This window comes from Triturus cristatus, chromosome 9 (assembly GCF_964204655.1).
Source record: "Triturus cristatus chromosome 9, aTriCri1.1, whole genome shotgun sequence".
Classification (NCBI taxonomy): domain Eukaryota; kingdom Metazoa; phylum Chordata; class Amphibia; order Caudata; family Salamandridae; genus Triturus; species Triturus cristatus.
Window position 1 is genome coordinate 695,028,270 of NC_140592.1, and position 144,179 is coordinate 695,172,448.

General features: G+C 44.9%; 2 long non-coding RNA genes across 3 annotated transcripts; both read right to left on the reverse strand.

Annotated features, from left to right (window-relative positions):
• Nucleotides 1-16,741: 16,741 nt before the first annotated feature.
• On the reverse strand, nucleotides 16,742-100,289 carry LOC146798520 (uncharacterized). Of its 2 annotated transcripts, none has more exons than XR_014969175.1 (5): nucleotides 100,214-100,289; nucleotides 86,390-86,452; nucleotides 64,812-64,916; nucleotides 64,308-64,459; nucleotides 16,742-18,702 (listed from the first exon to the last, which is right to left on the reverse strand). It is a non-coding gene; the product is annotated as an uncharacterized LOC146798520 (long non-coding RNA). The 2 variants fall into 2 exon arrangements; XR_014969174.1 differs by lacking the exon at nucleotides 16,742-18,702 and adding an exon at nucleotides 46,508-46,626.
• On the reverse strand, nucleotides 47,289-47,800 carry LOC146798521 (uncharacterized). Its single transcript, XR_014969176.1, has 3 exons — nucleotides 47,664-47,800; nucleotides 47,474-47,563; nucleotides 47,289-47,365 (listed from the first exon to the last, which is right to left on the reverse strand). It is a non-coding gene; the product is annotated as an uncharacterized LOC146798521 (long non-coding RNA).
• Nucleotides 100,290-144,179: the final 43,890 nt, after the last annotated feature.

Here is a 144,179-nt window from a genome sequence, read left to right on the forward strand (position 1 = left end):
GCAGTTAGCCAAATGCGACATCAAATCAGCCTTTAGACTCCTGCCAGTTCATCCCTCTGATTTTTCTTTGCTGGGAATCTTTTTTGAGGGAAGTTTCTTTGTTGACAAATCCCTTCCTATGGGTTGCGCCATATCATGCAGATTATTTGAAGCCTTTAGCTCCTTTCTTCAGTGGTGTTTTTCTTTTATCACAGGACACACCGGGGTAACACATTACCTAGATGAATTTTTGTTCATAGGCTCAGCCAATTCTCAGCAATGCAAAAAAGCTATACACGAGTTTGAAAGGCTGGCTCATGATTTGGGGGTACCCTTAGCTGAGGATAAAACAGAGGGCCCCGCTTGTTGCCTTACATATTTGGGCATTGAAATTGATACCTCTGAAATGCAGGCCAGATTACCTCAGAAAAAGATTCAAGAAATATCTAAACTTTTGGACCACGCATGCTCAGCAGCGAAACTAACGTTGAGGGAAGCCCAAAGCTTATTAGGCCACCTAAATTTTGCATGCAAGGTTATTCGTGCAGGCAGATCCTTTTGCAGGCGTTTGGGTTTTTCCATGTCAGGCCTGAAGCTCCCCCACCACAGGGTTAGAGTAACGGCTCAGATGCGAGCAGATTTTGAGGTTTGGTCGATTATTCTGGCAGATTTCAATGGCATAACAATCTGGTCTCTAGAAGAAGATTTTAACTGGGAAATGCAACTTTTTTCCGATGCTTCTGGAGCCAATGGTTTTGGCCTTTTCTGGGAGGGAAAATGGTGTGCCGAACGATGGCCGGCTAGTTGGGTCGCCCAAAAGAAGAGCATAGCCTTCCTGGAATTTTTTCCTTTAATAGTGGCTCTTACTGTTTGGGGAAAGAAATTGGCCAACAGGACAGTCTTATTCAACGTTGACAATAAAACAGTGGTCGATTTGATCAACAGTCAGAAACCTAAAGATAAGCCTTTGTTGAAATTGTTGCAGATGTTCATGTTAGGCTGTCTTAAACATAACATTATTTTCAAAGTAAGGCACATTTCCGGTATCTCAAATAACATCGCGGATGCCCTATCTCGATTTCAGTGGGAGAGATTCCGTGGCTTGGCGCCAGGAGCAGACAGGCGGAAGACTCCAATACCCGACGAGATATGGAATCTGGTGGTGTGAATGTGTACCATCTCATCGAGCTCTCTTTAGCAAAGAGTACAAAGCTGGCTTACAGGAGAGCTTGGCTGGAGTTTCTTGACTCAGGTGCTGCATGTAGGAGTTTTGATGGGTTGGGGTTAGAGCAGCGACGAAAGGATGTGGTGCATTTCATTACGCTCAATATCAGTAAAGGCATTTCTTCCACCACTATAGCCGGTAAGTTAGCCGGTATTTCATTTTACGGAAAAATTTTCTGGGGCTACGAACCGTCAGCAGGCGAGATGGGAAGAAGAATTCTTCAGGGATGGGCTAAGACAAAAAAGAGAGGTGCATACAGGAGAGATCCTATATCCCTGCAATTGTTGCATAGAATAGTCACTGTATTAAAAGAAGTTTGTTTTTCTGTTTTTGAATTCCGACTATTCAAATTGTGCATGGTCTGGCTCTTTTTTGGGGCTTTTAGAGTTTCGGAGTTGTTAGGAAGTGTAGCGACCAGCGACATACCAAAGGAAAACATATCCTTGCGGCAAGCTGGCATAGAGATTTTTCTTCAACACTCTAAAACAGACCAAATGGGCAGGGGTGCTAAAATAATACTACAGGAGGTGGGTGGCTTGTTATGTCCTGTGCAAGCTTGGCTAGATTTTTTGTCAGTAGGCGGGGCAAGTTCAAAGTTTATTTTTAGGCATCGGAATGGGTCACAGCTAACTGCTTTTCAATTGTTGTCTGTTTTGCGAAAGGCTTTGTCAAGATTGGGCAAAGATCCAACCAGTTTTGGTACCCATTCTTTTCGTATTGGGGCAGCATCGGAAGCAGTTCGCTGGGGTTTTGCTATTAATGATGTCAAAAAATTGGGACGCTGGTCATCTGATTGCTGCCTCCGCTACATTAGACAGTTAGATCAGGACAGTTAATGTCGCGGAATATTAATTGTTTTTTCATTTTAGGTTGGGCTGCCAACTTGGAAAAACGTCAGCCAAGAGTCTGGATGGTCGGTCATTCTTTCATCAAATGGGCAGCTAAACAAGCCGAAAAACGGCACTTTGGAAAAAATGTGGGTTTCTCTTCAGAGGAAGTGCTGCTCTGCTGGTGGGGAAAAAGTGGCATGAGATGGGGGCAGTTTTTACCTTTGATGAGCGAGTTATCTGCAAACAACAAACCTGATGTGATAATTTTGCACCTGGGGGAAAACGATTTGGTACAGTTGTCAGGTTTGGGTCTGTTAATGGAAATGAAAACTGACTTGGAACTCTTTTTGAACACTTGGCCTGATGCACAGCTGGTTTTGACTGCTTTAATGCCTCGCAGGGTTTGGAGAGGGGCGGACAGATTTACTGCCATGGAACGAGCGAGGAAAAAAGTCAACCGCGGCATGCAGCGTTTCTGTATCCTTAATAATATTCATTGGCTTGTGCATAGTGAGATAACCAAAGATGACTATCAATTTTTCAGGCATGATGGTGTGCACTTATCTTTCATTGGCAATGAGATTTATATTCTGAATATACGAGAAATGATTTTGAAGATTTTGAACGCAAAAACATGGTGTTGAGTTATGCTGTTGAAGCGGCAGCATCTGTTTTTTCAGTTTATGCAATACTTAACTGTTTTTTAAAAAAAAGGAGAAATTTTTCTAGTTACAATATAGTTAATTATCGTTTCCCATTTCTCCTTCCCCCTCGCCCCCCCCCTCCCCCCCTCTCCCTTTCTTTTCCCTCCCTCCCATAGGATTATTTCATGAATCTCTGTATTTATCGCAGTTTTTTCTGGGTGCTTACGCCGCCCAGCCTTAGTGGATGGTGGTAGTTTTTCTGGTTAAGAAAATTTTTCTATCATTTTTCACTGTTTGGCGACAGTATGTATATGTATATACATATATATATATATATATATATATATATATATATATATATATATGTTTATATTTACTTATATATATATGTTCTTCTGTTTTTTCACATGGTGCTTGTTGAGTTTTCTCGTAATAAATGTTTTTCCCAGCTATAGCGGCTGGGGGCTCAGGTATACTTGGGATTGTTTTGAATACATTTGCCATTTTTAAAATGTTGACAAGTGAGAATTTTGAGCGGGGGGGGACAGGAAAAACACCTGAGGAAGGGTTTTTCCTGGTGGCAGAGTTGGAGGAGATCAAGACAGGCAGGAAAGTTTGGGGGCGTTAGGGATAGCTTCGGACAGAGGAAAGCAAGGGAGAGAAATTGGAGGCAAGAGTTAGGCAGGAGATGGAGTTAGGGGTTTTGGGAGGAGGATTAGGCCGAGCAAGGTGGGGTGGTAGTTGTACGGGGATATTGCTTAGGGGCGGGGGGTGTTAGTTCGGATTATGTTTGATTAGGACCTGATCTTTGCCTACCTGTCCAATAAAGCGGCCTTTTACCCCACTTTGAGTCTTGGTCATGATTATTGCCCGAAGTCATCTTGTTCCATGTAACAAGAATGCAAAAGACGTACGTTGAAGAGAAACAAAAACAAAACCTATGTTAACAACCATTGGTAAAGTAAATGATCTCAACCGTTCAAAAGTATTAGCTGACCTTTTGGCTTGCCAGTGCGTGTTGCTGATGCTAAACAGTGTTGGCAAAAAGTTAAAAAGGTTTGTGACAAAGGTTAATGTGGTGTATTTGGCCCACGGCCCACATGCTGGACAAATAAACACTGATACACAGCAGTAGGGTACTGGAACTGACCCAGGCAGAGGCGCAACTAGAGCCAAATTTCGGGGGGGGCTGAACTTTAAGCAATAGGCAGAGTGGAGCTGCAGGGGCTCTTAGAAGGGGTGAAACAACAGCGAGGCCCATTAACATGCAAATGGTCTTTTAAAGACCTGTGAAGTGCTCGGGTGCGGCTGCTTTTTTGCCCGGGAAGGTGTCTCATCCCGGGCTGCCACACACGACGGGGGGGGGGGGGGCCGAAGCCCTTTGAGTCCAATGGGTGTTGCGCGCCTGGACCCAGGGCACTTGCACCTGGCCCCTTTTATTTGCAGGCTCACCTGACTGGTGACGCCTGTGATGGGTATGTGTTCAGAGTGGGCTTTAAGTGGGATGAAAAAACAGGGGGAGGGTGCCTCTTTAAGGGGCGTGGACTATGTATTCAAGGGTGTGGCTAAAAAAACGATGCTAAAAACCTGTGCTGAGCACAGTCCCACTGGTGTTTTGCGGTTTCTGTCATTGCATCCAGATCAGAGGCGCAACTAGAGCCAAATTTCGGGGGGGCTAAGAAAAAATTTCGGGGGGGGCTGAATCTTTTAAGCCATAGGCAGAGTGGAGCTGCAGGGGCTCTTAGAAGGGGTGAAACAACAGCGAGGCCTCATTAACATGCAAATGGTCTTTTAAAGACCTGTGAAGTGCTCAGGTGCGGCTGTGTGTGCACCGCGAGGCTGTCTCATCCCGGGAGCCACACACGACGGGGGGGGGGCTGAAGCCTTGTGAGTCCAATGGGTGTGCGCGCCTGATCCAGATATATAACACAGCAAGTAATATTATACCTACAATAAGTCAGGACTATTGGCTTTGTCAATGGTTGTTAGTTGCATAAGATAAATAAGCAACATCTGCAGCTTTTTTCAGTGACGGCTCTTCCGATGAGGTGGAGGAGCATCGCCCCACTGCCAAGAGCAGCAAAGAAAGGAAAAAATAAAATGATAATATCGGAATATGATTATCATTTTATTTTGTCCTCCTGCTGCGGCAGTGCCTGAGGGGACAGGCGGAGCTGCAGGGGTTGGAGTGGTAGAACACTCCTGTGCTAAATGACCCCTCCAGCGCCTGGCTGAGCGCCGTATCACGCCACTCAGACCAATCACAAAACTGTATTACAGCACTGAGATTGGCTTAGGGGTGGGAGACTGTCTGCCTGCTTCCTGTTCCGACCTGGAGTCGGACACAGGCGAGCAGAAGATAAGACGCGGGACCCGGCGGCGGCAAGGTAAAATGTATTTATGTATTTATTTTAAAAAGCAGCCCACGACACCCACACACCCTTGCTCGCCCGTCTTCCCCCACCCCCCCCCCCCCCCCGCCCTTCCCACCCGCGAGCTGTGCCAGCTGGCCCTGCTTCGTTGTATATAATATTGAAAAGGCTTACGTTCTGAAATGATGAGACTATGAAAGACCTACAACGAGTCTCTTCGAAGTTACATCAGAGGCAGTGAGGAGTGATATTATTGCAGAGTTAAGTTTTTTTCTCCACCCTGCGGTTGAGGGCGCGGTAGGGACCCCTCTCAGCACCCACTTAAAGCACTGAGCAACAGTGCGAATGGAAAAGTGAGGGAGCAACAGATGCAGTAGACAGAGAAAAGGAATGCTGAAAAGCTGAGCAGGATGAGGAGGAATGGGGAATGGATGAGCAGGTGGGGGAGCAACATGGATAGTATAGGGAGACAGAAATGTGAAGTGGGAAGCAGCAAAAGGGGAGAGGAGACAACAACTTCATTTCCATAGAGTGCACAATGCAAACAGAATAATGTGAGTGTTTTTGCACCATCTGTTCCAGAAGATTTCAGAAAAATTTGCATATGTCCTGATTTTCAGAGTCAATGTGTTCGAGTGTAGAATCAGTTGACAGCTTTGGAAGCGCAGATTTTACAAGAAAACTATTTACTTAACATAGATGAAACCTTGTAAAAGGTGTCTTTAATTCCCTTAGTGCCTCGTGTTTGGCAAACGTCATCATGTGCTCTTAGGCTGATAGAAAATTCATAATCCTGCTTCTATTTTTGTGGAATGTCCCGGGTTTTGTTTTTAAAATCTGTTCACTGTACAAGAACACTAACCAATGAGCTGACCCGACCCCCACTGTGATTATTGGTATTGTGGGTCTTTCAACAACAATTTCATCTTCCTTTTGTTTAAATCAATTGGTGAGAACTAAAGAACAAGTTACTTACCTTTGGTAACACTCTTTCTGGTGGGTACTCTATCTAACCTCTGTTTTCTTACCTTTTGAATATTGCCCAGGCATTAGAGTGGATTCAGAAAATCTCTAGCAGTACCCCTACACACTGGTAGGTGGGATTGTGCGGCTCGGCGCTGATGTCATTCCATTTAGGAAGTGACATGCGGGGCTGTATACGAGAGCCACCCACGTGTGTCAAAGTCAGTTGTTTTCTAGGCTGTCCGTGCTGCCAGATGCAAAGCCCTTAGCAGATTGGCTGTGTGACAAATGTGCTGATTCCTAGACTTGGTACCTCTTTAGATAGAGAAAAGAGCCCAGTTCACAAAATGGGTGGGGTGGTAGGGTCATTGAAGAATCTGCTTTTAGAGAATGCACCAGAAAGAGCATTACTGAAGGTAAGTAAATTGTTTTTCTGAGGTATAATTCTAACTGCAAATTCCTCACCTTCTGAATAGGTACCAAGGAAGTACCCTCCAGGGTGATTAAGGAGAGCATTTTCTTCTCAATAGTTTCAAGACACTTGGATTTTCTATCTGAGGGGTTGGTTGGAAAAGCATTGGGGTTTACCTTGCTCGTGGATGCCTGCACCAACAAGAGTTCTGGTATCGGATGTTGTGTTGGAAGGGCCAGATCTCCTGGGGAAGGGAGGTGGCACTGCGTTATCTGCCTGCTCACCTGAGGTCTGGAACATTGCTTTGCCCATGTCTAAAGAAAAGTGTCTGTGAGGGCCTCATTGAAAGGCAGGAGGTGCTCAGTATTAGTTTGTGCAGAGTGGAGGACTTCAGTGAAGACATTGTTTTTCACCTCCATAGTGGGAAATTGGTGGTCAAGAAGCTGACACCCGCTGCATGACCACTGCGAAAGAGATACTTTTTTCAGTGGCCGGCCCAGGTGGTGAGATAAGTCCAGAGATGAAGAGAAGTACCACTGGCACCTTGCAGCTCATCATACTAGTTGTCATCTGCATCTGCGTGAGCAAATTCATTACCCATCATCAAAATGGTCCTTATTGAACTCTGTCAAAAAGATTGTGGATGAACGGAGTCATTTATTGAGGCGAGGGCAATGTATCAGAGTTGGATAGATTACTGGAAGGCTGCAGATCACTGGGATCGGAGCGTGGTCTCAGTCGAAGTGGAGCCAGCTCAGAGTTGGACAGTACTGTTGGTTGCCCTTCTTCGTCCAGGGACAATAATATCAGCTTTGGTGTCAATGCTCCAGGGTCCAGAGTTATGGTGCCAAGACCTACATTGGAACTGATGCCAGTGCAGGGCACGTAATGAGTCAGGGGTTCCAGCTGGCACAGAGGGTGGGCTCGCCGGCGGAGTTCCGGATGGAGGTCATCAAAGTTCCTTGTAGCCTGGAGGTGCCCGAGAATGAGCTGATAGTATATCAAAAAGACTCAGCATAGCTTTGTGGAACTCATGGATTTGCTAGGACATTGCAGAGGGACCCAGAAAATGGGCTTCCCAGCAACTTTGGGGTTCAAGTTCGGGAGCAAAAACAAGTGGCAACTTTACATCTTTGCTTCTTCAAATTCAGGGGTTTGAGAGTGGCGGGTAGGGGCCAAGTCCCTTCTTGTGCCCCTATTGTGACTTCCTGTTGTTTTAGGGGGTGACATTTTTTTTGAAGACTGGTAGTTTAAAATACATTTTGAGGAACTGACGTCAGCGCATATAGGTGGCGGTTATATACAGCTCCACACATCCCTTATAGAGTGAAACAAAAGTGGCACGAAGCCCCACGACGCCACCTACCAGCTCTCAGAGGTACTGCTAATGATTTTCTGGATCCAGTTTAACATTTGGGGAATATTCAACAGGTGAGGAATCTGCGTTTAGAAGTATCCATCAGAAACTGTGTTCACTGTCTCCAGCCTGTCACTGTGAATTCAGGAGATTGGCTGGCAAACACATTGCTAGGATCCAAAGGCATAAGGCTATAGAATGTTCTTCCTTCTATTCAGCGCTGCCTTCTAAATTCATCTTCTAATTTTTTTAATATACTAAGAATTTAGTTGTCCACCATCTCAGTCCTTCAACTGAAGTTTTAACTGCGTGAATCTCTTCTGCTTGGCTCAAATCATCCTTTGGGCCTGTCATTCCGCCTCCTCCTTGAGGCTATCTTGGTCCTTAGTATTCAGAAGCACAGTTGCCGTGGTTTTGCAGCGCTCTACCTGGGTAGCCATGAATAAAGATTTAACTAACTGAGAACGATTTTTCTAAATGTTTAAATAGATGGTGAATTAATTTGATTTGTTATGGGAACTCAAAAACTTTGATATAAAATGCTGAACATTGCACTAAGTTAGACTGCACATAAGCAGTTGACAGTTGGAATGAAAACATACGTAAGAGGCTGCAGATCTGAGAGTGGGTGGACGTTTAACATAGATCTGATAGTAAATATATCTAATTTATACATATTTACAGTGGTGTCTGATTTAGTGTTAAGTGATGTTGTAGTGTGGTTATTAATTTAGAGTCTCCTGGCATGAGCTGATTCTTAAGGACAGTCTTGAAGGAGGTGAACAGAAAGGCAGCACATTCTGCCCATGAAAGAGCTCCTGTGAAGCAGTCCCAGTAACTAGAAGGTCCAAACTTATAAGATGCCCCTGGTGGTTTCCAAGTGACCATGGCTGAAAAAAGGTTACACGTTGGGATATATTTGCTGGTGATTGAGAATAGGAATTGGGCTTGAACCATTTATCCATTTTGAACGCCAGTAATAATAGGTTAAAGAGAGCTCTGGTTTGGTTGCAGTAGTTTGAGGTAGAAGTAGGTTTGAGAAGGTTATGGCAGATACTATGGAGCACACTCAGAATCCTCCGTTGAGTTGAGTACCTTGGGATACATGAGTACAGGAGGATATCCACAATAAGACTATACAATAGCCTAGTTTGCCAAAGGCAAGTGAGGTCATCAGTGCTTTGTCTGTGTAGAACTCGGTGCATGGACAGATTTTTTTAATCTTTAATTTTTGTATCTGCCTGCTCCAGCTATATTGGTTATGAATGTTTCCGTGCTCGTAGAAGTGCAAAAGTGTTCTCTGTGGTTTCTGTCTGTTGGTGTAGGAGATATAATATCCAGAGGGAACTGGAGGGCAAAGATTACATTTCTTGAGTAATGTACAGTGGTGGGTGCAGAAGCAAGAGGAAAGAGTTATTCACACAATACCTATACCCATTATTCACAGGGAAACAAGTGTACCCCAGGCACACCCAAGGACATTTCTGATAAATTATGAAAAGGAGTTTTGGAAAAGTGAGATGGGTCCCTCGTTGGACCCTCAACTGATTAGGTGTAGGAGAAGGAGGCCCCTGGAGCACCAAGCACTTAGCAAATTTCATTTAGATTGAAGACTCTGTCCCTGTGGTAACAAGACAGGTTGGTGGGCGTTTACCTTTCTCAATTTAAGACCCTATTCCAGTTCCACTCTGTTACTAGGCTATGTAGTGAAGTAAATGTATCTATCTCTGAAAAGACCTACTTGCTATATGTGAAGCAGAACTCCCCTCACTAGGATCTCAGACGGAACTTCAGTAGTGACAGGGCCACCTTGAGGCCCAAAATGACAGACAATTGTGAGCAAAAGACTGGATCTGGTAATAGAATCAAATGGTAGGTGCTCAGGGTGGGGTGTGGGGATGTGGCAACATCTCAACTAGGGATGGTAAGAGTCTGAACAGGCATTCAATGTTGCATTCTTCTGAGGATGGACACTATCTCCTCAGTATAACACTTACAACTTCTTTGTGGAAGAAGTTTACACTCCTGGTCGAGCTGATGAAAGACTCTTGACATTATTGCCTGATTTGAAAGATTATTATACTAGCAGAGTAGCTTACACACCTGTTCAGCTTAGGTGTTGATTGGAACTCAAGTTACCTCTGACAAGAAAGTGACTCAGCATTGGATTTCAGGATCTTTCAAATTGTCATTGACAAGTAGGGGTCTGTGCTGCAGGCACCTCCTTCTGCCATGGCTGAGTATAGACTTGATGTAAGTTTTGTTCAAACCCAGAAGAACCCCGGTTATGCACCACGGACAACTTCCTTCAATTCTGTAGCCTGGTGATAAACAAAAAATTGTTGCAAATGCAAAAACAACAGTTGATAAGCAAAGAATAGCCAAGCAGCTGCTTACTTTTGGCTATTAAAAAGACGTTATGTGACTGATCTTATTTTAAGTTGTGAGAATCTTTATCCACAGATTAACAAATATGCCTTGGTACATGTTTAAGACTTTTGTTAATTCACCAAACTTTCTTGATGTACATGTGCAAGCCTCTCCCAGCTATACGTTTCCATATGTAAACCAGGAAACCTTCGTGAATTCCTTATTATATCTCTGAACTTGTACTTCCTTAAACATAATTATTTATGCTGCACAATTATGGCTGATTAAATCTCATCACTTCTGTGCAGGTGCACAATATTGTCATTGTATTTACCCACAAGTAAATTATTCTTCTGTGAGGAGGAACCCCTTCCACAAACCTTAACAAATTATTAGGGTGTTATGGTCCCTTTCCCACCCTGGAAATTGATTTATTTCTGTTCTTTGTTCATCCTGGAAAGGGACTCAATTCTGCAATTTCTAAGGGGAAGGGGTTGCAAGTACCCACTTTTCTGGAAACCCCAACACCACACCTTTAGCTGGACTTTAATTATGCATACCATTACCCAATTCTAGTGTTAGTACACAAGGAATCGAATACAAGGCTTTACAGGTGCAAGTTATCCATATTTCGTTGCGAGACCGAAGGCTCTGTTATGCCATCTCAGATCTAATATTATTACCAGTAGCCACAAAACAAAACTGCAATAAGCAGAATCTCCTGCCTGGAGAGTAAGGGAGAAAATAAACAAATCATTAAAAATGGAGTAGCACAATTTAGGCTCCACCTTTCACTTTATTTGTCATGATTATGCAATTATATACCAGTAACTGACATTATATTCACTGTAGGCCTTAACTTCATTAACATGTATGAAGCATTTAAATGTATGAAGGGACTGAAACAATCATACGGATTAGAGATGTATTTAACTGTACACTAATATTCGTTGAAACGCATAAACGTGTATTCTTTTACTCACATTTTACATTTATTCTTATAGTCATACATGTTGATGTATAATCATGTATACGAAGTTCACATTAAATGCTCAGTTAATTTAGCCTGACTACAGGCCTCAATTGAAATGCATATAGCTTGTCAGCATATTCTTTTTTTCTTTCCCTGGTGTATTATCATGGTTCTCGTTAGTCAGCGAAAGCCTTATTGTTTGTATTAGACTGCTGATAGTGAGTCCTGGAGGGAAGAACATGCCAGTGAGCATGGAGAATTAATGGCCAGAAGAGGCCTTCTGTTCATCATGGACGGAGAGATGTTCAAGTTTGAGAATTACATCCAAGTTTCAATGTGAAGGTAAACAAGTGATGTTGCAGATGCTCTCTCGAGGAGCAAATTGGTTGGTTCCTGGTGGTGTGAAAGGAGATAAGGACGTTTCTGAATCTCCTGTTACTTTTAATTGGTGTTCTCACAGCTAGAGAAGGCAGAATCCCTTTAGAATTTGAGAGGTACAGACCTATCTTCATGCCTTATTCTTGTGTGAAGCTCTAGGCTAAACACATATGTCCCTTTTCCAAGACTTTTACTGAAGCCAAGTTATGGTGACACTTTCTACGCTCCCTGATTAGAGCCTCTTGATAGATGATCTTATATTTGACTTATGTTTCGAAGAGAGAAGGGAAGTTTCTTTACAGAACACCTGTTTGCTTCAAACTGTTTCTTTATTCTTGTGGCTATCACAATTCTGTATCTCATTTGATTGCGATTCAACCTACTGAGATATTTCCGCTTATCTGCTGTATTGCTGTATCTCCTGAACTTATTTTTGGTTTGTGTATATACTTGATTAATTGGTAATCCAAAATATAATCCTTTTAACCATATTTGGTGATTCCTGGTCCTAATGGTGGAGTTACATTGACTTCACAAGCTACAATTGTACTTTATAGTGCTTACAGTGCTTCTCGACAACCAACAAAGGTCCATAAACGACCAATGGGGAAAAATCTTTGACAACTTTACTAAGAGATTGCGGTTTAAGTACCAGTGCGCTGACAATAACAATAGTCCATAACTGGCAGCCTTTATTCAGATCAACCTCTTTTTGTGCTGCTTACCAGCCCACAGTTAAGAACATCCTCGGACAGAGAGTTTTCTTTAATTAATTGATAACCTGTTATGCAAGTGTTCAATTGGTTTTGGGTGAGATTTGTTAATTTGCCTGCCCTCAATTCTTTATTCAACTGTAGCAATTAGATAGAGTCTTACTCTATTTGGGAGGTTCCCAACAGTATAGGGGGCACTTTCTGTTTCCCCTGCTCTGACCATCTTTACCTATCACTGTGCCCGCCTACCCTAGGGGGCTCTGTCAGATTGCGCTTTATGTACTCAGCTGTTCTACTGCCATTAGGGCTTTTTGTTGGTTTAAGCTGTTTCTTTCCCTGAGTATTTTAAGACTTTGAGGGCCTGCACTAGACATACTTTAGAAGTCTCTGTTCACAACAACTTTGCAGTTTATTGCCCACGTTCTGCTAACTCAAAACCCATGATGACAAACAATATTGAAAAATACATTAACATTTCATATTGCAGAATAGACACATTGGAGTTAGAAAGTTAATTCACTTTCCCAGTGGCCTCTTAGGAGGTGGGCACTCTGGGCAATTACTTACTTTGTCCATGCCTTAAAACGTCCCTGCTTTCCCTTCAAGGTTGGTGGCTTTTTATGGTATGCACTGTTGTTCCTTGCTGTTGAGGCTTTAATTGTTTATGCTTGAGGTGATCTAAACATTCATTTAGTTCTCTATATGTATTACAATTCTAATTTGAAATCTGATGAGCAAAATCTTGACTTGGAGAAAGAGGAATTGAGTATAAGAAACTCTTATAAATTTGCCCCATAAATATGTATCCCATTCTATTCATAGGGCTATATCCTCCTCATTCAAGTCCGTAGTATCTGAAATTAGCCCTCTGTGGCAACAGCAGTTTGAGAAACCTGACCCTACCTACTGGTATCAGAAGACAGCGTTTCTCACATGATAATTTAAAGATTTCAGGGACGGCAGCGGTAAGTAACAAGGGTACTAATTCTGTTGTTAGGGGTGGTAAGTGCACTGTCAAATTAAAATATGTGCCCTCTTAACATCCTCCAGATTGTTGGTGTTGAATGGTTCTCATATGCCTGCTTGGTCAGACTTGTGTCACAATCTTGACCAGTGATAGTTATAGTATGGCCTGATGGCTGCTTGTGGCCCTCCCTACCTTTATCTGTGCCCGCCTGGAGAAGAGAAGCACTGGGATGCTGTTTACTTGACTGAGCCCGAACATTAGAAAAGATTTTAAATAAATGAATATGCATTTAATTACTGGTTAACTGAGTAAAATAAAAGAAGTAAAGAATGTCTCCTTCACCACATTACTTTAGCAACACCTTTATTTTTAGAGACATTTTGCAACAAGCATTTATAAATATGATAAAGTCTCTTCAATTGTTTTTATTTAAAGTGTATTTCATTAACATGCAGATGAGTATCCTCTTAATACATCATAATATATTCATACATTGAGAAGTAGGTTTTTTAAAGTGATAGTTTTCAAGCATGAACTTAGAAACATTCATGTCTCTCTTCAACCTGACAACAATGCCAACAGTGAGCTAAGAGGCACGTCAGTTGACATGCACCCTCTGGGTGGCCTGGGTTGTAATTACACATGAACATTCTAGTTTATTAAATCAAACACAAGAGGCCGTTGTGTACAGTGCACATCTTGAATTCATGTATTTCAAGATCTCTTATATGTGATAATGAAGAAAAAGGAGACAAAGTGAAACAATTGCCTACTTTCACACAGTTTGGTCAAGTGAGAAAACAGGGATTCATCCCAGGGTTTTTGGTTTCACATTGCAATTCAGTTGCTAGATGGGTATCTTGTTCCCACTTTTATTATACATTAAAAGTTCATGCTTTTTCTGTAATTCTGATAGGTTTGATAACCCTAAGAGGAGGTTGGTGTCATTAATTAAGAACAAGAATAATGAGAATGACAAGTTACTGGTGACAATTCTTCATGCCGCTAGTCAACCTATATTCAAACCTGTTCTCACACAGCATCTTAACTGCCCTTTAAACATGTAGTTAAATATCTTAAGGCGAATTTGAGGTTGCCTCTGAACAAGCCTTCTAGTTCAAAGATGAAGTCTCAATGGCTGAGGCCTACAATTATTGACAGGGTAGCTGCTATGACAGCTCCTGATCATAAGATAGTCATGTATCTGACTAGAGGTGGTTGTGAACACAGACAAGGAACAGACCGTGTGTGGCGAGCTTGCTAAGATAAGTTGCTGGACGTGATTGGTCCTCAGGCTAGGATCCTAGGCTTAAACCACGGAGTCGGGGAGCATATTGTCACTGATATTTTTTCCAACTGAGCACGGAGAGTGATTTATTTCTTGAGAAACACAAAGTCAACCATCTCTGTGGGAAGATGTAAACTTCTATTAATCAAATTTGAATCGAAATTTGGCAAACTTGCCACTTTGAAAAACCGGCCTAGGTGAATAGGGTAAACGTTTTGGAGACCAATTCATCAAGAAGATGAGCAAATATGTGCAGACCCCTTCCTCGCTAGATTAGATGCATACCTCTCTAGGCTAGGCGTGGCTTTGCATGGGTCAGCAGATTCAAGGGTTGATCTGTGAGCCAATTTTTCTATAACTACAGGTTCCAAGTGGCACGCAGTTCCCTCATTATCCAGTGCCCCTTGTTCTTCCCTCAGCAGAGAAGTCGAGGTTGCGTGCTACTAACCAATATTCAAATAGTCAAAGGAGAGCTGAAAATTGCCCAAGGTAAGCATTGTTTTTCCTTTTCCTTCTGCTACTGGATGAAGAATTGTACATTTCCTTCAAAACTGGGTCTGATTTACGAAGATCCGTGTGTTCTTTAAAAAGATCATGGGTATTGAAAAAATTTATTTTCTGTCCTGTGTCAAGATTATTTTCCAACTCCTGTCTGATTTTCTGCAAAACACATTGACTTATTATCAAATAATTGTCCAATCTATTTCCTAAAATGAAAATCCGATTGGCCGCACTCTGCTAGTCCTACCAGCGTGTTACCCCAAAGAATTGTGGTCCATGAAGTAGCGTCGGCGGGTACGCCTATGCCAAAAGTTTAAAATGAAAATAAGTGTCGCGTTAGCCATCCCTGGACACGTGTTTCGAGGTAGTTGCCTCTCGTCAGCAGGGAGTAGGTATGTATGTAGGGTTGCTGCGTAGGCTGCCAAAAAATATTCTCAGGTAAAGTACCACTCAAGGCGCGCAGGTGCGTAGCCATGGGCTCGTCAGCTCCACCGGCTCAAGAGAGCCTGAATGTAAACAAAAATCCGATTGGCCGCACTCTGCTAGTCCTACCAGCGTGTTACCCCAAAGAATTGTGGTCCATGAAGTAGCGTCGGCGGGTACGCCTATGCCAAAAGTTTAAAATGAAAATAAGTGTCGCGTTAGCCATCCCTGGACACGTGTTTCGAGGTAGTTGCCTCTCGTCAGCAGGGAGTAGGTATGTATGTAGGGTTGCTGCGTAGGCTGCCAAAAAATATTCTCAGGTAAAGTACCACTCAAGGCGCGCAGGTGCGTAGCCATGGGCTCGTCAGCCCCACCGGCTCAAGAGAGCCTGAATGTAAACAAAAATCCGATTGGCCGCACTCTGCTAGTCCTACCAGCGTGTTACCCCAAAGAATTGTGGTCCCTGAAGTAGCGTCGGCGGGTACGCCTATGCCAAAAGTTTAAAATGAAAATAAGTGTCGCGTTAGCCATCCCTGGACACGTGTTTCGAGGTAGTTGCCTCTCGTCAGCAGGGAGTAGGTATGTATGTAGGGTTGCTGCGTAGGCTGCCAAAAAATATTCTCAGGTAAAGTACCACTCAAGGCGCGCAGGTGCGTAGCCATGGGCTCGTCAGCCCCACCGGCTCAAGAGAGCCTGAATGTAAACAAAAATCCGATTGGCCGCACTCTGCTAGTCCTACCAGCGTGTTACCCCAAAGAATTGTGGTCCATGAAGTAGCGTCGGCGGGTACGCCTATGCCAAAAGTTTAAAATGAAAATAAGTGTCGCGTTAGCCATCCCTGGACACGTGTTTCGAGGTAGTTGCCTCTCGTCAGCAGGGAGTAGGTATGTATGTAGGGTTGACCATTTTGTTGTAACTATTTCCTAAAATGCCATAGAGTGTTGAGTTCCACATTCTCAGGGATACATAAGCAACATTTTCCTGGTCAGAAAAAAAAACAAGTTCCGTCCAGTTATAAAGTTGAAACTTGAAAGTGGTTTTCAATCAGTTTGTCCCCTATTGTCATTTCAGGATGAAGAGCATTGTACTCCTCAGAGATGTACTTTTTCCTGGGGATTAGGTTGGATTTCAAAGCCATCTATCTCCAGTTCCAATTTCCCAGGGACTTAGGAGGTTCCTTTAGTTACAACAGCAGTGTCAAATGCGTAGTGTCATGTCCCTCCTATTATTTTTTTAAAGAGTTTTATATAGCGCAAACTAGACCCGAGAGATCGGGTATCAGAGCGCTTTACATGAGCACCAGTTTCGTTACAAATGAACACATTCATTTTTTTTGTTTGTTTGTTAGGCATGGGGAGATTAAGGGATTTGCCCAGAATCACAGGATGCTGAGCGTTGTTGCTGAGACTTGAACCTGGTTCCGTAGGTCCGAGGCTCTAGGTCCGAGGCTCTAGCGGTAAGGCTACATCCCCACCGCCGCTCCTTGGTGCTTCACTTAGCTTCTCAAGCCTTTCACTTGATCAAGGAACCAGAATCCCTCATTAGAAATCATATCAGAATATCTTTTAGTATAACAAATGTTCAATAATACAACATAATGAAAAACAACATCTAATCAAATTCAAACTTGTTTTTTAAAAGTGGCTGTGAGGACAAATGTACTTGCCGCTCATAAATCGTGGCACAGAGATATTAATAACACACAATATAAGTGCATCACTTTTATTTGTTACATGTAACACATATCTATCTCGTGAACATATATAGGCCGTGGACTTCCAACATACAACCCATGGGCCTCCTTCCTTTGATTCACTCAAACATGCACAATGTGTGTAACATGCAGACCACACATACATACATACATACATACATAGACATGTGCGCTTAGGATATCAGCACAGGGATCCGGTCCACCTGTAGCAGTTTAACAATAAATGAGTGGACAAGTAGACCACCACTACTGTGACACAGATAAAAAAGCCTGTCAGACTAAGATCACTAAAAACTAGGCATGCTGCAACCACAAACCTACACACTTGAAACTATGACAGGGAGAGTAGTCTTCTGTCACTATGAAGAGCCGCCTGGTGCACCCCTCCAAGTCCAGGACAGCTCTAGAACCACCATCACAGTAGAATCCACAGCAAACACACTAGATAAGCTTGAGGCTGGGACTAAAAATCCATAACGGGAAACTAGATTCTCCCACAAGGGCACTCACTGCAGGGGAGACAACTGCACACCATCACAACATGCACTTAATTTCTTTAAAGCTTCCTGGAGGTTTGTTAGCAATATGCGGTGTCACAAAGCAAAAGGCAAATTGTGCCATGCTACTATTAATGGACAATCTCTCAGCGCTCAGATATGTGTAAGTCCAGACTACTAGCAGAGATAGCAAAGACCATTTAGGATTTCTGCCTCAGTCAAGGCAGAATGACTTGTGGGTATTTACAGCTCTGTTTCAGATTGGCAGTCACGTCATCTAAGGGACTACAGCAATAGGCATATGGACCTGGGAGTGTTCCAAGAATAGAATTGCTTTTAGTTGACCATTCTCTATAGATCCGTTTGCTTCGTACTAAAATTACAACTAGGGAATGTCTTCAGTTGCAGACCAGTTCCCGAAGCATTGGCTTCAGATACTTTCTTACAGAATTGGTCTGCAGGCCACCTGGAGGCATATCCACCTTTTGCCACAAAATGCAGGTGACTGGTGCTTATTTGGAGAGAGTCAGTAGAGGTAGTTGCAACTGCCTTTCTGTGAAGGTCTCAACCTTGGATCCTCTCTCTCCTGGTGTTGTCCGCACACCTTTGGATAATTCTTCTAACTCATCCTAAGATGTCATTGAACTCTTGAGGTATGAGTTATATGGTTATGCCGGTGTGCTCCAGCTGATATTAAGGGACCTTTTAAGGCATCCTGGTCTTCCTCAGGCATTCAACAGCTGCTTCCAATTTCATCCAATCATCTTGAGATGCAGAAACTTCCAAACTTCAATGTCAGCTTGGAGACCTTGCACTGGCTGATGCTTGGAAAGGAACCTACAGCCAGCTTTGGCAAATGTTGCAGCAGTTCTTCATTTTCTAGCCTCTATGGTATGGCCTCCCAAGGAAAGACTTTCCATACTATTAGTAGGTATAGGTCTGCTAGTTCTGCTTGAAATGAACAGGTTGACAATAAGCTAGTTGGGGAACATCTGTTAGAGAGCAAGTTGTTGAAGGGTTTTAGATATTCTAATGCTCCTAAATTATATTCTTCTTTTCTTTTCTTTTCTTTTCTTTTCTCTTCTTCTTTTCTTTCCTGTAATGAGACGTATAAACAATTAATCACATTCAGTTGAGAATCCTTATTTTCCCTTGCCCAAAGTTGCATGTTGTCTACAGTCTTAAGGAGTATGTGTCAAGGGTAGCTCAGTTACGAACTTTGTTTTCTCAGTTGTTGATTTCTTGTAAGAAGACTTTCAATCCTGCCTCCTCTACCACCTTGGCAAGCTGGGTCAAATGGGTAATGACGCTGCCAGGCATTAATACTAGACATTTTGCGGCTCATTCAGTTAGGGGTGCTGCGGCCTCCAAATGGCCAGAGCAAGGTTTGAAGATATACCCTTAAATGCATGGTTGCCAAGCTTCAGATTGCTTATGAGTGGCATTTCCATTGTTTCAGTGCACTAATCAATGGCATTCCGGTGTCAAATGTGTGACACTTTGAGTGACACTTTAGCGGGAGTAAAACCAAGCAATGATTTTCATGAAAAGAGAAAAGTATCTCAAATGTGCTCCTTTTAAGCTATTTTTATGCATCTCAATGTGAAATACAAATTGAGAAAAACATGTCTGGTGTAAGCTAACTGGAATTGGGACCTAGGAGGGTTTAAGCACATAGGTGAACTTCAGTTCAGAGTCTCAGAGGCACCCTAGTCAGGTGTGACTCACCTGACTAGGGTGCTAGTCAAGAGCGGCTCCCCACTGGCGAAATGCCAGCAGACAGCAGAAAAATAAAATAACAATAAAACTATTTTATTGTCATATTATTTTTCACTTCCAGTCCGGGCGTCTCGAGCGGGGCGGGGTTATGTCTCAGTGTTAGCAGCAGAGGGGGACTGGGGGTAGGCACTTAAAGTATGCGTGTCAGATTGGATGGCCAAACAAGGCCAGCCTAACCGACATGCACACTTTGATATCTCCAAGTTATTCCTCTGATATATCAGCAGTGCTCAGGGGCACAGGCTCCCAGTCCCTGCTGGAGCATGAAGCTGGCCCACTCCGCCGAATCCCAGCGCTTCTCGCATGCTGGGAGTAATTGTATGAGAGAAGCGCTGGGATTGCCGCTGCCCGCGTCCCACGCAGTGGGACATCAGCAGGGCAGCTCTCTAGTGGCCGCCCGTCGCAGCCTTCCCCCTTCTTCTGCCTCGCGCGCGAGGCCACGCCCAGGGAGGAGATCTCCCAATAAGTGTACAGGTGGAGGCGGTCCGTTGGGGGGGGGGGGGGCGAGGCTAGCCCCCCTACTTAGGCGTCCCTCTCGCCCAGTTCCTCCTCTGCTTCCTGCGTGCCGCTCCTGCTCGGACACGCGTATTGCGCCGCTCCTCCTGGCCACGTTCCGACCTGCGACGCGCTCCGGGCCTTCGGGAACTTTCTGAACAACGCAATGGTGAGTCTTGCGTAACCCCTCCCACCCCGGCCCTGTCCCTGGGCAGTACCAGGTTGACGGGGCCCTGTGGCTCGATGTCCACGGGTGGGGGGGGGGCGCAAGTGGCGTGATGCGCGTATTTCTGGTCGTGCTGCGTGACTAGCGCTGAGCCGACCAGTGTCGTTTGGTCGATCGGAGCCGAAGCTAGATTTGTCACAAGACCCTTGATGACGTTTAGACGTGTCCTGGGATCACTACATCGCCTGCTTGCGGTGAGTGAGCTACACCCCCCATCAATGGGGCAGTCTCGGGCAAGGCAGCATCACCCGGCCATTGCCGAGGTGGCGGTCCGCCCTGGGGGGGACACGGGCCATCATCCCCTTGCCCGGGTCATGCCTGCTCATGATCGCTCCCGGCCCTGCGTGGGCCCGTACAGGTGCGGGGGGGCGGGGGAAGGCAAGCAGTGGAGCTCCCTTCACATTTGAGCGGGGTGGCAGAACGAGCATGACCTCGGGAGCAATAGTGCTAGGGTAAGGGAGACCGGACAGACTTTAAGGACGGTGTGCCTTTCCCGATCTGGCGTCCAAGGCTCCCGCCTCCGCTGCTCTGCGACCTCCGCAGCGATGTCCCAATTGGCATTCTCCGCCCATGGGTTCCAGGAGAGCCACTGTGGCGGTGCCTGTGCGTATTCAGGACGAAGAATTAGGACAGGGGGCAGTCAAAGGGGTGGTTCTAATCTCTCCTCCCCCTTTCCGTCGTGCTGACCGGTTGTTCAGGCGAGCGATGTAGTGCTGTTAGCTCTCCCCCCTTCTTCAAGCCGCCCAATAGCACAGAGGTTTTACCAAAGCGGGTGTACGCTTCCAACATCGTTGGTCCGAATCCCGCGTTTCCTTTCTTACGCATGCGGTAGTCAAAGGGGCGCAATGCCGGCCCCAAGGGTGAGGCAGGGGCCTTTGAAGTATAATTTGACAATTGAGGGCGAGTTGGCCTCCTTCTCCCCGGCTTCAACACAGTTGTGGCAGAGAGGTAGCGCGGTAGAAGCGAGCATGCCTCGCAGTAGGAGCCCCCAATGTTCTTCCCTCGGCAGCGCAAATGGTGCTCGTATCAGGCATTAGCATAGGTACGTGCGAACGGCTATGGTGCCGCTTGGTTTTCACTAGGCCGCCGCAACGCTCGGCATATTGTGGTACTTAACGAGATGTACCAAGGGAGCCACGAGTTGAATAGCGTGTGCGCAAGGCCTTTACTGATCGGGATGAAGGTTTTACACTGTTGAACACCGCTCGATTGGGTTGCAGCGCATGGCGGGAGTGCGAGGTAAGCATATAACTGCTGGGTGCTGAGTTAGCAGTATGGAGGTACGTGCCTTAGTTATTTGAAAGGAAGCGCAGAGCACGCCACGCAAGGGGCAAGGAACGCTGTACCGCTGGCCAACCGTACACCCCGAGGGGATGGCTGGCTGCAATGCTGCATCTTTCGCTATGTATTTAAAAAAAAAAAAAAAAAAAGGGAAGCTTCACAGGCACTGCGAAAGGGTAGTCTTGAAGTGCTAGGGGGGTAACGTATCGAGGGAAGAGAGGATGTTGCATGATGACCAGAGGTGCCGTCTTTGGAGCGGGGCATCCCGGTTCGAGCCTCGGCGACGGCTCAACATCCAGTGAGTGTGGAAGAATCACCCAATCTTCCTTTGCCTTGTAACAGCACCAGGGATTGCATGAGTGCTTTAGTAGTTGACCTACAGTAACCCGCGTATTATCATGAGTGTACGTTCTAAATGCAGGATAAAAGGTACACTTGGTGACCTATTAAAACTGCTTTATTCTGTGCACATTTATTGGCAACCCCCCCCCCCCCCACCCCCACACAACTTCAATGTGCTTGGCCGGCAGGGGTCAGGTTTTGCACACCGCAATTCCATGTTCAGTGTAATGCCCAACATCGTGGACTAGGAGTAAGTCAGATCGCGCTCTCCTTGCCCTGCCTGCATTAGTTGCGGGATACTGACAGACAATTCTGAGTTTAAGTTGAACTAGGCATAGCGTTTGTGGGGAGCGTCCGGCCCAGTGTAGGTTCGAATACTTGCACGCGAGACGTAATGGGATCGATGCCCGCACTCTCCGTTAAGAGGATATGGGCATACATTTTGAAATCATGTCATCCCCGTGATGAGGTGGTGGTCCGGCTGCTGCGTGGCCGCCTCGGGTGCGGTACAGCAGGTTGCGAGCCTCGTGGTCGCGTCTACATCCTGTGATCCAGAGCAAATCATTTAATCCCCCGTGCCTCGAGTAGGGTCCGGGTGGGGCTCCGACTCATGGGTAGTGGTGCCAGATGGACGAGCATTGGATTAGCACGCGAGGGGTAGAGGCCCAGAGGCCCGCACTCTACAGGGAATTTGCTTAAATTGTCAATTGACGTAATCGCCATGACGAAGTGGGTGCCCTGGCTCTTAGTGGTTTGCTATGTCCCCTACCTCCTAATCTTTGTTTACGGGGGGATTTATCAAGGGTGTCACTTGCTCCTTTCCGGGCCCGCTCTGGGGCGGTTCAGAATCGCGCTTTATGTATGACTATCGGATCGGATGAGTCGGGGAGGGGATGTGGCGCTGCGGTTAGCCGGCCGACTTTGGGGCTGAGTGCCGGAGTCCGAGTCTTGGGGTCGCTTCCGCTTCCCGGGATTCTGAGGCGTGTCGCTTGGTCTCTCCGTGCCTGCTGGAGTAATGTAAATATGGTGCTCGGGAAAGCGCTCCGCTGCCTTCGGGTCGAGTTCGCGCTATATGGGTTCGAGTCTCGGGAATGACGCTGAGCATCCTGTGATTCTGCAAATCACCTATCTACCCCTGCCTAAAAGGGGCTGGCATTCCCCTCATCTACATGGTAATAATTGCAATGCAATCGGTCCCCCTTTTCTCCGGACCCGGCGGCAAATTGGCTCCTGGAGGCCCTGACGCGGGATTGTTCGGGCTTTACAGGTGTGGTTCCTTGTTTGGAAAGCCGGCAGCTAAAACAGCCCCGTGGGTTGATGCAAACATTCCCAATATCTGTGTCTGATTGGTGCATTGGGTAAAAGTAGCATGGGTTACATTTTGTGCGTGTCGCCGCTACGCGTGCACGGGTGTCGGGTTTCTGGAACTGGTGATGGGTTCCGCCAGCCGTGGGGCGCTGCTTCGTGCTGGTGCAACCGGCGGAGCTCGGGCCAGTCCCCGCAATTGCGTGAATGCTGCCATGCCCCTCCCCCCCCCCCCCCCCCTCGCTTGGGACCGGGCGCGATGTCATGGACGGCACTACCTGTGTGTCTGCATTGTACTACGGAAATGTGGAGGTGCGTTTGCAATGTCCGCCGGAGGACTCCTCTGAGGCTCTTGTTTGCTGAAAGACGGTTTGCACTGGTTTTTGTCGTACATACACAATTTGGTGCTTCTAGATTACACGTACTGGAATGGTTGCCTTTTGCTGCCCAACACGCAGAGGCGGGATATGTTGGTGTCTTTAATGTTGATCTAGATACTGCTTTGAAGCACCTGATGCTGCGTTTCTTTCCGCGGCAATTCCAGGCCCCACATGAATGTCAGGATAACTCGTGTGATTCGTTACCTTCCTGGAGAGAGATCAAGAATTTGTATAGTGGAGGTTTTGACTTCAGTGTAGTAGTGCAGAGGGTTAAATATGCCCGCTGCAAAGAACGTGTGCCAAGTAGATTTTCGGAGTGCGTATGCTGTATAGAGGTCAGCAGGTTACTGTGTTCAAAGGAGGCACCCTTTTGTCACTTGCAATGTATATCTTACAGCCCTAATAGTCAACAGTGAGCTACGAACGCTCATCCTAGAGCTGCATACATACCACTAAGCAGACATCATTAGAACATTGATTAGTGTTGCAAAGAGGGTTAATTTGGCTGACTCGACCGAGCTTTTGTTTCTCCACTCCAAGCAGCCTTAAACTATACGGCCTGCCAGTCTGCCAGTGGGTAAGGCCATGAATCGCCTACACGTTGAGTCCTTTGGCTCAGGTCTCCTTTCCTATACACTGATTCATATGCATATGATTGATTGGCTCGGCGGATTTTGTGTGAGATGCAAAGTCGCGGACACCCTGCACTGGTAGGAGTGGCGCTATATAACTAATTAAATGCATCTGAAAGTGTGGTCATGGAAACGTCGTCATCAGTAACTTCTGGTATTTCATGCCCTGCGCAATTGATTTCATTTCTCTCCAGTTCCCTGGGAAAGGTTTGGGGGGCCAGGGTGCTCTATGACGAGTCTGTACTCATTACGGTTTATGGTAAGCGTTTTGAGAAACATATGGTATAGTTTTTACTAGTTTAGCTTTTGGCCAGTAGTTTTCATCAGCCAGATTCGGAATAGCTGGTATTGCATGCCACTAGAGGTGGTTGTGTGTATGTCCAAGTTGGGGAATGGCATGCTTTGCAGATTAATTGATTAATGAATAAAGTCGCATGTTCTAGCTCGAACAGAGCAACTGTTACTAATCGCAATGACATGGGTTCCCACGCGAGAGCCCCCCTTTGCATTTATTCCCTGGTATCTTTGTCCCAAAATGCAGCATTTATTAGGATTATCCGGTAATAGGGGGAACCTCGTTGGCATTAGTTCCATGCCGGTGGGTACGAAGGGACGAAGTTGTGTCCCAAGTGGTGCAACAGGATAAGGGCAGGTATATAGGTAGATATATGTTCCCTGGCAGCAGGTGTACAAATATGTCAATGTTCAGCCTAAATCCCAGTCTCAACCATGATGCAATGGTCAGCTTGTGGAAAGGTGTAACACAGAAATTGAGCGACCAATGTTATTATTGTAAGTTCAACGCTTGAGTCAAGAGATGCTGCTGTCTCATCTTTGCCTTGCCATTAAAAAACAGCTGGGGTAAGGTTTCACTCAAATTAGTCATAGTGGCAGCTTAGCGTATATGGAAAAGTCAGCAGCCTGTGCTGTGTGGAGCCAAGTTGTGGGCTTGGGTTTGTGTACCATACATAACATCTTGAATGTATTGTGTAGTTCCACGCTTAAGTCAAGAGATGCGGCTGCCTTTCATCTTTAACCTTGCTAGTAGGAAACAGCTGGTGTGATATTTTCTGCAACTCAGTCATAGTGGCAGCTTAGTCTATATAGGATAGGCAGCAGCATGAGCTGTTTTGAGACAGGCGGAAGGCCTGGGCTTGTCTATCATACTTAACATCTTTGAGGTTATTCTCCCTGTCCACAGGGAGGCCAGGGAAAGCACAGAGTGACATGGTTGACCGAGACTTAGCCTGGCTTGCCGCTTCTGCGACCTTGTGAGGTTTGTTTATGTATTGTATGAATGTGACAGAGGCAGTCACTGTGGTTTGATAGGCGCCAGGGCCAGACGAAGGTTCAGTACAAGGCCACATTTGGGGGGGCAATTCCAGGCGAAAGCATTAAGCCAGACAGCCCTGGGAATCAGGCAGGCGTACGATTAGCTAGATTTTGGTCAAACTGAGGGAGAGCATATCGACAACAAATATTTGGGGAACCAGACAACGCTTTACAAAGCAACGCTGTAGATTTCCGGTAGAATGCTGTATGGATAGGCTTGAGGGATAAGGCCATAACCTTTCTGGAAGGGGCATTCTTCTTCGTCCTGTGTCGAACTGGGACAGGAAGTAAGGAGGGCTGGAAACTCTTTATTCTACCTGCGTTGGCACATCTTGACAGGAGTGATGGTCAAAGGTTTTGCCCTCAGCCAGCCTAGGTTAACGCCCATCCACTCCAAGCTAAGTGTTCATGGTGGTTTTGGGCCGCATTTACACAGCCCAGTATTTGGCCCCTGGGGTTGTCAGTGTCGTGAATTACTAAATTTCACTGAACTGGAGGTGGGCCGGGTTTTACACGAGCAGAAGTTTGGGAGTGCAAGCCTCCACCTAGGGGGTGGCTGGCTGAATCTGATGAACTACTTCAAACGGTTCTCAGCACTGCACGTGGGAGAGTGTCAATGACCTGTGCATACTCAACCAGACACCCGTGTATGGCAAGCCCTCAGCTACATAGTAATAATTGAGAGAGCAGAGAGCGACCATGAGCATGACCAGAGACGAGCTGCTCTCCACAGACATTTGACAGGTTAATGGGCAAGGCTAGCGGAAAAGCCAGATGTAATGTCGTCATTTAAGGCGGACGTGGCCCAGGTATTGGCAAGATAGAGACACTGTCAACTATGAAGATATGAACGAAATCATAACTGGGGCTCACAACAAATCATTTGATAAAATAAGACGTTTCATTTTCAAGCCACTATGGCGGTGCCACGAATTACCTATAGCACAGCAACAACGGTATAACGAGGACTGTAGGCACACCTATTGACCCGTTCCAGCAGCAATAAAGTCCGACAGCTGCTTCTATTCATCAAGCGAGGCAATTGGATAGGCTGTCCCAGCGGAGAGCAAGAAAAGATTAGGATGGACAGCGGGACTAGTATAAGACTCTATCGTCCAATTTAATGTAACTTAATTTGCAAGTAGAAAGGCTAAAACGAGGAGATGTTGCTAAGATATGGGTCAGTTTGCAGTAAACAATAGGATAAAGGAAGCAAATTTATATACCCGTGAGGTCAGCTTGTGTTTATATACGTAGGTAAAGTGGCTGACTCCCACGCTACCTTCACCCTGCTTGTTGTGCTGTAGCGGTTGGGAACACAATTACAAGCCAGGAAGGCACTTAATTTGGCCAATTGAAAAATCTTAATAGGATTGCAGGTCCATAAGTGCCTAATTCACCGATGCCTTGTTACCAATGCCTTATTTCCCAGCCTGCGAAACAGATTTAGGTGTTGCTCTTCCCGCTCAGCCTTCCTTGGAGCCAGGGAGTCGGGAAACGTTCACATATTTGGGTCCCCGAGCTGAGAGATGTATTCTTCGGCAGCTCAGTCAGTCATATTGGCTTTATCCGGAGTCATGATAAACGGCGTCCGATTGCAGTTGCGTAAAAAATGTTTTGCCCAGCCGAGAAATCATGCAATCCTCGCAGTAGCAGCAGCAACCCAGGAACCTTGACGCTGTCAATTCTTCACCTTTGTAGATAGAGTGGAAATTAAAACCTTCGTGCTAGGATATGAAGGGAATCGATGGATTGAGGAATTCAGCTATGGTTCAGTTCTGGCTCCATATGCAGGTGCTAGATCTTCCCATAATTACGTTAGGATGATCTGCTGTGGCTTCGCTTAGAAGGTTAGGAACACCAGTCACGTCTCAGCTTACGGCAGTGGAGCCAAAAGACATCCTTTGTTCGTCTGCCCTGGGCTTCTGAGTAATGTTGCAAATTAATGCCGTCTTTTACGGGTTACAGAACAGGACCCCTATTTAGCCCATTATAAGCTGGCTCGCAGGGGCAGGGCACATATAACAGCAAAGGGAGGAAGGGGGGGCTCTGGCAGCGACGGTAGCCTCCCCAGAGCTGTGGCGGAGTTACAGGCCGATCTGGATGCAGACGGGTACAGTAAGGGTACCTCTGCGACAGGCGGTACAGTAAGGGTACCCCTGTCCGGCACAGTAAGGGTGCCCGAGCCAAGGTCCAGGAGCCGAAGGGGGTTCTCGGAAGACCGCGACGGCGCCCCGTTAGTCCTTCGAGCGGTTGGGGGGCCTGACCAACCGGGGGTGTGCCACAACACGCTCCGCCCCTGTCAGAAGGGGCGGGAGTAGGAGACAGATCACGTGACCCAGTGGATGATCTGCAAATAAATATGTGCCACACTGCCGGGCATCGACCCACCGTGTGTGCTGGCTCACCAGGCGGGCGGAGCAGCTAGGGGCTGCTTGCCCTGGATCGCCCGTAAGATAACCCATTTATCGTCATACTTATGTTGTATGAAATAAACCTGCAGCAGTTCTTCACCCACAAAGAAAGTGTCAGTGTAATCCTTGGGTGACGTCTGTGCATGTGTGTTGATTGAAGCGGATGACGGTGTGGTCACTATGCCGCTGCCCGCGTCCCACGCAGTGGGACATCAGCAGGGCAGCTCTCTAGTGGCCGCCCGTCGCAGCCTTCCCCCTTCTTCTGCCTCGTGCGCGAGGCCACGCCCAGGGAGGAGATCTCCCAATAAGTGTACAGGTGGAGGCGGGCCGTTGGGGGGGGGGGGCGAGGCTAGCCCCCCTACTTAGGCGTCCCTCTCGCACAGTTCCTCCTCTGCTTCCTGCGCGCCGCTCCTGCTCGGACACGCGTATTCCCACCCTTTCCGCTTACCCTGCGTGGCAGAGACAGCGCGTTATTGGAATGTTTTAATGTTTTTCTTTTGCGTTGCAGGCGGAGTTACAGGGCGATCTGGATGCAGACGGGTACAGTAAGGGTACCTCTGCGACAGGCGGTACAGTAAGGGTACCCCTGTCCGGCACAGTAAGGGTGCCCGAGCCAAGGTCCAGGAGCCGAAGGGGGTTCTGGGAAGACCGCGACGGCACCCCGTTAGTCCTTCGGGCGGTTGGGGGGCCTGACCAACCGGGGGTGTGCCACAACACGCTCCGCCCCTGTCAGAAGGGGCGGGAGTAGGAGACAGATCACGTGACCCAGTGGATGATCTGCAAATAAATATGTGCCACACTGCCGGGCATCGACCCACCGTGTGTGCTGGCTCACCAGGCGGGCAGAGCAGCTAGGGGCTGCTTGCCCTGGATCGCCCGTAAGATAACCCATTTATCGTCATACTTATGTTGTATGAAATAAACCTGCAGCAGTTCTTCACCCACAAAGAAAGTGTCAGTGTAATCCTTGGGTGACGTCTGTGCATGTGTGTTGATTGAAGCGGATGACGGTGTGGTCACTATGCATGGGGAGTCTAGGAGCCTGTGCTCCTGGGGATTGCAGTGCAGGAGCAGCGAGGCACGGCACGGCGAGTGAGCAGAGGATTGCAGCATCTGGGACCGAAAGGTAAGTGTGTAAACAATTTTTTTTAAAAAATCCTCACGCTGCCCCCCCAAGCCAGATTGGCAGAAGCTGCTGCGGGTGCCAGTCCACAATTGCCTGTTTGGGGAGTGTGTTGGCCAGGCTAGGCGCTTTGTTTGCCTTATGCTTCTTCTCCAAGTTCTTTGGCCGGGCTGCTGGGCATTGGGAGGCAGCGGCTGTTCAAGGCTCATCTTGTCCTGGACAGTCATCCCCCTTACAGCTACAGTCACTAAAGTCTGGGGCTGACCGGTATGATGGTGCTTTTATTAGTGCTGTGTGCTTTGGTTCGGCTGTCAGCGCCAGCCAAACAAGAAGAAACACTCCGATGCCCATCTCCCCGGAGGTCAAGGTCAAAACTTGTTTTTATCCGGCCAGGCCGGGGCGGCAGTACTGATGTAGTCTATCAGACTTGGAGGCAGGGAGGGGGGTTGGTTCTGATTGCGGAGTCTCCGGGCTCTGGAACCACACAGGTCAGGTGACTTCAAAACACCCTGACTGGCAGTGAGCGTGACCCCCTTCATGTTGGCGCTGTGGACCAAGGGTGCTACTTTCCATGTGGCGGCGGGGGAGGGGAGTGGGGGGGTAGTGGAAAACAAAGCTGTGGCCCCCCTCCCCCCAAACTCACTGTGCCCAATTATCACCTTCCTTGCTAGGTGCAGGTGCCTTTCTGGAAAATAATAACAAAGGCAAGGCTCAGGATCCACGTAGATACACTCACTGCCAGGCCATTGTTTAGCCTAGGAGTGATAAGACACAGAAAAACGTGATACACAGAGTCCTGGCCATCACCTCAGCTCTTTCATTCATGATTGTGGCAGCCGCTGCCGCACGCCGGTGTCATTATAATTGGAATTAATTGCCTGCGTGCACCAGTAGTGGTCACTGATTGTTTATAGTATAGCAAGACATGGAAGCACTGTGCTGTGCGCTCACCACTGGCAGCAAAGGACAGCGAACACACGGCGAACGCACTTTAGTACTATACTACTACTATAGTACTGCATGCCTGAGTGAGGTCTCAGAGCGCTTTAAGATGGGTGTTCTAATGCATTTTAGTGTAGTGATGCGGACACATTCACTAAAATGCGTTAGTATAACCCCTGATGCACGGTACTTGGCAGGGCTGGAAGTCTGACAGACAGCATTGACGGACTTTTTGCTGAAACTGCAATTCCTCAAAAATAAGACTCCAATCCTGTATTTTGCAGCTGGTGGTGAACAAATGGATAATGTCAGTTTCTTCGTTACCACAGCAAAAGCAGGCCCACCGTCCAATTGTTTAAATTTTTTAAGCATGCAATAAATATCTTGTATCACTTTAAAGTGATGAATTTTATGTAAGAAGTGTTGGCAAATACATATCCACATAGTTTACTAAAATGGCAATAATAAATAACCGTATTAATAGCAGCTTTAAATTATGCATTTCTCAAATCATCTAATTACAGTCTTCAAATGTCAGGGCATGTTTGAAGTTGCAACTCTCTTCCAACTCATGGAATATACTGAACTTTCATGTCAAAGATAACATTGTACAGATGGCACTCATAAATATTTGAACTTGGTTGGCTCTTGGCAGTAGCGCACTGTTTCAAACAACTGCATTGTCATAAAGCCCCACCCACATTCCAAAAACTACCCATGTAAAAAACCCTCCCTAAACTCAAAGCCTGTGTTAACTTCCATGTAAATCCCATCCTTATGCCAGTCACCAAGTTCAAGCACAAGGTGTAATATATCATCGCTGTAACTGTAACCCACTTCCCTCCTAGCATTTAAAGCACCGGTCCTGTGGCAGAAACCTACAAAGCAGTGGCGGCTGGCATGGATCGGTGGTAACAGGGCGGTGGGGGCAGGAGAAAGAAAAAAAACGTACCTTTTCACAGTGTCTCTCTTCTCTGTCGTCTCTCTATGTCTCATCCGGCCAGAATGGAAACAGGAAGCACACAGGATCTTTGAAGCTAATCACAAGGCTGCTGTCAGCACTGTCGTGATTGGTCTGAGCACCATGGTTCAGCGCTCAGACAGGCAGTGGGAGCCTGTGCAAGTTTTCCATCCAGGCCGTGCAATACAGCTGGTGGAGAACATGTAAAGTGCGTAAAACTGTTTGATCGGCCATGATGCCGGCCAGACCGTCATGCGCACTGACAGAGTGCACTCAACATTCTTCCGCCTGCTGTGAAAAATAAACTGATAATAACATCATGTTATTATCATTTTATTTTTCCTATTTTACACTGCTGAAAAGCATTTAAGCAATGCTCATCTGCGTTTCCATGGGAGAAGCCCACTAAGATCCATTATTACAAGGAGCATATGTACAAATGATGTGGCAGTACAGCCAAAAGAAAATAAAACTTGTTAAAGTACACCAAAGTGTGGACTTTGTGAAAATTACCAGCATAGAACTTTACATTTTCTGGTGTATAAAAAAGCTAATTTGTGAAATATATTTGTGTGAATTTAAAAGCAGCTACCTGGAATTATGAGCAGGAGTAAGGAGTTTGTCCTATTTGACACTGCATTGATATGTCCCTTGCTTTGTTCCAAGTACCTGTTCTGTGTGCATGTGACGCATGGCCGGAGTAAGGGTCAAAGCAAGACACAGGGTCCACCAGGAACCGGGTGGGGTGTCAACTACTGGATCTCAGAGTCTCATAAGACCAATAAGTCTGTGGAACACCAACCGTCATCGCAGCATCTGTAGTTGCTTACAGCTGTTGGAATGAAAATGTTTCAGTTATTTTATCTGTGTATTATTCTACGTAAGTTAGCATTCGAGGCACCATTCAATGTTTGGCCGTCATTTAGAACCATGATCGAAACTAATCCTTATTCTCATCTGAGAAACGGCCTGTGGTAATTTTCGTTTCTCCAAGGTTGGGCCTTGCTTTGCTAATGAATACACTGTTCTTGTTAGCGCATACCTTTCCCACTAGATAGAGGCCTTCTCCTACTAGTTTAGTGGCGGGCATGTGCAGAGCAACTTCGGATAGGAGATAGTGTGTACCTCAGAATCGAAACCTATCCTTCTGTACTTCTTTGTCTAACTGCATTTGCCTGGAAAATTCCATTATGCGCGTGCCTTCATTGGTTCTGAATTGTACATAATGTATCTCCATGTTTGCTGATGTCAGTCCCTCTGCACCAATCCTAAGAGACTGGGCAGATTGGGCTCCGCTCGAGTGTATCTAAATATATGTATTAGTATGTATTTTCTACTGTCTGACCGACTCTTCATTTGTATGGAAGGCTGAGATGTGGTTGTGAGTACCCGGGTGACCCTAATTGGGTCACTTGCTTCAGTTGGCGCCCGAACAGGGACTCCATCGGGTGAGTTACCCATCCCCTCCTGAGGACGGGTGGAGAGATCAAGGCCATCGTCGGGTCTGAAGGACGGATCAGGGATCCCTGCATGAGAGAGTTCCTATACTCACAGATGCCCCTTCTGTCCTGCCGGACGGTGCCTCGCCAAGCGGTCATCTCGACTAGGGTCCCAAACGGCGAAACCCTTGGATCTGACCATTTGCTCTGAAGAGTCGGCAGTGGATAATAAATTTATTTGACCTGCATATCTCAGGTGAGTTTGTTTTGGTTCTTTGTGGATATGGTACAATTTTGGTTTATATTTGGTACGGTCTGAGGACCGATTTCGGGTGAAAAGTATTTGCAAATACTTTGCCAGGCATAAGTAGTGAATTTGTTTTCTTTTGAGAATGCCTAGAATAAGTAAACTGGATTCTTTGTGCTCTCGTTGTTTTTCTGCTGATGTTCGACTGGAGGAAAGTCAGCCAGCACCTCCAGAAGGCACTCCAAATTTTGAAATGTATGTGAAACATAGTTTTGGCCCTATTATGTTTAGTACATTGTGGCACAATATACAAGGGACAATTCTGAGTTGCAGTGGCCTTTGACGGGCACTTTTGATGAACAAATGACCGAGTAGTTACAAGAACAGTAGTTTAGGAAAAGAAGTAGGCAGTCTATGTTTGATTCCCTTAGAACATGGCAAAAAGCAGCTAAACAGAGGCGAATGAAAGCAGAGAAAGAGGCCCGGAAGGGGAGAATGCAGGCATTGATTCAGATGGCCATCACATATGACAAGGAAAAGCAGGAGAAGGGTGTTGAATGTGAAGATAGAAGGTTTCGATTACAGATTGATAAATCTTATGTGGCCCAAGAAGAAAATTATACTTTTGTGGAAGAATTGTTAGATACTCAACCCCCACCTCCATATGCCCGCAGAGGATATATCCCGCTATTCCCTCACAGTCCCAGCCACCAGTTCCTTCTGTCTCTACTGTTTCTACTCCTGCTACTGTTGATCTGACTGCTTTGGCCACACCTATTGTTTCAGCATCCCTTTCGCCAGCTCTTACACATGTAACGCAGCCAGCGGCGACGTTAGTGCCTGTTACTTCCGTTGCTACTCCCACTTTGTTTTTCCATCCCCCGACATTACTGAGTAGTGGGACACCAGTACATGGATTTGAGGATAGAAACTGGACAAAATTTAAGGAACGTATGGGGCCGTTAGTACGATCTGATGTGGGAGATAAGGAAAAAAGTTAGTGGCTAATCAGGCTGCTCAGTGGGCCGAAACTCCATTTACAGTATGGAAGATGTGTGGAATGTGATGAAAGATTATGAGCTTTTTGTACAACAGCATGCCCTTAATCATATGTCTGCTACTCTGATTAGTCTTCGGGAGCAGTGTTTCAAAGATGCAGCACCACAGATTTTATATGGTATTAAAAATCATGTATATGTCACTAATATGGGGCCTGAACAAGTTTTTGGCACTATTATGACATTGATTGCTTACTGGGGTAGGCTACTTGAGAAGAGCCACATTTTGGTATCTCAGTTTCCGATGCGGGAGGTTCATCCTTTATATCACCCTGAAATACCAGAGCTAACGGATCAGAACGGTATTGTCACTGAACCAGGTGTGGCGGCTCGTTTCCAAGAACAATCAGTTCACACTCCATGGAAAAGGAGTGACGTTTTGACTCTTAAGACTCAGGTACTTGATCCTAGGAAACATCTTACTGCATAATATAAAGAATTGACTCAAGTTGCCTCTTGAACAGTAATGACACTTGCAGATATTGAAATGTTCTCTGATTTATTGGTTCCAGTTGATATCTGGAGGCAAGTGCCACACAAGATCATGTTGCGGAATTGGGTGGTACGTGGGACCAAATTAAAGTATGCGATCAGGAAAGGAAGCCAGGTGATAAGCCTCAGGCAGAGATCCTGCCTTTGCAAAAACAACAGTTGATGGAAGGAATGCAGAACAATGTCATACATTCACCCCAGTACAGAGATCTGGGCCTAAATTCATTGTTTTCCTGCTCACCATGTCGTTCCAGTTTGAACCCAGCCATATGCAAATCAGTCTTGACCCTGTGCCTCATGGGAACAGTGCAGCCCGAACTGCCAAGCCAGGTCCTCCCCGGACTGGAAACAAGCATCCTAGGACCGGTTTCGGGGTTTTACCCCTCTTCAGCCAGGATAGCTTGATTCCAGTGGCATGGAGAGCACGGGACCCGCGTCTGGGCATACCCTTCCCACTCGGGGTGACAAATGCAAAAACAACAGTTGATGGACAGAATGCTGAACAATGTCATACATTCACCCCAGTACAGAGATCTGGGCCTAAATCAATCGTTTTTTTGCTCACCATGCCGTTCCAATTTGAACCCAGCCATATGCAAATCAGTCTTGACCCTGTGCCTCATGGGAACAGTCCAGCCTGAACTGCCAAGCCAGGTCCTCCCTGGACTGGAAACAAGCATCCTAGGACCGGTTTCGGGGTTTCACCCCTCTTCAGCCAGGATAGCTTGATTCCAGTGGCATGGAGAGCACGGGACCCACGTCTGGGCATACCCTTCCCACTCGGGGTAACAAATGCATGAGGCACAGGGTCAAGACTGATTTGCATATGGCCATGTCTGAACTGGGGTGGCGTGGTGAGCAAAATAACGATGGATTAAACCCAGATCTGTGACTGGGGGTGAATGTTTTGCCAATGTGCAACATTCCGTCCATCTATTTATTTATTTATTTATTTAGTGTTTTCTATAGCGCGGACATGACCCTGCGTAGGGTATCAGAGCGCTTTACAGCTGGATTTCGGTGTAACAGAACCGAATACATTACAAGTCATTAGATGCCTATCAAGTTTAGAACAGAGCATTAAGCAGCAAAAGATAATATATACACATATTGAATTACCATGAGTAGATTAAAGTAAAAGTAAAAGACTACATTTTGAACATGTATATACAGGCCCATATAAGGTTAGAGAGCACCTAGCGGGCACATGGAAAAGTCAAAATAGGTTTGTAGACTGTGACCGACATGTACTTATGGGAGAAATTTCCTCATATAGAATGCTTTTGCTTCCTTTTTGAATGCCGTGATGGAAGGAATTCTTCTAATGTTAGGGGGGATAGCGTTCCAGATTCTTGGAGCTGCCCCGGAGAATGCTCTATCATAAGTTCTTTTCTTACAAAAGCGAGCCGGTTTCAATAGAAGGTCTGCATGGCTCCTGCAAAATCGGCACCCTCCTGATAGCGTGAGTTTTTTTGCGAGGTAAACTGGAGTTTTGTGATGTAATGCTTTGTGCGTGATACATGCCAACTTGAATTGAATTCTTGCTTCGAAGGGCAGCCAGTTAAGGGCTTTCAAGTGAGGGGTGATATGGTCGAATTTTTTGGATCCAGATATAAGTCTTGTTGCAGCATTCAGGCATGCTTTCAGTGGTGCTGTTGATATCTTGGGGAGGCCGGCCAAAGTTGTGCAACCATACTCAATCCTAGATATGACCAGTGCCTGTACTGCTGTCTTGAGATCTGTGTTATTTAGGAATGGTTTCAGTTTTCCGCAGGTAACTTAAATGGAAACAGGCGTTTTTTGCCATTAAGTTGATGTGAGCTAACATGTTGAGGTTTTTGTCCAAAGTAATTCCCAGTGATTTAGTAGAGTCGACAATCTTCGGAGTACATTTTAGAGCAGTGATAGTGTTGGTCCATTCCACTATATTAGATTTGCTTTTTTGGGGTGTAATCAATAGGAATTCTGTTTTCTGGGGGTTAAGCTTCAGGTGGTTAGCCGTTAACCATTGGATGGTTCTCGATAGTGCATGGTTCATGGTCTTTATCTCTTCCGATGATGGGACCTTGATGTACAGTTGGGTGTCATCCGCGTACATGTGGAACGAAATGTTCGCTTTTTGTAGTATATCCGTTAGCGGTTCTACGTATAGGTTGAATAGCGCCAGAGATAGTGTTGACCCTTGCGGAACTCCGATATTGTTGCTGGATGGTCCTGAGAGGGTTTGGTTGACTATGAATTTTTGTGATCTATTCTCGAGAAAGGATCTGATTCAGGCAAGCCGGGCCGACGAAGGCTGTGATGCCAGAAACCGGTCCCCGGAAGCTTGTTTCCTTCCCAGTATAAGAATTGGCTTGGTAGTTTGGTTTGCCCTGTTCCCATCATGCACTGGGACAGGTACAGACTAATTTGCATGTAGCCAGGTTCTGAGCTGAGATGGTGCAGTGAGCTAAAAAACGTGATGGATTAAAACCATGATCTCTTGACTTGGTAAGAGTATTCTGCATCATTCAGAAACTCTGTCCATCACCACCCCCTTTTTCCCAAATCGAGAAAGGATCTGAACCATTTAAGGACAGTTCCCTCTAGCCACATTCTGTTTTCCAACCGATCGACTATTTTTTCATGGTTCACCGTGTCGAAAGCCGACGACAGGTCCAACAGGATAAGGCATGTTTTGTTGTGGGCAAGTGCCAGCAAAGCGTCATCTACTATCTGCAGAATAGCTGTTTCTGTACTATGGTTTGGTCTGAAACCAGATTGGAAATCATTTAAAAGATTGAATTTCGAAATATGAAGACTCAGTTGTTGTTGGACACATTTTTCCAGTACTTTGGCTAGCATGGGAATATTTGTTACTGGTCTGAAGTTGTTGGGATCAGTTGGGTTCTCTGTAGGTTTTTTTAAGAGGGGAATGACTTGACCAGTTTTTAGGCAGGCCGGAATTTGGCCTTGTGACAATGAGGCATTTATGACCTTTGTCCATGATGGGATTAGCAGGTGGTTTATCGCAAACCAGCACTTTGCCGGTATTGGATCGTTGTAGTGATTGTTAGGTTTAATGGTTGACAAAATCTTAGCAATGTCTAGTTCGCTGACCGGCTTAAATCCGGACCACTGAGCCTTGTTTTTAGGTTTTTCTAATTCTTGTTGATTCTGCTGATCCATTGAGAAGTCCTTATCTCTTTCCATGTTTTTGGCTGCTTTAATGAGCTCCCTCTCCAGTGCGTTGGCTTTGTCTGTAAAGAAAACGGAGAAGTCTTCACTATTCAAGGTTGTATTCGTGATGATTGGTGTAGATTTGGCAGATTTATTTGATTGAACTTTTAGAAGATCGAATAATTTCCTTGGTCTGTTTACTGCATTATCCAGTTCTTTTCTGAAAAAGTCTTTCTTAGATTTTATAATGCTTTTATTGTAAGCTTTTCTGGATTGTCTCAGTTGGGTTAAATGGGGCGACGAAGGGTGTTGTCGCCATCTACGTTCTGAGAGTCTTAGAGATCTTCTTTCTTCATTAAGGGCGCCGTTGAACCACGGGTTTTTTTCTTTGTCAGAGATTCTTTTTAGTTTAAGTGGGGCTATGTCCTCGATAATGCTAGACATTGCCTTGTTATAGTGCAGTGTGAGGTCATTAACGTCAACCAAGCTCTTAGGCGGCTGTAGGTCTATTTCACAGCGCGCTGCTGGATTTTCCAAGTTAATTCTTCTGGTGTCCCGGGTCCATTTTTTTGGTTTGATAGATTGTGCGGTCGATTTGGTTTTTCTGAAAGGAATTACGAATGAAATAATGTGATGGTCAGACCAATCACAAGGGGTGATAACGATGTTCTCGATCGCTTTCTCTTTTGTTAATATCCAATCTAAGGTGGAGCCTTTAGAGTGTGTAGGGAGTTGACATCCTTGAACTAACGCTTGCTCTTCCAGGAATGCTTTAAACAGTGCGATCTGAGTATCAGAGTTATCCTCCCAGTGAATGTTGAAGTCTCCTAGGAAGATATCATTAGATTGCGGATTAGAGTTGGTGGTTATAATTTCTATCATCTGGTCTATGAACATGTTCTTAGTACCAGGTGGGTGGTAGATTGCATGTAATTTACAGGTATGGTTATCTGCAGATCTAAGTGACATGCCCAGATATTCACACGATTCTAAGGGGTCAGCCTGTATTTTTGTGATGGTTATGTCTGATCTGTGTATACAGGCAATGCCTCCTCCCATTCTGTGACATCTGTCCTGTCTTAAAATCCGGTAGTTCGGGGGAACTAATAGGTCTAAGCATGGTGAGGACGAGTCAGAAAGCCATGTTTCTGTTAAAATGGTTATGTCAATTTCCTGGTTTAGTATGAGGTCAGCTATGTCAGATGCGTGTTTATTCGCTGAGCGACAGTTGAGTAGTATTGCCCGGATGTGTTTTTGGGAACTGATCGTAGGCAAAATAATCTTTCCTGGCAGTAATGGTACATTCTTTAGGTTGTTAGCGTTTATCCTTCTATTGTTTGACTTTGAAGTTCTACCAGCGTTCATTGGGATAGTTTGGATCAGGCTCTCACCTATCGGCGTAGGAATAGGGTCATATGTAGACAGGATGGATAATATCTCACTGTCTGTCAGATAGTTGAGTTGGGCCCGAGGGCGGTAAATTCTGTTTGCTGCCTCCATAGGGATGGAACGGCGTTTAACTAGTGTTTCAAACGAGGAATTCTGAAGATCCTCCATTTTAGTGAGCCATTGTTCTGATAGGTATAACAGGTTCTTCATATCTCTAATAGTGAGAAGCATGGCTTTGTAAGTCTTGCTAGATTGCGCACTGAAATTGTTAGAATCCCTAACAGTTTGATGGGTTCTAATCTTTTCCGAGTCTAATCTGAGTTGGTCGTTAGTGGGCGGTTGTGTGGGTACCCCTAGCGGGGGGTTAGCTGTGTATATCTCTGCCGGATCTGTGCATGATATTTTGTTATAAGATACAGATGCACTGATCCCTGTTTTGGTCACTTGGAGAACTCTCCCGTTAACTTGTTCAACACGTGTTGTTCCCGACCTGCAGGCTGTTCCCAGTAGCGGGTTGGAATCAATGTCAGAGGTGGGATGGGAGCTAGAGTCAAAGGGTATGGTACCTAGTGACCGCTGAGTGCTGCGGTACCCTTCTTCTGACTTACTGGTTACGTGATTTAGTTGTTGGGGCTCATCAGTGGTGGAAGTGCATTCCCATGCCAACTCAAGATCCGACTGTTGGAGTTCTATCTCCCCGAAGTTAGGATGGGAGCTAGAGTCAAGGGGTAAGGTGACTTCCTGGTTTCATGAATCAATTGTTGGGGCTCATCATTAGTGGAGGTGCAAACCATCTTGTGTGTTTTGCTGTTCGCCCTATGTGGAAAGGGTATGCTCAGACGTGGGTCCCGTGCTCACTACGCCACTGGAGTCAAGCTATCCTGGCTGAAGAGGGGTGAAACCCCGAACCGGTCCTAGGATGCTTGATTCCGGTCCAGGGAAGACATGGCTTGGCAGTTCGGGCTGGACTGTTCCCATGAGGCACAGGGTCAAGACTGATTTGCATATGGCCATGTCTGAACTGGGGTGGCGTGGTGAGCAAAATAACGATGGATTAAACCCAGATCTGTGACTGGGGTGAATGTTTTGCCAATGTGCAACATTCCGTCCATCATCTTGTGTGTTTTAGTGATCCTGCCTTTGCCAGGCCATATCATTACGTATATGCATTCTCTTATTGCACCGAGGAAGGTTGATTGGGACAAGTTATCGGTTTGTCGACAAAAGAAGGATGAGACTGTATCTGATTTTTTCACTCAGTTTGAATATGTGTTTCTGGATTATAGTGGGCAGGATTTGTCGATTGAAGGAGGTGTTTGGTTGTTTGTTGATAGATTTGTTTCTAATTTGCTTCCTGAGATTGCGACTCGATTGCAGGCTTCCGAAAGCACCTGGCCAACCTCTTCCCCTTCTGTTATTTTGAATGTTGTGCAGTACTATGAGCACAGAGAAAATAAGGATATGGGAGAGGACAGATTAAAAACACAAGGAATTGAAGACATAGGTGTTAGAGGGAATGGTAGAGGATGTGGTGGTTTGGCCCAACAGCTTCCACGCACTAGTAGGCAGCCAAACGCTACGCCCCTGGGTCCGAATCAGTGTGTGTTTTGTAAAGAGGAGGGACAATGGCGTAGCTAGTGTCCTGTGCTTTTGCATAGGGTGGCGGTCCCTAGAGGTCGAGGTTCTTCTGGAAGGGGTCGTGGAACAGGTGGGGCAGGCAGGGCTCAGAAAGCTGCAGCCTCGCTGGGTCGTTCTGATAATAATTACTTTGATGACCTCGGGTTGGACAGTACTACCACAATGATTATGATGTGGATAAAGTGAAAGGAATGTCTTACAGCTAGGACAGCCAGGGACAGAGAGGGGACCAGTTCCGATACCTGTAGACCAGTGTGGTCCTTTTGTAACAGCAGAATTGCAAGGTTCAACTAAGGACTTTTGGTGGACATAGGTGCGACAAAAAGTTCTATTTCTCGAAATATGGTCACTGGGGTGGCTCTGTCCGGCCATAATAATGTTTAGGTAGGTTTTTCTGGTTTACCGGTTGTAAGCCCCATTTCAAAACCTCTTGCTGTGACCATTGGCCCTTTCACTGTGGATTTACTATTCTTGCTGACATCTAATTGTGGTGAGAATTTGATGGTTTTGAATTTATTGAAAACGTTGCATGCCACAATTTATTGTTCCCCAGCAGGTGTCTATATGACAATGGGTCAGGATGTGGTGTGCGCTAAGCAGTGTCTGTACAAAGATGCGACCCCTCCTGTGGAATTTAAAGATGTGCTAACCACCCTCTGGGCAACAGGTGACACAGACACGGGATTGTTGCAGATATCACCTGTTTCTATACACATTAAGGATGGTGCCATTTTACCTTGTATCCCTCAATATAAAATACCGCTGGCAGGAGAGCGAGCCTTATAGCAGATCGAGCAGGATTTGATTGGGAAGGGAGTGGTTGAGGAGAACACTACTAATATTTTCAATAGCCCTATTCTTCAAGGGGCACCCCCATGTTCCTCTGATGACCATGAAGATGATTATAGTTTTTTGATCGATTTGGCGAAGTTAATAAAATAGTGATTTCCCAGTTTCCGGTGGTTACTGACATCACCAATCTTTTGACAATGATTCCCTCTTCTGCTATATTCTTTTCTGTCATTGATTTGAAAAATGCATTCTTTGGTATTCCTATTCATCCTAATAGCAGAAATCTGTTTGGGTTCACCCTAGCTGGCAGAATTTTTAGGTTCTGTCGTGGTCCTCAAGGCTATAAAGAGAGTCTGAGTATCTATAGTCAGGCATTGAAAGGTCAGTTGGATTCCTTGTCGCTCCCCACAGGTGATGTATTGCTACAGTATGTAGATGACTTGCTCATCACTTCAGATACAGAACAAGGTTGTAGGGACAGCACAGTTAAGTTGTAGTTGCATTTGGCACACCACAGACATAAAGTTTGCCATTCTAAATTTAAGTATTGTCGACAGGAGGTCACCTATTTTGGTCACCTACTGACGAAGGAGGGTAGGATATTGACATCAGTACCATCATTAAAATGCCCATCCCACAGACTCAGAACGATGTGCACGCTTTCATAGGTATCACTTCCTACTGTAGGCAGTGGATACCTAACTACTCCTTACTAACCAAACCCCTGCTTGCACTAACCACTAAAGATGTGCATGTGCCGCTGACTTGGACGCCTGAATGTCAGCAGTCTTTTGAGCAACTAAAAACTGCGTTTTGTTTGGCTCCAGTGCTTGGTACCCCCCTAACTATGCCAAATCCTTTGTATTATATGTTCATGAGATGGCTTGTTGCGAGCTTTCTGTTTTAACACAAAAGTCTGGAGATAAGCAACAGCCATGTGCTTATTTCTCTGCTGTGCTTGACCCTGTCACAAGAGCCCTCCCAGTTGTCTAAGAGTGGTTGCGGCTCAATAAGGCGATACGCTGGACTCATACTTGATACTGATCTCACGGTCATGGTACCCCATGCTGTGGATACACTTTTGGATAAAACAAAGACACAGCACCTCACCAGTGCACGTCTGACTGGCTATGAATTAACCCTGTTTGCGAAACACATCACGATCAAGCGATGTGTCACTCTGAATCCAGTCACGTTACTGGCCCTCCCTTCGGAGAGTGATGAAATTGATACACATGATTGTATCTTCCAGACAGAGGAGAAGACAAAGGGACAGGTAGACCTGACTGATGTTCCCTTATCTGACCCTCAAAGGGGACTATATATAGATGGCTCTTGTTTTAAATTACCAGATGGCACTACAACTGCTGCATGTGCTATTACTACGTTGTGTACAGTAGTTGAGACATCACGAGTTCCCTATCAGTCGGCCCAAGCTGTAGAGCTTGTTGCCCTAATACGAGCTTCTGAATTGAGCGAGGGACTGTTTGTCAATATTTCTACTGACAGTCAGTACGCCTTTGGAGTCGCGCACAACTTCGGGCGACTCTGGGCAAATAGAGGGTTTCTTACTTTGCATGGTGCCAAGATACAACATGGGCACCTTATATTGAGGCTTTTGTCTGCTTTGACACTCTCTAAGAAATTGGCAATAGTGAAGTGTAGTGCTCACCAGAAAGTCACTGATGATGTAGGTAGGGGAAACGCTTTTGCAGATCAGACAGCTAAGGAAACGGCCCGGACTAAAATGAAAATCAATTTTGGCAGCAGGTCCCGCTAGGTGGGTGCCTGAAGTCACCATGTTTGAAGATGCACTTGAGAACTTGAAGGAGATACAAAGTGAGGCCACAATAGAGGAATTAGCAATGTGGCAAGAAAGTACAACACAATTGAACGATGAGGGATGTTGGATTGATCAGTCAGGGAAGCAGAGATGAATGTTGCCAGATGCATATGTTCTTCCTGTAGTCATGAAGGCTCATGGCCCAGCACATATTAGTTCTAAGGGCATTTGCAAGTTGTTAGACCCTGTATGGCAGAATGATAACATTTCGAAAACACCTGCACATTTAGTGAAGTACTGCATGGTGTGCATGATGTACAATCCTGGGAAGGGTACCCCTACACCACAGGGTAATTTTGTACCACCCAATTTCCCTTTTGAGGTCATCCAGCTGGACTATATAGAATTAGATAGGTGCAATAATTTGAAATATGTTTTGGTGGTTGTCTGTGCATTCAGTAAATGGGTTGAGGCTTACAACACTAAAGATAATACAGCTGTTATGACTGCAAAGATACTCCTGAAGGAGTTCTTTCCTCGTTTCGGCTTGCCCTGTTTGATTTGGAGTAATAACGGAAGTTATTTTAATGCGAAGGTCATTCAGCTAATTTGCAATGGTTTGCACATAAAACAGAAGATTCATGCTGCAAACCACCCACAGTTGGCAGGATTGGTTGAGAAGTACTATGTTGCAACATGCTCATAATGTGTCTAATAAAACCAATTGTTGGGTTTGTGGGTTACTCCCTTCGGTCACTCATAAGAGCAACAATTTGTTGTCAATTCCACTGTCGGATATTGGCAGCTGTGAGGGTTGGTATTAATTGTTTTGACTAGTGTTTTTCCAATATCAACTTTCTACTTTGGGTATGACATCCATTGATTCTCACACTTCGAATTAATATTTACTCTTCTGCCAAGGGTTTACCCCTCTAGGACCAGCAGGACAAGGGACTCTAGGGACACTGTCCTCAAAGTCATGTTTGAAAACGTACAATAGGGGGAAGGATAATGCCTCTTTTAGAATGGAAATGGCTGATTTCCAATGCTTTAATATATCTGAGTACTTTCAATCCTTCTGAGGACGACATCTTACCGAAGATAAGCCGATACCTGTGTCGGTGGTCAATACGACAGCTAGTTTTTGTGTCCAGGGGACCAGGGAGATAAAATTGGGGGGAGAGTCAATGTAATTTCACCTACAAGCTTGATACGACTAATAGTCCTCCTTTCATCCTGCCCCATAATGTCTATTTTGTTTGTGGGTCACAAGCTCACGTCTGACTCCCGAGAGGATGGTCAGGAATATTTTATCTCTCCTTCCTTCTCCCCCCTGTATATGTGGCCCCGTTTAACAATCATAAAAATCATCAGCTGCCACGTAGAAGTACCTTCCAGACCCGAGCCAAAAGGGTTGTTGACAGAAAAGATATAGATCAGACAGATACCACTGCCCAGCACTTTGGAGATGCTATGAAGGGCCTCCTACCTTTTTGGGGCCCCATGGCTAATAGCCTTCATATTTGTCAGTTAACAAGAGTTGTTGCAGGGGTTTTCAATACAACTGCTGGGATAATGACAAATATCACTGCTGAGCTCCAGGCTACAAGATTAGTCACTTTGCAGAACAGGATAGTGCTAGATGTTATACTTGCAGATAGGGGAGGCGCCTGTCATATCATTGGAAGTAGCTGTTGTGTTTACATAATATGATAAAGCTCCCAATGTTTATTCAGCTATACAGCAATTACATAGAATATCAGCTGAGATACACCAAGAAACAGGTACTTGGACTCCGTCAGGTGGTTCTGGAATACGCTAACATCCTGGGGTTGGAAGATCCTCACTTTCTTGACTGTAATTGCCGGTATCTTCTTTACATGTTGCCTCTGCATTTAACTGCATCTGCCAGGGAAATTCCATTATGGGCGTGCCTTCATTGTTTCTGAATTGTACATAATGTATCTCCATGTTTGCTGATGTCAGTCCGTCTGCAGCAATCCTAAGAAACTGGGCAGACTGGGCTCCGCTCGAGTGTATCTGAATAAACATATTGGTTTGTATTCTCTACTCTCTGAGTGACTCTTCATTTGTATGGAAGGCTGAGAGGTGGTCGTGAGTGACCCGGGTGACCCTAGTTGGGTCACTTGCTTCAGTTGGCACCTGAACAGGGACTCTATCGGGTGAGTGACCCATCCCCTCCTGAGGACGAGTGGGGAGGTCGAGGCCATTGTCGGGTCGGACGGACGGATCAGGGATTCCTGCACGAGAGAGCTCCTGTACTCTTAGCTGCCCCTTCTGTCCCACCGGACGGTGCCTCGCCCAGCAGTCATCTGGACTGGGGTCCCGAATGGGGACACCCTTGGATCTGACCATTTTGTCTGAAGAGTCGGTAGTGGAAAATAAATGTATTTGACCTGCATATCTCAGGTGAGTTTGTTTTGGTTCTTTGTGGATATGGTACCATTTTGGTTTGTATTTGATACGGTCTGAGGACCCATTTTGGGTGAAAAGTATTTGCAAATACTTTGCCAGGCATAAGTAGTGAATTAGTTTTCTTTTAAGAATGCCTGGAATAAGTAAACTGGTTTCTTTGTGCTCTCGTTTTTCTGCTGATGCTCGACTGGAGGAAAGTCAGCCAGCGCCTCCAGAAGGCACTCCAAATTTTGATATGTATGTGAAACATGGTCTTGGCCCTATTATGTTTAGTACATTGTGGCACAAATATATGAGGGACAATGCCGAGTTGCAGTGGCCTTTTTTGGGTACTTTTGATGAATTTGAGTATTTACAAGAACAGTTGTTTAGGAAAAGAAGTATGCAGTCTATGTTTGATTCCCATAGAACGTGGCAAAAAGCAGCTAAACAGAGGTGAATGAAAGCAGAGAAAGAGGCCTGGAAAGGGAGAATGCAGACATTGACTCAGATGGCTGTAGCATATGATAAGGAAAAGCAGGAGAAGGGTGTTGAATGTGAAGACAGAAGGTTTCGATTACAGATTTGTACATTTTAAGTGGCCCAAGAAGAAAATTATACTTTTGTGGAAGAATTGTTAGATACTCAACCCCCACCTCCATATGTCCCGCAGAGGATAGGTCCCGCTATTCCCTCATAGTCTCAGCAACCCGTTCCTTCGGTCTCTGCTGTTTCTGCTCCTGCTACTGTTGATCGGACTGCTTTGGCCACACCTATTGTTTCAGCGTCCCTTTCGCCAGCTCTTACACCTGTGACACAGTCAGCCGCGACGTTAGTGCCTGTTACTTCCGTTGCTACTCCCACTTTGTTTTTCCATCCCTCGACATTACTGAGTATTGGGACACCAGTATGTGGATTTGAGGATAGAGAATGGATGAAATTTAAGTAACGTATGGGGCCATTAGTACGATCTGCTGTGGGAGATGAAAAAAATAGGTAGTGGCTAGCCAGGATGCGCAGTGGGCCCGAAACCCCATTTACAGTGTGGAAGATATGTGGAATGTGATGGATTATGAGCCTTTTGTACAACAGCATGCCTTTAAGCATATGTCTGCTACTCTAATTCACAGTTTTGAGCAGCACAATAAAACCTTTCATGAAAGAGTCCAAAAGGATTTTTTTGTAAATCACAGAGTTTTACACACTATTTGCACTAGAGCAAATGACAGCAAAAGAATTATGTTAGTCATATGACACACAGATTATTTTCACAATTCCGATTGTATTTCATCATCTTTATTCAAGAAGTATTCAAGCATTGAGATAAAAACTGGATGATAATCCAAGATGAAAACAGCCTACACGTTTTGTCCCTATTCATGGGACTTCTTCAGGGCTGTTAAACATAAAAACATACAAACAGACAATACATTAGAAAAACAATCAGACAAAAACGCCATTGACAAAAGACAAATACTTAAATAATAAGGGTTATTATCCAATTTGATTCTTTATATTTCATCAATTTACAAACGCATGCTTTTCCAAAAAATATATACATAAAAATATATTCCTTTATAACATAAGCACATTAATAACTAACTAAATCCTCTCCAGTAAATATACAAATATACATTACACCAATAATTTTAAAACACAAGTTGTACATACAACTTAATTCTTACAACCCTTTTCCGCACATACACAAGTGCTGGCGGAGTGAACCTTTACTCTCAATATTGCTCCGTGTCATCTTTTCTGCTTTATTTCTGTATTCAACATCTCCCTAAATTTGATGCTCATTTCAATTTGACCTAGTTATTATTTAGCTGTCATTTGGTTTACTGGTCATTAGCCTATTCTAGTTCAACCTCATCATAAGTTTTTGTTTCACTGATCACAAAGGGTCGTGATGCTCTCACATTGTCATACTTAATCTTGAGTAGTGCCGTACTATTCACCTTTGTTCTATATGTTTCATCTTGATAGTATAAAGTACCTGGCTCGTATTTTTCTAGTACCTCCTTATTTTAAAAATTATAATAAGTAACAGCTTACCAACACTCAAGAATGCAGGAAGTCTAATCTTCAACCGCCAGTTCAAATGTTGTACAATCCTGGTGCACTAATACAACCTGAATTTAAAATCAAATGGGGATGCTCTCATTCTCAATTTAATAAAAATCAATTGATCAAGACTTCAGTATTACACACAGATATGCTCACAACCCAAGTGCTCTTACCTTCTGTAACACTTTTGTAGAACCAATGCCTCTTAGGCATACTAAAAGCACAATCAGTTCCAAAAATGCATTATCTTTTTCTTTTCCACTCTGTCAAAAAAGGGGATGATCTCATCAACCTAATGTCCCTTATGAGCATTGTGATGCAAGACAAATTCAAACAAAATTGGTACAACAACCATTTGCTCACCTTTCTTTGTAATTTCCAAATTGGGCAGTCAAGAACATTTATTTATGTGTTCCGACAAGAGTCCTCTTTCCATCAAGCAACAAATTCTATCAGCCCTTGACCCGTATTTCTTCGGCCATGGAAGCGTGTAGTGCCTCCTAAAATCGGTAAAAATAACCCAAGTATTAAATGTCCACAAATTAGATCCTAATGCCCCAATATGCTCCCAATTACCGTTAAACTGCTAACTCCTGTTTATTCCATGCAGTAAATCCTGCTATAATAATGAGCCGGTGCGCTCACATTCTGAGCCCATATTCCGTGTTTTACACTCAGGTGCATGCAAAGCACCAAGACCCCACTTAGCCCCACACTCAATCGTGCCCGGCTATCATGTCATACACCCCATGACAACGTGTTGACATTCTACAGAAAAAAGGGGGCCCCACCTGTTTAACCATACAATTATTTGAGGGAGACACATTACAAGTTTTCAATCTCATTTGCACAGTCTTGTTGAAAAGCCATTAAAACTACACACGCACACCCACTAACAGCGCTCCACTTTAACTCTCTATATGACAACCAAAGCAACATTACAAGTGTTCAATCTCATTTACACAGTCTTGTTGAACAGCCATTATCGGCTAAGCTATAAAGCTACGCGAGCACACCCACTAGCAGCGCTCTACTTTAACTCTCTACCCGACAATCAAAGCAACATAACTGTCACCCACCTCTCTTCTATTAACCGGCATCCGTCACATGCCGCAAAATGCAAAAAACCCACTCACCGATCTAAAAGACCAGAAGCTCAGCTCTACGGCATCCCATGTACCCCTTTCCTTACCTTGTCCTTGTTAGTTTCCGCCGTCCGTAGTATCCCACATCTCATGGAGCCCATAACTCTCTGCTCCTTAAAAAATGCCTCCCTTCGACATAAGTGGTGCCACGTCATCAAGTGCAATGAAGGGAGGACTAAGTAAACATTCTAGTGTGGTGTCCATCTTTGAATTGGCCTTTCCAACCGTGTTCGCCTGACTAATTCAATGTCTCATGTTAATATCTCTTTTGAAGAAATGTATTTCTCCACTTTGTCATTCCATGGATCTTTCATCTCCATTGTTTATCAAGCAGAGCTCATAACTCTCTGCTTCTTACAAACACTTCCAATTCACGTGATAGGTACTACGTCATCAATTGCATTAAAAGGAGGACAAGATAAGCATTCTAACGTGGCGGCCATCTTTGAATCAGTCTTTCAAACCGCGTTCACCAGACTAATTCGAAATCTTTTTTTCATTTTTTTATTTTTATATTTCTTATCAATATCTCTCTTATGAAACTTAATTTGGTCATCCCGTAGTTTATTAATCTGCATTGTCAAGTTGAAAACACAAATGTACAATCATATTTCTATTTCTTACAATCGATAATAGGTTCATCCTAGATGATATTTCTATTTATTGCAGTAGATCATCGGGTCATCATGGGTCCCACCAGAAGTCTTTTTTTCATTCAACCACCAATACATCAGAGAAGGAAGCTTTCCTGTCATAAGCACTGACCATTTTGTAGCCTATTATGGTTTCTAATGGCAATCAAACCAAACAAATGCACTAAGCATGCATTCAAATGCCCCCTAAGACGACAGACAAATCAGTTGCCTTCCCATTTCAAGGCAACAATTTCATTCTTTTACCAAGAGCGCACAAGGTGACAGTTAAAAAGCCTGTCCCTACCCGATAGTTGAAGAAGTTTTTATCAGATCCCATATCATAATTTGAAGGAAGTGATGATACCCATGTTCTGCATTCAATCCCAACTCCACCGTACGTAAACGCAAAATCCACCTAGATTCCATTCTTCTCAGATCCAGCTCCCTGTTACCCCCCTTGGATTTACCTTTGCTACATCTATTCCATGACACGTGAAAGGCAAGTCTTTCTTCCTGACACAATCATGGGTTGATAATGGGTTGGAAGAGTCCTTGTTTTTAATTGCTCTCCAATGTTCCGCAATCCTGTATCTCAATTCCTTAGTGTTACTGCCAATGTATGCTTTACCACATGCGCAGATGATCGCATATACAACAAAGGTGGTACGACAATTTATAAAACTGTTTATTGTGTACTCTTTCTTGGTGTTAAAACTGAACTGAATGGTTTTGTTCGAACCAAGCTGGCACATGCTACAGTTTTTGCAGGTGTAAAAACCTCTAGGTTTAGGTGGCAGCCACGTCAGCGTATCAGTTTCTTTCTTCTCTTGCGTATAGCTTGGGCTAACTATATCTTTGATGTTTTGTCCTTTTTTATAAGTTATTCTTGGCCTCTTGCTCCCGAATGCCCGCAGACCAGGCGTGCCCTCCAACAGACTCAAATGTCTGTTTAGAATACGCCATATCTGGTTGCTCGATGAGCTGTAGGTGGTTATGAAGGCAAGAGGTTTCTCTTGTTTATCCCTAGGTTTTGTCTTCAGGAGATCCCTCCTGCCAATGTTTGCAACCTTTTTTCTTACATCAATCAGTATTTTACCATCATAACCCCATGAGGACAGCCTACTTGTGAGGCTGTTAAGATTTTTCTCACATCCACTTTCCTCACTGCAGTTTCTTTTTACTCACAGCATCTCTCCAAAGCCGATTGCTTTAATAGTGCAAGTGGGATGCGTGCGATCTGCTTTTAAAATACTTTTGCAGGCAGTCGACTTCCGAAAGAGAATACTCTGGATTTTGTTATCTTTTATGTACAATTCAACATCCAAGAAAGATATCCTCATTCTATTGGAGTTCATGGTAAATTTGACATTCAGGTCATTGTCAGTCAGATACCCAAAGTAGTCCTCCATCTGGACTGAAGTTCCTGTCCAAATTAGAATGATGTGTATATACTAGGGGGTAACTGTTCCTAAGACCTCAGAGAAGTAGTAACCAGATTATGGTTCCTAAAAGGAAAAAAGTGCTAAGTGGTCAGACTCACAGTAGGTTGGATCTCAAATTGTGATGGGGGAATCCCTCCTTTTGGATATAGTGCCCTCACACACCCTTGCCGGAGTCATGCTTCATCCTCAGGCGTTGCTCCTCGTGGGGGTGGCGCTGCACTCCCTCACAGACCCCGCGAGAGGGCTCTTTAGCAGAGATCTTTTAAGGAGACACCACAGTTGTGCATGTGGGTGTGTAGGCCTGGGGAATAAGGTGAGTGAGTGTTTTAAAATTACCAAACGGTACCCAGAACCTGTGTTTATTCAGGGGTCTGAATGGTAAATTAAAAAGGTGTGGATCCTGGAGCTCCTCTTAAAAGCAAATACAGAGGGCGGATGTGTGACTAACCGCTGCTCTCAGGATAAGTGCCGTTGTGAATAAATCATACATAAAACAATGTCAACATGTTTCGCGCTCTCAGATGGTCCCTAAAGGATCCTTTGGCGCTTCGTCAGGACCGGAATGTGAGAACAGAAAACACGGAACAGGTTCCAGGAAAGAGAGAGCCTGTGAACCTGTAATATCTTATTCTTAAGGAGTTTTAGCATCCTTGCGCTGATAGGGACTCTCACTGTGGGTACCTATCCCCAACCTGGTAAGACACAAAATAGAGAAAGACACACGCACATATAAAAAATATGCTGATAGCATGTAGGGCAATCATGGTTTCAATTATGTGCTATGCTGCTATCGCATACACTCAGTGGTGTGCTATGCCGCTCTCGCATGCACACAAAGTATACATATTATCATATTGCCTGGCTGTAATAATGATAAAAATGAGACACATATCTCACGGTGCAACAGACCATAGTGCATGAGGGTGGAGTTTTTAGGCTCTCTGTGTAATAGGATCCCCTATAATTCCCACATGGACAATGCCTGCTGTGTATGGTTCCACCACAACGAAACCGGGTGAGGTTTGGTGCAGAATCACTGTTGATTGGCTCAAATTGTTTGTAAAAAATTGGTACCAAGACACAAGCCAAGGGTCACGTGATCAAGTGGTACAAAGGAACGGGGTGATCGTAATAGCAGATCAGATCCTGTTTCTACTGTGCCCTGAATGAAAGATGATAGTATGCCAGTACAGTGACACCTGTGAACAGACACGCTAGCGAACACTCTAAATGCGCGCCCGTTAAAGTGGTGAAGGGTCGCACAGATTTAAAACATGCAAATGGACACACACATTCTCGTATGCCTACCCCTCCTTTACAGATATCAGGCTTCGTCGGCGCCCTTTTGGTAGAAGGCTGAGTAACTGTATGGGCGATAGAGAGGAGCGTAATTAATTAAATTGTGCCGGAAGTCAAAGCGTGGTCTCGCCGTCAGGCTCAGGCAATATGTGCCATGTTGACCGTGGCGCTAACAGGGAAATGATAGGTACTCACATGTGCTCGCCTTTCTTGGGTTCAGTGACCTACCCCTCCGTAGTGGTGTGCCAGGATCGGAGGGGAATGCTCGTCTGCGCCTGCTTAGATCCTCCATGTCTGCAAAACTGTCCAGATTGCATGGGCGGGTCTGCACGTGATGACGTAGAGGGAGTGTTGCGGCGACCTGTGAACTACTATATGAAAAGAGTAAACATGGCAGCCATATTAGCATGGAGAAAACGGGATAAAACTTAGAGTTTGCATTTAGTGTGTGCCTAGCATAGTGCACAATTGTTGCCGAATTGGCTTCAAAAAGAGTGAAATAATTATAGCATCCTTATGGTGTGGTATATGACTGAGGTGTATTAGTTTGCTCATATAAAGAAAAAGGGTCACAAAGTGGAGTGCTATAAAGGTAATGCACAGGGAGTAAGCCACTCTACTGGATGTTATTGTGCATGACCTCTTAAGTTGGATAGTCAACTCAGTGGTGTGCTGAGTCTAATGAGGTTAGTAAATGCTCAAGAGTATGGCCCGAATCTCTCGTGCCTTCTGTAAGAGGGAGAAGCAACCAATCTAGCAGATCGGGATCCTTTGGCAGTGACTCAAGCGATGAAGGAAGGAGCTACACACCTGGCGCCAGAGGGACACAGAGACATTTTCGACCCCCATTGTTAAATTTCCCGCAGCAACCATTCCAACCACCGGTATATCAAGGACAATGGATGGGACCACAACCGATGTGGAACATACCACCGGGACACCATCTACAACCACCCCAATACCACCAATTCCCGAACCCCCCTTTTTACAACAGAGGGAGAGGCAAAGGAAGAGGGAGAAGAAGAGGAGGATCCAAGACAGTCCAGTGGCAAGACCTGGAACCAATGACACTGCGGAGCAAGACGAGGGGGCACAGACCTTAGTGGTAAATTTGTCATCCAGACCACTGACAGCTGGTGAAACCAAACTCTTGGAGAAAGGCTTGGGTTTTGTGTCGACACCAGCTGAAGATTGATTTCGTCTACACCAAGAATTTCACCAATTCTTCAGGGAAGTGAGACTGAAGGCATTTTTTCAGAATAAGCCTGAAACTCCACCCACAGAGACCGGCCTAAAAAAACAATCGAAGTTTACCTCGACAGCTGCGATGACACCAAACGAAGTCCTGACATTTTAACAGGCCATCCTCAAAGACGTGGTGGCGATGAACCGGAAACGCCCTTTCAACAACCTCTCTAAAGAGGAAAGAACCCTTCTCAAGTCTATTACGGAGGACACTAAAATCATTCTGAAACCAGCAGACAAAGGCGGTGCTATTGTCATTCAAGACATGGTTACTTATGATGCAGAATGCACCCGCCCATTACTGAAGATCCCACGACATGCCTTATCACCCGAATAAGGAGCATAGTCAATGAAGCAGCCACAGAAGGCTGGATTTCACACCAGGAGGCAGAATTTCTTACCAACGAGGATCCCCGGACACCTTATTATTACACTCTACCAAAGATCCACAAAGGAGTCAATCCTCTACCGGGCCACCCGATCGTGTCAAGCATCGTGTCCTAGAACCACTCAGCAAGTTCTGTGACTTCTACCTACGTCCCTTGGTGAGCAAAACCCCGTCCTATCTCAGGGATATAACAGAGGTACTCAATCTGCTAGAGATTTTTTCAGAACCAGGAACCATTGACCTGTTGGTCACCATAGATGTGGAGGCTCTGTATAAGAACATTCCCCAGGACGCCACACTGGAGGTACTAGAGTCAAACCTGCGGAACATCGAACCATGGCCCTATGAGGCACCGATAACCTTTATCTGTGAATGCACATCCATAGCACTCAAAGAAAATTTCTTTGCCTTCAAATCACAACTATACCATCAAATACAGGGCACCAGCATGGGAAGCACTTTTGCTCCCAGTCTGGCTCGCCTTTACATGCCAGACTTTGAGGAGAAACACATTCTAGGAGAGTTCAACCCATACCGACAGAACATTTTGATGTGGCGTTGCTTCATCAATGACATTATCCTCTTCTGGAGAGGGGATGAAGAACTATGCATCACGTTCTGCGATTGGGTAAACATTTTGGACCCGTTCTTAAAATTCACGAGCACCAGGTCGCGGGACAACATTCCCTTCCTAGACTTGCTCATATCCCTGGATAACGGCTCCCTGCATACAACCAACTACAGGAAGCCCACAGACAGAAACCGTCTTCTTATCTACGAGAGCCACCATCCCAAGACACTTAGGAATAACTTACCAGTTGGACAATTCCTATGCCTACGAAGGAACTGCGATACCATCATGGAGTTTGAGAAACAATCAGAGATCCTAACAGACAATCTGAAAAAATGCAACTACCCCAGAAACATCATACACCAGGCACACAAGAGAGCCAGAAACAACCCGCGAGCTGCCCTCCTGGAAGTGAGGGAGAAGCCCAAATCAGAAACAATAACATGTGTCACCACATTTACGCCCAGTTCCAACAGAATTCAGAAAGTAGTTAGAAAACACTAGGACATTCTGAGGACTGGCACCTGGCCCCCTTCCAGTGTTTGCATTTAAACGTACGCAGAACCTGAGGGACCGCCTAGTCCACACCCGACCTAAGCCACCTCTCATAAGACAACCCACACTCTGAGTCTTACCGCCCGTGGTGGGTCACTTTCCCTGCGGATCCTGCTCCACCTGCGCCGAGACCACAGGTTCTAAACAAATTGACCTCAGTCTAGCCACACCGTGGCGACAAACCAGACACACTAATCGCAACACCAAGAACTGTGTACACACCATTCTTTGCCCTTGTGGCAAGAGATATATCGGCATGACCACTAGGCAGGTTAAGAGAAGAACTGGCGAGCACAAAAGTATGATACGACAGGGGAAAACCAATAAAAAGTTGCTCGTCCATTTCTTGGAACAGAAACATACCGCCAACAGTATGAGGTGGACAATTATTGATTCGAACCCCAACTGGACCAACAGAACCCTGTTTAGACAAGAACAACGATGGGTCCATAGACTAAGATAATAATAATAATAATACAGAAAATTATTGAGCGCGAACAGCTACCTCTGGGGAGGTGTCCCGGCGCTAGCGAGTCCCACAACAAGAGTAAGTAGTCAGGAAGGGGGGCAGGATTATTGCGTAAAAAGCCAGGTTTTTAGGAGTTTCCTAAAACTTGCTTCTGACGTAGCGGATTGGATGGCAGGAGGCAGGGTATTCCAAAGTTTCGCCGTGCCGGCCGAGAAGGATCTGCCTCCAAGTCTCGCTTTCCTTATGTGCGGTACAGTTAGCTTGAGTAGGGAGTTTGAGCGTAGCTCACGTTTTTGGTGGTAGCGAGGAAGTCGGAGTTTCAGATAATTTGGACATGTGCCTTTTAGCGCTCTGAAAGCCAGGGTTAGCACTTTGAACTTAATTCTGCTTGCCACTGGTAGCCAGTGCAGCTCGTGCAGATGCGGAGAGATATGCTGCCTAAAAGGGACCCGTTTTATTAAACTCGCAGCCGCATTCTGCACGATTTGTAAGCGTTGCACCGCATATTTAGGTAGACCAAGATAGAGGCCATTAGAGTAATCGAGTCGAGAGGTGATTGTAGCGTGAACAACCGTTTTCCGGCACTCGAGTGGTAGCAAAGGCAGAAATTTCCGCAAATTTTTGAGTTTATGCAGGCAGCCCGTGGTGAGCTGTTGTATATGCAGCAAGAAAGACAACTTCTCATCCCATTTTACTCCTAGATTTTTTGCATGGGGGCTGGGAGATGGGGCAGGGCCCATTTCCGTTGGCCACCACAGATCCGGAGGGGGATGTTTGGGGTTACCAAAGAATAGCACCTCCGTTTTGCTCGCGTTCATTTTAAGTTTGTTTGTGTTCATCCACTTGGCCACGTCTTGCAGACAGCCCCTGATTTTGCTAAATGCTGCCTCGGACGTGTCTGTGTATGGGAAGACTAATTGCGTGTCGTCCGCGTAGGATATTGCCTTGACCCCCCATTTGGCAATCAAGGTAAAGAGTGGGGCCAAGTATACATTAAACAGCAGGGGGCTGAGTGCCGACCCTTGTGGGACGCCACACCAGAGATTTTTTGGTCCAGAAGAGAAGGGGCCCAAGGCCACTTTCTGGGAGCGATTAGTGAGGTAGGAGAGTAGCCAATTGAGAGCTTTGTCTCCAATACCTATGTCCTTAAGTCGGGTCAGCAATCTGCTGTGATCTACAGTATCAAAAGCAGCTGATAGATCCAGGAGCACCAGCATAGCTGATGCCCCTGAATCTAAGATGTGACAGGGAAGGACTTAATGACGAGATCACGTGGGCAGAATTGGTATTCTGATACATGATACCTCTGGCATTGGGAGGAGCACTGGCCATGACAGATCTCCCCCCCCCTTTTTTTCCCCAATCTCACAGAAGACATGAGAGATTCGGGCCATACTCTTCAGCATTTACTAACCTCATTAGACTCAACTGAGTTGACTATCCAACTTAAGAGGTCATGCCCAATAACGTCCAGTAGAGTGTCGTACTCCCTGTACATTACCTTTATAGCACTCCACTTTGTGACTAATATTAATGACTCTTTTTCTTTATGTGTGCAAACTAATACACCTCAGTCATATACCACACCATAAGGATGCTATAATTATTTCACTCTTTTTTAAGCCAATTCAGCAGCAATTGTGCTCTATGCTAGGCACACGCTAAATGCAAACTCTAAGTTTTATCCCGTTTACTCCATGCTAAGATGGCCACCACGTTTACTCTTTTCATATAATGGTTCACAGGCCACCACAACCACTCCCTCTACGTAGCACGTCATCAAGCACAGACCCACCAATGCAATCTGGACGGTTTTGCAGACATGGAGGATATAAGCAGGCGCAGATGAGCATTCCCCTCCGATCCCGGCACACCACTACGGAGGGGTAGGTCACTGGACCCGCCAGAGGCGAGCACATGTGAGTACCTATCATTTCCCTGTTAGCACCACGGTCAACATGGCACATATTGCCTTAGCCTGATGGCGAGACCACGCTTTGACTTCCGGCACAATTTCATTAATTACGCTCCTCTCCATCGCCCATATAGTTACTCAGCCTTCTACCAAAAGGGTGCCAACGGAGCCTGATCTCTTTAAAGGAGGGGTAGGCATATGAGAATGTGTGTGTCCATTTGCATGTTTTAAATCTGTGCAACCCTTCACTACTTTAACGGGCGTGCATTTAGAGTGTTCGTTAGCGTGTCTGTGCACAGGTGTCACCGTACTGGCATACTAGCATCTTTTATTCAGGGCACAGCACAAACAGGATCTGAGCTGCTATTACGATCAGCCCGGTCCTTTGTACCACTTGATCACGTGACTCTTGGCTTGTGTCTTGGTACCCATTTTTTACAAACAATTTGAGCCAATCAATAGTGATTCTGCACCAAACCTCACCCGGTTTCGTTGTGGTGGAACCATACACAGCAGGCATTGTGCATGTGGGAATTATAGGGGATCCTATTACAGAGAGAGCCTAAAAACTCCACCCTCATGCACTATGGTCAGCTGCACCGTGAGATATGTGTCTCATTTATATCATTATTACAGCTGGGCAATATGATAATATGTATACTTTGTGTGCATGTGAGAGCGACATAGCACACCACTGAGTGTATGCGATAGCGGCATAGCAGATCATTGAAACCATGATTGCCCTAAATGCTATTAGCATATTTTTTATGTGTGTGTGTCTTTCTCTATTTTTTGTCTTACCAGGTTGGGGATAGGTACCTACAGTGAGAGTCCCTATCAGCGTAAGTACGCTAAAACTCCTTAAGAATAAGGTATTACAGGTTCACAGGCTCTCTCTTTCCTGGAACATGTTCCGTGTTTTTTGCTTTTCACTCACATTCCGGTCCTGACGAAGTGCCAAAGGATACTTTAGGGACCATCTGAGAGCGTGAAACATGTTGACCTTGTTTTATGTATGATTTATTCACTACGGCCCTTATCCTGAGAGCAGCGGTTAGTCACACATCCGCCCTCTGTATTTGCTTTTAAGAGGAGCTCCAGGATCCACACCTTTTTAATTTACCATTCGGACCCCTAATTAAACACAGGTTCTGGGTACCGTTTGGTAATTTTAAAACACTCACTCACCTTCTTCCCCAGGCCCACACACCCCAGGCACAACAGCGGCGTCTCCTTAAAAGATCTCCGCTAAAGAGCCCTCTCGCTGGGCCCATGAGGGACTGCAGCGTCACCCCCACGAGGAGCAACACCCGATGATGAAGCATAACACCCGCAAGGGTGTGTGAGAGCACTATATCCAAAAAGAGGGATTCCCCCATCACAATTTGAGATCCAACCTACCGTGAGTCTGACCACTTAGCATTTTTTTCCTTTTAGGAACCATAATCTGGTTACTACTTCTCTGATATCTGAGGAACAGTTACCCACCCGTGTATACACGTTATCCTGTGGGAGCACGGGTACTGGACCTCCTTTCTTTCTTAATTGCTCCCGGTCCCCAATCCTTTTTGTGTGACAAATTAGAATGATGTCATCTATAAAGTGCCCCCAAAAATGGATATACTGTGTCCACCTGGAGACACCTTGGGCCCAGGCATGCCTCTTCTCAAACCAACACATAAAAAGGTTGGCGTAAGAAGGGGCAAACCTGGACCCCATGGCTGTACCCTGCAACTGTTGATACCAATCTCCCTCATACAGGAAGTATTTATTAGAGAGTATGATGTCAGCGACTTCTTTTAACCTTTCTGAGTGCTCATACAAACTTGCATTTCTCGTTGATAGGAAGGAGCCTAAGGCCATCAAGCCAAGGTCTTTTTTTATACACGTATATAAGCTCTCAACATCTAATGTGATGAACATCATATCTTCATCCCACACCACTTCCTCAAATGTTTATAATATATCCAGAGTGTCCCTCACATAGGATGGCAAATTCAAGACAAAGGGTTTCAGATACACATCCACAAACTCCGAGATGTGTTTAGTGGGTGACCCAATGCCCGAGATTATTGGGCGACCTGGTGGAAATTCCGCTACTTTGTGAATCTTAGGGAGCGTGTATAGACACAGGAACTTTGGATTGTTTAGCCTAAGATATCTATATTCCAGATCTGTCAAAAGACATGATTCGTGCCATTGTGACAACTTCTCATTAATCGTCATCTTTCTGCCTAGTATCGGATTAGTGTTAACTTTCTAAAGCACATGTCATCTTGAAGTTGTCTCATAATCTCTGCATGATATTGTTTGCAGTTCATCACAACCACGTTGCCCCCTTTATCCGCTTCATGGATTGTGATGGATGTGTTGAGCTTCAGGCCATTTACACCTGGAACTCCCTTTTAGTTAGATTGTTCTTATTTCTTCCCTGCACTGTAGAGATATTCATGTTATCCTCAAGCTTGTGTACGTCTTGCGTCACACGTATATTAAACAGATTTATACCACTGAACTGTGTGCACTGGGGAATAAACTTTGATTTTGGCCTCAACTTGCCATCACTAGACAGATCTGGTTGTATCTGTAGTTCATCTAGTACCGCATGGATATTGCAATCATCATTAATAGAGAGTAAACTATGGATATCTTTAACATCCGAAATAGTCATATTCGTTAATTCAATGCTTTTATTTACATTATACATTTTTCCAGGGTTCAAGGCAAAAACACTTTTCAATTTTAGCAGCCTTTCAAAATATATACAGGTCTACATATGTTTCAGAAAAGTCACAAACATTACTTGGAGAAAACCCAAGTCCCTTGTTCAATACAGCAATTTCATGTTCATTTCGTTCATAATCAGACAAATTCACTATCAAATTTACATCTCCGCCTTCCTTCCTTTGTTTGTAATCGTGTTCTCACTCCCATTTTCTGATCTGTTCTTTCTTGACTTGGCCCTTTTCCCCCTCTCCTGGTCTTATATACTTTGGGTTATTTTTGGCTCCCATTCTGTATTGTTTCAGTTCCTCTAAAAAAGTCGAAGAACCTATGTTACATCTGTTGTCCAATATTATGATTGTGTTTCTTTAAGTTCCTGGCCCTTAGTCGCATGCCCCTGCATGCGACATGTAATGTTTTCAATGGGGTTCCATGTTCTATTAGTGGAGTTTTGTGGGAGAAATCCTGTTGAAGGCATTGCTAACTGAACATTGGGAGATGCATGTAACTACTTGAACGTTCTGCCAATAAAAGGACTACAAATCTAACTTATGAATGGATTTCTTCAATTTTAATATTGGCAACGAAGGGGAACCACTCGGCAGCATGAAGTAAGAGAGTGGTGTATAGAACCCACCTATTTTTGGATATTTATTACTTTTGGAACATTCAAGACTCTTGGTATGTGTTACAAAATTTTATCTTCTTGAATTACGTACATTGATGGTACCAGCGGCTGAATTATTTTACTCAAGACTTGATTGCACCTGCGGCTGTTTTTTTTTTTTTTTTTTAATTTTTATTGAAACAATAAGTCAGTTACAAGCATGGGCCTACAACCACCAGGGCCGGCCGCTAGATTCAGAAAGGATCGTACATTAGTTAAGACAGTAGGCGACTCCTGGGGCCCAGCCCCGTAAATGGCTCAGGATAGCTCGAGAGAAGCAGGAGACATACATTTAACATAAATAACAACTAAAAACAAAAGGCGAGGCATAAGGGCAAAAAGCGTGGGTCAGGCTACATCCGGGGGACTTTACTCCAAATCTTCAATTAGCTATCAACAGGAGGGAGTACTGAAGGATCGGGGGGGGGTAACGGGAGAGGAACATCTATATTCGATTATTACAACCAGTTGCAAGGAACCATCAAGGGTCAGGGGGACAAGGCAATATCGGTGTCCACTAGGGGGGGCGTACAGATACCCCCACGATACGCGTTCCATTGCCCCCAAATTCTACCCCATGCCCCGGGTTTACCGCGGGCCACATACACAGTCTTCTCCCTGAACATACACCAGTCCATGTTCTCCTTCCATACTGACACGGTGGGTGGCCGCTGGGAGCCCCAAAGCTGCGCAATATCCCTCTTGGCAATCATGTATCCCAGGGCCGCCCACCGAGTCTGAGCCGCGTTATAATCATTGGGCTCCCACACATTCAAGACACAGCGACGCACCTCCGGCAGCAGCGCAACCCCGGTGACTTGTCCCATGACCCCATGAACCCGACGCCAGTATTCCGCCACCTCCCGGCACTCCCAAAGGATATGGAGAAAGGTGGCACTGAGCCCACACCCCCGCTTACAGAGCCCATCTTCCGAGAATCCCATCGAGACCAGACGGGGGCCCGTTACATACACCCGGTGGAGAATCTTTAGCTGTACCAGGCGGAGACGGGCTGGAATGGCTACTTCCTTGGGGGACGATAGTGCGGACTGCCAGTCCTCGTCGTCTAATTCCACCCCGTCCCCCGTCCACGTCTCCCGAAGGCGCACCAAGAGGTCAGCCCGATTATTAATAAGTTTTTTATAGATTAAAGAGATAGTACTATCGGGGACATGACCATCGAGTATGCGGTCCTCGAGGGGCGAAGAGGCAGGGATCTTGGTCCCCTCCCCAAAGACAGAGAGCAGGGCGTGCCGAACCTGGGCGTATCGGAAGAACTCCTTTTCCGTGAGTTCGTATTCGCTCTGGAGCGCCGCGAAGGTCTTAACCGCGCCCTTCATCCATAAGTCTCCCACTCTACTGATGCCAATCGTGTCCCAACGGTCAAACCCCTTCGTTGTCCAGAGGCTTCCCAGTCGGTCGGAGGCAAATAAAGGAGTAGCACATGTTAGTCGCTCACTCCAGCCCATGGCTACATTGGCCGCCTTCCAGATCCGTACCGCGATCTTAGTAGGGCCCGTCAGGGTCCGTCCAGCCGAGCGGGAGTAAAGCGCCCTGTTATAGTTCCCACCGGGGAGTAAGAATTTATCCATCTCATACGCCGGATTCAAGCCAGGCGCATACGTGGCATGGTTAATGGCCGATAACTGCGAGGCCCAATAACACCTGCGAATGTCGGGAAGCGCGATGCCCCCATCGTACCAGGGGAGAGTAAGCTTGGCCAGGGCGATACGCGCCCGTCCGTCCCACACCAGTCTCCTCTGCAGGCTCTCCACCTCCCGAAAGTAGGCCACTGGAATGATGTCGAAGGAGTTCTGAAGTGCATAGAGGAATCTGGGAAGGGACATCATTTTAAACAATGCTGCCCGACCCAGTGGGGACAAGGGCAGCCTACACCACCGCGCCGTGTCTTCCCTCAAACGCCGAAGTGGAAGCAGGAGATTGTGCTCATAGCGAGCCACCGGGTCCAACGAGACGTGTATCCCCAGGTATTTAAAGCCGGACAGAGATATTTGAATCGGAAGCCGAGGCGGCAGGAGAGGGGGGCCACCAGAGATAGGATAGACACAGGATTTAGACCAGTTAATCGTGAGACCCGAATTTCTCCCGTAGGAAGTCAGAACATCGAAGAGAACGTTAAGCGACTGCCGCGGCGAGGTAAGATACAGGAGAATATCGTCAGCATATAACGAGACCCGATCCTCAAAGCCCGGGGCCCACCGGATCCCCCTGATCGAGGGCTCCCAGCGGAGCCAAGCAGCGAGTGGCTCCAGGGCGAGAGCAAAGAGCAGAGGGGACAACGGGCACCCCTGCCTCGTACCCCTACCGAGAGCGAAGGGCCGAGAGACCCGCCCATTAACCACCACCTGAGCCATGGGTCCCGTGTAGAGAAGCTTCACCCAGCCAAGAAACCCCTCCCCAAAGCCGAATTTGGTCAAGGCAGCCCAGAGAAACGGCCACTCGATGGTGTCGAAGGCCATCGTGGCATCTAAAGAAACCAGCACGGCCGGTTCGGAGAGGTATTCTGCCCTGGCGAGGGCGCCATGGAGACGCCGCAAGTTGAGGGCGGTGTTGCGATGCGGGATGAAGCCGCATTGATCAGGATGAATCAGATCGCAGATGACGCCCAACAAACGATTGGCAAGGACTTTAGCCAGGATTTTAGGCTCTGCATTTAGCAGTGAGATAGGCCTGTAGGAGGCACAGCGGTCCCGCGGCTTACCTTCCTTGGGGATCACGACTATCGTGGCCAGTCGCTGGTCGAGCGGAAGGGAACCGGCCTCAAGGGACTCCTGAAACATACGACGGAGGAAGGGCGCTAGTTTATCCGGGCGCAACTTATATAATTCGATAGGGAGACCGTTGGGACCCATGGCCTTGCCCGAGCGAAGGGATCGAATCGCAGTCGCTATTTCATCTACCGACAAGGGAGCGTCCAGCCGCTCACGGTCCTCGGCGGACAGGCCGGGCAAAGCAATGTCCCTCAGTAGAAGGCAAGAGTCTTCCTCATCCCTATCAGTCACCGGGGAGTACACGGTCCGGAGGTGGTCGGCAAAACATTCCACAATCTCACCAGGCTCAGTCACACACACTCCATCCGAGACACGCAACTCCGGGACCACACGATTCACTCTCTCCTTCTTGTCCAGCCACGCAATCAGCTTTCCCGCCTTGTCCCCGGCATCATACAATCGACCCTGCTGCTCCCTATACATAGTTTTGGCAGCGTCAGTGACACGGGATCTGTATTCAAACTGTTTCAGGCTGAGGGCGTGGAGCCCGTCCGGAGTCACACCCGCCTCCAAGGCCGACTCCAGCCCCGAGATGTCAGTCTCCAGCTTCACCACCGCCTCACTCCTGAGCTTCTTAGCCACCACTATCTGGGAGAGGGCGTGTCCGCGGATTACGGTTTTAAAGGCTTCCCACAGGGACATTGCAGACACCACCGACCCCTCGTTTTCAAGAAAGTATTGGTCCATAGCCTTAACCAGACTATCGCGAGTCGTAGGGTCTCGCAGGTACCACGGGTTAATGGGAGCGATCCGCCCTGCAGACCGCGACTCGGTGTCAAAGAGAAGCCACAGCGGACCTGCGGCTGTTTTTGATATTCCTGATTATATTTGTGGCATTTAACGAATTGTGAGAGGATTTTAATTTATCTCATCTCCATAACATTTGCCCCTTATACTTATAGTACTTATATTTTCATCATACCATTACGACGTATTTGTTTATTCAACTAATGCTGGATTTACGCTACCTCCGTCATCGGAAGTCTCTCTTACACTGGTGCTCAATTGTGCGGCAAATAGACCGTATGTGGTGACATTCTTTTGAACAACCAAAAAGGTCTGACTTTGCTGCGATCCTTGATTTGAACTAGTACAAATCTAGCATCGGTTTCTATTTTCATTTACCGGAAAATAATAATAAAAAACTTTTAAATAAATACCTCGCCCGCACTGAACTCAACATTCGGTAACGTCTTCGCCATTCTTCGCGACGCTCTCTCTCGACGACATCACACGGGCTCTGACGCGATCGCGTCTCTATGTGTGACATCACACGCACGGCCGCCATTTTGTGGTTGCCATGGTTGCATACCTACGGAAGGAAGTTGATGATCGGTGTTTATAATATAAGATGTGATTTTCGATACAAGTGTTTTATCGAGTTCTACTTTTACACAAGTTAAAGTAGGTACAAACTACATACATATAAATATTGTTTGACTGTTTTAAGCAAATGGATCACAGTATTTTGGTGTTACAATGGATGAAGAAAACACAAAAATTCATATAAATAATTTATAAACATAGAAATTACAGACTGCAACTACAACTACAGCTATATAGTTCCACACTAAAGGATACAATAATAATTACATTATATAATTTTTTGTTCATATCGTCAACATACATTTCTCATTTAAAATACAATATGCAATTCGACCCACCTGCTAAATTCCTCCAGGTCAAAGGTGACCCACCCATGCCGTGGCCAAGGTGGAAAGAAGAATTTTTAAATTATATGAAGGCAATTGATGGCGAAAGAATGGGTTCTGAAAGAAAAAAAAGTATTTTATTACATTGCTTGGGTTCAGAAGGTCAAGTCCTTTTCAGATCCCTTCCTCAATTAACTACACAAAATGCAGGAGGTGATTCTATGAATGTTTATACAAAAGCCTTAGCAAGACTAGAGAAAAGATTTAAACTCAATGTTAGTATTGCTCTTAATCGTTTTAAATTTTACACCAGGAAACAAAAAGAAGACAAATCTTTTGATGATTTTTGAACTTCTTTGAGATCTTTGAGCATGCACTGTAATTACTGCAACATGTCTGACGAAATGATACGTGATCAAATAATTGTCCATGTCAAATGTAAAAAAATTCAAGATAAACTATGGGTCATGGGTGATCCAAATTTAAGTGAAACCATTGCCACAGCTAAAGCTCAAGAACAATCTGACTTATGGATGGACACCATCAAGAGGAACACAGAAAAAAAACTACAGATGAAGAAATATGTGCTATTAGACACAAGTATACACCAAAACAAGAAACTACACAATCTGTAGGGAAATCCAATTTTAATAGGTCGAAACAATTTCTGTATCAAAAACCAATTGAAGGATTCAATAACCAAGGGATGTGCTACAGATGTGGAAACAGGTCTCATTATGCTTCATTTCCAGCCTGTCCAGCTTTGAAGAGAGAATGTAAAATCTGCAACAGAATTGTCCATTTTAGCAATATGTGCAGAGATAAACGCACACAATTTCACAAGCGTGGCGCTATTTCTTTACTATCAGAAGAAAATATAACCACTATTAGTAATGTTAATGGTGAAATGGACAAAAGTTTTGTAGTGTCTATAGTAGACAACCACACTCAAGTAGATTTAATTTCTCCTAAATGTATCTTTCAAGTATGTGGCGTTGATTTGTTACTTATGATTGATTCAGGTTCCCCATGGACCATTATCTCTCATGAATATTTTGTTGATACGTTAGCAGATTGTATCTCATTTGACAAATTAGAGGAACCTGATATTGTGGCTGAAAGTTTTTGTGGAACAAGAATTGATATGATTGGTTTCATTCCTGTTAACTTACATTTTAAACACAGAGAAGCTGAAATCAAACTTTATATTTCTCAGAAGGGAGTAAATGTTTTAGGCTGGATAGACCAATGGAAGTTGGGAATCATACTGAATTCCTGATCCAAAGAACCAGTATCCTTATGTGATGATTATCTCATGAGCACTGTGTCTGTAGTGGAAAATTCATTTATAGAGGAACCAACAGATACTGGAAAAGCAGAAAAACTTATTAAAAGTTTTGGGAATGTCTTTATTGACAAGTTAGGTAAACTTAAGAAAATTTCACACTGAATTATTTTAAAAACCAACCACACCCCTGTTGTGCAAAAACTCAAAAGTGTTCCTATTAATATCAGAGACGAACTCAAAGTAATGTTAGATGAATTATTAAAAGAGGGTATTATTGAACCGATAGAATCATCAGAATGGGTATCTCCCATAGTTTTAGTACGAAAACCGGATAAAAAGTTGAGAGTGTATGTCGACTTAAGAGCATTAAATTCTAATATCATCATTGACTGCCATCCTTTGCCAAACATAAATGAGCTGGTATCACTTTTAGATGGTGCACAAATATTTTCTACTCTCAACCTCAGATCAGCTTATCACCAAAAAGAACTCACTAAAGATTCTAGAAAATACACAGCATTCATCACACCACAAGGTTTATTTCAGTATACTCGCATACCATTTGGACTTGCGTCCGCAGCTTCGGTTTTTCTGAGAATAATGTTTCACATTTTCAGAGACGTTGACACTTATGTGAAATGTTTTCAGGATGACATTTTGGTTCTTTCTAAGAATACAGCTGAACATGAAAAACATTTGCAAGAGGTTTGTAGGAGGTTAGAACAAAATGGGTTAACCCTCAAAGCACACAAATGCAATTTGTTCAAAGAATCTGTTGAATATTTAGGACATACGCTTTCAGGTAATGGTGTTTTTCCGAAGAGATCTAATGTGGAAGCTATCTCTAAGGCTCCTTCACCAGAGAACAGAGATCAACTTCTCTCATTTGCTGGCATGTGTGAATATTACAGCAAGTTTGTTGTTAATTTTGCCACCAAAATGGAACCTTTGAGAAAACCTCTAAGGCAAGGGGTTACGTATGAATGGAGTGATTTACAACAGCGTTCTTTTGAAGAAATTAAACATGACATCATAAATGCTCCCACACTTAAACCATTTCGCATTAACAAGGAATGTATTATTACAGTTGACGCAAGCCTGTATGGTTTGTGTGCTGTTCTCTCGCAAAAAGAGGGAAATGATGAATGGAATGTTGCTTTTGCTTCAAGAACACACAATGAATGTGAACGCAAATATGCAGTCATAGAAAGGGAACTTCTAGCTTGTGTTTCGGCAATAGAACATTTTAGATTATACGTGTGGAGCTCTAAATTTACACTGAGGACAGGCCATAAGCCTTTGGTCAACATTTTATCAGTCGGTGGAGGTTGGAATTCTACGGCCAGAATTGCCAGACTAATGTCAAAATTGCAATAATACAACTTTATTACTGTTTATGTACCTGGTAAGAAAAACGTTACAGCTGATTGTTTATCACGGTTACCATGCAATCAAAACAAAATTAGTCTTGTAAATGAATATGATTTCGTTTTGACCATTGAAGATGTGCTCCAAGGAAAATGTCAGGATATAACTGAGGTTCATTGGCATGAATGGGAGCAGAAAGATAGTAAATGGTTAGAATTAAAAGAATACATTAAAAATGGATGGCCAAGAAAAGACAGAGTAAGGTCAGAACTTTTACCCTTCTACAATGTTTTGGAAGAACTAGAGTTAGAAAGTGATTTTATTTTCAAGTCAGGTAAATACATTCCTCCAGAGGGTATGCATGACGTTATTTTACGCATTGCACATAGAACTCATCAAGGCATATCTTCTATGAAACGTTTAGTAAGAACACATTTTTGGTGGCCAGGTACTGACAAATTTATTGATAGAACTGTTAGAGTGTGTCTCAAGTGAGAGGATGCTCAAGGTCCACACTGCACCACTTAAGACAGTTAGATGGCCATCTGAACCATGGGAAAAAATTGCGTTCGACATTTCAGGTCCTTTTCACATGCTCCCAGAAACTTCGCGTTACGCTTTGGTGATAATTGACTATCACTCTAAGTGGCCTGAGGTAAAATTTGTTCCAAAAGCTACCACAAATGCAGTTGTTAATTTCTTTAAAGACATCTTTGCTAGGGAAGGATGCCCATCATGTTTAGTCCCAGATAATGGTGTTCAACTAACATCTGCGGAGATGGCTGACTTCTTCAAAGGATGTAATATCATTCACAGGTTCACCTCGTTGTATGAACCACATGAGAATGGTCAGGTGGAACATTTTAATCGTGTTCTAAAGGGTTTCATTATCGACTCTGTAAAACATGGTGTCATTGGATAAGTGCGTTAAGGGAACAGTTGTGGACCTATCGCATTACACCTCACACCACAACTGAGGTGAGTCCTTTCAAACTTTTCAAAGGAAGAAATCCTGCATCACAAGTGTTACCGTGGTGGTTGAGAGAGAAATCACATCATTTTGTCTCTGGTAGAGAGAATATAAGTGAGGTTGCCAAGCGTGTGGAAGACAAACAATTTAAAACCAAAACTTGGTATGACAATAAATGGAGAACAAGATCACAAATATTTCAAGTAGGAGATTGGGTAAAGATTCTCAAACCAGGTTTGATCAGTAAAGGCACTAATAAGGTTAGTGATCCTATCCAAGTTAAAATAGTTTTTACCAATAGTGTTATGACACAAGATGGAAAAATTTGGAATGTGAAAAGGTTGGCTAAGTGTCGTATGTTTAACCCTACAAAAAAAGGCTACTCTGATGTGGATGTTAATCTTGACAATTGTGATTCTGTTGCTCGCAGGGTCAAAGATTTTAGACGTATTATTGATGTACCAATAAGATATGCAAATTTCACATAATACTGCATTGTTATTTTATGCCATGTTTTTTGTTTGTTTTGTCATTCTTTTTCTTTCTTTTGTGTTTCCTTTCTTTCTTTCTTCATTCTCAGATTCTTCTTCTTTTTTTGTTTAATAAGGGAAATATGTTACATCTGTTGTCCAATATTATGATTGTGTTTCTTTAAGTTCCTGGCCCTCAGTCGCATGCCCCTGCATGCGACATGTAATGTTTTCAATGGGGTTCCATGTTCTATTAGTGGAGTTTTGTGGGAGAAATCCTGTTGAAGGCATTGCTAACTGAACATTGGGAGAGGCATGTAACTACTTGAACATGCTGCCAATAAAAGGACTACAAATCTAACTTATGAATGGATGTTTTCAATTTTAATAACCTAATGTATTGATTCCAGGTTTAGATGGGCCCAAAGGTTCCTCCACTGAGGACACGTCTGAACTACTTTCCCCACTGACAAGTTTTAGGGGATTATCCTGTTGAACCTGTATTTGTTGAGTGATTACTTGATCAAATATCTTCGCTAACATGTACACTCTTCCATTATTGTAATATCTGTCTTTCCTCTGTTTTTTGTGCATTTTTCTGTCCCTGATCATATTCTGATGTTTGTTAGTTTGAGCTTTTAGGATCACATAGTTTTTCTCAGTCGCCTCTTTCAAATTTAAATCTAGAATTTCTTTTTCTACTTGGGCTATCTCTTCTCTCAACTTTTCTAACTTCCTTTCTGCATGCTTTATCAATGTGTTCATCATAGTAGCAGAGCTGTAGAATAAATTATCCTCTCATTCTTGGAGGAGATCACTGTCTATGTAATCAAAATTTGGGAAAAGTGAGGTTACGTAGTCCTCATGGGACCTTTCTGTTTTCCAAATACTTTCTTAACAGTATTCCGTCCCACCATTTGGAAAGCTCTAACTTCTTTAACCTTTCCAGTTTCTGAAATTTCTGTTTAAACCCTTCAGAAGCACTGGTTTGTGGGTTATTTACTGCTGATGAAGATGAAGCGGCACTACCAAATAAAGCGTTAGCTAGTTCCTCCCTATAGTCATTGACCATTGCCATGGCTATAGTGCGACTCCAATTCAAAAGGGAAACAGGTGCTGGCAAAGAACCAATGTAAACAATTTCACAACAAGATAACGGTTATGGCCACAATTCTGCCTGCACTCCGTTAGTACCAGACGTAATTAAATGTGCTCACTCTTTTGGGCCAACCAAAAAAACCAAATCTATATATACAAATTTACAGTTTTGAGGAGCACAATAAAACCTTTCATGAAAGATTCCAAAATGATTTTTTTGTAAATCACAGAGTTTTATACACTATTTGCACTAGAGCAAATGACAGCAAAAGAATTCTATTAGTCATATGACACACAGATTATTTTCACAATTCTGTTTTTCATCATCTTTATTCAAGCATTGAGATCAAAATTGGATGACAAATCCAAGATGAAAACAGTCTACGTGTTTCGTCCCTATTCATGGGACTTCTTCAGGGCTGTTAAACCTAAAAACATACAAACAGACAATACATTTGAAAAACAATCAGACAAAAGCGCCATTGACAAAAGACAAATACTTAAATAATAAGGGTTATTATCCAATGTCATTCTTGATACTTCAACAATTTACAAACACATGCTTCTCCCAAAAATACATACATACACATATATTCCTTTATAACATAAACACATTATTAACAAACTAAATTATCTCCAGTAATTATACAAATATACATTACACCAAATATTTGAAAACACAAGTTGTACATACAACTTAATTCTTACAACCCTTTCCCGCACATACACAAGTGCTGGCCGAGTGAACCTTCACTTCCAATATTGCTGCGTGTCATGACCCTCTTTCAGTGGCGTCTCCCTGATAGGAGCGTGGGGGCATCGCCCACTGCTTTCTCGCAGTGTGAGATGGCAGAAACATAAAATGGTAAAAGTACCGTTTTATGTTTCTGCTTCTTGCACTGCGAGAAAGCATTAGTGCCTGGTTGGGGTGGGCAAGTGGGCGGTCCTGCTCGAGGGCAGGGGGGAGTGGCTAGCCTAATGCTTTGGGCCCTGACCGCTTTGGTTGGCCTGCGCCGGCCAAAGCAGTCACGCACACTCTCCCTTTTTCTCTATGTAAGCTGCTGCATGCAGCCTACATAGAGAAAATGGCCCAGCTGGGGCGCTCTCCGCTGCGCCTCACCAATCACAACACTGCCATTGCAGTGTTGTGATTGGCTTAGGGGAGCAGGAAGAGGGAGGATGCTTAAAACGCGCCAGGGAGCAGCAGGAGCGGAGGCTGCGGCGTGTGACACGTCATGGAACTGGAGGAAGGTAAGTTTTTAAAATGTTATATAAACATTATTACCCACTTCCCTTCCCCCCTGCGCAAACCCAACCGTGCCCGTTTTGCCGGCAGCAACTGATTTGCACCAATTCCCGTGGTACATGCACTCTGCTGCTGTCATTGCTGTTGCACGGCGATGCGTGGCACACGCACCCAACCGCTGTCTCCCAGCCATTCAACCTTGCTGTGATACACAGGCACGGATGTGACCAACGCACCCTGGCTGCCTCTGATAACGTGTGTTGCTGAGCATATCACAGCCACCCTGCTAATGTCAGTGTGTGTATGCGAGATCAGATGCATCCATGACGTTGCTTCTACTATTGTACACGCATGGCTGTTGCACATGCACCTACTGCTGTCAGTGATGCAGTGTAGGACAGAGAAGGGCACTGCAACCACTGTCACGGGCAACTGTAGTCGCACATAACACTCGTTGCTGCTAGAACAAGTTCGTAGTACAGTGGCACAATGTGAGAAGTTGGCCTGATATGTAGTGCTCACTATTCTAGTGATCACTGTGTATCATTCCAAACGACCCTTATTGATGATTGGTTGTAAGTCAACCTTATAGACCAGCTATCCTAGTAGCGTGGATACGAGCAGTCTTAGGCTAAACTCTAGAGGGCGTGTTAAGCCAGCCGTTTTACCACCACATTTACCCCTTGAACACCACGTGAAAGGACACCACACAAGTTGTTATGAAAATAAAGGATATTTATTTATAACAAGACTACCCTGGCTCTTTATGAGTCAGGGACCTAAGCACACTACAAAACTCTTACGAAAATACTTCAAGTTGCACAATTTACACAAATGCCCGAGGGGCACGAGAAACCATCTACACTAACAGTGAAATGCGAATGGTTAGAGTCTGGAATTACTGATTCCGGAGTGATCCGATCAGTGGGACTAAACGAAAAAGGAACTGGACACTTGTAGAGCGAACCTGCGATGGAGCACCGAAATGCTCGAGTTACCTAGCCCAGAGGCTGCGGCTGCGTGAAGTTCGGCAAGATGTCGGGAGTCCTCGTTGTAGTCTCAGGAGCCTGAAAGAAGAAGTTGCTGGCAGGCGACCAGTGACGATGTTCAGCGAGATCCAAGCCTGGATCGGTGATGAAGGAAAACCTGAAAGCAGAGGGGACTCAGTTCTCAACCGCTAGCCAGCGATCGTGTGGGCACCCGGAGGGTACCGGCTGAAGTCACCTCGACCAGGTGAGTGGATGACGTCGGACTCGGCTGTTCCTCGGACCAGGAGGCGCGGTGGCGACCAGGATGGAGGGCGAGCTGTCCCACGCAGGTGTCTGCTGTCGATGATGCTGGGCCCAGGAGTGGGGCAGCAGGTCTTGGCAGTGGCAAGCCCACGCGGTGGAGTCAAGATGGCGTCTGGAGTGGACCAGGAGGGTCCGTGGTACTCCTCTGTTGAAGGGGAGCAAGAGTCAGTCTGGAGCAACCAGACTAGTGATGAAACAATCTTGGTGCGTCGTGGAGAGGGCCACAAGCCGGTCGGCAAGTGGTCGGACAACGTGGTGAACAGCAAGGAGCGGAAGGGCCCCCACGCAGATCTCGTGGATGCTGGGGAGGCAGACTTCGGTGCTGGAGCTGCTCAGGGTTTAGGGCTTCTCAAACCCTAGGTACACTCACTCGAGGGTCCCTCGGCGGGCGTGCTAGATAAGCGTCGTGCAGGTTCTGAAGATGGCCGGTCCCGCAGGTCTCGTCACACCTACGACTCTCAGCTGGGCTGATGATGTAGGTAAAAGGTCAGAGATGGCAGGGAACTCGGGTCTCGTCGAGCTGGGCAGTCTTGATCCGTGGGAGAGACGTACAGCAAACCGCAAGCGCTTAGGTGGTGCCTGCTGGTGCAGGGTGGCTACTCCTTAGCCACAAGGGAGAGTCTTCAGAAAAGTCAAGCGTTCCTTTCGTGGAAAGTAGTTCAAGATTCAGAATTATCCAATTTGGGAAGGGGACTCGCTCCTACCTTTATTCTAAGAAAAGGGGCTGGCCCATGACTAGGTCCTACCTATGGGTGGGGCCAGGAGGGGGGTGGTTACACCCCTATCCTTTGTCGGGCTTCGCCCCAGCTCAGGGGCAGGGTTGCCCCCGAAACTGGTTTGAGCCGGGCTATGCACAGTGAGCACCGGGGTGCCACTTGCAGTCACCTTCCTTTCAGCCCTGCCTACCTGGGATACACAAACCCTGTCTGGGATGGTGCTAACACCGCCCTCGACAGGAAACCCTTTGTCCAAGCTCCCCTCGCTGGAAGGTCTCCCAGCAGCAGGAGGTCAGACTTGTGTCTGGTGGCAGCATCCATTTTGTGATGCTGAGGCTTGAGTCAACTTCTAACCGGGGTTCAAGGTTACTTCCATGTCGTGCCCTTCTAAAAGGGGGGAATGCTAACCCCGTCGCCAGGACTGGCGAGGGGTTCGTATTCCAATTCGTATGACACCTTACTCGACATGTGTATGTGATGCGATGCCAAAGTTAGCAAATAACCGCAAAAAGGATTATAATGCATGTTAAAGTAGTTGGCCCACGTCACCATGGAACGGCTATTAGGACTTGGTTCCGCAAGCCGTCGACGGGCTCAGCTCGCGCCAGAGCACCGTCCCACATGATTCCCAGCACTCTGCCTTCGGGATTGATAAGGCCTGCCATAGGAGTGACTGATAGGAATCCATGTGTCCATCTTAGGTTTAGGTGTAGGAATACTACACCTACAGCAACGGGTGATTACACCACCTTGCCCCAGCTGTCGTGCAGCCAGTTGTGTCAGATTTAGGCGGCCATCCAGGGGTGGCATAATACATGCTGCAGCCCCTGGTAGGCCCTGGGTACACCGATGCCCTGGATACCTGTGGTATGCTGAGACAGGGACTGACAAGGCGGCCCAGTTCCAATTAGTGGATGCACCTAATGTACATGTGTGTTCATTTCGAGAGAGAACAGCTAGGCTGTGGGTCTGATTGGCAGGCCCACAGCCAGGGAAAGTCGTAAACCAATGAAGCAAAAGCAAAAAATCTGGGTGATCATAGGATTGCAGACCCTACTCTCCTACACACAACACACAATGCAGACTGGAATGCCTTTGGTTACATACGCGCAGCATGTGCATTAACTGGCTAGGCTTCCCTTCCAACCCTAGTCATGGGGCATTGCATTGACAACGAAAAGCATGTTTTTCTTTTCCTTATCATTTGAGACGCATACAATGCCCGGGTTGTGCCACACAGAATGTGTTGAGATAATGCAAGCACTGGTGCATGCATAACAAAATACGAATTGTCCGGTTTGCAAAACGTACATTCCTATTGTAAGCATTGCCGCCTTTCAGTATATCATTACGTTGGGCATGTGGGGTGAGGGTTTGGGGTAAACATTTGAGTGGCTGCCTTATATGTACAGGTTCGTTTACTGTATTTGTAGAAATATTATTGTTTGGGTCCTTCTATATAAGTTATACAGTCTACCCCCCATATCTGTAAGTGCTTTGCGCCTCATGCCGGTACTGTTCTACGTATTTCTTTCTCTCTACAAAGCTGCAGGTGCGCTCAGTGCAGGCAGCTGTGCTGTGTCTGGGGCTGTGCTCTGGGGAAGGGGACATGATCATTTGACCAACAACATCAAAGTGCATGCTTGAATCGTGGCTACGTGTTTTCTGAGGTTCTGCATATCATTCATATCCGCATTTGTTGGTGCAGGTAAGAATTCAAAGATTTGCAGTGGTGCTGTGTGCTATCTCTATGAGCGCCTTGTCGTGTTTATTTAGGGAGTACGTTCTGTGTTGAAATGTGACCGGCTTAGTGTATGTGTGAGAAACGCGAGGGATGCATTGCTCACTGTCAGCGGGACCTGTTGGACGTGCCTTCACAGCAGCTGTCACTTGGGCAGAAAAGTGAATTCCTCTGTTTGCTTTCATAGAATCCCAGCTTTGCTTTCCAGCGAAGATTATCTGACCCCCTCCGGCTCCCGTCCAGTCCACGCGCAGCTGGAGGAAGTGCACCTGCTGGGAAGGCTCAGTTCATGCCTGTATTCATCTTCATGGTAGCCACAAAAGGCACTGCAGAAACCAATGCTTTCCATCCTCACGTTAAAGTTGGAGGGCACAGTATATCTGCTTTCCTCCTGAAAACAGTGTTTCATAACTGACAAGTGATATCCTAATACACACCATGCCTTTTCGCTCAATCTTTCTAGCAGTCATTAGTTCCATTGTTTCAGAAGGACATTTTTTCCGCCCAACCCTAAGATTAGTGACCCGTTTCTTTGCTGCGATCACTTTATGCGAACACTTTATTTCTTTGTGTAGGTGCAAGCTGAAAAACATCCATGCGACTCAGCTGCCTGACTTACTGCCTGTCTGATAAAGTACGAACAGAGAAGCACAAGTCCCGAAAGGGAATAAAGAAGCGGGCATTTAATATGTTATCATTTTGTAGTGTTAACATTATTTCCTATCTTGGCTCGCTTACCAAAATAATAATGACTAGTGATTCAGCTATGTTAAATGGTATGACGTGGCTTGTCTCTTTTTAGCCCTCTGTGAATTTGCACTAGTTTCATTTGATAATTCACTGCTGTTAATTCTTCTGTTTGTCTTCTACCTTTTTTACATGGCCGTACAAGTTACAGGTTTTCTCTTCTGTTGTACAATTTTAGATATTTTTGTTTGTATTATTCTTCAGTCGAGATTCGTCATCTTAACTCGTGTTTAGCTCCTCATTGTCAGCTAGTTTTCATATCAATGTATTTTTCAAAACACTTTTTCTTTTTCATGCAGTAGATTCAGAGAAGCTGCCTTTTAAGAAATTTCTATTTCCTTGAAGAGGCAGGTTTTCACTTTTTCCTTGGGCACTGCCAGGTGGGAAGGATCCTGAGTTCTGGGCAGAAAGCAACCCAGGGCTGTTCTTCACACCTTCTGGTTTGCTTGAAAATGCACCATTCGCCTCACCAATTTCAAATGTCACCAGTCGCCACTGCCCTCTTTTCTGCTTTATCTCTGTATTCAACATCTCCCTAAATTGGATGCTCATTTCAATTTGACCTATTTATTATTAAGCTGTCATTTGGTTTACTGGTCATTAGCCTATTCTTGTTCAACCTCATCATTAATTTTTGTTTCACTGATCACAAAGGGTAGTGATGCTCACACATTGTCATACTTAATCTTGAGTAGTGACGTACTATTCACCTTTGTTCTACATCTTTCATGTTGATAGTATAAAGTACGTGTTTTATTATAAAAATTGTAATAAGTAACAGCTTACCAACACTCAGGAACGCGGGAAGTCTTATCTTCAACCGCCAGTTCAAATGTTGTACAACCCTGGTGCACTAATACAACCTGAATTTAAATCAAATGGGGATGCTCTCATTCTCAATTTAATAAAAATCAATTGATCAAGACTTCAGTCTTACACACAGATATGCCCACAATCCAAGTGTTCTTACCTCACATAACACTTTTGTAGAACCAATGCCTCTTAGGCATACCAACAGCACAATCAGATCCAAAAATGCGTTATCTTTTTCTTTTTCATTCTGTCAAAAAAGGGGATGATCCCATCAACCTAATGTCCCTTATGAGCATTGTGATGCAAGACAAAGTCAAACAAAACTGGTACAACAACCATTTGCTCACCTTTCTTTGGATTCCCCCAATTGGGCAGTCAATAAGATTTATTTATGTGTTCCAACAAGAGTCCTCTTTCCGTCAAGCAACAAATTCTATTGGCCCTTGCCGCGTGTTTCTTTGGCCATGGAAGCGTGTAGTGCCTCCTTAAATCGGTAAAGATAACCCAATTATTAAATGTCCACAAATTAGATCCTAATGCCACAATATGCCCCCAATTCTTACAGCGTTTTAGGCCCGTTAAACTGCTAATTCCTGTTGTAAATCCTGCTGTAATAATGCGCCGGTGCACGCACATTCCGAGCCCATATTCTGTGTTTTACACTCAGGTACACGCAAAGCACCAAGACCCCACGTAGCCCCACACTCTATCGTGCCTGGCTATCACGTCATACACCCCACGACAACGTGTTGACGTTCTACAGAAAAAAGGGGGCCCCACCTGTTTAACCACCATACAATTATTTGCGGGAGACCCATCACAAGTTTTCAATCTCATTTGCACAGTCTTGGTGAAAAGCCATTAAAACTACACAAGCGCACCCACTAACAGCGGTCTACTTTAACTCTCTACACGACAACCAAAGCAACATTACCGTTCGCCCACCTCTCTTCTATTAACCAGCATCGGTCACATGCCGCAAAATGCAGAAAACCCACTCATAAATCTTAAAGAACACAAGCTCAGCTCTTCTGCATCCCGTGTACCCCGTTTCCGTAACTGGTCCTTGTTAGTATCCGCCGTCCATAGTATCCCGCATCTCATGGAGCCCATAGCTCTCTGCTCCTTAAAAAATGCCTCCCTTCGACATGATTGGTGCCACGTCATCAAGTGCAATGAAGGGAGGACTAAGTAAACATTCTAGTGTGGCAGCCATCTTTGAATCGGTCTTTCAAACATCTATCGTCTGACTAATTCAATGTCTCATGTTAATATCTCTTTTAAAGAAATGTATTTCTCCACTTTGTCATTCCATGGATCTTTGATCTCTTTTGTTTATCAAGCGGAGCTCATAACTCTCTGCATCTTACAAACACTTCCAATTGATGTGATAGGTACGACGTCATCAAGTGCTTTCAAGGGAGGACAAGATAAGCGCTCTAACGAGGCGGCCATCTTTGAATCAGTCTTTCAAACCGCGTTCACCAGACTAAATCAAAATCATTTTTTTTTTTTTATATTTCTTATCAATATCTCTATTATGAAACCTCATTTGGTCATCCCGTAGCTCATTAATCTACATTGTCAAGTTGAAAACACAAATGCACGATCATATTTCTATTTCTTACAATCGATAATAGGGTAGTCCTAGATGATATTTCTCTTTATTGCAGTAGGTCATCGGGTCATCATGGGTCCCACCAGAAGTCTTTTTTTCATTCAACCACCAATACATCAGAGAAGGAAGCCTTCCTGTCATAAGCACTAACCATTTTGTAGTCTATTGTGGTTTCTAATGGCAATCAAACCAAAAAAATGCACTAAGCATGCATTCAAATGCCCCCTAAGATGACAGACAAATCAGTTGCCTTCCCACTTCAAGGCAATTATTCTAGAACAACAATTTCATTCTTTTACCAAGAGCACACAAGGTGACAGTTAAAAAGCCTGTCCCTACGCAATAGTTAAAGAAGAATTTTATCAGATCCCATATCATACTTTAAAGGAAGTGATGACACTCATTTTCTGCATTCAATCCCAACTCCACCGTACGTAAACGTGAAATCCATCTAGATTCCATTCCTCTCAGATCCAGCTCCCTGTTACCCCCCCCTTGGATTTACCTTTGCTACATCTATTCCATGAAACTTGAAAGGCAAGTCATTCTTCCTGACGCAATCATGGGTTGATAATGAGTAGGAGGAGTCCTTGTTTTTAATTGCTCTTCAATGTTCCACAATCCTGTATCTCAATTCCCTAGTGTTACTGCCAATGTATGCTTTACCACATGCGCAGATGATCGCATATTCAACAAAGGCGGTACGACAATTTATAAAACTGTTTATCGTGTACTCTTTCTTGGTGTTAAACCTGAACTGAGTGGTTTTGTTTAAGCCAAGCTGGCACCTGCTACAGTGTTTGGAGGTGTAAAAGCCTCTAGGTTTAGGTGGCAGCCACGTCAGCGTATCAGTTTATTTCTTCCCTTGCGTATAGCTTGGACTAACTATATCTTTGATGTTTCGTCCTTTTTTATAAGTAATTCTAGGCCTCTTGCTCACAAATGCCCCCAGACCAGGCATGCCCTCCAACAGACTCCAATGTTTGTTTAGAATACCCCATATCTGGTTCCTCGATGAGTTGTATGTGTTTATGAGGGCAAGAGGCTTCTCTTGTTTATCCCTAGGTTTCGTCTTCAGGAGATCCCTCCTGCCAATGTTTCCGACATTTTTTCTCGCATCATTCAGTATCTTACCATCATAACCCCATGAGGACAGCCTACTTGTGAGGCTGTTAAGATTTTTCCCACATCCACTTTCCTCACTGCAGTTTCTTTTTACTCGCAGCATCTCTCCAAAGGGGATTACTTTAATCGTGCATGTGGGATGCGCGCTATCTGCTTTTAAAATACTATTGCAGGCAGTCGGCTTCCGAAAGAGAGTACTCTGGATTTTGTTATCTTTTATATACAATTTAACATACAGGAAAGATATCCACATGCTGTTGGAGTTCATGGTAAATTTGACATTCAGTTTGCTGTTATTCAGATACCCAAAGTATTCCTCCATCTGGACTGAAGTTCCTGCCCAAATTAGAATGATGTCATCTATAAAGCGCCCTAAAAATGGATATACCGTGTACACCTGGAGGCACCTCGTGCCCTGGCATGCCTCTTCTCAAACCAACCCATAAAAAGGTTGGCGTAAGAAGGGGCAAACCTAGACCCCATGGCTGAACCCTGCAACTGTTGATACCAATCTCCTTCATACAGTAAGTAGTTATTAGAGAGTATGATGTCAGCAAGCTCTTTTAACATTTCTGAGTCCTCATGCAAACTTGCATTTCTCGTGGATAAGAATGAGTCTAAGGCCATCAAACCAAGGTCTTTTTTTATACACATATATAAGCTCGCAACATCTAGTGTGATGAACATCATATCTTCATCCCACACCATATACTTGAGTAGCTTTATAGCTTAGCCAATAATGGCTGTTCAACAAGACTGTGTAAATTGAACACTTGTAACGTTGCTTTGGTTGTTGTGTAGAGAGTTAAAGTAGAGCACTGTTAGTGGGTGCGCTTGTGTACTTTTAATAGCTTTTCAACAAGACTTTTCAAATGAGATTGAAAACTTGTGAAGGGTCTCCCGCAAATAATTGTATGGTTAAACAGGTGGGGCCCCCTTTTTTCTGTAGAACGTCAACACATTGTCGTGGGGTGTATGATGTGATAGCCGGGCATGATTGAGTGTGGGGCTATGTGGAATCTTGGTGCTTTGCGTGCCCCTGAGCGTAAAACACGGAATATGGGCTGGGAATGTGCGCGCACCGGCGCATTATTACAGCATGATTTACTGCATGTACTTGGTCTGACCATTCCTTAATCGCCTGTTGGGTCCCTCTGGATATCTCCTCAACTCAATCTTTATTGGAATGGAGGAGAGTGCGAAGCTGGCATAAGATCCAGACGGGAAATCTCGTAGATACTCTACAGAGATTACCTGCACGCACTCCGGAGGGAGGCCACACCAACATTGATATAGTCAGCCAATCCCTTAGTAATACCCTCCAATCAGCTATTGACCAATTAGCTCCGGAACGCAGGGAAAGAATAAAATCCAAACACAAGGGGGCCCCTTGGTTCAACGAAGCTTTGCGGGAAAGTAAACAGAGCCTGCGTAAGGCTGAGAGGCAGTGGAGGAAAGCCTATAATCCCACTGACTTAACCGTCTACAAAGCCTCACTAACCCTATATAAAAAATCTATTACTATTAGGAAAGCTGAATATTACGAGGCTCGGATAAAAGATGCTCCTAATAAACAGAAGGAAACTTTCAAGATCCTAAACGAGCTCAGCAAAAAGGTCAACGCCAAATCATCATTAATACCCTTTGCCGTCAACACCTTACAGACTTTCTTTCTCCAGAAGGTGACAGACATTCTTCGCGACATTGACAAAACTCCCATCACCCTGAGCTCCCAGGAGCTGGCTCTACCTTCGTCCTCATCAGACCAATCCCTCACAAATTTCCCCCTTTTGAACCTAGAATCATTGGAAACACTGATAAAGAAAACTAAATCAGGCTCACCGACCGATCCATGTCCACCAAGGATCTTCTGGATGGCTCTCCCAGCTTTGGATTGTCAGATTCTTACTCTCCTAAACGACTCCCTGGCCACCGGCCAGGTACCCTCCAACCTGAAGGAGGTTAGAGTTATCGCCCTATTAAAAAAGCCAGGAGCAGACAAGGCTGAGCTGAAAAATTATAGACCCATTTCTCAGCTCCCCTTCCTGGCGAAGGCCATGGAGCAACATGTCTTGAAAACGATCTCTGGCTTTCTAGAAGAACTTGAGCTGCTCCATCCATGCCAGGCCGGCTTTAGAGCCCACCATAGTACGGAGCTAGTTATGTTATCTGTACTTGACGATCTTAGATTAAAGGCCGATAACAAAGAGCCGAGCGCCCGGATACTTTCAGATCTCTCTGCGGCGTTCGACACGGTCAGTCATTCAACACTACTGACTCGACTGTTGGACCTGGGTTTTCGGGTGCCTGTCTACAACTGGTTAAAATCTTTTCTATCTGGACGTTCGCAGAGGGTCCAAATTGGTGATCATATATCGGAAAGGGGCAACATCCTTTGCGGGGGGGTCCCTCAGGGCTCCGCATTATTACCACTTCTCTTTAACATATACTTGCAGCCCTTGGTGACTGCATTGACCAACATGGAATGCAGAGTCTTCAACTATGCAGACAATACCCAGCTTATTCTGAGGATCGACAACTCGGCCCGTGCTCAAGAGACGGTCCAAAACATCTTAAGGTTTACCACTAATTGGATGACTGTAAACTCCTTGAAAATTAACCCAGAAAAAACAGAAGTTCTTGTCATTCCAGTAAAAAACAACCCCTGGAGTGGCCTGTTCTGGCCCAAAGAACTTGGGGCCCCGCCAAGCCCATCACCAGTTGTGAAAAGTCTGGGAATTAAGATCGACTCAGAACTCTCCATGAGTCACCAAGTCCATTCGGTGGTGAGCATATGTACTGGCGTGCTGAGACAACTGAGGAAACTGGTTCCCCTGCTCTCAGTTTCATCTATGAAGTTCATTGTATCGGCTACTATCCTTTCGTGCCTCGATTACGGGAACGCGCTCTACTTAGGACTTCCCCGGAAACTTATGAATACACTTCAGGTAGTACAGAACGACGCTGCTAGGCTGATCCTCAGGTTACCCAGGAGGACTCATGCCTCACACCTGCTACGTAAGCTGCACTGGTTGCCCGTCAGACAGCGTTCAAAATTTAAAGGATTGTGTATTGCTCACAAAGCCATCTATGGTCACGCCCCTGGCTACATAAGGGAACGTCTAATCAAATATGTGCCAGGGCGAGCGCTTCGTTCTGCAGAAGCTTTTCAGCTGGCCTGCCCTCGGAGTAACCTTGTCTCCATGGGTGGACGAGCTATCTCAGTCCCCCTGCCACAACTTTGGAACCAGCTGCCGGACACTTTACGGAAGGAATCTGGTCTGTTTCCCTTCCGGAAGCAGTTAAAAACTCTGCTATTTAGGGATACATCTTAATTTACCTCTTATTGCCATGACTGTCCTCCTCGGCCTGAATGCTACCTCTCCTCTGTCAAGCGCTAAGAGACCTGTTGGTATATATGCGCTATATAAAAAACAAATACAAATACAAATACAAATGGAATGTACAGGAATTAGCAGTTTAATGGGCCTAACGTGCTGTAAGAATTGGGGGAATATTGTGGCATTAGGATCTAATTTGTGGACATTTAATACTTGGGTTATCTTTACCGATTTTAGGAGGCACTACACGCTTCCATGGTAGACGAAACACGCGGCAAGGGCCGATAGTATTTGTTGCTTGATGGAAAGAGGACTCTTGTTGGAACACATAAATACATCTTATTGACTGCCCAATTGGGGGATTACAAAGAAAGGTGAGGAAATCGTTGTTGCACCAATTTTGTTTGAATTTGTCTTGCATCACAATACTCATAAGGGACATAAGGTACTTATTATAATTCTTAAAATAAGAAGGTGCTAGAAAAACATGAGCCAGGTACTTTATACTATCAAGATGAAACATATAGAACCAAGGTGAATAGTACTGCACTACTCAAGATTAAGTATGACAATGTGAGAGCATCACTACCCTTTGTGATCAGTGAAACAAAAATTAATGCTGAGGGTGAACTAGAATAGGCTAATGACCAGTAAACCAAATGACAGCTAAATAATGAATAGGTCAAATTGAAATGAGCATCAAATTTAGGGCAATGTTGAATACAGAAATAAAGCAGAAAAGAGGGTTCATGACATGCAGCAATATTGGGAGTAAAGGTTCACTCAGCCAGCAATTGTGTATGTGCGGAAAAAGGTTGTAAGAATTAAGTTGTATGTACAACTCGTGTTTTAAAATTATTGGAGTAATGTATATTCGTATATTGACTGGAAAGGATTAAGTTTGTTACTAATGTGTTTATGTTATAAAGGAATATATTTTTATGTATATATTTTTGGGAAAAGCATGTGTTTGTAAATTGATGAAATATAAAGAATAAAATTGGATAATAACCCTTATTATTTAAGTATTTGTCGTTTGTCAGTGGCGTTTTTGTCTGATTGTTTTTCTAATGTGTTGTCTGTTTGTATATTTTATGTTTAACAGCCCTGAAGAAGTCCTATGCATAGGGATGAAACGCGTAGGCTGTTTTCATCTTGGATTTGTCATCCAGTTTTTATCTCAATGCTTGAATAATTCTTGAATAAAGCTGATGAAAAACAATCGGAATTGTGAAAATAATCTGTGTGTCATATGACTAATAGAATTCTTTTACTGTCATTTGCTCTAGTGCAAATAGTGTACAAAACTCTGTGATTTACAAAACATCCTTTGGACTCTTTCATGTAAGGTTTTATTGTGCTCCTCAAAGCTGTGAATTTGTTATATAGATTTGGGGTTTTTTCAGTTGGCCCAAAAGAGTGAGCACATTTGATTACATCTGGGACTAACGGAGTGCAGGTAGAATTTAGGCCATAACCGTTATCTTGTTGTGAAAATGTCTGCTACTCTGATCAGTCTTTGGGAGCAGTGTTTCAAAGATGCAGCGCCACAGATTTTATATATTAAAGATCATGTATATGTCACTAATATGGGGCCTGACCAAGTCTTTGGCAGTATTATGACATTGATTGCTTACCGGGGTAGGCTACTTGAGAAGAGCCCCACTTCGGTATCTCAGTTTCCAATGCGGGAGGTTCATCCTATATATCACCCTGTAATACCAGAGCTAACAGATCAGAATGGTATTGTCTCTAGACCAGGTATGGCGGCTCGTTTCCAAGAACAATGGGTTCATACTCCATGGAAAAGGAGTGACGTTTTGTCTCTTAAGACTCAGTTACCTGATCCTAGGAAAAATCGTACTGCTTATTATAAAGAATTGACTGAAGCTGCCTCTTCAACAGTAATGACACTTGCAGATATGGAAATGTTCTTTGGTTTATTGGTTCCGGTTGATCTCTGGAGGCAAGTGCACGCACAAGATCATGTTGCTAAATTGGGTGGTACGTGGGACCAAATTAAAGTATGGGATCGGGAAAGAAAGCCAGGTGATAAGCCTCAGGCAGAGATCCTGCCTTTGCCAGGCCGTATCATTATGTATATGCATTCTCTTATTCCCCTGAGTAAGTTTCATTGGAACAAGTTATCGGCTTGTCGACAAAAGAGGGATGATAGTGTATCTGATTTTTTCACTCGGTTTGAAGATATGTTTCTGGATTATAGTGGACGGGATTTGTCGATTGAATGAGGTGTTCAGTTGTTTGTTAATAGATTTGTTTCTAATTTGCTTCCACGCACTAGTAAGCAGCCAAATGCTAAGACCCTGGGTCCGAATCAGTGTTTGTTTTGTAAAGAGGAGGAACATTGGCAAAGCTAGTGTCCTGTGCTTTTGCATAAGGGGGCGGTCCCTAGTGGATGAGGTTCTTGTGGAAGGGGTCGTGGAACAGGCGGGGCAGGCAGGGCTCAGAAAGCTGCAGCCTTGCAGAGTCGTTCTGATAATAATTACTTTGATGACCTTGGGATGGACAGTACTACTGCGATGATTATGATGTGGCTGAAGTGACAGGAATGTCTTACAGCTAGGACAGCCAGAGACAGAGAGGGGGACCAGTTCCGATACCTGAAAATCAGTGTGGTCCTTTTGTAACAGCAGAATTGCAAGGTTCAACTGAGGAATTTTTGGTGGACACAGGTGCGACGAAAAGTTCTGTTTCTTGAAATATGGTCCCTGGGGTGGCTCTGTCCGGCCATAATAATATTTTGGTAGGTTTTTCTGGTGTACCGGTTGTAAGCAAGAACAAAAAGGAATCTGCGGGTCTAATCGAGCATGAACAAGCTAAGGTGTACAAACAGTATTGGTTTCTAAGTATCTCCAGGATCCAAGAGGATTCCTTTATAGAGGATGGAATCCCATCACCCACCGAAGTGGCATGCTTCATCATCTGGGACCTCCTCTTGGTTGCAAAAACTAGTGCAACCAAGGACTACAACCGGAGCTCAGGGATGTTTTTAGGTAGTCAAATCTAGGATCTACTAAATCCACTAGAAGCGAAGCAAAAATAGATGTTTTATAGGGTGATGGATGCAGTACGTGTAGTGACGGAGTGAGAGGTGATTTAACCCCTTCTGTGCCCATGACGAGATAGTCTCGTCATGGAGCGCGGTTGCGCTGTGCCCATGACGAGACTATCTCGTCATGGAACCCGCCCGCTAATACAATGCCCGGCACAGGAGGGGGAAAGGGCGGGGCACTCAAGGGGTTAAAATTGGCTACCAGGAAGAAAAACAACTTTATTATGATCTATCCTGGTGTCAAAACTAAAAACAGTGCGTATGCAGCTTAAACAAATAACTACATTAGTCCGAAATAAAGGTCTACATGTTTCAGCCGTTACGATTAATTATGATCTCGGCCTTCCTTAGGACCTAGGTGATAGATCGCTACTGCAATGAAGATAGTGAAAATTAAACACAAAGTATATAGATATCCGATTTATGTGGTTGAAAATGATACAGCATACATTGTCCTATGTCTACGTGGTTAAGTGTTATGTCACAGGACTTTGGACGAAACCTATAAGAAAAACAAAGAACACACACTTATATCTTGTATGTAACACAGTAAAATCAAACTTGAAAACCAATACTGTGAGAAGAGTACTCCGCGATGACAACCTCTTTCCATCGCTAAATACCTTAAAGTGTATCTCATACCTGTTTGTATTGTTTACATATAATACAACAATTTATGCTTACCCATTGTTTTACGGGTGCACTTCTCACCACACCTGGCCACAGGTCAGGCCATGAGGCACCGCTCTAATTAAAAGATAAAATATAGAGGCCATATTCAAATTGCATCAAACAGTCTGTCAATATGGCTATCTAACATGTATCAACAATTCACAAAATCATGACTCAACGTATGGCAAAGTCCTTGCTACAATGATGGCACCCTAGTGAATCTTCTTTTCTCCTTATTTAAAAATATGTGAAGAACGGAACCAATGTATTTCTCCTATATAATAACAAGAAGAAAATACAGGCCGTGATATTGCTAGTACCAACAAACCGTCTATTTTTAGGTGCGCCACATAAAGGACTTCTTTCTTAAAAAATTATTTCATCAGGATTCACGCCAGGCACTTCGTTATTTACAACACGATTGAAATGGCTGAGATACGCGTGTGCGCCTTTCTAAACATTGGCTGTGAGACTGAGGGGCTCAGCAGTCAATACGTCTCTCAACCCATTAATCACAGTAACTTCTGGGGCTTATATTCGGAGCGCTTTGTAATTGCATGCGTATGCGATTGAGATGGAGTTTTACGAATAGATCGTGTCACGTGTGCATCGGTCAAAGTTACATTGAATTAAAGCACTTATGTTACTCAGAATGCCAAATGCAGGCAGTTTGTTTCTAAAATACAAGGAAAGAAGAAGCGCATGCACATCTACTCATCTGCGGATGTAGGGAGAAATGTCTATTCATTTAGAAATGTCATGGACTATGAACTACAAAACAGGTGCAGGCTTGGAATTGTAGTTCTTTGTAACGTGCATCAACGAGCGTCGACTATGAACTGCAAAATGGGCATTAGCTTACTGGAAATTTTAATATGTTGTGGATAGTGAAAGACAATTTTAAAAAAAATCACTCTTGTAAGTTTAAACCTGCACATAGGTGTGCAGAGATAGGGAGAAATGTCTATTCATTTTGTAACAGAGGTCTATAAATTATGATTAACATTGATATGTGGCAGTGTTCTTTACATACATGTATACTTATCTAAGCGGAACCCTAAAAGTGTATGATAGATATTTAGGCAGGAAGATTAGCAAGTATATAGTTGCTCAGAAATGATTTGGAATGCAAGTTCTAAATCAGAGTGTAATATAAATCGAAACAGATATTTCACCGGAGTTCAATAGTTGTGATTAAAAACCAGGTCCTCAGTCTATGGTATTAAGATCAGTAACAAATCTTACAATGAGGTCCATGGTATATCATCGTTAAGTCCCTGAGTATCACTTTTAAGTTTAAAAATCCATTTTTGTTCTTTCACAAAAAGAAATTTTGAAATATCTGTCACATGGGAAGGAATGAGTGGTTACTCTAGAACCGTCCATTTCATTTCTGCTGCACGATGTTTCTGTGTCACAAAATGTTCGGTAAGTCTGGTGGCTTGCTTTTTACACCTGATGGTGCTTTTATGTTCATTTATCCTTATTTTGAGCTTACGTGTGGACATACCCACATAGCAAAGTGAACACGGGCATGTTAACAGGTATTTGACTCTCTCAGTGTTACAATTGGTGTGTTTGCTTTGTATCCATGGTTTTGTTGTACCAATGTCTATCGATAATGAGTGTTCTGTTTGAGGACAGGCAGTGCACAAACCACACGGATAGTGCCCCTGGACCGCTGGCACATCCCACAAAGTGTTAGGTGTGGTCTGTGATTTTGTTTTGGGTCTGGTGTGGACTAGGTTGTCATGAAGGTTGGAGCTTCTTTTAAATGAAAACAGTGGTAACGGAATGTTCTCATTTCCCACATTTAGAATCTGCCAATTTTTCTTTAAACTGTTTTGTATGCTGTTTGAGAGTGTACTAAATGTGTTGACAAAGGTTAATCGTGTCATAGGTGGTTTTGATACTGGTGGTTCTAAGAGGGCTTCACAGTTATTGTTGGACGCTCTCTTAAGAGCTCTTCGGACAAGATGTTTAGGATAATGTCTGTCGTGTAATTGTTGAGATAATTGTTTAGCGTGGTATTGAAATTTTTCTTTTTCAGAACAATTCCTCCGAATACGCAGGAATTGTCATACCGGTAAATTCTCATGAAGTGACTTGGGATGGTAACTATCGCAGTTCAATAATGAATTCCTTGCCATTGGATTTTTTGTACAATTCACTTGCCAGTCCCGCATCTGATGGAAAAATCCGTTGATCTAGAAAGGAGAGACTCTCTTTGTTGTATGCAACCATGAATTTGAGATAGCTGTTCCTTGTATTCAGCCAAGAGTGAAATTCCAAGATGGTTGCAGCATCCCCTCGCCAAATGACGAAAATATCGTCAATGTATCTTTTCCATAGCACAATTCGGTCATGGAAAGGATTGTCCTTTGTCATTATTTGTTCTTCCTCAAAGAGGTGGACGTACAAGTTTGCAGGACTAGGTGCGAAAACGCTGCCCATCGATGTTCCCGACGTATGAAGGTAGATTGTCTCTTCAAATCTGAAAAAGTTCTCCTTCATGGCGATTCTGACACACTCCATTATGAAATGTACAGGAGTGATTGTGTCCATCTCTCTTTGATCTAGAAGTATCCGTATTGCATCTAGAGTCTCATCCATAGGGATGCAGGTGTACAGGGACTCTACATCAAAGGAAACAAATAAGTCTGTATTCACATCAAAATTGACTTCTGGTAACAACCTCAAAATATCCTTTGTATCTTGGAGATAGGAAGGCATCTCTTTTACAACTGGTCTCAAAAAATTATCCACAAATGTTGACAAAGGCTCCATCAAGGACCCTATTCCAGATATAATCAGGCGACCTGGTGGTGGTCTCTGGGTCTTATGGATTTTTGGTAATACGTAAAAGTATGGCATTACCGGGTGAGCAGTAACCAAAAAACTGGCTGCTTGAGGAGTGATCCACTCTTCTGATTTTGCTTCTTCAACCAGATCTGAGATTTCCTTGGTATGCCTTGGCGTGGGATCCATCTTTAGGGGACGATAGCTTCGTCTATCATTACGTTGTTTGAGGTATTCAGCCCGGTATGCTGCTGTGTCTAAAATGACAGTCGCGACGCCTTTATCCGCTGGTTTTATTGTAATTGAAGCGTCATTAGCTAAAGTTTGTACAGCTTTCTTTTCAATGGAAGGAAGGTTTGGATAAAACCTATTTCTGGTGGTGCACAAAGTCATAACATCCTGATTGACCACTTTTTCAAACGTCAAAACCTGGTCTGGTATCAGGTGTGTTGGAGGATTGAAAGTAGACCGAGGTTTTAGTCCAGTATTCTTAGATGAAGCATCCGTCAATTCATTCTGTGTTTCAGATTCTTTTGATTCAAAGAAGAAATGTAGCTGGATTTTTCAAAAAAACTGTGCAAGTTCGCATCTTGTCTGAAAAGGATCACTAGAGTAAGTGGGAACAAATCCCAAACCTCTGTTTAGCAATGACAGTTCATCTTTAGTGAGTATGCAATTGTTCACGTTTACCACTAGGTTGTTGTTTCAGAGCTGGTGCCCGCTTGTGGACCCTTCTTCGTGCTGCGTGTGTTCGATGGAGATGGCAAAGTGTTCCAATTGACCTGTGGTTGATGACCTCTTCTCCTTCCTCTTGCGCGTCCAGGACCTTGTCCTAAAAAAGATTGATTGTCAAAATATTGTGGTTGTGGTTGGAAAGGCGGCATTGTTTGTTGGAAATGTTGGTAAGGAAAACCCCATGGAGCCGGTGGCCCCCAGTGTCCTTGTTGAGGGCCTTTTGTACCTCTCTTCCATGATTGTCTAGTGTATTGACCTCTGCCTCTACTCTGCTGTACACCGTTAGTGGAGGAATCAGAGTCACTTGGCCCATCATCTGGGATGGTGATAGGATTCTGTCCTCTATAAAGGACTCCTCCTAGATCCAGGAGATACTTATAAACCAATACTGTTTGTACACTTTAGCTTGTTCAAGCTCGATTAGACCCGCAGATTCCTTTTCATTCTTACCTACAGTGTGTTTGGGGATTGAATCGGTGCAGGATTGTAAACTTTCTCATGGACCCTCTCTGTTAATTTTTGTTGTGATTGTACCAGTTGTAAGCCCCATTTTGAATCCTCTTGCATTGACCATTGGCACTTTCGCTGTGGATTCGCTATTCTTGCTGACATCTAATTGTGGTGAGAATATGATGGGTTTGAATTTATTGAAAAAGTTGCATGCAACAATTTATTATTCCCCAGCAGGTGTCTATATGACAATGGGTCCGGATGTGGTGTGCGCTAAGTGTCTGTCCAAAGATGCCTTAAGGATGGTGCCATTTTACCTCGTATCCCTTAATATAAAATACCGCAGGCAGGAGAGCGAGCCTTATTAGCCAACTCCACCAACTCCAAAGAACTTTTCAGTGTCATGCAAGAATTCACCAACCCACGCAGCGAAGCCACAGACATCACCCCATCCCAAGACCTCTGCGACAAGCTAGGAACCTATTACCACCTCAAGATCAAAAACCTCTATGACACTTCATCGACCATCCACAAGGTGCCACAAACGGCTCCCCAGAAACACCAGCCAGCCCACCATCTCCAACTGGACACCAATCACAGCCGAAAACACTGCCTCGACCATGAAAAGCATCCACTCAGGGGCCCTCGCCGACCCCTGCCCCCCTCACATCTATCACAGAGTCGCGCCACCATCTCACCCGAACTACAACGAACCATCAACACCACCTTCAAAACAGGCACCTTCCCAGACGAGTGGAAGCGTACAGAAGTCAGACCCCCGCTCAAGAAGCCCACAGCTGACCCCACAGACCTCAAGAACTATTGGCCCATCTCGCTCCTCCCCTTCGCAGCCAAAGTTGCAGAGAAAACAGTCAACAGGAAACTGACACGATTCATTGAAGAGAACGTCGTCCTCGACCCGTCCCATTCCGGATTCCGAAGCAACCAAAGCACATAGACCACCCTACTCGCCGCCACAGACGACATCCACACCCTCCTGGACCAAGCCCACTCCGCAGCCCTCATCCTACTCGACCTATCAGCGGCCTGCGACACCGTCTCCCCCCACACAATAGTTGCCAGACTACAAAATGCAGGCATATAAGGAACAACCCTGGACTGGACCCGATCATTCCTCAACGGAAGAAGCCAAAGGATCAGACTCCCACCCTCCCTCTCCGACCCCACGAAAATCACCTGTGGAGTCCCACAGGGTTCATCACTGAGCCCTACCCTCTTCAAGATCTACATGGCCCCCCTCGCAGCCATCATCTGACAACACGGCCTCAACATCGTATCCTTCGCCGATGACACCCAGCTCATCCTCTCCCTCACCGAAGACCCCACAACTGCCAAACTCAACTTCCAGAAAGGAATGCAAGACGCTGCAGTCTGGATGACCAACAGCTGCCTGAAATGCTCAACGCTGAGAAGACAGAAGTCCTCGTCCTCGGTACCACCCCTTCTGCATGGGACAGCACCTGGTGCTCGGAAGCCCACCTACCCCCTCAGACCATGCCAAGAACCTCGGTATCGTACTCGACTCATCACTCACCATGAACCGACAGGTCAACGCTGTCACCTCCAGCTGCTTCAACACCCTTCACATCCTCCGCCAGACCTTCAATTGGATCCCCCCAGAGTCAAGGAAGACAGTCACCCACGCACTCATCACCAGCAGACTGGACTATGGAAACGCACTCTATGCCGGCATCAACAAGTCAGTACTCCGCAAACTCCAGACAATACAGAACACCACCGCCAGACTCGTCCTCGGCATCCCCCGACGCAAACACATCAGCCAACACCTACGAAGTCTCCACTGGCTCCCCGTGGAGAAAAGAGTCACTTTCAAAATCCTCACTCACGCCTACAAATGCCTACACAACAATGGACCCAAATACCTCAACGACAGAATCAACTTCCACGTACCCAAAAGAAACCTCCGATCTTCCAACCTCACACTGGTCAAAGCCCCGCACATCCACAGAACCATAGCAGGCGGAAGAACCTTCTCTCACATTGCTGCCAAGACCTGGAACGAGCTACCGGCAGACATCAGATGCGCCCCCTACCTGAACACCTTCAGAAGGGGTCTCAAGACATGGCTCTTCGGCTAAACAGATCTGTGGACCCCCCCCCCCCTCAGCGCCTTGAGACCCTCATGGGTGAGTAGTGCGCTTACAATTCCCTGATTGATAGATTGCAGATCATGCAGGATTAGATTGGGAAAAGAGTGGTTGAGGAGACCACTGTTAATATTTGCAATAGCCCTCTTCCGATTCTTAAAAGGGCGCCCCCAGGTTCCTCTGATGACCATGAAGATGATTATCGTTTTGTGATCGATTTGGCGAAGTTAATAAAATAGTGATTCCCCAGTTTCAGGTGGTTCCTGACATCACCACTCTTTTGACAATGATTCCCTCTTCTGCTATATTCTTTTCTGTCATTGATTAGAAAAATGCATTCTTCAGTATTCCTATTCATCCTGATAGCAGAAATCTGTTTGGGTTCACCCTAGCTGGTAGAAGTTTTAGGTTCTGTCGCGCTCCTCAAGGCTATAAAGAGAGTCCAAGTATCTATAGTTAAGCATTGAAAGGTCGATTGGATTCCTTGTTGCTCCCCACAGGTGATGTATTGTTACAGAATGTCGATGACTTGCTCATCATTTCAGATACAGAACAAGGTTGTAGAGACAGCACACTTAAGTTGTAGTTGCATTTGGCACACCATGGACATAAAGTTTCCCTTTCTAAATTTCAGTATTATCGACAGGACGTCACCTATTTAGGTCTCCTACTGTCAAAGGAGGGTAGGAGATTGACTCCTGACCGCATCGGTGCCATTGGTAAAATGCCCATCCCACAGACTCAGAAAGATGTGCACTCTTTCATAGGTATCACTTCCTCCTGTAGGCAGTGGATACCTAACTACTCCTTACTAAGCAAACCCCTGCTTGCACTAACCACTAAAGATGTGCATGAGCCCCTGACTTGGAGGCCTGAATGTCAGCAGTCCTTTGAGCAAATAAAAACTGCGCTTTGTTCAGCTCCAGTGCTTGGTACCCCTAACTACGCCCAATCCATGAGATGACTGATTGCGCGCTTTCTGTTTTAACACAAGAGTTTGGAGAACGGCCGTATGCTTATTTCTCTGCTGTTCTTGACCCTGTTGCATGGGCCCTCCCGAGTACTCTATGTCAGGCTCTGACCGAGTAGTGCGCCTACATCATTAAGACTGAAGGTGGCAGCAGAACTACATATCCCAGGAGGCTATCGTTCTGGGAGGGATCGGAACTAATAAACCACGTACAACGCACGGAGCGTTGTACGTGATTCTTGTTGTTGGTGGAAATCGTGGATGCAGAGCGGCTGCTCTGCACATTGCTGCTCGAACCGCTACATTCCGGTGCTCTCGTTCCACGGAGCGAACAACTCTTCCTGGTCCTGTGACTGAGACCCTCAGGTGGGGTCATCTGGATTTCACCTCGTTCCGACTCGGACGGGCAGGAGCTGTCAGTATATCGTGTTTCCCTGGTCCGCGGCGGCGGCGGGGAAAAGGCTGTCTGCGTCGCTTGAGGCTCCAGAGGTGTTCTCTGATGGACAGCCCCAGCGGTTCCGAGCCCTGACTTCCGTCTGCGGCTGCGGCGGAAAGGACCGGCCGATAATGATATGGTCTCCATGTGATTATGCTCTCTCCAGGTAAAACACGGAGGAATTACTGGCTGCTTTTGCTTTTGCTGTTGATTGCCGAAGATACGGCTTGCCTGGGAGTAACGTGGTGGAGAGTGCCGGGAACAATATTGGAGGTACCACTTTTCTGTTACAGGGTGATTTTGGGACTACTGTGAAACGCGACTCTAGCCTGCATTTCCTGAGCAGGTTCTCTCGTTATTCAGTCTGGAGGCCCTGAAGGGAAGCGTGTTCCTGGAGCGCTCGTAGTACTTTGACTGTATGGACTCCCCGTCAGAGGGTTATGTTATATATCAGCTTCCTGGAGATGGCCTTTCTTTTCTTTTGTTTACAAGGGTGTGTGGTGTAGGGTATGTATGCAGACTATATGTTTTTCTATTACTATTTGCTGAAAAGGGTGATGTAGCTCTAACTGGTTGTGTTTGGTTTTCTAGATGTTTGTACATCGTTCCCAGCGGTGAGAGAGGAATCTTACTAGACAGAGGAAGTACAGCAGACAGGGAAGTTCTTGGCAGGTACGGGAGTGGTATTAGCAAGAATATATGAGTGTAGTCAGACTTGTATTTGATACTAATTGTATGTCCTTTTGTTACAGGTCTCCCTTTTCCCACGCTGCACCTACCCTAAGCTGTCCCCTTGCTTGATCGCCTCAATACTCTGGATATATTCTAGTCAGAGTTTGGGGATGTCAGGAGGTGGACCCCTTTGAGCATCGCCCAGATCCTGAGGAGGACTAGTAATCGTGTCAGAATCACGTACCCACGAAAGACTCTCCTCCCGGTCTGGGCCATTCGCAAAGATGGCGACACTAGACGATGTGTTACAGGCTTTGGCTGCGGTTCAGCAGGAATTGGTTGCGTCCCTGGCTGAAACGGCGGCTCTAAGAGAGACGGTGGATAGACAGGCTAGGAATCCTTTTGACGCCTCAGCAGGTACCCCACAGATACAGGTGACTGTTCCACCACCCATACCTTTGACCAGTCCGGAGAGGTATGCAGGCAATCCACTAAAGATTCAAACTTTTCTTACTCAAATAACTCTTCATTTTTCCGGCAAACCTTCATCGTTCCCTACTAACCTTTCTAGGGTGGCTTTTACCATCTCGTATCTGACAGGGGATGCTGCCAATTGGGCGGTTCCTTTGGTTAGAAACGATGACTCCTTGCTTACCGATTGGGTAGCATTCAGGAGAGAATTCGAGAGGGTGTTCGACCGCAGGGCCATAACACTTAGCGCAGATAGAGAATTGTTGGAACTACGCCAGGGTAAGAAGGATCTGGTTACCTACATGACGGCCTTTAACCGTTTGGCGGTCGAGACCGCCTGGCCAGAGGAGAAAAGAATGTCTCTCTACTACCAGGATTTGAGGGATGAGTTGAAGGACGTGTTGGCACAGATAGATCCGCAACCTACCACATGCACCGACTTAATCAATCTCACGTTGCGGTTGGACCATAGACTAGCGGAGAGGGGAGGGGACCGTAGAAAAGGTGAGAGGACTATGGTCGGTATGGAGCAAGAGAGTCGTTCCGCTTACTCCTCGAGGGAACCCGGTCCTGAACCAATGGACGTGGGTGCTATTAGGCCCCCATTGTCAAAGACAGAGAGAGAGAATCGCCGGGCACAAGGACTCTGTATGTACTGTGGGAAGAAGGGACACTTTGTGAGGGATTGCCCTCTGAAACCCGAGAAAAGGAATACGTTTTATGCGGGTAAGCAAGTGGCTATCACGTCCGTAGAGACCTCCGGTAAAGGAGACTCACTCAAGACGGAGCTACCAAAAATGGAATCAGCCGAGAAGGAATGGAGACTGCCGTCTTTGGCGGTCACTGAGGAAAAAAGCACTGAATCTCACATAGTGCTGTCCATGATCCTTAGGACGGGACAACAACAACACCGGGTATGTACCATGATTGATTCAGGGGCCACCAGAAACGTTATAGATTGCGGTTTGGTACAGCGACTGGGATTAACCAGGTTGCCTAACAACAAGCCAGAGAAAGTGTTAGCAGTAGACGGCACTCCTTTGAAGTCCGGCCCCATTACAGAACACACAGAGATAGTGGAATTGGTCCTCCAAGGAGATCCCCAGGATCACGTGGAGGATATTACACTAAACATAATCGAAGCCCCACAATACGAAGTTATCTTGGGTATTCCATGGTTATGGTAACATAACCCTACCATGGATTGGAGACACAAAACTATTTGTTTTAGCTCAACGGAATGCCTTGCTAAGTGCATGAAAAGTAATGTCTCACACACATCGGCCCTAGCACAGATTTATCATGTGGCCACTGCAGCGGAGAAAGAGACCGAACTACCTCCAGAATACGCCTTGTATCGGGAGGTATTCAGTGAAGCCAAGGCCGAGATACTACCCCCACATCGCGAATATGATTGTCGCATAGACCTGGTAGATGGAGCCGTGATTCCATCATGCAGAGTCTATGCATTGTCAGAACCCGACACCAAACATCTGCGTGAATACCTAGAAAAATTCAGTTCCATTGGATTCATTCGTCCTTCTCGCTCTCCAGCCGCCTCTCTGCTTTTTTTTATAGCGAAGGCCAATGGCGAGTTTAGGATGTGTATCGATTATCGCATGTTGAACAAGAACACCGTGAAAAATCGATACTCGCTTCCACTCATCCCAGTATTGCTGCACCAGGTGAGGGAGGCCAACATCTACACCAGACTTGATCTGAGAGGGGCCTATCACCTGGTGCGGATTCGCAGGGGGGATGAGTGGAAAACTGCGTTTAAATCCCGGTACGGGTTATTCGAATACTTGGTTATGCCGTTCGGGTTATGTAAATGCCCCGGCGGCTTTCCAGTATTTCCTTAACGACGTGCTCAAGGAATACATAGACTGATTCATAATAGTATACATAGATGACATCTTGGTCTTTTCAGTCTCTCCGGAACAACATGTGAGCCACGTACTCATGATCCTCAAAAGACTGCAAGAAAACAGCTTATACTGCAAGCTAAGCAAGTACGAGTTTAGCGTTACTGAGGTCGAGTTTTTGGGAGTGAATTTGAGCCCTCGGGGATTTAGTATGGCTGAGAGAAAAGTGGAGGCGGTTCAGGATTGGCCTGTTCCAAGAAGTGTGAGAGATGTGCAGTGCTTTTTGGGTTTCTCCAACTACTATCGGAGATTCATCTCTCACTTTTCTCAACTGGCCTCTCCAGTGACTAGGTTGTTGAGGAAAGGAACGCCTTTCCTGTGGACCACCGAAGCTATGGAAGCATTCACACAACTTAAAAAAGCATTCTGTACCGCTCCCATCCTGCGACACCCACAAACCGACGTTCCAGTCATAGTGGAAGCGGACGCCTCCGATATTGCGGTTGGTGCGGTGTTGTCGCAAAGAGATAAGCACACAGGACAGCTACATCCAGTGGCCTTCCTGTCCAAAAAGTTGAACACTGCTGAGACCAACTACACCGTGGCCGAAAAAGAACTATTGGCCATCAAGAAGGCCTTCCAAGAGTGGAGACACTACTTGTGGGGGGCCCAACATCCCATCACCGTGTACTCGGACCACAGGAATCTGCAGTTCATGAAGACAGCTCAACATCTCTCACAGAGACAGATGCGGTGGATGCTGTTTTTCGCAGAATATGACTTCTTGATCACCTTTCGTCCCGGATCGGACAACAAGAAAGCGGACTCCTTGTCAAGGCTAGGAGGCGATGCGCCTCAACAAGATCTTCTGGAGGCGATCGTGGATCCCGAAAAGGTCCTGTGTGTGGTTACAGTGGAGAAATTCCATGAACAGGTCACGAACAATCGGTCCCCAGATCAGTGGCAGCAATGGGCGGATCAAAACCCTCATAGAGTCCTCAAACATGGTGTTCCTTTGCACGATAACAAGCTGTACCTGCCTACCCACGATCTCCTTTTGAAGGCTTTCAACTGGTGTCATGACGCAGTGTTGGCAGGTCATCCGGGACACAAGAAAACGTTCCAATCCAACCCAGCGTCATTTCTGGTGGGAAGGAATGGCTAAAGACCTAGAACAATGGGTGTCGCAATGTGAGACGTGTGTGCGTGCAAAAGGGGAACAAAGTAAAGGCAAGGGAAGATTGATGCCGTTGCCCACACCATCACAACCGTGGCAAACGATCAGTCTGGATTTCGTCCTAGACTTACCAAAGGACCAGGGGTACAACGCTATACTGGTTGTTATAGATAGTCTTACTAAGATGGGTCACTTTATTCCATGCAAGAACCTTCCCACGGCGGGACAGACAGCTCAGATGCTTTTAGCTCATGTGGTTCGATTACACGGACTTCCTAGGGTCATTGTATCCGATAGAGAACCCCAGTTCGTTGCCTGCTTCTGGTGTATGTGGTGTAAGGCCCTTCATGTGGAAGCCGCTCTGTCCACCAGCTTCCATCCGCGAACCGATGGACAAACAGAGCGGTTGAATCAAACCCTAAAACAGTTCTTGCGATGTTATTCTGAGGAAGCCACTGAATCTTGGGTCTCCTTGTTGTGGTTGGCCGAACTATCCTATAGCAATACTTAGCACAGCTCTATCAAGGAAACACGGTTCAGAGCGAACATGAAGCCACTACGCTGCCTCTGGTTATTCCAAGGGAAGTGCAGAACCATCCGACGGTGATGGCACAAGTTGGATCTCTCCTGAGAATACACAAACGGATACAAGCAAACCTGGTTCAAGCCAAAAGACTCTACAAGAAATGGGCCGATCATCATAGACAAGAAGGGCCTACGTATCAGGTGGGAGATCGGGTATGGCTATCCACGAAGAACAAAAAACAGTAGGAAATCTTGGGGTCAGTGAACAAACTATTACAAAAATATGTATACATATACTATTCCAATTATATCAACCTCTCAGATCTAGACCAATGACTATACCTCACAGCATAAAACTGTGGGCATATCCCTTTAAAGGACGAATTCCCTCACTCACCGTAGGTGACATGCTTCATCATTTGGGAATCTCCTCCCAGAGGAAAACCTAGTTCCTCCGGGGGCTACAGCTTCCTCTCTACGAGGAAGGAGCTCAGGGATGTTTTTTTCAAATATAGGTGGAGTTAACTAAATCCACAAATGATGAGCTACGTAAATGTGAGGAAGGACGCAGCGCAAAGTATAAATAAATGTGCAGAAAGTGCAATTAAAACTAGTTAGAGAGTGTAAATCATATACTTTATTCTAATACATTCTCTACCAGAATTAAAAAACAGTGCACCAGCAGGATAGATTTAAACTGCTTTGGTGAAGTAGAAAATAATGGTCGACATGTTTCAGCCTAAAGCCCCATCGTGGGCAGAGCTTTCATCAGGACCTTTAATGGTGCTGCTGCATAAATGTGTAAGTGATATAAACAAAAAAGGATATACGAACAGGAACTTGAATCAGTCTGTCTGTTCTTCTAAAAAACATTACCTGCAGAGGAGGAAATGGACAAAGCACAGCATAATATACAATTCATCTGTGATTCTGTTGTCAAATGCCAAAAGTCTAAATACTGGGAATTCTAATACAAAGTGAAAACAAGGCTTACCCGCAGTCAGCTGGGTAAACATTTCACCTCAACCTGGCAACAGCTCAGGATGGGGCACCTCTCTAGAAAAAACGATGTGAAAACCATAATTGGATCTAACTGCATGAAGGTACCGGAAAAACATTGTTCCTATTATGGACCTAATGTAGTATGTAGTGTAAAAAAGGGGAACCACAAATGCAAGAGTAAAAGCACAGTAAATTAAATGAATAGCTTGACGTTTCCATACGTAAGCAATAAACAACAATGAATGATCAATGTACGTGAATAATGGCTCGAGATGGTTATTAATCTCAAGACCAAGCGACGCAGTCATGAGGTTCCTAAACCTCAAAAGAGCCACTCAAAGTAATTGTATATAGTGGCCACATGCACCACATCAATAAAAGATTGATGCTATTTCGCCAGTAGCTTAAAAACACCCTAAATCCTCAGCGCACGTGTATGGGAAATAAGAACTCAAAAAGGTCTTGCCCAACAAATAGCAAAAGAACCTTATTGTAAACTACCAGACAAACTAGGAGCCAAAAACCCCATCACTAGTTAGAAACGTCTGAATGGAAGAATCTTATCAACGTCTGGACAGGCAGAAAATTGCAGCAAGGACACTCACCTCTCCGTCGGTACTCCGGGCTTGAAATGAGCCTGTAACCGGAGGTGAGTGCCTCGCGAGATTTTGTGAGTAATTACCAGAAAAGATCTCGCTAAATGAGATCTGGTGTGTTGTATTCAAGACCGTAGTTCTAGCGCGCATGTGCAAGAGCGGTGACACTTCTAAATCGCGCATGCGTCAGGGCAGAAAAACGGCGAGTTTAATGTTGCGCATGCGTGTAAGAAAAGTGCGTTCACATTTTATGCGGCGGAAGCAAAATAGCGTTAAGTGGCTGTACCAAACGGGCCATCATGTCCACCGACCCACACGGAAGATGGAAAAAAAGGGCACCCCAAGTTATTATGTGAAATAGTGTGACCAGAATCGTGCACACACCGCAATACTGGTGCACATGAGCACAGCACAGGTATATCAGTTCTAACAGAAGAAGAAGAAGACTACTGGAAAAAATGGGAAGGGACTCAACAAAAAAAATAGGAATAGGTAGAGCCCCAGTAGTTTATCCATACTGATAAATAGAACCAACAGGGATCTCGATCCAGGTCATAGCCTCACAGAGCAGCAAGGTCCCTTACAGTGATTGTAATAATCTAAGACATGGAACAGAACTATATTATCTACAGAGGTAGGTCATCGCCTCACAGAGCAATAAAGTCTCTTCCAATGATTGGCGTAGTCTAAGGCATGGACCTAAACTATGTATCCTCCAGAGGTAGATTATAAAGAAACCCATGGAATTTCATCATTCAGACCCAACAGGTCTGTCTTAAGTTTGTGCACCCACCACTGTTCCCGCCTGAATAGAAAAGTGGATACATCGACGATGTGTCTGGGAATAAATGGTTTCTCTAAAACTGCCCAACGAAGGTCTTGTGGGCCATGTTGGACTGTCAAGAAATGATTGGTCAACCTTGTTGCGGTCTTTTTGCACCTGATCGTGCTCTTGTGCTCCAAGATGCGGGTCTTGACCTTGCGTGTGGTCATACCCACATGGCGGAGGGAACAAGGGCATGTAATCATGTAAATCAAGTTTTCACTATTACAATTAGTGTGAGTCATAAGTACCCAAGGCCTAGAGGAACCAATCTCAACCTCAGCTGTATGGGTCGTCTGGGAGCAGACTGAACAAGAGCCACAGGGGAAATTACCTCGCACTGGTGGTAAATCCCATAGAGTGCCCTGTGTTGCTTAAAAGCAAAAAGTGGGTGGGGTAGTGGTCTCGTATCGATATTCAGGATCTTCCAATTAGACAGAATGCTTTTCTTTATCTTGTGAGAGAAGCTACAAAATGTGTTGACACAAGTAATCCTCTCAGAAGATTCTTTAGGATTGATAGGCTCTAGTAGTGCGGCCCTATTGTTATTAGCTGCACGTTTCATAGAGTGCTTAATGAGTTATTTCGGGTAGCGCCTGGTTTCAAGTTGAACCGACAGGTTCTCAGCATGCTCTTTATATTTTGCCATGGTAGAACAATTCCTTTTGACTCGCAAAAATTGCCCAAAGGGTAGATTTGCCTTCAAAGCTTGCGGATGGAAACTGTTGTAGTCCAAAAAGGAGTTCTTAGCCATGGGTTTCTTGAAAAGCTCAGTACTTAAACCTCCTGCTAAAGGAGAGATCATGATGTCCAGGAATGGTAAGTTGGTCTTGCTATATTCGCAAGTGAACTTCAAGTAAGCATTCCTACCATTAAGCCACTCTTTGAACTCCATGATAGAAGGAAGATTACCTCTCCAAATCACCAGCACGTCGTCAATATATCGTCTCCATAGACGGATGTGATCTTTGTATGGATTGTTGGTGTTGAAGATATGTTCCTGCTCAAAAATGTGCACGTAGAGATTAGCTAGACTGGGAGCAAAAACGCTCGCCATCGATGTTCCGGACAACTGCAGAAAAAATTGGTCCTCGAACTTAAAGAAATTCTCTTTCATAGCTAACCTGGCACAGTTGATAATAAATGGAACAGGAGTAATGGAGTCCAGTGCTTTCTCTCGTAGTAAAGTTTCAATGGCAGCAAGAGTCTCATCCTGAGGAATACACGTGTAAAGAGAATCTACGTCAAAGGAGACGAGAAAATCTCTTTCCATGTCAAAATCAATGTTGTCAACTAAAAGAAGAACATCCTTAGTGTCCTTCAAATAAGTGGGCATCTCCACTACCAAAGGTCTTAGAAAATGGTCTACAAATGTGGAAAGTGGTTCCAACAAGGACCCCAGTCCCGAAATAATGGGACGACCAGGTGGAGGCCTCTGGTCTTTATGCACCTTGGGAAGCGTGTAAAAATAAGGTACAGCTGGAAAAGACTTTCTCAGAAAAGTGGATTCATGAGACGTTATCCACCCATTGGTATACGCTTCCTCTACAGCTATTTTGATCTCTAGTTCTAGCCTCTTCGTTGGGTCTTCATTCAACTGTTTATAAAAACGGGTGTCTCCTAGTTGTCTGAGACACTCCGTGCGATAGGCTGTGGTATCCATAATCACAATCGCTCCCCCTTTGTCAGCGGGTTTGATTGTGATAGTATCATCTGAAGCTAGATTTTGCATCGCTAGCCGTTCATTCTTGGTGAGGTTCTGAAATTGTCTATCATTGTTGGCACAGATCTTGTTGACTTGCGCATTTACTGCCTTTTCAAAAGTAAGTACCTGTGGGGGAACTTGATTTGAAAGAGGAGAAAAAGTAGATTTGTTCCTAAGGCCTGTATTCTTATCAGGTAGGTCGATGACATCTGGTCTTTTGTCCCTAAAGAAAAAGTTGAGACGAATTTTCCGGAAGAATTGGGCAAGTTCCTGCTTAATTTTAAAGGTATCACCTCGATGTGAGGGTACAAATCCCAGTCCTTTATTGAGAAGAGATAGTTCATCTGCACTCAAAGTTCTTCTACTTAGGTTAATAACTAGGTCATCTGGTTGCTTGGGCCTGCTTGTGTGTCTGTCGTGCTCCGAGTGGAGCGTGCGGGTGGATTGTCCACCCAATGTACCTGTGCCTGCAGATTCTGGCGTCTGCCTCTGGACCGGCCCAGGCCAAACCCTAAAAAAGGCTGGTTGGGATACATCTGAGGCTGTGATTGATAAGGAAAAACATGTCCAGGTGGTTGTAGAGGTGGATAACCAAAAGGTCCTGGAGGCCACCATTGGGGATGCGGTTGAGGAGGAAAACCCCCTCGGTACCCTCCCCAATTACCTCTGCTTCTGCGGCCACGTCCTTTAACCATTTGGTCTCCTTGATTGGGAGTATCAGAGTCACTAGACCATTCATCGCTTCCCGATGATGAGTAATTAGACCAGTATCTCCGGCCTTGCCGATTGTATTGTGGGGGCACATATTGTGCACTCGTATAGGGATAAATTTTCTCCATTGAGAAGCGTGCAAGGTCTTTTTTAAATTTGTTAATTTTGGTTGTCAAAACTGAGTCCTTGAACTCTTTGTTGTTCTTGTTATTTTCTTCATTTTGTTTTTTGAAAGCGGTGGCTGATAACGTGACCTTGATCTGTGATTCTAAGGCCTGTATTTCAATCAGGATAGTATCAGCGATTCGCTTGGCTGTGCTAATAATTAAAATCAGCCAATCGCGAATACATCTCCAGGCTATTAAAGACCAATCTTTAAGAAAGGTCTTATCATCTAGGAATAAACGAGGAGCATTGGTGACAATCAACCCGGTGGGTGCACAGTTTCCCCTCAAATATTCCGTCATCAGGAGGAGCCTAGCGCGCAACCAAGATGGCCGCGTAGGTGCGAGGCTCCCGAGGACCTCCGCAACCTCCTACGTTTATCCTGTCTTCATCCTGCATCGGTTGAGGGGACTGTGTCGGTGAGCCTGAGCCGAGGTGGTACCCGTTTCCCGTTTTCGAATCGGACCTCGGGTGCCGGAGTGAGCACCGATTGAAGTTTGCGGCCTACTTCTCTCCTGACCCCGGATTCGCGTTTGGGGGCGACCCAGTGGCAAAGTGAACAACAACGGCGGGTTGGGCCTGGCGAGTCGCGTACCCCACACTTTCACTTTCACTTTCGCGCCCCCTTGCCGTTTTCGCAAGTGGGATCACGGCGCTCTTTGTGTTGGGGTGGCCTCGCTGGGAGACCCTGCCTGCCTGCCTGCTGTGGCCCGCTCTACCGTCCTGGGGTGGCCCCCCGGAGCTCGCGGCCTTGATTGCTTGCTCTCCACTGCGTGGCTGGTGCGGGTGTGAGACCCGCGACGATGGCCAAGAAGCAGGATGGGGATCGGTTGAAGGCCAAGTTGACCCGGCGTGGCACCGCACATCAGGCCAACATCATGGACCGCTACACCCTCCCGAAGGGGTCTCCCGGCGGATCGCACAAGTCCTCTGAGTGCCCCCTGGATGCCCCGGATTTGCCTACGGATCTGTCTCTGCAAGACGTCATGAGCGCCATTGCTGAGATGAAGGCCTCGGTGGGCCAGCAGTTTGACACTTTAGCGCACAAAATCGACGCGGTCCTCATTGATGTCAACCTTGTGAGAGCTGATCTCTCTAAGACTAACGACCGGGTCGATTCTTTGGCCCACACCGCGTCGGGCCTTACGACTGAGGTGGCGGCCCTTCAGACGGAGGTGCACCGGCTCCGTCAGGCAAGTGCGCTCATGGATCGGCGCCTGGAGGACTCCGAGAGCCGGGCCCGGAGGAATAATATCCGCATCATCGGAGTACCCGAGGGACGGGAGGAGTCGGTGGCGGATCTCTTTGTGGAGGACCTGATCACTACCCATCTCCAGCCTCGAGGACTGAGTAAATTCTTCGCCGTGGAGAGGGCCCATAGAGTTCCCGGGGGCAGACCGAAGGTCGGAGCCCCTCCGCGGCCTCTTATTGCCCGTATTTTTAACTTTCGGGACAGGGATGCGATTTTGCAAGCTTCCAGACTGCAAGGGCCGATTAAGCTGGAGAACATGGAGGTGAACTTTTATCCTGACTTCACCCAAGCGGTCCAGAAGCAGAGACTGAGTTTCCTGGGCGTCAAGCGGCGGCTTCGAGGCATGAACTTAAAATACGCTATGCTCTTCCCGGCCAGGCTGCGGGTGGAGGTGGATGCTCGCACTCACTTTTTTGACCGTCCTGAAACGGCCAGGGACTGGCTGGACACTTTGTCTGGGGGTCATGATCAGGATGGCGGGGGGGGGGCTGCGGGAGGAGACTGCCCACCGGACCGGGTCTGAGGTACTGATGCGGGGGCTCACTCCGGATGATGCTGCCACTTTCGGCCAAGCTTAGGGTCTTTTGTTTGTTGTACTCGTCTTCCCTCTTTTGGAGGCGGTGCGGGGTCTTGAGGGGGTGCTCTTCCCTCCTCTAGGGGGTCTAACTAGTTCCAATTATATAGGGGCGACAGGCACACTGCAAGTTGGGGGGGCTGTCTGGGCTCATGCAGGGGTGCAGGGAGGGGGGAGTTGTGTTGGGGCGGTTGGGTTGGGGTGGGGTATTGTTCATTTGTACCACAAGGCAAAAGTATTGTTGTGTTATTCCTAAAGTGCTCTCGGGGGGACGATTGATCGCTTTCGGCTATGATGGGGGGTAGGGGACTGAGCCTTTTGTCCTGGAATGTTAATGGACTGGGGGACAGGATAAAACGGGGGGTGGTCCTGCAGTCCCTAAAACGAATTTCACCTGATATAGTTTTTCTGCAGGAGACACACCTCATTGGCAACTCCTTTCGTGCTATGAATCGACGGGGCTACCGCCTTCTGGCCCATTCGGGCTTCACGTCTGGTTCAAGGGGTGTGGGCATCATGGCTAAGACCTCGCTCCCGTTGGAAGTTGATGAGGTGCTCCATGATGACAGGGGATGTTACACGGTTCTGGTGGGTAGAATGGAGGGCAGAGTGATTGTTTTTGTTTCTGTCTATGTCCCGCCAGGGTTGCAAACGACTACTTTTGCGGATCTGGGGCGCCTCCTCCTTGGCCTTCCGGAGGGGATTCTAGTGGTTGGGGGGGATTTTAACGCTGTGGTTTCCGGAACTGAGGACCGTCACCCCCCTAGGGATCTCCCCCGTGCCCAAGCGTGGTTGTCCGGCCTCTTGGATACCTTGGGGCTGGTGGATTGTTGGCGTTTGAAACACCCTACGCAGATACAGTACACCTTTCATTCCGGGGCCCATGGCAGTCTCTCGAGGCTAGATTATGTCCTGGTGCCAGCGGCACATGCGGGGAGGGTCGGGGAGGTGCGCCATTTGGCGCGGGGTATTTCAGACCACTCCCCGCTCCTGTTGCACTTCGACATTCTCCCGAGGGGGGAGGGTAGGATGGTCCCGATTAATCCCTGGTACTTGCGTGACCCCACCATTCGCGCAGAGTTGGTTAAATCCCTTAAGCGATATTTTGACGATAATGTGGGGTCTGTGTCATCGGCGGTCTCTCTGTGGGAGACGTTCAAGACGGTACTCCGGGGGGAGGCCCTGTCTCTTATTTCCCATTCCCGGAAGCGCGAGCGGGAGGAGGTGACCCGTGTTGAAACTGAGATAACCGAGTTGGAGGGTGATCTAGAATGTGGGGTGACGGATGACAAATTACATGTTCTCCGACTCAAGCAGGCGGCCTATAAGGCCCTCGTCACGGAGGCGGCCAGGGGCCTCAGTAGAGAGCAACAGGGGAGACTGTATGATGTGGGTGATAAGGCTGGTAAATTGATTGCGTGGCTGGATAAAAAGGAGAGAGCGAGTCGAGTTGTCCCGTCGATTGAGAAACTGGATGGTGTGTGTGTCACTGAACCGGAAGAAATTGTTGATTGCTTCGCAGAATATTTCCGTGGGGTGTATTCCCCGGTGTCCTCCCGCTCGGAAGAGGATTCCCATGCCCTGCTCAGGGATATCGCGCAGCCTTCCCTTTCGGAGGAGGACAGAGTGTCGTTGGATGCCGCCCCAACATCTGAGGAAATTGCCCTCGCCATACGTTCGGTCGCTTCCGGCAAGGCCATGGGTCTGCTGGAGCAGAGTTTTCTTTTAGAAAATTCATGGGCTTTTGAAGCTCTGGCATGTCTATGCGTTTTATTAATTTATTAATAATTAACAATTAATTATTTGTCTTGTGCAAGTGTGATTTTATTAATCAATCCGTTTGTTCTAACATAAGAGAAAGTTATACGAGGGTTAGCTTATTTGTGCTGTTTCTGTTTAATAATAACGTGCAAGTTTTCATGTTTAAACGTTGCTGTGTGCTATTTATTTTAAGCACAAAACGCTGTCTGAATTAATGCTTTTTATGTCCCAAAGCTAGATAAATACATACACATAAGGGTATTAGTGGGGTTAACACTGTTTAATTATTATGCTGTAGTAACGTTTATTTTGTCTCTTTAATTAAGATGGTCTATTGTGGCCTATGAAGGCCTTAACCGAGCTGACAGTATTTCGAAGCCTGGCTGGGGCATATTCTGTGATGTGGCAAGGGAGACCCCTGCTGGAAAAAGGTCGAAGACAACTGACCATGGTCCTTGTTGTAAATTTCCATGAGGACATCAGCAGTTTGGAGGATCTCCAAAGAAATGGAACGTCCTTGGCAAACAAAGGAGCTTCAGAAACGGACAAAGAACTGTGGCTCGGCTGCCGAGGGAAGTTGAACAAGTTGGATACTTTAATAGTTTCTTGGTTCCTGTTCCGTAGTTCACGTCTTGTGACTTTTCCTGAGCGAAGATTTTCAGATGTAGCAATGTTACATCCCTTCCTTCTCGCTCTGCTCAGTGATACAGTTTATTCTGCCAACTTTATGTGTGTTTCCATTGTAATTTTCACTATAAGAATTGTTAGCTTAGGGAGGGCTTTGCCACTTGCCATTTTACCTTTGCTGCGTGAACTTGCGTTGCTGAGGATCGATGCTGAGGGACTTCGTCTTGAGAGACTTTACCAAGAGACTTGTCCTGACCCGTTCTGACACTTAGTTAGAATAGGTAACTATGAGAAATGATTTACTCTGATTTACTTTGACTAATTTTAGATAAAGCAATATAACTTTTAAACATGGTGTTGAATTTCCTTTCTTGTCAATTATTGTGTACATTTTGATCATTATTGTATAGATTGTATAGAGTATGTTTGAGGACAACCACTATAATCAGGTCCTATCGTCCTAGATATAGATGCAGGGTGGTTTGGAGTTTTCTTCCCACAGGTCTATTGCTGGTAGAGTATTTGAGTGTATGTTAGTGAAATGGGCCCTAGCGTATGATGAATGTATGTGTGTGTAACTGTGAGATTACTCTATCCGTGGTAGTGGGTTTATTTTAGGTACCCTGATCTCTATCAATTTCTCTGGTAGCAGAGGATGGTTATAGATGGTTGTCTTGATCTGATAAGATAAGATTGCTTGTATATTAGCTTATTGATTATTGATTTATTTTGGTTGATGTTGGTATACGTACTAATACTATATGTTGGAGTCGTCATGTTGAGTTATATGTAGTGCTTCTGGAATTTGGAAGCTGTTGTAGCAGTTCCGTAGTAGGGCAGAGGGAAGTATATGCTGCTCTCGGGAAAGACGGGATTGTAAGGAATAACGTGTGACAATTGAAGTTGCGCGTTCACATTGTCTGGGTTCGGAATCAGTGACATTATTGTATGTTACTATTAGAAAACATTTCTGGTATATAAGGAGTGTGTATCGTAGTGAAGGTTATCTGTGAAACTCTGGTCTTAAGTCCCAGGGATCCGTAAGGATTGCCGTTAAAGCTTATTGCGGGAGGAGTAATAGGTATTCTCTGAGCTTGTTTGAGGAACTGGGCAGAGGTAAGCTGCTTAGTTGATGTATGTTATAATTCTGTAATAGGACAGATTGTGCGCTGTTCTCGGGAAGCAGGATTCTGTGTGCATGTACTATATTTTTCTTGTATGAATGTGCGTGAATGTATATACATTAATTGATTGTAAGACTCTTTGGATAAGTCCTAGAGGAAACAGTTATGAGATGTATGAAAGTTTGTTGACTCTTGAGAAATAGTCTCTTTTTACTATTCTGTGGTTAGCGAAGCAGACAATGGAAATGTTTTTATGTTGTAACTAATAGATTTTGTAGAAATTTTGACACGAAGTCTACTGAGAGTTTTTGTAAAGGAGGGGTAGACGAGTGACAGAAACAGGAGACAGAGACTGCAGCGACTGTTGACGTCAGAAAGTCCGCGCTCTGATTGGATAGTGGACCAGAATAGGGTTCGCGCTAGGATTGGTGCGTTAGTGTGAGTCGCGCAGGGATTGGAAGAGCTGTTTAGTGACGTAGACGCTCCAGGATTGGTGCGTTAGTGTGAGTCGTGCTGCTATTGGTTGAGAAACTCGTATTGTATATTTATAATACGGAAAGAGTAGAGAGTTTTAGTAAGCGTTAAAATGTATTATCAAGAGGAGAAAAAGAAAAAAACGTTCTTTGGGAAAGTTAAAAAGTGGTTTACCAAGGATAAAGAGGTTAAAACAAGAGAGGGTGAGTTGCTACCTCCAGCGAAAACACCTGCATCCTTCATGGTTGCGAAATATGGATTACATACCTGTATATGGTTGCAGAATTGGGTTAGGTATACTAAAGAAGATGGTGTTCTAGCATTTCCAGAACATGGTTCATTTAATTTGGCCGTGTTGAGAAATTTACGGGAAAAGATGGTACGTTTGGACCCGAAGCCGAGACCTACACAGTTTGAGGCTTTAGTGGAATGGGAAGAGGAAGTTCATGAGCGAGAAAAGCAAAGATCTGGAGGGTATTACAGGAATATGTTTGGGAGGAGACATGATCGTGAAACACATCATGATCGGATGAAAAGATGGCGAGATGTTAATATGTCAGAGGGATTATATCCTATGAGAACAATTGAAGAGGGAGCAGTTGGAGTTAATGAGTATGATGATGAGGTCTTAAATGACATGATTTACAAGAGACCACCTCCCTATAGACCAGAACCAGATGAGAGTACACCAGTTGTTTCTCCGATAAGAGATACAGTCTGTATTATTGAAAAAGAAAAAATGACACCTGAATCAAGAAGTAATAGTTCTTTCAGGGAGAGAGAGAATCGAAGTAGTGAGGAAAATGCCAGAAAATTAGCAAAAACGACAACAGAACTGACTGAGAAAATTAGGGAATTAACGAAGAATCTGGAAGCTGTTACGGTGCCTGTAACAATAGGTCCAGTTATGCCTGTGTTTGACAAACAGAGAGTAGGTGAGAATGGACTAGTGATTCCATATGTTGGGAATAATCTGACGAATTCAGTTGGTCCTTCAGGAGATTCAGATAAAAGAGCAGAAAGAAGTGACCTGAGACAAACAAGACATGACATATGTAGTGAACTATTGGATGTTAATGAACCCAGTTGTTCATGGATGCCAATTTTAGAACCGCAGAAAAGGGTGGTTCCAGTGAGAAAAACTGCTGAAATAACAGTTGATGATTTGAATGATTGGATGAAGGTTCTTCAGAAAAAGGATAAGGATTCACAAGTTATTGATGTGGTTAAGTTACGTATAGAATTAGAAGAGCTTGTGACAGGAACAGTTCCAACAGAAATTCTGAAGAGTCATCATGATGGTGAATTAATGTTTATGTGTAAAAGCATAACATGGAGAGCAAGAAATACTCATGATAGACTAAGAGCGATAGCAAATGAGCAAGGAGTTGACATTGATAAAGTATAGGTTTTGCAGAAAACTTACAGGATGGATTTCACAGAGAAAGACATAGAAAATTTGAATACTTCTGGTAGAACAGGACAGATTAAAGAAATGGTGGAATTATTGCGAAGATGGGGTGATGTAGAAAAGTGGAAGGATAGGTGGTATAAGAAAAGAGAGGAATCTGAAGATAGAACAACTTATTCAGCATTTCCAGTGAGAGAAAAGGAGAAACCAGTGGAGCATTATCCCATGAGAGAAATACCTGGAGGAGGATATGTACATGTTCCATGGACCAGACAGGATATTTTATCATTTACGAATGATTTCCCTCGATTGAGAGAAAAGCCCGTCGAGTGGTATAGGCAGGTAGATAGGTTTGTGAAGTTGTCAAAAGTGCTGTGGGTTGACCTGAATAGTCTGTTTGATATAATTGTTCCAGCAGACTTGTGGACTGAGTGTAAAATAGTTGTGAGTTGGCCTACTGAGGAATATCCAAGAGATCCAAGAACAGGGGCACCAGATCCAGAAGTAATGAGGAAGTATGATCAGGTGATGGTATACCTGAAGAGTAAAGTTCCTCCAAAAGAGACAGACTGGGTTAAGATAGATCGAACACAACAGGAAGCAAAAGAATCAGTTCATGCTTTTTACGAAAGGCTGATACTGGCTTTTAAACAATTCAGTGGAGATGAACACCTGGGTGACAAGGATTTGAGTCATTTTGTATACAGATTTGTATATGGTTGAAGACCTGAAATTGGTGAGAGAATTCGTGAGCACACGGTGGATTGGCAGAGTAAGAAAGTAGATGAGATTCTGAGACATGCAAAATACTTCAGTGATGAAATTGAAGCAAAACAAAGAAAGCTGAAAGAGAAAGCAATGTGGGCACAAGTGAAAGTTGCAGAAAGACAGGAAGCACAGTTGGTGGAACAGGCAAATAATCCAGGAAATAATGCAGGGAATAGACCGAGATATGCAGGAAAAGGAAAGGGAAGTCTGGAGGAAGCGAAAAAAAAGTTCCCGTGTCACAACTGTGGCCAACTGGGACATTGGAGATCGGAATGTCCTAATCCACCATTAGTGAATAATGAGGGTAAATCCTTAAATCAACAGGTGCAGAATGAAGGGAATAACCAGCAGCAACAGCAACAGAAAGTTGTGAGACAGCAGAGTCAGGAGCCAAAACCGCCCTTGCCGCAGAATAAAGGGGTACAAAAGTACAATCAGGACTCGGGATTCTTCAATGATGAGCAGGTAAACAAACTAAGACGTTCTAACAAAGTACAACAGTACTTGTTAAAGAGTGAAGGGAGTGAGTCTGAGGGTGATTATTGACGGTGCCGAAGAGAGGAGGAAGAGTGCATACTTGGTGCAACTCTAGAAATAGACCAAGCAGGACCATTTGTGGATGGGAAAATAAATGAGGAGAGTGTTACTTTTTTGGTAGACATAGGTGCGACAAGATCAACTGTCAGGTCAACAGATGTTAGAAATCTTCCTCTCTCGGATGAAGCAATCCAAGTAGTTGGTGTAGCAAATACACAAATCAGAACACGTCTTACTGAACCAGTAAGAGTACAGATAGGGAAATTTTCAGACATGCACAGATTTATTGTCTGTGATACGAGTCCAGTGAACCTGTTAGGTAGGGACTTATTGTGTAAGATGAATTGCACAATTTTTTGTACACCAGATGGAATAGCTTTTGAGACACCAGATGATGTTGTTTTCTACCGAATGACTCTAGAAAATAGAGAAAGTGAGTTAATTGGTGCATTTGCTGTGTTCAATCCGGAGGATTTGCCTCAAGAGCTGAGAGACACAGTGAAAAGAGCAGTTTGGGATTTTACAGGAGAGGATGTGGGATTGATGAATAATGTAGATCCAGTGAAAATTGCAGTGAAAGAGGGAATTACATATCCTAACATTCCTCAGTACAAAATGACACCAGAAATAATTGAAGGGATAACTCCTATAATTGAGAAAATGATTCAGCAAGGAGTTCTGAGAGAACTACTGAGTAGTCCGTGTAATTCACCGATAATGGGACTGAAAAAGCCCAATGGTAAATTTAGGATCGTCCAAGATCTGAGAAAAGTTAATCAAATTGTGGTGGCATGTTGTCCTATTGTGCCAAATCCATCAGTGATTCTGTATCAAATTCCACATGATGCTGAGTGGTATACAGTGATTGATTTGTGTCATGCGTTCTTTTCAATTCCATTGCATCATGACAGCCAGCCGATTTTTGCATTTAGGTTTGGCCAGCGTATCTTAGCATGGTGTCGAATCCCACAGGGGTATACAGAAAGTCCTTCGATATTCAATCAGTTATTGAAGAAATCGTTGGAGAGTTTGATTATGCCTGAAAATTCAGTGTTAGTGCAGTATATTGATGACCTACTTGTGGCATCAAAGACACGTGAAGCTTGTGAAGTAGATACCATAGCTTTACTGAATCATCTGGCAGATGGAGGGTTAAAGGTATCTCCAGCCAAATTGCAGTTTTGCAAGAAAGAGGTTCATTATCTTGGACACAATATTGAAAAAGGTCTGAGAAAAGTGACTACTGACAGGATCAGAATAATCAGAGAAATGAAAGCTCCAAAAACCCAGAGAGAAGTGAGAATGTTCCTGGGTATGGTGGGATATTGTCGTCAGTGGATAATTAATTTTTCCCTGATAGCAAAGCCATTGATTAAATTGACAAAAAGTGAAATGGCAGATCCATTGGATCTGGATGCAGAACAATTGGCAGCATTTGAAGAGCTCAAAAGTAAAATGTGTGAGGCTCCAGCTCTGGGTATGCCTGACTATGAGAAAGAGTTCGAATTGTACTGCAGTGAGAGAAATGGATGTGCACTTTCAGTGTTAATCCAGAAACATGGACAATTGAGAAGGCCTATTGCATACTTCTCATCGACACTTGACCCTGTAGCTGTGGGTTTACCAGGTTGTCTAAAATCTGTGGCTGCAACATGCAGAAGCCTGGAACAGAGTGAGGGGATCATAATGGGATATCCTGTAAGGGTATTCGTACCTCACAATGTGGCAATTCTTTTGACAAGAAGCAGAACTCAGTACATGTCACATAGTCGATTGACTAAGTACGAAAAAGTGATACTGGGTGCATCAAATGTGACTCTTGAGAGATGTGTGAATGTGAATCCAGTGACACTCTTGCCGGATATTGAAAATGTGGGTATAAAGATGGAAGATGATCATGATTGTTTGGATGTGCTTGAGTATTGTACAAAACCGAGACCAGACATAAGGGATATTCCCTTACCTGAAAATGATCATGTGCTGTTTGTGGATGGATCATGCTTGAGGAATGATGATGGTGTGTTATGTGCAGCATATGCGGTGTGCAAAGTTTCAGAGGTCATGGAAGCATCACCATTGAAAGGAGTGAAATCTGCGCAAGTTGCTGAATTAATAGCATTGACAAAAGCTTGTGAGATTGGGAAAGATTTGAGGACAACTGTGTTGACTGATAGTCAGTATGGATTTGGAGTGGTGCATGATTTTGGCCAATTGTGGCTACAAAGAGGTTTCTTGACATCGGGTGGGACTCCGATAAAGAATGCTGAGTTGATTGGAAAATTGCTTGAGGCGATACAGCTGCCTAAGGAGTTAGCAGTTGTAAAATGTGCTGCCCATGGTCCAGGGGATGATTTTATAACGGTTGGTAACCGTTACGCCAATGATGTGGCGCAATATTGCGCCAAGACAAATCAATCGATTAATAGGGAAAGAGAAGGAGAAATGTCTTTCCTTTCTGTGATGTTTACTAATGTCCTAGAAACGTGGGATGAAGTGAAGCAGTTACAAGATGAGGCAGGAGAAGAGGAGAAACAAGATTGGATTAAGGCAGGATGTGCTCCAAGAGAAACAGACCATGTTTGGGTCTACAGAGATGGCAGACCAGTGATGCCTAACTCAATCTTGTCGTCAATGGCAAGGATGTATCATGGCCAGGGACATCTGGGGAGGGATGCGATGGTAAGGTCGTTCAAGCAGACCTGGTACAATGCAAAGTTCAGGACAATTGCAGAGAGCATCTGTCAAAGGTGTTTAATTTGTCAGCAATTTAACACTGGGAAAAAGACAGTGGTGAGTCTAGGGACAATTGGCAGAGAAGGAGGTCCTTTTACAAGAATGCAAATTGATTTCATTGAAATGCCCCAAGTAAACAGACTGAGGTATGTTCTAGTGGTAGTCTGTTTGTTTTCAAGGTGGGTGGAAGCTTACCCGACTAGAAGAAATGATGGATTAACAGTGGCAAAATTACTGTTGAGGGAGTTGATTCCTAGATACGGGTTTCCAGTTACAGTTGAATCTGATAGAGGTAGACACTTTCAGAATGAACTCATAGGTTTGATTTGTGAAGCATTGAAAATACAGCAGAAGCTACATTGTGCATACCGACCAGAGGCTTCTGGTGTGGTTGAGCAGATTAATGGCACAATCAAGAATAGGATTGGAAAGATGTGCTTAGCCACTGGCATGAAATGGCCAGATGTTTTGCCTTTAGTTCTGATGACAATGAGATCTACTCCAGATAGAACTACTGGTTTGAGCCCGCATGAAATAATCATGGGACGTGCTATGCGCCATGCATTCGTGCCTGTCAATAAGTTGGTGACAATAACTGATGACATGATTTTGGATTACTGTAAAGGCCTGGCTGACGCAGTTCATTCTGTGTTTCACCAGGTTGGAGAAGAAGCTACCACACTTGAGAAGAAGCAAGCCCATGATCTAAGTCCAAGAGACTGGGTGAGGATTAAGGTGCACAGAAGAAGAAATTGCTTGATTCCAAGGTGGGGAAGGCCGAGACAAGTTATTCTGACTACAACGACTGCAGTAAAGTGTGCTGGAGTGAAGCACTGGGTACATGCAAGTCATACTCTGAGAGTTCCAAACCCAAAAGAAGGGACTGGTAAAGAGTATTTTGAAGAGTCAGATTCCAGTGATGGTGAAGATCCTGAAGATACGGAATCAGTGAGAAAAGAAGCAGAGAGAGCTTCAAGAGAATCACTGCGAGTATCAGAGAGAAGATCAGATTCTGTTAAAGAGCCTGAAGTTTCAAGTAGCAGTGGAGGGAAAAGAAAAGAAAAAAGAAATCATACAGAGACTACTCCTGAATCAGAAGAGGAGGAGATTGAAGAACCACTTGAGATTATTCTTGAAGAAACAGGGTCAGAAGAAGATAGAGAGGGACAGATTGCGGAAGACCCCCGAGGAGGTGTAGGGAACATTGATGAGGAGCTAGGTGAAGGGACAAGTAGACAGCAAGAAGATTGCGTGTCGGAGACCCGAGGAGGGACAGAAGTAGGGAAGTCTCAAATAGTGGTGAAAGAATCTGTGGAAGAAAAGAAAACTGCTAAGAAACGAAAGCAAAAGGCAATTGAAACAGAATCGGATGATGAAAAGGAACAAACAGAGGGTCGAGTTCTGAGAAAGAGAACTTCGATTGGAGAAAAGAGTGTTAAAGAATTAAAGCCGAAAAAGGTTGTGAAAGGAGATCGTTGGCCTAACAACCGAGTTAAAAGGGTGAGATACAGAGTAATAAGAGCAAATTCATCGAAAGCTGAACAAGTGAATGAAGTTTCAAGTCAAACTTCAAAGGCTGAAGGAGAAGAATCAAAGAGATCAAAAGAACCAGTAGAAATAAAAAGAGTTAAAAGACCCAACCAAAAGTACAGATCACCGGAATGGTCTTATGTGACACTGTCTGAAGAAGGAAAAGAAGAAACAGTGACTCGAGATAATCCGGAAGTGGTCTTGAGAGAAGTGGTTGAGGAAGATACTGGTGAAATTCTGAAAGTACTCTTGACTGACATTGGAGAAGAGTCGAGTACTGAGGATCTTGACGTTGGAGATCTGATACAATTTGATGTTGAAGAAATTGAAGTGAAGAATGACAAATATCCAAACTGAGTGAAAGAAGGATTCACTTGGATCAAGTGAACGTAGAGATCATTTGGATAAACTGGAAGCTGAAGAATTGCTGAAGAATTGAAAAAGTTCAAACAGTAGTGGAGTAGTAGGGGCTAAATTAAAATGGCTAACATAGAGGATAATAGAAATAGATGTGCCTTCTTTAAGAGGTGGTGTAGAATGTGCTGCTGTTGTACTGGATTATTAATGCTTCTATGGGGTGTTTTAGTTTTATTAGTTACTTTTAGGGTTGAATTTGGGATAAACACAGAAAATATGACTAATATAGAGAAGAATTCACAAAGAGTAGTTCCAATTAGAAGTAGTAGTTACATACACAAAGATAGGTCGATTAATAATTTTTCTAGTAATGTTTTTTCTAAACTGTTATATGAATATGTGAAGACAATGGAAGTAAGGGATTGCTACGTCTGTATGCAATTACCTGCATCTGTCTCAGAGGGTGTTACTTATCACCATTTGCCAGCTACATATGGTATTTCTTGTAGTATTTTAAGTAGTGTTTTTTATTTGTTAGGGAAAATAAATTATAAAATGTCTAACAGAGATAGTATTTTTGGGCACTTGCCAATGAACAAAGAGCTGAATCCAGCTAAAGAAGCTAACACTTTTGGTGAGATTTTTATTGAAGAAAAAGGATTAACATTAGATTATATTTTTAAGAATAATTTAACTTGCAGTTTGAAAGAAGAGGAGAGAGCTTTCCTGGATATGGTAGAAGAAAGGAGAGTGAACATGCATGAAAAAGGGGGAAAATATGAAGTGAGTGAGACAATTTGGGACATTGAGATGGGAAAAGAGTTGAAGAATGGGGCTAGTCCAACTTTAGCTCTAGATGCGCCACAGAAGGGTAAACTTTGCATTACCAGAAGGAAATCCCAATATGATACATATTTTGTGGGAACTAGTGAGTGCCATGATACATACTTCATTGCGACAGGTTGGGGTTTCAGAGGTGGAGAAGATACGATTTTTCCAGGAGTGTACTATGTTTGTGGGAACAAGGCTTATTACAAGTTGCCTGACCATTGGTATGGCACATGTTATGTGGGCCTGGTTTTTCCTAAGATTTTTCATACAGATAAAATAAGAGATGTAGAAGATATTAACTTATTAACACGTTTTAAGAGAGAAACTTGGTCTGAAATTGTGGGTGATATTTTTGGGGTTTTGATTCCAGCAGTGGGAATTTCTTTAAATGCTTATGGAATTCGGAAACTGTCCACAGTGGTTGATCGCTTATCGACGAATACCGCAGGAGGGTTTCTTTTGGTGAATACGGAATTAAGTGCCGTACGTGCCATGTCAATGCAAAATCGACTTGCCCTTGATATTTTATTGGCCAAGGAGGGTGGAGTCTGTGGAATTTTGAAAGTTCAACATTGTTGTACTTACATTCCTGACGAAAGTAAAGACCTGAAGGTCTATATCAAAAATATTACTGATTTGCATGAAGAATTAGTACCACTTGAAACTGGGAGTTTATGGACTAAAATAGCTAATAAGATGATAGCTGTTAAGGATTTTATTGCAAAAATAGGTAGTACTATTATAGGTAGAATATTGTTTCCTTTGTCTTGTATAATTGTTGCTTTACTGATATTAAGATTAGTGTGTGTGTGTTGTAAAAACAGGAGAGGGAAAGAGAAATTGAAAAATGAAAAGAAAAATAAAAATTCGGAAATTTCGAAAAGAGAACCACAAGAGATTGAATTAGAAGAATTGAGGGAGAGTGTTTATTTAGAGACAAAGAGAGATGATGAAAGAGTGACTGGTGTTTAATGTTGTGTAAGGGGAAAAGACATTTCTGATTTCTCCTAAAATGGGACTAAATTTTCACTAATTTTTTTTTTGGGGGTTTATTTGGTGATAAAATCACCAAAGGGGGGATTGCTGGAGCAGAGTTTTCTTTTAGAAAATTCATGGGCTTTTGAAGCTCTGGCATGTCTATGCGTTTTATTAATTTATTAATAAATAACAATTAATTATTTGTCTTGTGCAAGTGTGATTTTATTAATCAATCCGTTTGTTCTAACATAAGAGAAAGTTATACGAGGGTTAGCTTATTTGTGCTGTTTCTGTTTAATAATAACGTGCAAGTTTTCATGTTTAAACGTTGCTGTGTGCTATTTATTTTAAGCACAAAATGCTGTCTGAATTAATGCTTTTTATGTCCCAAAGCTAGATAAATACATACACATAAGGGTATTAGTGGGGTTAACACTGTTTAATTATTATGCTGTAGTAACGTTTATTTTGTCTCTTTAATTAAGATGGTCTATTGTGGCCTATGAAGGCCTTAACCGAGCTGACAGTATTTCGAAGCCTGGCTGTGGCATACTCTGTGATGTGGCAAGGGAGACCCCTGCTGGAAAAAGGTCGAAGACAACTGACCATGGTCCTTGTTGTAAATTTCCATGAGGACATCAGCAGTTTGGAGGATCTCCAAAGAAATGGAACGTCCTTGGCAAACAAAGGAGCTTCAGAAACGGACAAAGAACTGTGGCTCGGCTGCCGAGGGAAGTTGAACAAGTTGGATACTTTAATAGTTTCTTGGTTCCTGTTCCGTAGTTCACGTCTTGTGACTTTTCCTGAGCGAAGATTTTCAGATGTAGCAATGTTACACCCCTTCCTTCTCGCTCTGCTCAGTGATACAGTTTATTCTGCCAACTTTATGTGTGTTTCCATTGTAATTTTCACTATAAGAATTGTTAGCTTAGGGAGGGCTTTGCCACTTGCCATTTTACCTTTGCTGCGTGAACTTGCGTTGCTGAGGATCGATGCTGAGGGACTTCGTCTTGAGAGACTTTACCAAGAGACTTGTCCTGACCCGTTCTGACACTTAGTTAGAATAGGTAACTATGAGAAATGATTTACTCTGATTTACTTTGACTAATTTTAGATAAAGCAATATAACTTTTAAACATGGTGTTGAATTTCCTTTCTTGTCAATTATTGTGTACATTTTGATCATTATTGTATAGATTGTATAGAGTATGTTTAAGGACAACCACTATAATCAGGTCCTATCGTCCTAGATATAGATGCAGGGTGGTTTGGAGTTTTCTTCCCACAGGTCTATTGCTGGTAGAGTATTTGAGTGTATGTTAGTGAAATGGGCCCTAGCGTATGATGAATGTATGTGTGTGTAACTGTGAGATTACTCTATCCGTGGTAGTGGGTTTATTTTAGGTACCCTGATCTCTATCAGGTCCTAATGGTCTTCCCATCGAATTGTACAAGCTGCGACCGGATACGCTGGCGCCGCATCTCTGTGCTATGTTCCTCGCGGCCCGCTAGACCAGCGTCTGGCTACTATCGTGGTTATTCATAAGGAGGGGAGGCCGCGGGACCGGGTCACGTCCTACAGGCCCATTTCGCTGCTGAATGCGGAGCCCAAAATTCTCGCCAAGGTGTTGGCCAATCGGCTGGTTGGCGTGGTGTGCGATTTGATTCACCAGGATCAGTCCGGCTTTATCCCTCATCGCAACACTGCGCTCAACCTGCGGCGTTTGCATGGGGTGCTCGCGCGTGTCCCGTTCATACGAGAGCCGGCCATTTTGGCGTCCCTGGACGCCACTATGGCGTTTGACACACTTGAGTGGCCATATATTTGGGCGACATTGGCGAAGTTTGGGTTTGGCCCGGGATTCATCGGTTGGGTGAAATTGTTGTATTCCGGACCGCTGGCGCAGGTGGCGGTGAACGGTAGAGTGTCGGCTCCGTTTGAGCTGGGCAGGGGCACGCGGCAGGGCTGCCCGTTATCACCGCTCCTCTTCGCGCTTGCCTTGGAGCCCCTGGCGGAGTGGCTGCGGTGGCATCCCTCTATCCGTGGTCTCCGATGGACCCCCGAGTATGAGGATCGCGTATCTCTTTACGCTGATGATATTCTTTTATACCTGGCTTCCCCGCGTAAATCGCTGATTGTACTGGTTGATGTATTGCACTCATTTGGCCTCAACTCCGGCCTAGTTATCAATTGGGCTAAATCTTGTGTGTATGTCCTCTCTGGGGATGTTCCTATCCTTCTGCGGGGTTGTCCTATCCAGATCGCTCCGCAGGGATTTAGGTACCTGGGTATCTTCATTACCCTGGACGCGGAGGCCCGCTATAAACAGAACTTGCTTCCCCCCCTCCAGCGCCTGAAGGATGACGTGGCGCGTTGGAGGCGCTTGCCGCTCTCGCCGCTCGGCCGGGCGGCATTGTTTAAGATGATGTCGCTGCCACGTTTCCTGTACGCTTTACAGAATACAATGGACGTTCGCTACTTTCGCGAGGTGGAGAGTTTGCAGCGCCGCCTGTTCTGGGAGGGTAGGCCGCGTATCGCCCTGGCGAAGCTGACGCTCCCGTGGTACGACGGGGGGGTTGCCCTCCCAGACATCAAGCGATATTACTGGGCCTCCCAGCTGGCTGCGATAAATCACGGCCTTTACGGGCCCGCTCTAGACCCGGCCTTTGAGATGGATAGACTGTTACTGGCGGGTGGCGACTATAATCGGGCGCTTTATTCTAGCTCGCTCGACGCACGTCTGACGGGCCCCACGCGGGTCATGGTACGAGTGTGGCACGCGGCAAACTTGGCGATGGGGTGGAAGGATCGGTTGACCCGGGCGACGCCACTATATGCATCTGAGCGGCTGGGCTCCCTGTGGACCTCGAAGGGCTTTGAGAAGTGGGACATGATAGGCATCAGCAGGGTGGGCGATCTCTGGACGAGGGGGGGATTCAAAACGTTCGATGTGCTGCAAACGGAATTCCAATTGCAGGACAGGGAGTACTTTCGATATATGCAGATCCGTCATGCGTTGTGCTCCGTATTCCCGGACGTTGCCTCCATCCCGGAGTACTCCCCTCTGGAAGATAGAGTGCTAGACGGGCATGTACCGGACGGCACGATTTCATTAATTTACAAAAAACTCATCAATGATCGCTCGGGACTGCTGACTAGCCTTCGTGAGGCGTGGGGGGCTGATGGGTTGGAGCTGGATGACGAGGACTGGGTGTCTGCGGTGGCCTCCCCGAAAGAGGTGGCCATACCAGCTCGCCTTCGTTTCGTCCAGCTCAAGATACTCCATAGGGTCTATGTTACGGGGCCGAGTCTGATGCGTATGGGCTATGCTGTGGACGGGTTGTGTAAGTGTGGGTGTGGTTCTTTGGGGACCTTTCTCTATATTTTGTGGGAATGCCCGGAGGTGGCGCGATTCTGGCGTGGTGTGCATGAGGTTTTGCAGGCAGTCACGCATGTGCCGCTGCTGCCCGAGGCGAGGAGATGTCTCCTGAATGTGTGGGAGCCAACCGACTACTCAGTGCCGCAGACGTGGTGGGTGACTCTGGGATATATGGTGGCCAAGCGTGATATTGCGCAATTGTGGGGTTCCCAGAGGTTGCCGACTGTCTCGGCGTGGAAGGATAACATGGATTGGTGTATGTTTCGGGAAAAGGTGGTGTATGTTGCGAGAGGTAAGCCTGGGAAATGGGTGAAAGTGTGGGGCCCCTGGAACGCCTACCGTGGGGGAATCTGTACCCCGCCGCTGACGCCTGATCCGTCACCGGCCCCGTCTCCTTAGCCTGCTTGTCTTCCTGGTTCTGGGCATTGAGTCCACTTTGTCTCCGTCCCGACCTATCCCCCCCCTCGATATTCCTGTGGATCGGTAGGGTCCCCCCCAGGGGAGCACATGCTGCTGTTTCCGATTGTGGGTTGCCTTGTGGACTTGTTTTTTCGTTATTTATATAAAAATGAAACCGTTGTGTGGGGTCCGGATGGTGTGGCTGCCAACGCTTCTTTCAACTCCTGTGATCTCTCTTCTGTCGCAGCATGTGTTCTACTGTTTGTATTATATGCTCTTCCTGTTTGCTAGCGGCCGGCCTGAAGGTTGTAGGCCCATCTTTGAATATCTTTTGGATTCTGTAATAAACGGTTTCAACAAAAAAAAAAAAATAATAATCCGTCATGATAGCCCCGTGAATGTAAATTCTTGAGTGGGACTTTTTAAGTGTCAGCAGACTCAGCCAATCATCACCTGATGCAGTTGTTCCTCCTTGATAGGTATCTAAAATACTTGGTGTATTCAAAATGGCCTGTGCCAACGAATCATCAAAAGCTAAACCTTGTTGTTCAGCCATATCTAATTTGAAAACGTACAACACAATTTTTTTAAAGAAAAAAATACTCAATGCCTAAAAGCACTTGCACAACAGGGGCTCACCCTTACACTACTGATTGTTTCATATAACCAGAAGTAACCAATAGTGATACTCCCGCAAAAACAGACCCGCAGCCAGACAGCTGCTCGAGAAACCAATAAACAATACAGTTCAAAACGAGGGGGTCTAAGGGAATTTTTAATGACCACGACAAGATTTATTCCCCATCACATACATCAAAAAACAGTATGAAATCTTGGGGTCAGTGAACAAACTATTACAAAAATCCGGTACCTTCATGCAGTTAGATCCAATTATAGTTTTCACATTGTTTTTTCTAGAGCGGTGCCCCATCCTGAGCTGTTGCCAGGTTGAGGTGAAATGTTTACCCAGCTGTCTGCGGGTAAGCCTTGTTTTCACTTTGTATTAGAATTCCCAGTATTTAGAACTTTGGCATTTGACAACAGAATACAGATGAATTGTATATTATGCTGTGCTTTGACCATTTCCTCCTCTGCAGGTAATGTTTTTTAGAAGAACAGACAGACTGATTCAAGTTCCTGTTTGTATAACCTTTTTAGGTCTCGCCTTGCTATCGCGTAAGCTATCGCGTAAGCGATCGCAAAGCGAGACTATTGTAAAGGGGCTTTTCAAAGTGCTCCCAAAAGCGGATTGCATGGCTAGCACGCGCACAATCACGCGCATCGTGCCGCCATGCACTCCGCTTTTGGGAGTACTTCAAAGGGTCCGCTCCCCCGCCTGGAATGCGCTCCCCCGCCAAGCGCGCGCGCCACGCTCCGCCGGGCTTGTTTGGTATTTGCAGCACTTTCACAATGGAGGCACACCCCCCACTCGTGGGACGGGCCGCACAGCACACCCAAATGTTTTATTTTCAGTTATCGATTTTTTTTTTTTTATTTGCAGTGTGCCATGCTCGCTTTAACTTCGACAATGCCGTACACTTATTTTACATCCTGCCCCACACAGCACTCGGGACGCCGGCTTCAACAATGGCGTGCGCTTTTAGTTTTTTATTGCAGCGCACCACGCACGCTCTTACTTTAAAAATGGCGACTCGTCGTATTCAACTTGTTTTTCCCTTGCTCCGATCCGACAGCAAGCGCTGCTGCTTCTTCTCAACTCCCCGCCAAGACACCCTCGAACCCTCAGGTGAGCGCTCATACGTCACCACCCATCCCAAGACGTAACTGCTATTTGCTCCTAAACCACCCCCCCCAAAAAAAAAAGAACAAGCATGTGGCACCTATTCTGTGAAATGCGGAACACTCCTTTATCGTCCCTTTAGTATGCTGTGGAACTAGTCCTAAACACATGTGCCCTCCTCTCTGCCGGCCATTGACCGCGAGGGTCTCTGACGTCCTTCCCAGCCTGAGGGTGTTTTGCTGGCAGTGTCCCTTTCGCACCAGGCCCTACGCGGCGCCGGCGCCACCTAACTTGTAAGTCGTGTTCCCAGCTGGTTTTACTCAGGGTCTCAAACGGCACTGGAGGTCTGGGGAGCATCATGCAACAGCACTGACGTCAGAGAGCGTGCACTGCGCGTTAGCACTACATCTGGTTAGCGCCGGAAGCAGCTGCTGCGCCGCACTGCCTTAGTTACATAAATCCCTATGGCAAATGTGGTTACCGTCCTCTTCCCAGCACTACCCCGCCCACTCCAAACAACAGGATCCTTGTCCATCCCTCCTTCCCTTCCGAGGGCTGTCTCTGCGAGAGAACTTTTCACTGGGATGGGCTTGTCTACCAGGGTGACTTTTAGCTTGTCACGATTTTTCGTCCAGAAACAAATTATATGCTTTTAGTATCATGCAGGGGCATAGTCATTAATAGCGCAACAGGTTCAGTGGCACCGGGGCCTTAGCGGTTCACAAAAATCAAGTTATGAAAATATGGTTTTATGTTACTCGTAATCCCCACTCGTCCCAATTATTACTTATGGGGTTATCCCACCTATCTGAGACAGGAACCAACCGGATATGGTAAAAATAAAATCCCACCCACACAGCTGGGTGTCATAAAAAGCTTATTTTCACAGCATCCTCGTACCATAACAATCCTAAATGAAGACCATGAATGTCAAGGGAGGGAGAGTGGGCTGTAATGACTCAGATGAGACTCAGAGTGATGAATATTGCTGGTAATTAATCAGGCCATTACCTTACCATCACGTCTTTGTCCCAGTCATTACTTCAGAAACATACCAAAGTAACAATAAGCATAATCAATGATAACAAGTATAGATATATATATTTTTTATTTTGGAGTTTTATATCGCGTGAATTTGACCCGGAGGTAGCAGAGCGCTTTACATGAGTACTAGTTGAGTTGCAGACGATTACATTCATTTGGTTAGGCATGGGGAGATTAAGTGATTTGCCCAGACTCACAGGATAAGCATCCCTGCCGAGACTTCAACCCGGTTCCCCGGCTTCGAGGTTGACCGCTCTAGCCTTAGACCACATTCTCTGCTTGATATTAGTTATCAATGTGCATCCAGTGATTTATTGACCAATGAAGTAATAAAGATGTCCAGTACCGAGGTGTAGATTAAGATAAAATGGTTTATTAAGTAGCTTCAATGAAGAGCCCCAGCCCTTACTCCAACTGACACTCACAGACACCAAACATTCCAATGCATCACCTTGCACCAACATTCCACAAAGTACACTCATACTGGCTGAGCAGCGGGTATAACACATCTCCCCTTTTTACATAACAAAGCAATAATGCGAATGACAGAATGAAATAACGCAAACTGATGAAGAACAAAAAGGCATGCATGGAAACATATTAGAGTAAAGCATATATAATATATCATAAACCTAAAAACCCATGCATATAAAGGCAATAAATAAAAGAACAACCACATTGCGAATACCAGATGAGTCTATTGCAAACTCATAAAGAGATAAAACAATATTGCGAATGCCAGAGAACTATATCGCAATGTGCATTTATGAAGCCACCCTTTTGCTTTATGTTTTGAATTAGTGATGTTAGTGCGGGGGTGAATGTGAGGGTGAAGGTCGCCTGTTATTTTATTTTTTCAGCTCCTTTGTTCTCTGCTGTACCGCTTTAGTGTTTGTTTTCATTTGGCTGTATTTCATGCTAGTCTGGCCTACTGGTGTGTTATGTGGCATCTGGGATGTGAGGCGGTGTAGATTGCGGTGTTGTCTATTGTTGTATTGAAAGGGGAGAGATGTGATAGTGTCTCCTTTATGATTTAGTGCTTTTATATGTGTAAGTCTCTTATGTTTGTATCTTTTTTCAGTAATTTTACATGCATGGTCTCTTATGCATTGCATCTAATTTGTTTCCATGCATTCTTTATCAGATAGTGATATGTCCATCTGTCATTCGCTTAATTGTCATTCTTTTATTGATTGCGTCTAATATGTTACTTTTCTCTTGTTGTGTAATTTCGCTTGATTGTCATTCGTTTATTGATTGCATCTAATATGTTGCTTTCCTCTTGTGTAATTGTGAGATATTCAATGGGCAGTCACAATGTTTGTGTTTCCTGTAAAGAAGGGAGATGTTATACCTTCTGCTCGACCAGTGTAGGTGTGGTGTGGAATGTTGGTGCATGGAGTGTTGGATGTCTGTGAGAGTCAGTTGAAAGTTGGACTGAGCAGCAGGGAGGCTGCTCCTGGTGGGGTTTTTCACCATAACTACTCAATAAACCAGTTTACCTAAGCTACACCTGGACTACTGTTCACATCCACTCAGAACCTAACTCCCATGAAGGCTCTATTCATCTAAGACCTTGGTTCGTTGAAAAGTAATCCATGTTTCTCCAAACATTTGCAAATTGTCTTCAACCCTTCCAAAGTAATGTCCTTGCAGCATGACTGGGCCAGTAGTTCAAATATGAAACACTGACCAGTCATGCAGAAGTAGTTTAGTCACCAGGGTTGTTAACACCTTCGTGAGCACCCTTCGCGCTGACCTCAGGTGGATTAGAAGAATCTAAAATTGGTAGTGGTTCCCTTTGGCACTGAATGTGAGGTACTGCTGATGAGATTTCACAACAGGTACAAGGCAGTACGCATCTCTTAGATCTGCAGTGACTACGTAGTGTCCCACTGGAGTCGGAGGTGTCATCTGAAATGTTTTCATTTTGAAGTGAACAGCTTTCACTGACTGATTCAATTGTTTAAGATCGATTACCATCCGGTAACCCCCTAGTATTGTGGGGTAATAGGAAGGTTCTTGAGTATGCTCCCTTCTCTACTCCCTGTGATGGTACTGGAACACTGCCCGCCTTAACTGTAGCTCTTGGATTCCATGAACAAATGCCCTCTTCCTTCCTGGGCATTTACGGCATACAGACTCAGTCAGACCGTGTTCTGGAGGCAACAGTGGAGGTTGAGGCATTTAACCTTTGCTGTCCTGGAGCCGGACCTACTATGTCTCTGCAAATTGGGTCAAGTACAACCTATTCCACACCCAAACCTCAGTGCGATAGGCGAGCAGTCTTCTTTTATAACATGTCAGTTACTCATCTGTTTGCTGTGATAGCCATTTACACATAATTTAGCCAACTCTTGAATACTTTTTAAAGAGATTTCTTCATGTATATGTTGTTTTAGGTTTATATATCAAAGTGGAAACATTGGATTTGACTGTTTTTCATTCTTTAGCTGGCATGACTGTTGTGTACAGACTCCAGGATGCCTTCAAGTTTGTGTGGAGCCACCAGTACCATTGTCTTCTAACACCGTGACCAGCAGTAAACGCCCCCACCCCATTGACCCCATTTCAGCTGGAACATAGCCTAGTACATCGCCTAGAAACCCCAGAACAAGGAAGGAACAAAACAATGACACAAAAATACAGGCCAACCTTGTAAAATGCTACTCAAGCTGCAACCTTGTATCCATGTGGATTTCAAAGTTACATAACATGAAAGCTGTGTGAGCTTGTGGCTGTTTAGTTTCTAAACTGGAGAGTGTGATTGGCGAACTACCTCATATACTCAGTGGCACTTAGAAACTCAGACCGTCTGTGAATAATTTAGTGTTCAGTGTCACCTCGTGGGTATTTCAATATGGTCCCCTTTCAACTCTCTATGGTGTCATTATGACTCTAGGGATATTTTGCTTACAATTTACTGGCAGTGATTTGAACAAGATGCAACACTGGGCTATTCTCTCTCTTGCCGGTATACGAACTTCTCAAATATTTGAGTCTTCAAGGAGGGCATGATTGAATAATAGGCATGGGAGTTTATTTTTGGAGATTAAACATTTTATAGAAGGTCGGGTATATTTAGCGAGCAGGTGATCTCATAGGAGTCTACGGGAGGCATTTCGCTTTTTGGGATGGTGAGAGCTATGAGTTTATCATTAGGCATATGCATGTAATGTTTTATAAACCATTCACTTTAACGGTTAAAATCGAATCTTATATTTCTTTCTGGGAAGGGTGCTAAAGTTGAGGGAGGGAATTATTCTTCTCCAGGACCAAAGGGGTTAAAATGACAACAATGAGATAATATACTGGAGCAGAGGGGGGACCAGCAGGATTCAGGTTCCAGCAGCTGTTCTTGGGAAAACGGCCAACCCCAGGTGAATTGTTTTACTGGTTTTCAGATGCAGTGAGCAGACACCAAGATACAAGGCATGGTCATCAATTGATGGTCGCAACTGCAACCCCTAGGCAACTAGGTTGCGACCCCTGACACCTTGCTTGCGACCTTTGCTCCTAACCTGTCATAATGTGTGTTGTGATCTTGTGCTACATAATTTATTTGCATTCCCTCCAAGGCTTTCAAGATAAAATAATCAGTGACTGGAATGTGTACTCCCACCGAGGGAGTCATGACCGATTGTAACTAGATGTGCAACAGGGAAAAGGCGCTATAGGGCTTTGGAGGGGGGGGGGGAGGACCGAAGGGGAAGTGAAACTCGACTTTTCTGCAGAAATCGGTTCCTTTTTTAGGTCTCGCCTGAGCCAGCGCTTTAGCGCTGCTCTCGCGAGAGCTTTTGTAAATGGGGGATTTGGAAGTGCAAACTAGTGCTTTCAGGCCGTCAACTAAAGTGCATGTGCGCCGGGCGCACGCACCATTTGGCAGCCTGCCTGATCATTTTGCGGCCGCTTTGATGTTCTCAGTGAGCCGCGCGGCCACTGAGAACATCAAAGCGGCCACGAAAGTGCACACCATTTGCCACCCCCTCCCCCCTGCTTCTAGCACGTGCACACAACTCCAGAGCTCAGCTTACCATACTTCAGCACACCCCCTCAGCCCCCACCACTGTATTTGGCTTCCATTGCGTGATCGCTTTAACTTTCGTGGCCGGTTTGATGTTCTCATGAAAGCGGCCGCAACTGCTCACTCAGCATGCGCGCGGCCAATGCTTTGATTCATTCGCTATCAGTGATATATTTACACCCCTCAATGGTCAGTTCTCTGTGATTTGAATTTTAAACCTGTGAATGCTATGATATTTCAGTATTTGTACAGCGCATTTCTGCCGTTGATATGACCTCAAAATGCCATGGGCAATCTGGAGTATGGCATTCACATGGCATGACGTTCTGTGCTTTCTTGCTATCCGTAGTGCATATCCGGGTGTATCACTGTATTTGGCTTCCATTACATTTTAAATTTTGGCTCAGTGAAAGTAGCAGTAAACACCCTCCCTGCTCCCACTGCTCCCTGCCGCGCTCCTTCACCCATCTGCACCTCCCTAACACTGAGGACTCTACGTCCTCTGCCTGCAGCAAGTCAGCTGCAGTAAAGGGGCAGATCTACATTCCTGAAAGGCGCAGATTTTCAGCCTGCAGGTTATCCGTGCAGGCTCTCAAGGTGTTGTCTTCCACAGTGTACTTGTGCGGTTGCTAGCAACAGGCTGTGTGCGTTCCTTCCATCCTCATAGGCAGCAGGGGAGGAGTGTGCAGGACTCAGATTGTTTAAACTCATTCTGGCATTCCCTGCTGCGGGCAAATCATGTGTGTCCAGCCCCTTGTTTCCCACTTTCCGGACGCACACACCAGCAGCATTCTGGCAGGCGCGGCATGCCCCGCTTCTGCGCCTGGCGTCCATTCTTATCTCTGCTTTACAGGCCCTCCTTTAATTCCTGGTAAAGAAAAAAAAAACACAGAGTTTGCTTGCCACAGCAAGGCTTCTATCATGGGGTGCTTCAAAATGTTCAGATTTCTGAATGTCGATAACTCTCGCTCGCTTCCCCTCTCTTCTATATCTCTGCTCCATATCCACCACTGGCCGCCTATTTAATATTTATGCAGCGCCACTTTAGGTTGCATATTGTCTTTCTCTGCCTAAAAAAGCCTGCTTGATCTGGGAAAGATTCAACAAAAGCCCAGGCTTTTTGTTATCTCAGTAATATGATAATTACTCCGTTAATTAGGAGCGAGGAAAGACCTCTTTCTGTGTCCCCAGGCAAATGGCTGCGCCAGGATCTTCCGCAACGGGAGGAGGGAATCAGGCATTCCAATGGCAGGCTGCTTTGATCTGACTGACAGGAAGTGAGATGAAGGGGGAGATGTTTCCTTTTGAAAACCTCTCCCTAGCCATATTGCTTGTTGTGGAAAACATGACACGAGGCAACAAAATACAGCAAGCAATTCTAGGAGGCATTACATGTCATATACATGGATGGTACAAGCATTTGCAATGCAATAGTTCTCGCTTTTGCTAAATTTTAAGATATTGCCATTGTTCATGACAATGCCTTTTTAATCTATTTTATAAAACTAACACATAAAGTCATGCCATTATCATTTACAATGCCAATAGCTAGTATTTCATTATTAATAGCAATGCCAACTGCTCACACTTTCCTAATGCAAGACCTATTGCATTGCAAATGCTTGTTTGTTTATATCACTTACACATTTATAAAGCAGTACCATTAAAGGTCCTGATGAAAGCTATGCCCACGATGGGGCTTTAGGCTGAAACATGTCGACCATTATTTTCTACTTCACCAAAGCAGTTTAAATCTATACTGCTGGTGCACTGTTTTTTAATTCTGGTAGAGAATGTATTGGAATAAAGTATATGATTTACACTCTCTAACTAGTTTTAATTGCACTTTCTGCACATTTATTTATACTTTGCGCTGCGTCCTTCCTCACATTTACGTAGCTCATTATTTGTGGATTTAGTTAACTCCACCTATATTTGAAAAAAACATCCCTGAGCTCCTTCCTCGTAGAGAGGAAGTTGTAGCCCCCGGAGGAACTAGGTTTTCCTCTTTCGAGGAGATTCCCAAATGATGAAGCATGTCACCTACGGTGAGTGAGGGAATTCGTCCTTTAAAGGGATATGCCCACAGTTTTATGCTGTGAGGTATAGTCATTGGTCTAGATCTGAGAGGTTGATATAATTGGAATAGTATCTGTATACATATTTTTGTAATAGTTTGTTCACTGACCCCAAGATTTCATACTGTTTTTTGATATATGTGATGGGGAATAAATCTTGTTGTGGCCATTAAAAATTCCCTTAGACCCCCTCGTTTTGAAATGTGTTGTTTATTGGTATCCACGAAGAACATACGCTTCCGGTGGCGAAGCATCTTTCATCCCCGGTTCATTGGTTCTCACACCATTGTTCGCAGGATCAACCCCGTGGCGTACAAACTGAAATTGCCAGCATCTCTGCGGATACACCCGGTGTTCCACTTTGGGCTCTTGAAGCCAGTGAAGGGTGCGCGGCACAGGGCCGCGCCTCCTGTGATGAGGGATGGGCAGCTGGAATATGAGGTGCGACGCATCCTGGATTCCCGATACCGCCAAGGTCGGTAGTGGTATCTTATCTCTTGGAAGGGGTACCCGTCCAAAGACGATTCATGGGAGCCGTGCACTGGTGTACACGCCCCTTGCGCAGTGCGCCTTTTTCATTCCCGCAATCCTGGGAAGCCTGTTCCTAGGAGGCGCATGGGAGGAGGGCGTGCTGTCAGGCTCTGACCGAGTAGTGCGCCTACATCATTAAGACTGAAGGTGGCAGGAGCTGTCAGTATATTATGTTTCCCTGGTCCGCGACGGCGGCGGGGAAAAGGCTGTCTGCATCGCTTGAGGCTCCAGTGGTGTTCTCTGATGGACAGCCCCAGCGGTTCCGAGCCCTGACTTCCGTCTGCGGTTGCGGCGGAAAGGACCTGCCGATAATGATATGGTCTCCGTGTGATTACGCTCTCTCCAGGTAAAACACGGAGGAATTACCGGCTGCTTTTGCTTTTGCTGTTGATTGCCGAAGATACGGCTTGCCTGGGAGTAACGTGGTGGAGAGTGCCGGGAACAATATTGGAGGTACCACTTTTCTGTTACAGGGTGATTTTGGGACTACTGTGAAACGCGACTCTAGCCTGCATTTCCTGAGCAGGTTCTATCGTTATCCAGTCTGGAGGCCTTGAAGGGAAGCGTGTTCTGGGCACTCTTAGTACTTTGACTGTATGGACTCCCCGTCAGAGGGTTATGTTACATATCAGCGTCCTGGAGATGGCCTTTCTTTTCTTTTGTTTACAAGGGTGTGTGGTGTAGGGTATGTATGCGGACTATATGTTTTTCTATTACTATTCGCTGAAAAGGGTGATGTAGCACTAACTGGTTGTGTTTGGTTTTCTAGATGTTTTTACATCGTTCCCAGCGGTGAGAGAGGAATCTTACTAGACAGAGGAAGTACAGCAGACAGGGAAGATCCTTGGCAGGTACGGGAGTGGTATTAGCGAAAATATATGAGTGTAGTCGGACTTGTATTTGATACTAATTGTATGTCCTTTTGTTACAGGTCCCCCTTTTCCCACGCTGCACCTACCCTAACCCTTTCCCTCGCTTGATTGCCTCAATACTCTGGATATATTCTAGTCAGAGTTTGGGGATGTCAAGAGGTGGACCCCTGTGAGCATCGCCCAGATCCTGAGGAGGACTAGTAATCGTGTCACTCTAAGAGAGGTCGCGGCTGTGGCTGTCTCAATAAGGCAATCCACTGGACTCATACTTGATACTGATCTCACGGTCATGGTACCCCATGCTGTGGATACACTTTTGAATAAAACAGACACAGCACCTCACCAGTCCACGTCTGACTGGCTATGAATTAACCCTGTTCGAGAAACACATCAAGAGCAAATGATATGTCACTCTGAATCCAGCCACGTTACTGCCCCTCCCTTCTGAGAGTGATGAAATTGATACACATGATTGTATCTTCCGGACGGAGGAGGAGACGAAGGGACGGGTAGACTTGATTGATGTTCCCGTATTTGACCCTCAAGGGGAACTATATGTCAATGGCTCTTGATTTAAACTACCAGATGGCACTACAACTGCTGCATATGTTATTACTACGCTGTGTACAGTAGTTGTTTATCGCGAGTTCCCTATCAGTCTGCCCAAACAGCAGAGCTTGTTGCCCTAATATGAGCTTCTGAACTGAGCGAGGGACTGGTTGTCAATATTTATACTGACAGTCAGTATGCCTTTGGAGTTGCATACAAATTCGGGCGACTCTGGGTAGCGAGAGGGTTTCTTATTTGCATGGTGCCAAGATACAACATGGGCACCTTATATTGAGGCTTTTATCTGCTTTGACACTCCCTAAGAAATTGGCAATAGTGAAGTGTAGTGCTCACCGGAAAGTCACTGATTATGTAGGATGGGGAAACGCTTTTGCAGAACAGACAGCTAAGGAAACGGCCCGGACTAAAATGAAAAGAATTTTTGTAGCAGGTCCCGCTAGGTGGGTGCCTGAAGTCACCATGTTTGAAGATTCACTTGAGAACTTGAAGGAGATACAAAGTGAGGCTACAATAGAGGAATTAGCAATGTGGCAAGAAAGTACAACACAATTGAACAATGAGGGATGTTGGATTGATAAGTCAGGGAAGCAGAGATGGATGTTGCCAGATGCATATGTTCTTCCTGTAGTCACGATGGCTCATGGCCCAGCCCATATTAGTGCTAAGGGTCTTTGCAAGTTGTTAGACCCTGTATGGCAGAATGATAACATTTCTAAAACAGCTGCAATTTTAGTGAAGTACTGCATGGTGTGCATGATGCACAATCCTGGGAAGGGTACCCCTACACCACCCAGTAATTTTGCACAACCCACTTTCCCTTTTGAGGTCATCCAGCTGGACTATATAGAATTAGATAGATGCAATAATTTGAAATATGTTTTGGTGGTTGTCTGTGCATCCAGTAAATGGGTTGAGGCTTACCCCACTAAAGATAATACAGCCGTTACGACTGCAAAGATACTCCTGAAGGAGTACTTTCCTTATTTCGGCTTGCCCTGTTTGATCTGGAGTGATTACAGAAGTAATTTTAATGCCAAGGTCATTCAGCTAATTTGTGATGGTTTGCACATACAACAGAAGATTCATGTTGCAAACCACCCACAGTTGGCAGGGTGCTTCTGCCTTTGCCTTATGACCAATGGGTTAAAGACTGTGTATGGGACTCTGAGTGCGAGAAGGTGCCTCAGTTTGTCCCCTTCAGTGATGCTAAATTGACCTGGACTCAAACGGATGCGGAGAATGATGAAGTGCTGAATGCAGCAGTTCTACTGGCGATACGAGCTATCCAGGAGCCCCTTTTCACTGATCCCTCTGTGACTGGAGTCACCAGTTACAATTTGCACCTCGGCTGAGGAATAGTGCACAAAAGGAGAACGCAGATTAGATAGGGAAGGACTGTGCAAGTTAGGATGTTCTTTGCTGTAGAACCAACTGAGTTAGTTTAGGGCAGACGTCTTCAATCTGTGGACCGCGACCCTAGGGGGGCTGTGGAGTCCTGGGAAGGGGGTCGCGCATTCTCCAGCCTCACTTTGCCGGGATTCTAAAACATTTGCTTTCGGTTTGGAAAAAAGACAGCCCTCCTGGAACAGCAAAGTTCGCTCGTTAAATGCTGTATCTGAGACTCCTGTGCTGTGTAAAGGTTTTGCGCCAGGGTGCTTGATCGTCTAAAAGAAATGTAAATGTGCCCAATTAGTTAATCTGTAAGTGTGAAGGGTGCTTGGGACCCCATGAATCACTCATAGCTTTGCGATGACAAAGAGTTGCTTTTTTGAGTGGTGGAACAAAGAGTTAACAAATGGGCTGTGAAGTGTTTGCTTTTAAAAATAACTGCACTTACACAGCCCTTACTACCACTAAGGAGGTGTTGTAGCGACAGTTATTTAAAATATAAATTGCATTACATAAGCCCTGGTATTCCTAAAATCTACATTTTAGAAGAACCATTTTATTTGAAAACTATTTACACATTTTGTATCAGTCTATATTTCACTGTGTGTAATGCAAGTATAAAATAAAGAATACATAATCACAGTGCTTTCCGTCAAAGGCTGTGACCTCATAGCACTAAAATTACACTATTCTCCAATGCACCAACTAAGATTTAATTATGTGTCTCTCTGGTTACACACAGACCTCTGCAGTGCATTAACTAATAGAGGTTTCAAATGTACTACAGTGCATTTCCCACTGAGTAACTTCTTTTTACATCTATTTTTTATTTACGATGCCCATTATTTTATATGTAGGTACCTGATGGTGAAAGACCTAAAAAAATATACAGAATACTTTGGGGCTCATTTATGAGAGGCTTGCGCTGACAGAGCACCAATTTTATTGACGCTCTGGTGGCGCAAGCATCTCAACCATATGTATGAGGCAGCGCAAAGTCACTTTGCATGGCTTTGCATGGGCTCATGGATATGAAGTAAGACAAAGCAGGGCAAGATGCTGCCTTGTCTAACTCTGCATCAAGGAGGTGTTCCATGTGCGCTGCGTGGGTGTTCCCATGCAACACCCGTGGATTTTGATGCTGCCCCATACTTACAAAATGACTTAAACCTGGGGCAGCACCAAAAACATATGCCTCCCCAGAGTAAACATTTCTCCTTGTTTTATCCTCTTTCCATATGTGCTGCATTTTTGCAGCTCACATAGAAAGAGGAAAACATCTCTCAGGATTGTTTGTGTGCAGGGAGCTGTCCTTCCTGCACAAAAACAATCCTGCCTATGTTGGTGCTAGGCAGCAATTTGTGCGTCAATGCAAGAGGAAAGGACAGGAATGGACCGTATTTCATAAATATGGTGCATTCCTGCCTTTTCACATTGGCGCAGAGCACCGCAGCAAGACTACTTGTGGCGCTGCCCAATGCCAATTCCTCATAAATGAGGCCCTTTATTTTTCGCTTGTTAATTATCAAACGGTTGAGAGGGGAATAATGTGGGCTAGTTCACTTCCCCTGGTACTATAGGTAAATATCAATGAGAACTAGCTTATTAGTGGAAGCTAGATGTCCATGTCGGGAGGAAAAACCTTTTTTTTTTATGAACCTTGGGTGTGCTTCGATGCCTGACTACAGCAGAGCTGGTTTTGTGTAGTGAGAGTGCAGTAAAGTGAATGAATGTGAGTTAAAAGCTGTCCAATGGGTCCCGTTTGACTAAAGGATTTTAATAATGGGCCTTTGGCAGTATTTAAAACAACAAGGCGGATATGTGAGGAGTTACAATTATGTCTCCAATATCCTGTAAACATAAGAATGAGGTCTACATCTTTCAGCCAGACTGCTGTGTATGCTGGCTTTCATCAGGACCTATGTGTATGGTGAGTTAGTGATGGTCAGTTAGGGTTTGTTTAACCAGATATGTGTCGCACGCGCTAAGGTGCGTTTAAATGAGGGAGGAAATGTTCCTCTCTTTGCTCAAAACCTGTTGGGAAAAGGACAACAAACAGAACAAACAAACATAGACATTAAGCAACTGTAGCTTCTCATATTCGCACGCTAGTAATGTGACTAGATGAGCGCTGTGTCCGTAGACTATGTGGCAAATTAGCGGTAGTGAAATGGATAGTGACGCTTGTGAGAAAGTGGCTGTTATTTGATTGCTGATTATTATGCGCTTCTGTGCCTTGATCAATAGTGTCGAGTTATCGGTATGTTCGTGGTTTTAATAACATAAAAAAGAAAATGATACAATGCTTACAATGAGATTTTCAGAGTGAGCATCATGAATCCCGTAGGGGGGGCCGGACCTGTAGTCACACACTATCTGCGCGGTGAGAAAGAGAAACGAAAATCGTTTAAAGGTGGAGTACCCGGTCAGCATGGGGAACTCTGTCCAAAAGCTGGAAACGAGGCCCCAAACACCCCACTTACTTCATCAAGATCACTGGCCCCTCCTCATACCTTTGTTTTTAGCTACACCTCTGACCACACCCCCACGCTCACTGGCCTTTGTTTGGCTAAACACTGTCTAACATTATTTCCACACTGTAAAAATAATTTTCTGTGGGAATTGGGGGCGTTTATGGTTGTCGATGATGAGGCGTACCAAGTTCTAGAAACTTTTGTCAGGAGGGGGTCCTTACTCCTAAAAAGGTTTGGCAAGGGGGTCTCTGCATCAAAAATTTTGAAGACCTCTGGTTTAGGGTGATGTGCGATTTGTGCACTGTTTTGACATGGGACAGGATAAATTGAATGTGCTCCCTTGCAGGGAGGTACATTATCCTGATCGACGTGGGATACATCAAGAGCTTAGGACAGAGCAAACTCCACCACCGGTGCTCAAAAGCGCCAACGTATCTTGATGAACAATAGGAGCCTGTATCACTGAGGCTCTGACGGACATTAGGAACACTTACCTTTGCTATCATTTTTGTTACACATCTCTTCTTGCTTAATTATGTATCCCTTTGGTCGGCCTATTGATGAGGAGGAACAGCCATTTGCACCACTGCGTTCAATGAGGAGTTGGTCAACAAAGAGTAAAATAGTTTGCGTATTAATTGTTGTGATTGCACTATTGACAATATTTGGAAATTCCTGTTTTTTAGAGGAGACATTTCCTGTACATTTCTTGGTTGGGACAACTCCCACTCCCCCTGAGCACATTTTTGCTACTCTAGCCCAACACAAGGAAGCGCATAGGCTGTCCTACACAGACAATGTATTTATGCAAATGTTGCATTATGCTCACAATGTGTCTAATGCAACCAATTGTTGGGTTTGTGGGTTACTCCCTTCGGTCACTCATAAGAGTGACAATTTGTTGTCAATGCCACTGTCGTATATTGGCAGCTGTGGGGGTTGGTATGAATTGTTTTGACTAGTGTTTTTCCCAATACCAACTTTCTACCTTGGGTATGACATCCATTGATTCTCACACTCCGAATTAATATTTACTTTTCTACCAAAGGTTTACCCCTCTAGGACCAGCAGGACAAGGGACTCTAGGGACACTGTCCTCAAAGTCTTGTTTGAAAACGTACAATAGGGTGAAGGATAATGCCTCATTTAGAATGGAACTGGCTGATTTCAAATGCTTTAACACATCTGAGTACTTTCAATCCTTCTGAGGTTGAAATCTTACCGAAGATAAGCCGATATCTGTGTCAGTGGTCAATAAGACAGCTAGTTTTTGTGTGCAGGGGACCGGGGAGATAAAATTGAGGGAGAATCAATGTAATTTCACCTACAAACTGGATACAACTAATAATAACAACTGCATATGGCCATGTCTGAACTGGGGTGGCGTGGTGAGCAAAATAACAATGGATTAAACCCAGATCTGTGACTGGGGGTGAATGTTTTGCCAATGTGCAACATTCCGTCCATCAACTTGTGTGTTTTGCTGTTCGCCCCATGGCTAATAGCCTTCAAATTTATCAGTTAAGAAGAGCTGTTGAAAGGGTTATCAATACAACTGCTGGGATAATGACAAATCTCACTGCTGAACTCCAGGCTACGAGATTAGTCATTTTGCAGAACAGGGCGGTGCTAGATGTTATACTTGCAGATAGGGGAGGGGCCTGTCACGTCATTGGAAGAAGCTGTTGTGTTTATATACCTGATAACGCTCCCAATGTTTATTCAGCTATACAAAAATTACATAGAATATTTTCTGAGATACACCAAGAAACAGGTACTTGGACTCCGTCGGGGTGGTTCTGGAATACGCTAACATCCTGGGGTTGGAAGATCCTCACTTTCTTGGCTGTGATTGCCGGTATCTTCTTTACATGTTGCCTCTGCATACAATGTCTCCCAGCTTGTTGCTCCTATTGTGTCAATATCCTCACTCCCAAACAGAAAATATCAATTCATGATACTAATGCTGCGATTATGATACAAAAGGATATTGATAATTTGATGCAGATTGATGAAGGTATTTTTGAGACTGCATCTTTCCTTGCAGCCTCTATTCCTGATACTGAATAAATGACCTACTCCTAATACTGATGCTCTTTTGTCCTTGAAAATGTTATATTTTCTTTGATCATTACATAAAATAGTTAGCTCATGCTAAAAGGACGGTCTGTTGGAATGAAAATGTTTCCGTTATTTTATATGTGTATTATTCAATGTAAGTTAGCATTTGCAGCACCATTTTATGTTTTGCAGCCATTTTGAACCATGATCGAAACTAATCCTTATTCTCATCTGAGAAACGGCCTGTGGTTAGTTTTGTTTCTCCAAGGTTAGGCCTTCCTTTGTTAACGAATACACTGTTCTTATTAGCGCATGCCTTTCCCACTAGATGGAGGCCTACTCCCACCAGTCTAGTGGCGGGCACGGACAGAGTGACCTTGGGTAGGAGATAGTGTGTGTCCGACCTCAGAATCGAATCCTATCTTTCTGTACGTGTTTGTTTAACTGCAACTGCGTGGAAAATGCCATTATGGGCGTGCCTTCATTGGTTCTGAATTGTATCATAATGCATGTTTGCTGATGTCAGTCCCTCAGCAGAAATCCTAAGAGACTAGGCAGACTGGGCTCCGCTCGAGTGTATCTGAATAAATATATTTGTTTGTATTCTCTACTGTCTGACCGACTCTTCATTTGTATGGAAGGCTGAGAGGTGGTTGTGAATGACCCGGGTGACCCTAATCGGGTCACTTCCTTCACAGTCATCCACTATGGACTTGGATGGGGACAGGCAGACCACCTGGGCAAGGACTATGGGCTCCTTCACAGAGGCAGGCTACTGCGTGCATGCAATAAAACGGGCAGTGTGTGGTCTACTGCTGCTGCTAGTGGGGTAATTAAGTTCTTCAGAGGCAGTTATATGGGCCTGCAGCACTCCACATGGTACAGGCAACAAGAAAGCATGCCGACCTCTGAGGGTTTTTTATCATGTGTTCTATCAGGATGGGCTGCTGTCAGCTGTTTGGGACTGTCTCCTGGTGGTGCCAATGAGCAAATACATACACGAATGACGAAATGCACACCAAGTACTTCCTATGATACAGAAAAAGAGTTACTTAAATGTAATCATCGTTGTCAATCATTAAAATCGCAACTGGATTCACAGGGAACTCTCCCTCTTCTCGGGCGTCAGCAAAATAAATAAACAGAAACATAGTATAGGAAGCTGGCTCTTTATATAGTGGATCATAAAGAGGTACACTGTGTAAAGAGTCTAGGTAATTCCCAACAGAATTACAAAGGCATAAATGACAACCCAAATGGTCTCTTTTGTGGTAGTGAGGGTGAGCAGTTAGGCATATCAGAGGGTAGTGTTGAGCATTTATTGCACACACAAAGGCAGTAAGTGAGACCACACTCAAAAAAAATCCAACACCAATGTATAAAAATAGCACATACTTTTATATGAATTTAAATGCCAAGATCATTGGAATCAGGTGAGTACTTGTCAAGTTAGGAATTTTTACAATATTTAAAAATGGACACTGCAATTTCTGAAGCGGTAATTTTATCCTATGGAGAAAAGACATAAACTGCATTCAGGCACTTCACAGCGACTTACGGGACCATTCTCCTGGACTTAAGGTAAGTATGGGACAAGGTCCAAGGCAGCATCAACAGGTCATCTCGGGCGGCACTTGGGAAGCCAGGTGAAGAGGTGCTTTTCAACGTTGGGTGCCTAATGTTGTCCTAAGAAGGAAAAACATGTACTGCATTCAGGCACTTCATAGCGACTTACGGGACCAATCTCCAGGACTTAAGATGAGTATGAGGCAATGTCCAAGGCCACATCAACAGGTCTCCTTGGGAGGCTCTGGGGCGTCTGGGTGCAGAAGTGTGTTACAGCATTCACTTTAATGGGCAATGGTCCGGTTGCAAAGAGGCTGCAAACTGGGACTGGGAGACCAGTCAGGCTGAACCAACAAGGGGGCTCAGGTCTCACAATGGTCAAGGACGTAGGGACACCTATGGTCATCTTCTCCTTGGGCCAGGGCGGCGGGGCAGAGGTATTCTGAGACGTCAGGTTTTTTTCACTGGAGACACTTGCGGTAGAGGGGACCTGCATGCACAGGCTGCAGGTGGCGTCAGTGAGTCCACTGTGGGCAAACCCAAGGGGGGCTTTGTCTCTGGAGGGTCGGGGGAGCATGCTGGCTCAGTTGTCCCACTTCAACTTGGATTAGGGGGCACAGGTGCAGTGGTGCTTTCCGGTGTCTGGTTTGCGGCGGTCCGAAGTCCTCACAGTTCTTTTAGAGAGCCTGTAGGATGCAGGGAAGCAGCTCCGCTACTCCACTAGAGTTCCTGGGTCTTTGTTGAAGGCAGGCAGTCCTCCCAGGCTTTTGAAGGCACAGCAGCTGAGGGACGGGACGACTTTAGCACAATCTGGCGGGAACAGCAGACAGGCTGGTAGTATTGGCGTAAAGTCAGTTGCTTTTCCACAGTCCTTGCTTCTCGCAGCTCTTCGGTGTCCTTCTTCTTAGGTCGGCAGTAATCTGATTTTCTGGTGCCAGGGGCTCCACAAAATTCTAAATTTTGGGTTATAAGGGCAGTGTAGGGTAGTAGCCAATGTGCTTCTTACCTCTGGGGTTACTACGCCCCCTATAGGACCACTTCCTGTGGGAAATGGGCATAACCCTGTCCCAGAGTTCCTAATTCTGCCGACACCAAGATGGCAGACTTTTACATTTTGTTTGCACATCGGGCAGCCCGACTTAGGGGTGGAACTAACCTGAAGATGGACATGCCTCTCTGACTACTAATTTTCCTGCCTGTCCTGGTGCAAAATGGGCCCTGGTCAGGAGTGGTTGGCATCCCCTAATCTCTGGGGGAAGCCAGATTCACATACCAAAGGCAGTGGGCTCTTTGAAGCTCTATGCCTTGTAATGCTAATTTACCAGCCTTCCTGGAGGAGGTGTAAAACACCTTCATCCAGAGCAGGCATGGTTCCTGACCTCCTGAGAACATTAACTCTCACCCCTGGGGGACAGAAATGTGTCTGTGGTGGTAGCCAACACACTAGAGGGCTGGTAGGTTTCAGGGGGTACCTCTAAGGTAACCTCTGGGAGCATGCATTAATAAATCCATCACTCGAATCAGTGTGGGTTTATCATTATGAGGTGTTTGATACCAAACAGCATAGGTTTCAGTCAAACCATTATGTAGCTGGGGAACTTGTTTTGATCAGTGCCCAGTACATATCCTATGATGGCTTCCCTGCTCACTTGTAAGGTCTAATAATAGAACTAGACATTGCTGGGGCATATCTTTTGTAGGGGTGACTTACATATATTAGATGCTGTGACTTTAGCATGTCACACAGGAATGTATCATGTCTTCTTTTCACTGATGGTTTGCACAATGTCACGCAGCCTGCAATGTAAGTCTGTGTGGAATTTGTGTGTGGGTCCCCTAGGGTGGCATAAGATATGATGCAGCCCTTTGGGATCCCCCTTAGCACTCATGCCCTAGGTACTTGTGATACCATTCATTAGGCACTTATAGGGGGTGCTAAAGCCCTTGGCCAATTGTAGCACAATTAGACATCACCTTGTTTTGGGAAGGAACACTAGCACTGAGGTCTGGTTAGCAGGCCTCAGTGCACTGTCAGAGTCAAAAATAAAATCAGCATCTAGTACCTTAAAAGGGGGCACAAAGTTGGGGGATTACTGTAACAAAAGCCCAGTTTCCTACACATAGCTTGGATTAAAGCAGAGTGTCTTTGACTGGCAGGTGGCAGAGGTGCTAAATATTTAAATACTTTGTATGAATTAACACATTGCATTACTGTTTGCGCACTCAGAAGCTGCCCTCACCAGCCACAGACTACAGGAAACACCTCTTTCACTCACAAACTCAAAATTAGCCTGTGCCGGAAGATCCAGCAGCGTGTCTGAAAGAGGCCGGGCAGAGCTGAGAAGGGGTGCATAATATGTTTTTGCGCACAGGAATGATATAATGTATCCCTGTGTGCCATTTCACCATAACAACAAGTCTTCAGGCCCATCGGCAGGGTAAGTTGCTTTTCGGGTAGATCAACAATGCAGGGATTAAATGCTGCACATCAGGCTGTTTGCTAGAAGTGGCTCATGATCCCCAAAGCGTTTCGGGGAGTTATATATATGTGACCAATGATTTTAATGCAGTGATGCGGACACCAGCATTAAAATGTGTTAGCCTAACCCCTGGTGCATGGTACATGGCAGCGATGTAAATGATCCAAATGGTCCTGAGTGTCTGTGCACATTTTATTGTAAGCCAGGGGCTGTTGCTTCATTTCAAGTTCTTGAAGTGCTTTAAATGGTATCACAGGCATAATAGGGCCACTTGCCTTGCAATCAAAAACTAATTTCCGAGCTGTTTATAAAAGGAAAGTCTTGATTTTATTAATGGCACAGAAGTGAATATTGTCCCTCCTTTTTTGGTTTCATATTTCTACGTTTGTTTGTCATGCTGTACAATAATATTTGCTTTCATAGCCTCCATGAATATCTACATTAAACAATAGCTTTTCTCATCCCTAATTCCTGTGCCCTGAACAGGGCCTTCATTAGCAGACTGGTGTGGATATCGAGTTGCATATAGGATGCCAGTTGGCAAACTTTGTGAGCTCAAGCAATCTTGTAAAAAGCTTGAAAGAAGATGGAGAAAGGATTTCTCAGCAGCCAACCAAGATAAATATAGAGAGGCTATTAGAATCTACAAAGTTGAAATAAAATCGTCTCAGGCTCTCTACTTTGAAGAGAAAATTACATCAGCCTCCAACTCCCCACGCGAAATCTTTCGCATCGCGAAATCACTTCTCCAATCCCCCGCCCCTCCCATCGTATCCAATGATACCTTATCTCGCTGTAATCAAATGGCAGAATTCTTTTTCAATAAAATACAGGATATATATTCCGCCTTCCCTCAGGAGATAGTCCAACAAAATGTAACATATTGGGACATTATGCCCAAAGATAGAGAATTATGTCCCTTTCTCTCTGTCCTCCCCTTTCTGTGCATAAGTCATTGCAAACGTATAACGTATGTGTTTGATGATTGTAAAATTGAAACTTCTC